Source organism: Notechis scutatus, chromosome 2 (assembly GCF_049901735.1).
Source record: "Notechis scutatus isolate UNSWTSFEM ecotype Mainland chromosome 2, rNotScu1.2, whole genome shotgun sequence".
NCBI classification, from domain to species: domain Eukaryota; kingdom Metazoa; phylum Chordata; class Lepidosauria; order Squamata; family Elapidae; genus Notechis; species Notechis scutatus.
The window spans coordinates 244743014-244887192 of NC_142010.1; the positions used below are offsets into that span (position 1 = coordinate 244743014).

Consider the following 144179-nt stretch of genomic DNA (forward strand, 5'->3'; position numbering starts at 1 on the left):
GGGCACAGGGCTGCACATGGCCCCCCCATGCCCCATTTTGGGCACCAGAGGCTGGTCCTTTACTATTTCCAAGCCAGCCCCCGGGCCAGATTTAAGCACCCTCCGGGTAACCCAGATCTGGCCCGCAAGCCTTTCGTTTGATACCCCTGACATAGAGGAACACATGATACAGCACCTCCATTTCTTGTACGGTCACATTGATCTTAAACAGTAAATTACATCCTGCATATCTCTTCTCTGTTTTGTTTCTTGATCACTGCAAAGTAAGGCAGAATATCTGAACAGGCAATCCTCAACTTATGATGACAAGTGGGATCAAAATTGTCATTGCTAAGCAAGGGAACTTGTTAAGTGAATCACATCCTATTTTACAAAAAAAATTGCCACAGTTGTTAAGTGGATCACTGGTATTGTTCAGTGAATCACCCAGTCATTAAGCAAGGGTGGCTTTCCCCATTGACTTGGCTTATTGGAAGCCAATTGGGATAGTTACAAATGGCAATCATATGACCCCAGGATCAGTGGTGGGATTCAAAAAAATTTACTACTGGTTCTTTGGGCTTGGCTTGGTGGGCATGGCTTGGTTTGGTGGGCATGGCTTAGTGGGCATGGCAGGGGAAGGTTACTGTCCAAGCCCTATTCCCTCCCCACCCTACTAACCTGCTTTCCAGCTCCATTCTCCTGTGCAGGGCAACAAAAGAAGACCCAGCCAATCAGCTGGGACTCGGGAGGCAAAGAATAGATGGGGGTGTGCCAGGTCAGAGGTGGTATTTGCCAGTTCTCTGAACTACTCCAAATTTCTGCTACCGGTTATATGCCATTGCAAAATGCCCATATGTTGATCATGTGATTACGTGGATGCTGCAACAGTTGTGAGTGTGAGGACCGGTCATAAGACACTGTTTGAGTGGTGTTATAATTTTTGAATGGTTGCTCAATGAATGTTTGCAAGTCAAGGGCTATCTGTAATTATTTCTAGGTAACCAAAATAGTGAATCTTCTTTAAAAGAAATACTGTGCCAAAATCTTTCCTACAAATACTAAAAATGTTCTTCCCTTATAAATAAAAAAGTGTCCACTTTTCTTCTTCTTTCTCATCGTACTTTTTATTTACTTTTGGATATCACTTAGTGGTGTTTTTGGCTCCCATTATCATTTTTTCTCCCATTCATGTGGCTTGCAAGTGTTCTTCCTTTTTTACTTACACTATTGCTCATTGCTCTGGAGCCTTTTTAAAAAAAAATTGTGTGGATAGAATTCATGAAATTTTCTTGAAGGATCCAGAAAGGCTGCCAGCTGCTGGAGAAATTATTGAATAAGTGACAGAAATCAGAACGGATGCCACAAAGAACATTTTCCATTTTCTACATTTTTCCTACCATTTTTCATTTAATTCAGTGAATAAAAAAAACAACAACTTGTCTTTTGAAATTTCTTTTAAAGAGAAAAAAAACAGTGAGTGTCTCACAAGTGCACTATGAAGCTCTTGTATTATGCAATGGACTTGCAAGGTGTGTAAACATCTATCTTTAATTGTACATTCCTCCTTTCAGTGGTCTGAAGCCCAGGACTGTCTTAACGCATGGGCCTGATGGGCACTTGCCCGTGGGCCCCACGAGCATAGGGGCTCCATACTAATCTGTGTATGTTAACCCTTCAATACACCTTGTATCATATAAATACAGCAACATATTTCTTACATTTTATTGCATTTTTTAAAATTAATACTAACATATGTTTAATTTTATCAACCATTTATATTTTTATTCCTGTGAGTAGTTGTTGTAGGGGCCCCAGTACCCTGCTTTGCCCGAGGCTCATAATGCTGTTAAGACAGCCCTCCTGCAGCCTTCTTATAATGTAAAAAAGAAAATTAGCTATAATGTCTATTGTCCTTTCCACTGATTAAAAAAAATCCCAAAGCATCATAAAGAAATTTGAAAGAAATTTTAAAGAATAAGTTTGGAGGAGGGGGGAGAACTCCATGATTCTGTTGGAGTCTTCCACCATGGTTAGTTCCAAATGGGTAAAGATACAGTTTACAGTTTTGTAAACAAACACTTGCAAGCTTCTTTGGGAATCAATAAAAAGGACCATCTCCTTACTCAATCATAGGAAAGCTGCCTTAAAGAAAATCAAAAAGAACCTGCCCTATCAATTGGTACAAATTGATTCTAAATGGGAAGTGGTTTAGTTATTGGAATTCCAGTAAGTCCAGCTTTATACTTCTTAATAAATCTTGCTAAAGTCAACTCCGTGAGAATCAACCTTAGAAAGTATCACTTTTGGTTTTTAGGCAGCACCCAAAGCTGCATCAGTGTGAATATTTAGGGAATTTCCTCAGCCATTTTTAAATAATTGCATGGAATTGTCTGAATTTCAAGGAAGTTTCTTGTGGGAGGGGACCACTGAGGAGGACCCGGTGGTGCAGTGGTTAGAGTGCTGTACTGCAGGCCACTTTTGCTGACTACTGGCTGTCTGTAATTTGGCAGTTCAAATCCCACCATGCTCAAGGTTGACTCAGCCTTCCATCCTTCCAAGGTGGATAAAATGAGGACCCAGATTGTTGGGGGCAATATGCTGACTCTGTAAAACCACTTAGAGAGGGCTGTAAAGCACTATAAAAGTCTAAGTGCTAATGCTAAAATATCACATGTGTCAAAATACAGTATATTGATTTCATATGACATACTACCAACATATGAATTGCACAACATACTCTTGTGCAATAAATACACATATGATATCTACAGCTCTGTAGAGATCACTCCTGAGAATCCCATACATAGTCAAGAAAACTAACTTCAGGCAAAACAATCCAGAGTTCACACTCGAGAGGCAAAAATTACCAGGCTCAAATTATTCTACTTCAAACTAACTTTATGGAAAATGCTCTGGTGCTGGGAAAGATGGAAAGAAAGAGGTGAAGACCAGCAGGATATGGAGAGACTTAATTACAGCAGTGATGGGTACACCATTGGAAGGCCAGAAGGACCAGATGAGGGACTAATTGGCAGTGGCACAGAAAATCCATTTCTGTGGTCACTAAGAATTGACAATGACCTGTTGGCACATAATTAAGCAACCAATCAAGCATGGATTACCAGAAAAATTTCCTTTGAACTTCCATGTGGAATATTCCACTTCTCTCTTCAGTTTCTTCTTCTCATCAATAACTTTTCATGGCTGAAACCAAATTTGGGTCTTCCTAGTCTTAATTTAATACCTTAATTGTGCTGACATAAAAACATTGAGTGAATGGCATCCATCCTAACAAAATAACCCTAATAGTTGCTTGGAGTAGTATAATACTGGAACATTCCAAAACTTCCAGATATTTTTCCTTTTTCTTATTTTTTCCTTTTGCAAATAAATTGTAATCATAACTCCATTTTGCCTTCCCCTGAATGAAGGTCTGGAGAAACTTTCATGATCATCTCAAAAAACAGCATTCACAGTGGCTAGTCAGAAAGTAGAAGGGATCATCCATTGTCAGATTCCCCCTCCAAGTTAGAGTTTTAAGTCTGATTTACGTGAAGAATTCACAGAATCCTGGAGGGCAAACTCAAATGCTTAATTTTATTCTTAGCACTAAATTTTATACTTAAACCATTATAACTGTGCAGACTAGGATGTATTTTTGTAATATTTTCATAACCTTCTCTCCCATATAAAGGCTTACTACTCCTTAGACATAAATATAAGTTTGACATGAATCTTAAAGTGAGTCGGTATGATTTTTAAAAATTTCTCTAACTTGGCATATTATTATGACAATATTTCATGAGTTGTTTTGAGACCCTATTGGAGTTGTAAAGCAGAATATCAATCATAAAATTAGGTACATTGCTTGGTAGTTTCATGTGATGAAATAGAAAATTGGGGAAGAGAAAAATGGATATAATTTATATTTCTTCTTTTGATGAGGTCCATTGGATCATCTTTGCTCTTGAGTAGATTGAGAAGCTGTTTCCCCCTCATTGGGGATAACACAGGGGCACAATTTTGGGGGAATAACTTTGAGCAATGTATAAAGCTCATATACATATACATGTACATACATACAGTATACATACATAGAATAGAATAAAATTCTTTATTGGCCAAGAGTTATTGGACACACAAGGAATTTGTCTTGGTTCATGTGCTCTCAGTGTACATAATAGAAAAGATACATGTCAAGAGTCAAGAATCATAAGGTACAACATTTAATAATAGTCATAGGGTACAATAAGCAATCAAATCATACTAGGGAACAGTCAATAAAAATTGTTAGGATACAAGCAACAAGGTTACAGTCATACATAAGTGGGACGAGAGGGTGAAAGGAAGGATGGGAGGATTAATAGTAATAGTAATGCAGACTTAGTAAATAATTTGACAGTGTTGAGGGAATTATTTGTTTAGCAGAGTGATGGTGTTCGGGGAAAAAACTGTCCTTGTGTCTAGTTGTTCTGGTGTGCAGTGCTCTATAGTGTTGTTTTGAGGGTAGGAATTGAAACAGTTTATGTCCAGGATGTGAAGGGTCAGTAAATATTTTCACAGCCCTCTTTTTGACTCGTGCAGTATACAGGTCCTCAGTGGAAAACAGAGATAGAGAGAAAGAAGGAGAGAGAGAGAAGACCTCAAACAATGCTACATTACAGAAGGCTAGGGATCAAATTAACACATATCAGACTTCTTCAACTCTTTAGTTGTGAACTAATGGACACTGTTCCCACCCGTATCCTAAGAGGATATTCAAAAATAAGCAATAGGTCCTTTTTGGCTTATTAGTCTTTTTTGCATGAACCAAGAGATGAATTCTGGCTTCTGGGAGACATGCACAAGGCAAATCTAGGAGCCTAGATAAATACATGATATTCCAATAACACAAGGGGGTCAAACACCTTTTATAAACCCAAAATAAAAGTGATGGCGTGCAAAAAATAAAGGGCAAAGCAGAGGAGTGTACATGTTTTAGCAATGAAAAGGAAACAGAGATGTTTCCTTTATTATTTTTTCCTGAGCCCAACCAATTTCAATGTGATATGTTTGACCCCATTTCGGGAAAAGTGATTAGAATGAGCCCACTTTCATAAGCAGTATCCTAAACATTCACTAAAGGGGAAAGGGCCTTGTCTCCTTGGCAGGGTGACTTGACTATAACAGCCTGTTGACAATTCTGTTATGTAGACCCTAAAAAACAGCCCCTTGTGGTTTTCTAATAGGTAGGATCTTATTCAAAAAGTAATTGGTTTGGTTATGAGGGAGGAGGTGCTTTGTCACTTTTTAGAATGCAAAAGACAATATAAGTATACACAATTGTGTATTTTGCAGTGAGGCAAGCTGCACATGAAACCTGATGGTCCATTCAGGAAAGATCTAGATTTCAGATCTCCCCATGAGGCCGCAGAAGTTTGGGATCTGCATAGCCAATTTATCAAAGATTTCTAAGATGGAAAGCCTAGACTTCAGAAGGTTTTGTTAAATCTTTAACATGCTGGATGAATTTGAAATAATGCTCGAAAGAAGATACCGTATTATTAAGCTTTGCTCATGCATTCTGATGTTTGCAAGAGCCTAAGCAATTTGCTAATAACTCTAAATCCTGACTCATTTCAGTATTTGGAGGTTTTGATTCAACCCGACATTTCCCACAATTTAATTAGATTATAGCCAGAGCAAACTTCTAAAATTATGGTCCATCCCAAGCCATATGGCCTACAGCAGTGGTGGATAATTAAGCTTCACATAGCTACAATGAATAAGGATATCCGTGCTGGGAGGTGAGCAGTGGCTTTTATATGTATCTCAGCATTCTCCAAATTACAGATGGTTCAGCCATCCAGAAAACAAGGACCTACCCTGATGGCCAACTGCCCACCAACAGTTTCTAAAAAATCAAGGACCTTTATTTCATCAGTCTGCTTTCAAATCAGCAACCAGATACTTCTTATCAATTTCCAGGTACTATTATTACATGAGCCCAGTCAAGGATTCAAGGTAGCATGATTATGATTTATAATAACATGGGATTTGGGAGAAGTACTACCTGATCCAGACACAGTAAAGAGAAGGAAGAACGTTGAACAAACAATTGTTATATAAGTACTTGTTGCCTCAAAGATGCTTTTTTAAGAGGCAACTAGACTTTCTGTTTTTTCTTTGAAGATGTTTTGCTTCTCATGTAAGAAGCTTCTTAAGCTCTGGCTTAAGAAGGATTTATACTCCTTGCAGACAGCTGGTCATTTGCATTCTTTTAGAGAGTCATTGAGGCCACCTGGAGGTTTATCTGTGTCATCAGGGCCACCTGAGTAGTGCAAAAGAGTGTGGAGCCTTCTTGGAACTGTTGAAAGCACTGTGTTGTAGACTAGATGATGTCATATCCCTCAATCTTGACATGGACTCTCTAAAAGATGGATGGCAAACTCGTGGCGTCATGTTGCTGTCACATGACAATTTGTGATGTTTTTCTGATTCACAGAGCTGGGATGCGGGTGGCCTACTCGTATTGCATCCAGCTGCGGGCCGCCAGTTTGACACCCCTGCTCTAAACAAATGCAAATGACTAGCTGCCTGCAAGGAATATAAATCCTTCCATTCCCCACTATCCAGCCAGAGATAAAGAAGCTTCTTGGATGAGAAGCAAAACATCTTCAAAGAAAAAACAGAAAGTCCAGTTGCCTCTTGAAAAAATATCTTTGGGACAACCATGACCTGGATGACTGAGAATCTCCATAGACTTGTCCTTTCTTTCTTTTCTATTCCCAATACAGCCTCAATGCATCCTATACCATACTGTACTGAATTGCATTGCATTGTATTGGAATATATTATACTGCCCTGGCACTGTGATATGTCTGCTTAACAACTACAATATGCTACAGTAGCACACATAAAAATGACTATTGTAAAATACACATAAATAATACAGATGCTGCCCAAACAAAGTTATTATGCACAAATGAATCCAAAGTAGTCATAAAAGTGCCAAAAGTGCCAGTTTCAAATCAGAATAAGTTACAGTGCTTTTGAGGAGGAGAGAGATAATGATTTATAGCAGCAAAGAAGAGAGGATAATCTATTTTCCAAAGCACCAGAAGGCAAGATGAGAATCAATGGATGAAACTAATCAAGGAAAGAAGCAACCTGGAATTAAGGAGAAACTTCTTAACAGCGAGGACAATTAACCAGTAGAACAGCTTGCCTTCGGAAGTTGTGGGACCTTCATCACTTGAGGTTTTTACGAAGAGACTGGACAGCCACCTGTCTGAAGTGGTAGAGGGTCTCTGTTTGAGCAAGGGGTTCGACTAGAAGACCTCCAAGGTCCCTTCCAGCTCTTACTCTGATTGATTGAAAAAGGCAGCTCAGTAATACCATACATTGTGCTTAAAAGATCAATGCTTTAACTTCTTTTATATCTAAAGAAAGATAAAACTCTTATTTAAAATTTTGGAAATGTTAGCAGTCGATAGATACAATATTGAATAAGATGGCCAATGTATTTCCAATTGCTAAAATTCTGTGAGACTGATATAAATTCACTGAACCTCAAACTTCATTGGAAGTACAAAGATGATACACTCAGTAAAATCAGTATTGTACTGAGGATTATCATGTGAACATGAACATACCTATTTCCCTCCTACACACAGAAGCACACTCTTCAGTATTTGCAAATACAGCTGTTATGATGGAATATGACTTACTAGTTAGATTCATTATGCTTTGCATTATTTGCTTGCAAATAATAGAAAAACTGATGATCTAAAATAGCCATTCCTTTCTTTTCTTTTGAGATTATATTATTAGCTCATGGCAATAAGCAGGCCTTTAAAATGTTTGCAAAATGCACGGCATGCAGATTTTCAAAGGTCTTGGACAAGGAGAAAAGGAGAGAGAAAGACACACAGTGTTGATGTATTCTTCTAGCCTAGGCCTTAGTCTGAAGATAGGTTTCTTTCAAATCTAGCAGGGGAACAATTAATAAAGGAACCCATTAAGGTCTGATTGTTGCTGCTAAAAAGGAAGGTTGAATTTCAGCCCTTTGAAGTAACTGAGAATGATTCAGGCCTCATTACAGAGATATAATCTACATTCATACATTTATGTTAGTGATTCAGATCTATTGGGACAGATTGAATTCCGTTAAATAGTGCATCTTTCCTCTGGAACTTTTCTCAGGCTTTTTCAGACTAACCAAAGAGGGAACCTAACAATACAAAATAGTACGGTACTTAGGGATTCAACTGTGCTTTAAAAGAAAAGACTATACAGAGGCCAGAAAAAAGGAATGAGATAGAATCTAAAAAGCCACGTCAGCTTTTCATTGGGCCTCTGTTTTGTAAGTGCCCATCTTGTCATCGCTCACTAGAGAGAGAAAAGAGGTCTATGAATGTTTCTTCACCTGCTCAAACTGAATTTTATATGACAGCATTTAGCTTGTTTTAAAGGAAAATGCTTTGTCTGTGGCAACAGTTCAAACGGATCGCTTGGTTCTGCTAATATTCTTTTACGCGAAGAATAACGTCAGTGGTTCCTTTTTAAAAGAAAAATATTATAACTCTCTCTCCCCATGCAAATACACATTTAAAGACAGTGTCTAAAGCAACATGTGACAGCCCTTTGCTTAGTCAGGAATGCTACAGTAGTTTGGAGAAAGAAATCAAATAAAATGTAATGCTTGCAAATTAAGTGTCATGAATACATGGACCTGTTTCTTTTATGATATTTTCTACTTACATATTCTGTCATTTAAATGAAGGCCACAAGCAGATTTACTCATTTGCAGTAAATTACATGCAACAGAATATCATTAAGCTGTTGCCTTCTCATGATTCATGAGAATCATGGATCTACCTAGGCTAATGTTATCAGGACTTGACTTAAAGCATTTTTTCAAGTTTTTAGGCAGATTTTTTTCCAGGCCAGCCCGGAGGCAATGGAAGCTTTTTGCCTGGAGCTTTTTGCACTGAAAGAATGATTGTTGCTGAAGAACTTTGGAAATACTGTATCCATAGCTCCTACATGGTCTCCCATTGCCAGATCTAAATATCTTCATGAAGTGGATGAACACTGCAATAAAGAACTTCATCTGGTTAGGTTATCTATCCCCAAGCTTCTTTGTGATGACAATTTTTCCTCTGGACTAAAATGTGGTGAAAGCATATTGTAGGACCCCAGCCAACCTAATGTCTCTCCATCAATTGCTTTGGCCATTCTGCCTGGGAATTTTGGGAATTGCAATTCCAGTATTTTGGGGAAGTACACCACACTGAGGAAATGCTATTATTGCTAGAATATTTTGTGAATACCACTGGTGTCTCCCAAATAACTGTCTAATTAATTGCCTAATTCCAAAACCATGCTAATAATGCCTTTACTAGGCAACTGAAGGTGCAGAATTATTTATTGATCCCATGGTGAGAAGAAGAAAGGAGAGGCAAAAGCTACTGATTCAAGGGAACGTTTAGAATAGAATAGAGCCTTCTAGTCCAGCCTCCTGCTCAAGCGGGAGAGCCCATACAATCTCATCCAGTAACTATCCAGTTGATGGATTTCAAAGACCAGTCATTGTGCAGGGTGCCAAGATGCCTGACTACTCATGCAGTGTTTATTCTTTTTATATGGTTTTGCACAAGCAGCATTAGGATTGGTGAACCCCCCCCCACCAATCCTTAAGAATAGTGGTGATGTTAGTAAGGTGAGATCATTGTACCAAGTCCGGGACAGGGAGTGAGATCATGCAAAGTGTGTGTATTAGGCACAGCATAATGCTGCGTGTGCCCTCTACAGGATCTCTATTGCTACTACATCCAGTCTCATCTTAAAAGCCTCCATTGATGGAGCACCCACAGCTTCTGAAGGCAAGCTGTTCCACTGGTTAATTGTCCTTTACAGTTTATTTCACTTATTTCACCTATTTCACTTACTTCTTACACTTTATACAGGCAGTCCTCAACTTTGAACCATTTATTTAGCGATCATTTGAAGTTACAAAGGCACTGAAAAAAGTGCCTTATGACTGACCCATTGACATTCAAGCCATGCCTACCAGATTACATTTCAATTAGATCACATAGCAGAGAATCTCTAGATAGGCAACTTAAATCTCATCAGTCACAGAAGTGGTCTTAAAGCTGACATAAAGATGGAGTTGTTGATAAATGAACAGAAATTGCATATATGATGAAGACCAACTATTTCAAAGGAGTGTAAACAATGTAATAAAGCCCATGGATTCCAACGCAGTCTTCTTTTTTCCCTTTCTCTTCTTCATTCTGAGGGCTGTATAAATGTTTCCTTTTGAATTGAAGTCCATAAATTTTAGAAATGAGTCTTTGGTAATCAAGTCCACATTGTAATTGGAGAAAATCATTTCTAATTTTCTACTGCATTACCAATATACTCAAAAGCCCAAGCTAATGAATCAATCCAATCTGAGAACTATTTGTTCTGTGTGTATGTTCTGCTAGTCAAGGATAGATTGATTCCAAATGCAGACAATATTATGCCCTGGCTGTTTTTCCATTGCATTCCATTGATCAGCATTTTCTTTAACTTACATTTTATTCCAAGAAGCCCTCTGTTTATATACGATAGAATCCAATTGTGCTGTGTGTTTTTTAATTTTGTTTTATTTACAAGCTATTTCTTTCCTCTGTAGCATTTCCATAGAACATGAAAAAGAAGTCCACATTTTACATTTTGCAATATTTATTTTAGGCTGATGAATGCCAACCCACATTTTTATGGCCTGCTGCTGCAACCAAAGGCCTTTTTTCCCCACCACTGATTTAGAGGGTTTGCACCCATCCTTAAACTGAAGAAAACTAGATTGTATCAAAAATGTGCTGTTCTCATTCCCATTTCCTATCCTGCTTCTTCTACCTGTTTCATGTCTCTATGGGCACCTGCTTCCTTCCAAGGTAATGGATGAAGAACTCAAGAGATTTTACACACCTTGAGGCTGGGCTTAAATGGTATCAGAATAAAGGGGAAATACTACCTTAACATGTCTACAATTGGCTTAAACTAGTTTTTCTTTTCTTTTTAAGTTTTATTGTTTTTTTAAGACAAACATAAACAAACACAACATAAAAACATCAAATATATATGCATACAGTGTGTCGGTTGGTTTACAAATTGTTTTGTGCTTCCACTTCGTAGTCTTCAATTACAATTACATTGTATATGTTCTCATATTGTCAATCAAATACTCCTAGATACATTATCATTATTAATCAATCATTTGACTATACTATTATATATTCATGTTTTACAAGATAATCCATATTTTACTTAATTTGTTTTATGGCAGTTCATATTTCCATCTCAAATCTATCCTATAACCATTTTATAGATATAATTAAAAAATACATCTTTATATATTCATTATGTTCTAAAAATCTACATATTTCATTACCATGTTTTATTGTCTAACCATTGATAGAAGCTTAAACCAGTTTGTGGAATGAAGTTGAGATGAAGGCATCATGGGGACATAACAGAAAAACACAGGCTGCTCAGAAGGGGTACAAGTGTTAAAAGGCCCTAATTACCTACTGCAAGGTAATTTAATCATCATTGGAAAAGGACAGTCTCACGGTCTGTAGTCTTTCCCCTTAACAAAGTGGTAGGTATACAAATCTGGCAGCCTCCATTCTGGAAGAGTATGAAGTGCTGGAAGCCGTTGGGGCCATCGCAGGAAAAACATAGTATATCTGTCATGAGAAACATGACAAACTTGCTAGGAAGGGTGAATAACAGCAGCACCTTTTGTGGAAAATAAATCACTACCCACCCTTCCAAAACAATAGATGTTAGATGTGCAAACCAAAAACAACAATAAGCCAAAAGCAAAAGGCAGAATGAAGGAAGAAAAAAATCAGAACACAAAAAAATGTGCCCCTTTCTGGTAAAGGAAACCGCATTAATTAAAAAGAAAAAAAAGGAAAAGGAAAAAAAAAATACATGCAGATTTTTTATGGGCCAAAACTCTGCCACGCCAATAAAGCTCCCTTCCCCTAACTCTCTACCTCCCCTCCTTCTTTTGAAGTCGCAGGCGAGATTCAGTAAGTTGAGCCATGTTAGCAATTAGAAATTTGGCCATGGCAGGGACCTTATTCTGCAGAGTTGGAAGGTGATAAATCTTGAAAACTCGAAAGAAAAAGTCTGATTTTTTCCCCTCTGCGTTTTTTGCTTTTAATTTTCAGCAACAGAAGCCAGAAATGGTGATTAATTAAAGCAAAGGGGAGAAGGAAGGCCAGGGCAGGCAAAAGAACTCCTTGGAGGCAAAGTGAGCTACCTCCCTTCTCCTTCTTTCCTTTTTTTTTTTATCTCTTCAAATTTTCTCCTATCCAGCTACCTCGATTCTTCGCGAGACGGACAACCCCCCTCCCGCGCCTCCACCCCCCCACCAGCCCTGCACTATATTGTTCTTTCTCGTTCTTAACTCCCCCCCCCCCCGCTTTCTTTCTTTAAGGGGAGAAGGCAGGAGGGGGAGTCAGCAAGCAACATGCACCAGGTGGCTCTCAACTGCTGCCTGCCAAATATATGAGAAACTAAAAATCCTTCTCTAGAAAACAAGATTTATTTTTTTTTAAAGGAGGAGGGTTCCCTAGAGGGGATTGGCTGATCCTGGAAGACAGGGAAATTAGGAAGGCATGAGTCTCCCAGCCTTGCTGGTGGCCAGAACGGTTTGGGGAGCAATTAGCAGAAGACGGCGGCTGCGGTGGCTCCTACAAAGAAGGAAAAAAGAGAGAGAGCGAGTGAGCGCAAGAGAGAGAGAGAGAAAGGGGACAGATCTTGGGGAGTCGTTTTTCCTCTCTGTGTGGGTCTCTCTCTCTCCCCGTCTCTCCTCCCCCAGCAGGCGCTTGCTCACTGCAACTTGCGAAAGGGTTTCAGATGTCCCAGCACCGCCGCTTTGACAGTCTCTCTCCCCCCGCCCCTCCCGCAAATAAAACTTGACCACCAGAGGCACGTCTCACCTCTCAGCTTTTGTAATCTTTAGCGTTTAGGATACAGCCTCCAACCTGCCGGCAAGCCAAAGCACAGAGAGAGCAAGGCGAGCAGCCTCGTCCACTAAGCCTTGGGGTCGGTCGTCCCTATTTCCTTAGAGAAATAGAGAGCGTCGTTGTAAGGTTCGCCTCTCGCCCTCGGGAGGATTCCGGAGAGGGAGAAAAACCAAAAAAAAAGTGTACGGAAGGAAAACGAACCGCCGGCAAAGGCAACTGAGTCCTAACCCGCTTACTTTTCGCTGAGGAGACCTGCGCTCGAGCGAAGATTTCTGGGGTGAGAAGGAGGTGCAGAAGCCAGCCTGGGCGGGGGGCGGGCGGGAGGGGGGATGTGGATTCGGATCTGCTTTAAGCCGTTTAATTTGGTGTTGTTTTTGTTTTGTTTTTTTAAAGGGTTCGAATTAGAGAGCCATTCTTTGCCTCTGGTTGCTGACTCGCCTGTCATCTCTCTCTCTCTCTCTTTCTCTTTTCCACAGCTTCGCCTGCCTTCCCTGGGGAAGATGGTACAGGGAGCCCCGAGGACCGAGCCCCGTTAAGCCCAGGCTTTGGCGCGTGGCTCGGCCTCCGGATCGTGGCCTCCGCCTCGCGCGCGCGCGCGTGGTTTCCTTTGGCTCCCAACCGCCGCCCCCCACCCCCCTCCCGCAACCCGCGAACTTGCTATCTACACACGGCGGGTCTTCGCTCCGCTTTTCGCCGAGAGGGAGCGTGAGGCAACCCGAGTCGCCTTCCCTGAGCGGCCATCGCCGCCCCTCCACACCCTCCACACCTCCCCGCCCCGAGGCGAAGAAGGGCCAAGGCTCCGCAGGCGCCCCCTCCCCGAGGCAAAGGGGAGGGGAAGGCCGCCGTTTTTTTTTTTTTTTTTTCCCGGAGAGCTCGCCCCCTGAGGCATGGATGTCGGCGCCCTCCCTTCAGGCCAGATCAGCGCTCCGGAGGCTCTGAGCGAAGGGGCTCCCCACCAGCTGTCCGCTCGCCTCGCCCGGGAGCTCACCCTCCCAGCATGTTTCTTTCCATGAGGCCTCTCCCTGCGCCCAGAGCTTCAGTACAATGTGCAGATGGAGACTGATACAGGGTGCCTTCGCCTCTGCCCACCTGCCTTCCTCCTCTTCCTCCGCCGGCCGCGGCGGCTGGGGCTTCTTGCTGCTGCTCTGCCTGATGTCTTCGCTGACCGCCTCCAGCTATGAGCACGGGCGCGGCGTGCTGCCTCTCAAGGCCGCCAACGCCTCGTCCACCTCTTCTTCTTCTTCTTCCTCCTCCTCCTCCTCTTCGGCCGCCAGCGCGGGGAGACACGTGCGGAGCTACGATCACCTCCGAGGAGACGTGCGCCAGAGGAAACTCTATTGCTTCAACAAGTTCTTCCTCCGGATTGAGAAGAACGGGAACGTGAGCGGCACCAAGAGGGACAACTGCCCCTACAGTAAGTGCGGCCCTTCTCTGCCTTGACCCTGAGGTCTTCTTCCCAGGCACCCCGTACTAACCCCCGCTTCTTTGTTAAACTCAGTTATTAAGTGACTCCTTCGGGTCATTCGCGGGAAGAGGGCAGTGAACTTCTGCCTGAAGTCCACTCCGAGGATCTGGGAACCTTCTCCCCGCTCAGTGGGGCAGTTCTGCTCTCCAGAGCAAGCGAGAGCCTGCTCCAGCGGGGCACCTGAAGGAGCCGCTTGGAGGAGAAGGGGGGGCAGGCCCTTTGCACATGCTCAAAAAGCTCTGCACCTTGTGCGTCTCTCTCTCTCTCGGGTAGATTCATTATTGTTTCATCTGATTGATTCTGGACAAGTTGAAGGGTGGCGCATCTATTGGTCCGAATAAAGGTAGTTGGTCCTCTTAAGGGTGCTAGGTTCCCCCCACCCACTTCTCCTCCTCCCCCCTCCTGGCTTATTCTTCCCCAGATCTAGACTTTTTCTCCTTACTTTCGGGCTGGCACCCTTGGATCTCGGATTTTCTCGAACCGTCTCGGTGGATTCACGGGCAGGAACTTCACCTTGGGAGCAGTAAATTGGGTTGTTGAACAGAAGAGAGCCGGCAGATGGTTTGACTAAACTTAGCGTTCCCTAGTTCGCATCTGGCTGTTCGGTCGCCAATCTCCGTCCACTTGGAGTTTGCCACCTCCCCGGGCAGTTTTGAGCACCTCGCTGCTGGCTGGGACGCACAACCTTCAGGGCGTCAGGTTTTAATTATTTGGAAACCGTCGTCTCCACTCTCGTCGCTCCGTTTCTCCCTGCTTAGCGGGACCGTAAGGCGAGGATGTGGGAGAGAGAGAAAGAGAGAGCTCAGAGAGAAGGGACACACAAACCCCTTTCTCGCCGCTCCGTCTGGTACCTGCCCGCCGCGTGCGCTCCTGCTTTAGTGCCTTCCCCGAGCCCGGGAACAGGCGGCAATGCCCGCTTCCAAGCTGTGGAATGCCCCGCTTCTTGGGAAAAGTTGTCCGAAAAGTTTCCTTCCACAAATCACACACACACACACACAAAGCAGAGGGAGGTAGCCTGTTGTTCAGTAGATTTTAAAGGTGCAGAAGCTGACGTTTAGGGAGCGCGGCGCTGTTCTTCGAATAAACCGAATCTTTTGGCAGACTTAATAAGGTGGCCGTTTTTCGATTGAATAAATAATCTCTTGAAGAAGAATGGGAAGGTGGTTGTTCTCCGCGTTATTTATTCATTCATTATTTATTTATTTTTAACAGCGGGTTTTAAATGGTCCTTTCTTTTGCCGTTAGTTAGCTGGACAGCACAGATCTCTTTTTCCCCCCTGGAGTGTTTCATATATATATATATTTTAAAAGGTATGCTTGGGAGCAAGGTAGCTTGGAGGCATTTGGCATCAGTTTTTTGCCTGGGCTAAACTGGACATTGTTTGTGTGGCTTGGAAGCATCTGACCTGGAGTTTTGTGCATTCGGTCAGGTTTTACATCACTGCCCCTTGTCCCTGCTTAAGGATGCTGCAGCTCTGTGAGAACCTTTTAAACCTCTGCCTTTGCAAGGGACCGCGCACAGCCGTCTTCCTCTTATTCACGTCTATTCAGATTTAAAGTCAAGTAGAACTGTCTTGGCCCTGGAGAGACTTTCTCTCCACTTGCCTGCACAATCTCAGCAGAAGCAACTGTTGTAAATCACAGCCGGTTTCGTTATACTTTTAAGTGACTCCATGCTGCTGAAATTAAATAAATAAATAGCATGTTGGGAAAGATAGCCTCTGCTAGACAAATGTTTGAATAAGCTTCTTTATTGCCTCTGGAGGTGGGGAAGGGAGGCTGGTGTTTCCCCTTCCGATGCCTTGGATTCCTGCTTATTCCTACCCACATCCTGCCTTTTCTCAAGAATTTCCCGTGGACAACCTTGAGGTTTTCCCTTTTTTGTAATCCTTCCAGTAACCCAGTGAGGTAAACTGGGGACAGCAGCACAGGGCAGGGCTGGCTTTAGTGTTGGCAGCCTCAGACAACAGTCTGAGAGAGCTGGCACCCTTGTCCTGTGACTGACATTGTTGGGACGTCTCCTTTATTAGATGTCAAAGTTGTGTGGCCTTAAAACATTTCCTGGGCCAGGCATGCTGGCTCAGAGGTCTTAGATGCCACTGTTCAGTCTCCTGGGTTAGGAATCTGGTAGCACTTTTAAATTTTATTAAAAGCATATGCAAAAAGTTGTTAACGCATCACACTTGTTAATGGGTAAGATGCTTGGAACCTCTCTCACATGTCACTTGGCATAATCGACCTAGCTTCCCCCCTCCCCACTTCTCAACCCAGTTTAAATCCTATATCAAACTAGAGTGAAATGAGCTGTAGATGATGAAAGCTTTTCAAAAAATGTGCTAGTTGGAGAAGGTGCTACGGTACTTCTCCTGATTTTTTTTGCCATTGACTAACACAGCTCTGCTCCTACTCTGTCAAAATGAGTCCGTGGCCATCCAGGAGTCTTCTATACCCAGAATGAGAAGGATAACAGATTCCTTGGGTTGGCCCTGCCATCCTATTTATTTCAAGACAGAGAATATTTCACCACTTGCCACCAACCTTGGTATTAATTTCTCCCGGGCAACATTTTCTTCTGCCATCTCCGTCTCTTCTGAAGCCTGTGAGTTCAATTTCTGTTGGTACTGTTATCAACTGTTACTATTTTAATTTTATCTGTATTAAAATTAAATTCTCCACTCTTATTATGATACTGTCAAAAGGCTGCATCCAGGAGTATATAAAATCTCATAGGCATTGTTACTTCTTACCTTGGAAGGAAATCAGAGGACTGGCAGTGATTGGCAACGGAGTAGAGGCAGGAAAGGAAGGAGTGATGGAACAGCATATTTTATGCTGCAGAAGTGGATAGAACTTCAACTCATCTGTGAGGAAGGATCCTGAGATACAAATGCTGTGTTTTCTCACATTCCGAGGCCCTGCATTAGGTAGCTTTGTTTTAAACTCCTTCCAATAGAATCACCTAAAGAAAGTACCATGGCAATTCTAGGTGGACAGAGTACATCAGTGTAACCCAAATAAGAAGTGCAGTGAAATGGAGACAGAATCATTTTGATTGATTGATGATTTGCCATCAAATTGGTGTCTTAGTGACAGACTTTCTCTGATGTGAAAGCAGAATCTTCAGAACAGAGTTTTGGAAAGGGCCATTCACGCCAGTAAACCCAACTATCGGCTCAGTTTAAGGATCCAAATTAAAACAGCCCCAACAGGTGACTGTCTGACATTTATCTGAACATATCTAGTGAAGGAGACCATAAACACTTCTCTGGGAAGCTGATTCCACTGTCAAGTTATACTTACTGTTAGGCAGTTTTCATTCAATTAAAAGTGGCTTCTGGAAATTCAGATCCATTGTTCTGGGTCCTGTATTCAAGAATGTCACGGTTGATGTTCTTCAGTGCAGCATTCTCTCTGGCATTTGAAGAATACTGTCATATCCCCACCTCAGTCTCCGTTGTGGTGTTCCAACACTGGAAGTTTTTAGAATAGACTGAATAGCCACTTGTCTGAAATGGTATAGGATCTACTGCTTGGTCAGGAGTTTGGACTAGAAGACCTCCAAGAACCCTTCCAACTCTGTTATTCCATTACTCTACTACTCTTTAAGATCTGGCAGATGGTACAGGATAATAAAAACTAGGCTGAAAAACAGCTTCTATCCCAGGGCAGTAACTCTATTGAATTCTACTGCATAGTGCAATATTAATGCAATATCAGGGGTTTTCAATTCAATGTATAGAATGTGAAGGATGTGTGTTTGTGTTTATATTCATAATGTACACTGAAGATGGTATTTAATTTTGTTGTATGAGGTGCAATGACAATAATCTAAACTAAACTTTTTATTTCAAAGCTAAACGTACCCAGCTCCTTCAATTCCATTCCATACTAACTTGAAACAGCAGGCATGATGCAAATTTGAATGACATTTATTACTGGACCTAAGTGTGGTATCCACCCCTTTATTTGTGTTGACTTGCATAAAGAATCTAATTTTTAATTTCTTTATGCCCTAAAGCTCTTTATGCTCAACTAGACACCCTGTGTCATTGGCTTTAGCCATTTACCATGGGCATGAGGGAATGATCACTCATCTGGAGAATTGGTCTGTGCCAAAAGCATTATTTCACACTTTATGAAAAGACTAGTAGGAAGCAATCATAGGCTCACTTTATTTCCAAGATAGGATTGCTTCTTAGGGCTCTGCAGTACTTTAGATTTGAAAGGGAGAAGATGCTTCAGAGCATATGGGTGTATGTATGCTCATATACCACTATTTGCAGTCCTTTAAGTTGTTGTATGCTTTACAGAAATGATTTAGCTGCAGCATGATTCCAAAAAAATGCACCTTGGGCTTAAGGAACTGGTGACAGGTGCCATGTGTCCACCCAGACATACTCCAGGACATCTTCTCCCCTTCAGATCTAAAGCACCGCAGAGCCCAATTATTGAATTTATACGGTGTCAAACTTTTTGATACACCACAAGATAATATGATGCACACGATGATCCACCCAGGGAACCAATATGCTGATAGATATTTTGCCTGCCACCTTTCCTTGCTCAACATGACCTTAATTTGGAGGTGGTTCTTTTAATTAAAGTGATTAAATAAGAAGGTGGCATACTGCATATTTGTTTCCAAGAACACAGTACATCAGACTTTGGAATAGATCTGTATGCTTTCTTAGAAAATCTGGAAAAAAATGGCATAGGCTAAGATTTTCTTGGAAATATTTTTCCTGTCCCGAATACTGAAATAAACTAATTGTTATAGAGTCCAGAGGAGATAACACAGAACAACCTTACCTGTTTGCCTTCTGGTGAAAGGATTTTTGTAAGAATGTCCACGACATGCTCTTAAGATGCCATCTCTGTCCACCTAATGAGAAAATTACCTGACCCTCAGCTTCAAGGCCATCTTGAAATTATTTTGCAAATATAAATCAGAATGCAAGATAGGAATCTTAGCATTTGTTGAGGATACTATGACCTCAGCTTGGCCTTTATCTAATAAGATGCAATGAATTAATGGTTTCCAGATCAACCTTTTGGGTAGACAGAATGAGGCTGCTGCCTTAAGCAGCAAAATCTTGGAAATGTGGGATTAACTATACACTTGTCAGTGAAATAAATTAGGGTGAGAGGTGCTCATTGATCCAACTTACTTAAAAATATCATTGGAGAACTATGCAGTTAATTTGAGCACATATACTGTGGCAAGGCACAGTGTTACTATTTATTTTAAGAACTATTATAATAATTATTATTAGCATTTATAATCCTGCCTTTCTTCCAAGAATTTAAGGAGGTTTATTTGGGATTCTGTCATCATTTTATGGGCTGTGCTGAGAGAGATGACCAAAGTCAACCTACCAAATTGTTCCCAATCCTAACTCGGCACCTTGCAAATTGGCTCTCAACACCATAACTTGTCATTTGAATCTGGATCCCAGTATGTCCCCAAGAACATTATGAAGCTTACCATTTCTTAGAGTAAAGTTTACATGGACAAGGGGTCCCCAAACTTGGCAACTTTAAGGCTAGTGGACTTCAACTCCCAGAATAGCTGGCTGGAGAATTCTGGGAGTTGAAGTCCACAAGTCTTAAAATTGCCAAGTTTGGAGCCCTCTGATATAGACAGTGAAAAAAATGATCAAAATATACCCTTGAATAAATGAAAGATACTAAGGACAAAGGAGGCACACCGTGGGTTGGTGGGGGTGCTTGATTGACTAGTGCAGTGTGAGTATCAAGGGGCTGGGAGAGACATACCATAGCAACTTGCAACCTTCCCTGCTGGCTTCTGCACTGACTTTCTAGGGAAGCCAACAGGAAAGATTGCAAATGGCAACTGGTTTCAACTGGTTGTAAATGCAAACTATATGCCAAGCATTGCAATCATGTGATCACAGGAGTGCTATTGTTGGAAGTTGTGATTCCCCTGTCTTCTAGGAAAACATTAGAAGAAAGGAAGAGGTGAAAACACAAACAGGATCAGCTCCATCAGCCCCCACCCTTTGTCAAGTAGGGCTGGAGCCAGCTTACTTTTCACAACAAAGGAAGGAGAACATTACAGGCATGAGATACAGAGGAAAAACCCTACAAACTAGCTAAGATCTTTTCCCATAGAAATCAAATAGATGGCAAGCTATAAAAACTTGTGAAAAACAAACCCAAAGGCATAACAGGAAGCTCGGGATATTGCAACCTAATGCAACAAGCAGCTACAAAGTGAACAAACAGCTACTATAAAACAATTACTTCTACCAAGATCCCAGGAAGAGATCCCAATATCAAAGGACAGGAACTCATCACACACACACACAAATCAAAGACTTCAAGGGTTCACACTTACAAAATCAAAGGATCTGAAGGGTATAAAAAAGGGTTTCTCTACTCACAAGATTAGATTAATCCTAGGAACGCTGTGAGATTTCTTACCTGCCTTCCTATTAATAAACTGATTCTGACTTTCAACGCAGCTGACCAAATTATTTTGCATTTTTCCCAGCTGGGAAATTTGAATCCACAAAAGGAAAGAACTTTGCCTATTACAAAAGGGCAAGGACTTCTTTTTCCTTTCCTCACTATGACAGCTATAACACCAAGGATCAGTCATAATCATTCATTCAGTGCCTTCGTAACTTCGGTTTCTAAACAAATATTCACAGGCCAAAAACCATCTATTGGCACATACTGAACATTATTACAGAAAAGCTCTTTTTAGTTGCTTAAGACTTTTCGAATTAAAAAGTTACTTCTATCTTCTTGTTCTAGGCAGCTAAGTATCTTGAGATAATGCTATGGATTAATGTACTTGGACATATTTACCCAGAAGCAAGTTAATTTTGATTACAAGAAACCATATTGTCTAGTAGTGTCTGTTTAAATTGTGTTTTCCTGTTGATAAATCAATCTCAAGTGCAACAAGTTGTCAGAGGTGCAGTGTGTGTGGTGATTAAGATGTACATCACTTCAAGTCCCTATTCAGCTATTGAACTCACTGGATGACTTTGTATCAATGATTATATCAGTCTGGACCACTTCATAGAGTTGTAAGCCATGTTAAGTTAAGAGATTGTTAACTTTAAAGGCAATGACTATATAAGTGCTAATAAAATTGAAGTAGGGGGGAGGGAATACTAAATGAAAGATTAGTAGACATATTTTTTCTACTTAATGTCTCAGAAAAAACTGGCCCAGTCCCATTGGGCTTCTGCCACTCAGGCTTATGATAACTGTGGTATTGGACCATAAGTCTCACTGTGGGTGCTCTCTGACCTTGGTTATTACCTTGCAGATGTTTCATTACCCAAACTAGGTAACATCATCACTGCTAGTCCTGATCATCCTGATGCTAGCACTGAATATCACTAGCATTGATGATGTTGCATAGTTTGGTAATGAAACATCTGCAGGAAAAATCTGTAGAGATTCTCAGTCATCCAGGTCATGGTTGTCCCATAGGTGGTTTTTTTCAGGAGGCAACTGGACTTTCTTGTTTTTTCTTTCTTTTAAAGACATTTCGCTTCTCATCCAAGAAGCTTCTTCACCTCTGACAGGATAGTGGGGAATGGAAGGATTTATATTCCTTGAAGACATCTGGTTATTTGCATCCTTTTAGAGGGTCGTTGAAGCACTTGGAGGTTTATCTATGTGCTCTAGGTCACCTGAGTAGTGCTCCTGGTTCCCGTAGTCTGCCATTTTTTCCTCTGGAAATCCATTCCTACTCCGGCACCATTTAAAAGGTGTTTGTCCCAAATTGTATAGCTAAAAGTCTGTAGAGATTCTCAGTCCTCCAGTTGATGGTTGACCAGTGGAACATCTTCAAAGAAGTGAAATGTCTTCAAAGAAAAAACAAGAAAGTCCAGTTGCCTCCTGAAAAAGCACCTTTGGGATGATCTGAAAGAAACAACCAAGCTCAGAGAGAGTCAATGAGAACTGTGTACTCATTTCAACCCTGAGCTACAAATATTCTTCTTTATTGGTACAGTTCTTCCATCCAGCATGATACAAGAGGGACAAATACTAGTTTAAGCCTACAGAGAAAGAGGGGAAAAGACTTAGGATCAATAGCAAATATAACCCAGACCCTGCTAATTAAAGTAGCTTCAACAAGATTCATTTTCAGAACAGGTTTAATATATACTTTACAAGCCCCGAATAAAGGTTTACTTTGGCAGATGTTTTCCAATGTGATTGCACAGAGCTATTACCTCAGCCTTTTCCCTACCTTAGGATAATGGGAAAGTGGGATGAATTATGGTGGTTCTGTCAAAAGTCTGGGATGGCTTACATAATTTAGTGTTGCTGGAGTATATCTGTCACTTGAAATGTGTAGGATGGCTTGAGTTTTGTTTTATTTTCTTTCCCGCTAAAGCTTTACCCTGAAACTTGACCACTTGGCTCTCCTTCTTACCTCAGTGGTGCAGCTGCAGAAGTCTTCCTTCACTGCTAACATATGCAAAGTAAATAGTCAAGAGTAAGCACTGCAGCTTCAACTTAGGGGACTGTTCAAGAAATGTCTAAAGATTGCCTGGAGAAGGAGCAGAGGACGAAGGATGAGGAGAAGGAGAAGGAACATAGATATCTAGATTCTGGGAAGTTTTCAGTATGCTTCTACTCATGTTTGTTCTGAAATAAACTTACTGGCTATACTTTCAAATCAATTTATAAAGAATTGCCAATTGATCTCCTTGTATGGATCTACAAAAGGAGAATGTTGAGACCTTTGGTATCTTTTGGGATTATATACTGATCTTTCAGGTGAGAGGTATTATGGCGCCTTGGTGGCGCCGTGGTTAGAATGCAGTACTGCAGGCTACTTCTGCAGACTGCAGATTGCCAGCAGTTCAAGCAGGGGTGGGCCTCAAAAATTTTAGCAAAGGGTTCTCTACCCGGTTGCTGGGTGGGCGTGGCCTAGTTGGCCTCCTGTACCATGGGCCCATGTACTATGTTTTTGCCCTTTCTGGGCTGCGGAGGTTTTCCTCAAGCCTCCAGAAGGGCAAAAACAGTCTCCCCGGGCTCCGGAGGCTCTCTGGAAGCCAGGAACAGGCCCATTTCTGGCTTTACCAAACTTTTGGGAGGCCCATTTTTTGGCCTCCTTGAGCCTCCATGCACTCCCTGCACTTATATGCATCCAAAATGGGCTGTGTGAGGACTCCTGGGATGGAATAGGTGGGGTGGGCAGGGACAGCCAGCAATAGGATTTGGGGGTTCTTGAACTGCACAGAATCTTAGCTAGGGGTTCTCCTGAACCCCTGCGAACCCCCAGCAGCCCACCCCTGAGTTCAAGTCTCACTGGCTCAAGGTTGACTCAGCCTTTCATCCTTCCGAGGTCGGTAAAATGAGGACCCTGATTGTTGGGAGCAATATGCTGATTCTGTAAACTGCTTACCGGGGGCTGTAAAGCACTGTGAAGCGGTGTATAAGTATGATTGCTACTGCAAAGGGCTCATTAGCCCTCACTGTGCCCCTGTAACCCCATCTAACTGCTGCTGTAAGTTAATTAACAACTTGGTTCCAACATAATTATTAAGGACTGCAATGTTTGGTTAACAAAAAATGCTCAAGAAAAGAGATTAATATAGAATATTTGCAAGTGAGAAGTCTTAACAGCTACCATATTGGGGGAGAATAATTTGGAACAGAGAAACATAAAGAGTGAAGTGCCTAATCTTTTTCTTTTTCTGTGGCATATACACTATCCATCTTTAAGCCAAACTTAAGGTGCTTTAGTGATTCAAATCATTCCTTCCTGGTTGTTTTTTTTTGCATCAGTAGAAGACATAAATGATAGATATCTTTAGATAGATTTAATTTAGTCATATTTAATTTGTATTTTAAATTGTTTAAATTGAGTTCAAATTTGTGAGTTTAATTTCTTTACATCTGAAAGCAACTTCTTAGCTAGAGGTATGATGGTTATAGTTCAGATCTTTCTCCATTTCCCCCCAAATACCATTGTTTCTTCTTCATCTTCTTTGTTGAAGTGCCTCTTCCTGTTTACCAGACACATTCATTTCCAGAGAATTTGGATAGTACCCACCAAGCTGAAATGTGGTTGGCTAGTTTGTAAATAGAGCAAGGGCTGAACCCAGCCAATGTGGCGATGATTCAGGGTGTTGAACACCCCTCCCCCGACAGTTTGATTAATTCAAGGAATCATAAGTTAGAATGACACTTTATAGCACGTTGTTTTATATTCTGCCTTTAGTACTGCTTCAGACAAATATTTCCCTGTTGCTGCACAATTTAATATCTTTGTTCAGTAATAAATATATTTTTCAAGGAAGTTCTTGGCCATGCTGATTTTTAACAGCTTTTTGTTGCAGTTGAGATAACTGCTATGAAAGAAATAATATTTCATAGAATCTCCAGTCTGGGTTGAAATCGATCAAATAATGATATATAGCTAAGATGTGTCTGAGGAGATGTGTCTGTTCAATGGTATCATAGGATCCGATTGTGAGACATTTTCTCTTGATTCTTTGCTTTACTTATTGTATTACCATTAAGAAACGTCTGAAGAGAGCTGTAATTAGCAAGGCTGATTTTGATCATATTAGATACTGGTTTGGGGGATTTAAAGAATTGAATTACAAATCGATCTGTAATTTGCTTGATTAAAATACTGATGTAAGAAGCCCAACTGAGTTTTCTGTATCAGAGTTGTGGTCTATTACTTGGGAACATCAATGACCCAGAAGTATATCACTTAAAGTTGACTAAGTTAATACTGTCTGATGGACAAATTTAAATGTAACCCAAGAACAATAAAAGCACTGCTTATCTCAACATCTCTTCAAAGCAGCATCTTATTATTACAGTATGCCTTCAGATTAGATTATTTATATACAGTCATGTTTAATCATATATAAAGGCAACCTGATGGTTTGGATGATGGTCAATTAAAATCAATGGAATAATGGAATAAGTAAATAAATAAAATCAATGGAATAAGTTGCTGGTGGTAAAAGAGTCACTGGTTCTATAAGTGTCTATTAAAACTAAATCTGAATACTACCCATCAACTTAGAAATATATTTTAGAATTTAGTTTTCTCAGTATAGAAGATTTTTATTATACCAAATACATTCTCATTGAAGTCTGCATTGTTCCTGGATTTATAACTGGCAATTTTTGACTATGGATATTTGGGATTTATGAACACAGAAAGGATTGCACTCTGTCGTATCTACATGACAATCTCCTGTTATTTTCTGTTACATTCCCATAGGTTAGACGCTCCACACACGTCACTAGAATTATTATAAATCTATTAAAATAGAATTGTAAGGAGCCTTTGTCTTCATAAATTTGATTTATAGCCACCTGCTAAAAATGGCTAAGAAAACATTTGGTAAAAATTACCTTGGCAACCTAAAAAGAATATGACACAACAGCCAAAGAAGCTTACAGTATTTCCTACAGTATTTCAACAGATTTAAGCTTATGGTCCCTTACATATATTATAAATTCATCTTTGATGGGAATTAGGCCCCAATAAGCAATTCCAAAATGTATGCTTGGCCTAGAGAAAAACAGCAATATTTCATACATTTTTTTGAAAGTTAGTCCCATTCAATTATGTGGAACTTTCTCCTGAGGTAAGATGCATCGATTCAAGCAACATCTTTGGGGAAGCAAAATAGACCAGCATTTACCAAATATTTCTACTGATCCCTTAAAGGAGCTGAGCAACATTTTTCATGAAGAATAAATGCAATTCTTTTAAAATAATAAATGTATTTCAAACTTCAAGAACAAATACAGTGGCGTAAAGGATGTTTCACATGAAACATCCTTTTCATTCATTTCTAAAATTGCCAGTTGCATCTGGCATATATGTGTTTTTCCAATGCTGGTTTGCTGTAATTTTGTACATTTAAAAGTAAGCAAATACTTACTTTTGTCTGAAGTAAGCTGCCTGGGATGAATAGGAAAGTTGGAGGAAACAAAAGATAGATGTTGAAATGCTATTGAAAGTTGTCCCTAAAACAAAAAAGATACCATCCGAAGAGAACCTGATACAAAAAATACTGGACTGTGTTAAGATGGATAAACTCACAGCGGAATTAAAAGGCAAGAACGAATCGGAATATTATGTGGTTTGGGATAAATGGATCAAACCGAGAAATAAAAATTAATGCATAGGAATAAATGTAAATATATGTATTACTAATGACACAATACTGTTAACAATGTAAATAGAGATAAGGAATTTTTTTAAAAAAAATTAATAATAATAATTTTAAAAAAAGAAAGTTGTCCCTTTTTTATGGTTGAATTTAAGATTGAATCCTTCAGTCTTCTTCCAATTTTGTGGCTGGTTTTGCAAAATATGGATTTGATTATGACTGCTATATTTGACTATCAAGAGGGTTGGCTATCTCAAGCATATTAATTAGTTAAATCTAATAATGATCTTCATATCTCAATAGTTCATGACCCATATCAACTATGTGGTGCAATGGTTAGAATGCAGTATTTCAGGCTAAGTCTGCCCATTGTCTTGAGTCCGTTCAGTCCTGAAGGGCTCAAGGTTGACTCATCCTACAGAGGTCAGTAAAATGACCCAGATTGTTGGGGACAATATGCTGACATTACAAAATGCCCCCAAGTACTGTAAAGCACTATGAAGCGGTATATAGGTTTAAGTGCTATTGCTATTATTAAGACATTCATGTCTTATATTGAACTTCAAATACAATATTTTCTTTCTGGCTTTGTCACCTGTTTAGGTGTAAATATCGGTGAGTGAGAAATGTGGGGTCCATATATGTATGAGCCTGCCCTGATATGTTCTTTTAGCTTACAAATAAATATTTTATATCAGTAATGTAAAACAACCTTTGGTGTTCCTCAAGTCTATTTGCTGGGGGACTATCTATAAGTAGTAATACCTTTGAAGCAATCAATTTAATGAATTGCTGTCAGCTGCTACCTAGAAATACGAGAATTAACATTGGGTTAGATTTCATGGAGTTCAAATAAATGCTTCAATCAATACTGCATTTGTTGAAGGTGTCATTTGATATAGTCTGTTGATATCCTTGTTTGTCTCCTGTCTGTTCTCTTTTGATGCATTTTTACAGCATTTGTGTCAATGTGAAAGCTGCAGGTTTTTTGTGATTAGCAGTAAACAAAAGTATTACCCCAAAATAACTAGAGTTCCTTTTATAGACGTGGTGAGAAGCATAAATGATTATAGTCAGTCTATACCTAGTATTAAGTTCCACACTTCAGCATGCCTAGATAGGGTCATGTTCTGTATTGTTTACCCAAAAATTTGATGCATCGATCTCAGTAATTTGATTCCTATTTAGTGGCAAAAATATTGTCCATCTTTCTGTTCTCTGTCCAAAGTTACAACTAACTTATATGACCCATTTTTTTAAATCTAGTAAGATCAGAATGGTTGTTACTAGAGCATGTACATATGTGGTTATTCCACAATAATTTGTTCATTTTATTTCTATTTAAATCTACCCCGAATCTTTTTTGAAGAATCCTATTCCATATATTACATGGAATTTGAAGAATAGGTGAGTGGAGAATATAAACCATTTCTCATAAATCAGCTCCTTCTCCTATGATGGAATGGCTTGGTTAATTTCATATGGTCCTGATTTTTACTGAGATGTGATTGAGAAAACATGGGAACATTTATAATGTGTCATGTGTCACTTATTTAAAGTGGCTTTATAGCCATGTTTCGCTTTTCAATTGGGTCACCAGCATTCTTCCTTTGAACATTCTGTTCTAATTGTAGTTATAAATCACTGAAGATACAGAGTGGTTTCCCTTGTAAGGTGGACAACTGGACAGTGCCTTTTGCCGCTCCAGACATGCGCTGCAAATTCTGTTATTGCCTGCTAAGAGACATGGTGTCAGAAAGACCATTGCCTTTTCTTTATTTGGTCATCATTCATAAGTCCTCTCTCTTATTCATGGTCTTATAACAAATGAATAGAGGCATAGTTGTATGTAAAGAATCTGCTGCAATAGCAACTTTATGTACCCAAGTTGATTGAATTAGACTCAGAGGGGAAATAAGATGTACATTCAGGTCACATTTAAAGAAAACCTCTCTGGAAGAAAGTAATGGTCTCCCTCATGCATTTGTAGGTCATGACCCACTCATCCAACAAACAGATTCAAAGAAGTCCCCTTATGTCATTGATTTCTGATCTTTTCCTTTCCTGCCCGGTACCCACAGATCTCTGCTTCTTATCTGGATGGGAAAGTGAAGGTCTGGAAACATTCCAAATTAGGAAAAGGGGTAGGACGAGGATTTTATTTTTGGGGAGTCCAAAGTGGAAAAGATGAAGAGGGATAGAAGGTTGTACAAAGAAAGACCTGTAAAATTAGGTTGATTCTACTTTAAGAAAAAAAATTTTTGAAGGATTGTTTATCCAGCCTATAAATTTTCTCTGGTTTTTTTCAAAACTAATGTAACAAAAATATCATTAGGGGTTTTACTTTCCTGAATTGATAATCTTTTCTATATTTATTTTTTTCTTATTCTTAAGTGCCAAGGTACTTAACATACTTAAGTATGTTATAATGCAACATCTTATTTTATTAAGAATGATATATTTTCATAGTAACACTAAAATATTACAATTTCTTCCTTATTAAATTGGATGAGCAGAGGTATTTTATGTAATGCTACAGAAGTGACCATAAAAGTTTCTATCCCTGTAGTTAAAAAAGTATAAGCTTTAGTCAGAATATCATTGAGGTTCTACAAATAATCCTCAATTTATGGCCACAGCTGAGACCAGAATTTCTGTCACTAAGTGATGTGATGTGTAGAGTTGCATCCAATTTTACAACCTTTTTTTTGCCATTGTTGTTAAGTAAAATAATGCAGTAGTTAAGAGGCGGTATTCAGCAGGTTCTGATGAGTTCTGGAGAACCAGTAGTGGAAATTTTGAGTAGTACAGAGAACCTGCAAATACCACCACTGATTGGCCCCCAGCCCCATCTATTCTCTGCCTCCTGAGTCCCAGCTGATCAGTGGGGTCTTCTCCTCCATGCTGCATTGAGAGCCCAGGATGGGTTGACTCCTTCCTATGACGTCATTTAGCTGAGTCTGTACTAAGATATAAAAGCCAGCCCCTGGGAGAGAACCCCGCTTTTGACTCAGCTCCTTTCAGTCAGTAGCTATGTCTCTGAAAGCGTTCTGTTAGATAGCACTCACCAGCGATCTTCAGTACTTTTTCCTCGCTTCAAGCAGCTCCCACGATGGCTGCGCCAACTCCTGAATAGATTGTCTGCTTCTGACCTTCGGTCTCACCAAGACCTTAATAAGATAATCGCAGAGGTGGAATTCACTGTGGATGCCACTCTCAATTCCGCCAAATTTGCATCCAAGGCCATGGCATCTTCAGTAGCAGCAAGAAGACTTTTATGGCTCCAAAATTGGTAGGCGGAGTCATGCTGAAAATGGAAGCTGGCTTCAGTTCCATTCGCAGGCGATAAGCTTTTTGGCGATGCTCTGGAACCTTATCTCATCGAAACCAGAGATAAACGTAAAATTCTCTCTTCCTCTGGGAAGAAAGCTGACTATCGCCCTGCTCGTTATCGCCCTCCTGCCTTTCGAGCGGAGACCTCATCTTGCTTCTCCCGCTCTCAGAGGCTGTACTCCCAACGCCAAGACCAACAGGCGGAAGCATCTGGCAGGCAACAACCTTCTACTGGTAAACGGCCCTTTTAAGGGGGAGGGGGTCGCTCTAAGTAAACCCTCGTTCTCACCGTCCATCAGAGGTCGCCTAGCCTTCTTTGCCTCCAAATGGGAGGAGTCAACGACGGACGCCTGGGTGCTCAGCACTATTAGGTCAAGGTTACAGTTGGACTTCCTAACGCCACCCCCAGAAAAATCTGTCCTGTCTCTCGGGACATTTCAAGGCAAGCCCTCATGAATCAGGCCATTCAGCACCTTCTTGAAATCAGGGCTATTCAACCTGTTCCCCCCTCTCAATGGGGACGTGGGCTTTACTCTCGCCTTTTCATCGTTCCCAAAGCCTCGTGGGGGTGGTGAGCCATTTTTGATCTAAAATTTCTCAACCAATTTGTAAAATACAGGCGATTTAAAATGCAGACTCTGCATTCTATTTTAGAGAGCGTTCGGGAGGGCGACCTCCTCTCTTTCTATTGAGCTCACAGAGGCTTACCTCCACATCCCAATTTGGCCTCATCATCGCCAATTTCTCCATTTCTGTTATCAGAATACCCATTACCAGTATCGAGCACTTCCCTTCGGCCTCTCATCGGCTCCAAGGGTCTTCACAAAGGTTCTGGCAGCATTGATGGCATCTCTGTGTTCCAGTGAGGATCCAATGCTACTTGGACGACATTTTGATTCTGTCCTCTTCCATCCATGTGGCCCATCGGGATCTGCAAATTACCCTGTCATATCTCCAGAGCCACGGAGTGAGGAAGTGGGGTGAGGAAGCAATGGGGATTTTGCAGTAACCTTCCCCCAAGAGTGGGGTGGGAATAGAGATTTTGCAGTGTCCTTCCCCTGCCATGCCCACCAAGCCATGCCACATCCACCAAGCCACACCCACAGAACCGGCAGTAAAATGTTTGAATCCCACCACTGAATCACATGGATGTTAAATGAATCCAGCTTCCCCTACTGGCTTTGCCAAGGAAACAAATTTGGATCATGTGGCGAAGCTGCGACAGTCATGTGAGATTCAGTCACTCTTTTCAGTGCCACTGTACCTTCAAATGGTTGTTAAACGAACTTTGAAAAACTTTGAAACATTGTAACAAAGAAAGAATTAGGAAGATTCTGCCTTTGGATTAGTTGCTGATTCTGACATGAATTTGGCACTGGATTAGCAGAGACTTAAAAACTTGAGAGGAACAAAAGTTGACTGTTGGAAATAAACTTTAAAGATACTATTTGGATTAAATTGTGAATTAGAAAGTTGTAAAATGGCGATTTCTCTTCTGGAATTAAAAATGGAACTCAGAAAAATGAAAGAAACACTACAAGAATGAGGTGAATTGCTGGGTTTTGCTTTAAAATTTGTTGAAAATGCGACAGCAGAATATGAACAACAAAGACAAAAGGCAGAAGAGGAGGTGGAGCAAATCATAGAAGAGACCATCTTTAGTGATCATTGAGAACCAAGAACTCTTGAAAGAAAGAAGAAAAGAGTTGGAAATAAATACAGGAGATTTAAGAAATTAAATAAAAAGGGAAATATCCAAAAAATTAAAAAAGGGAAAAAGAGTCAGCAGAAATTCAAAGGGCGAAAGGAAGCTATAAATAGAGAGAGGGATAAAAACTGGAGTGAAAGAACAAAGGAGAAAAGACAGGGGGAAAGAAGGGACAAGAAACAGGATTTGGAAACAAAGAAATATGGGAATTGTAAAAAAATGGGGAAATCCTTAATTGGACACAGAGATAATGGGTGATTATTATATAGAAAGGGGATTCTGCAAGGTATTGAGGGGTAATATAGATACATTTATAGTTACTAAATAGGGACATATAGATTGACAAGATGGAAAACAGAATTGTTATTTTTTGGATAATGGAATCTAATCCTCTTCCTCTTTATGTAGAGAGATAATTGTAACAAATAATGGAATACGTATATTAGATATATTGAAATATTTTTAAGATTGGAATGTTGGCTTTTTTTTGGTTTAAATATGAATGGAATAATTAATGGAATATGTGTATTAAATATATGGAAATAAATGAAATGATATAGGAGGAGAGCTGAAATGGAATTAACTTTAGGGCTTAGGATTGTTTTACTGTTTGAATGAGTAGATTAATATGTCCTTTTTTGGGGGGAATTTAATGAAATTTAAAAGGAGAAAAAGCATGCAGAATCTGATTTATATATGCTATGTAGTTTTAAAGGGGTTATTAAGTTTAATGCTTTAGGTAATAATGTTGAATGTTTTAACGAGATTTAAAAGGGGTGAAAATAAATGAATTTACAACTTAGAGGTGGTGCACTTATATTGAGATTTCAGGGGGGAAACCAATTTATAGAAGAAGTATCTTTGTTTTAATTAGAATTTAAGATGAAATATACAAATGTGACAGTTAAAAGCACTAAAGTATAATGATTATGAAGTTATCATAAGTGAATTAAATAATGAGATAAATATTTGGAATAATACAATAAAATCAAAATGTATAAAAGCACTGTTAAGATAAGGAATTGGATATAAAAATTGAATATGTAATCATGGTCATATTTGTATGTATATGTGAAACCTGTAATCATGCTGTTCACTAAAAAGAGACGTTAAAATATGGAAAACTGAATAAAACTTGTTTAAAAAAAATATTTCTCTAGCAGACTCCCTAACTTCTCACACTTCTCTTTAAATCCCAAGGAAATTCCTTCCCTGGGTTTTTTCTAGTATTGTTACCACCACCTGTTGCTTTTTAATGAAAAAAATCTTCTTTCCGTAGAGAAATTCAGTCAAATTGTCCACCCAATTTCTCTGCCCTAATCCAATGAAGACTTTTCAAATGTAGTTCATATCCAGCTCTAGTTTCTTTTTAGCAAGAACAATTTAACATTAACCAATAGCATTCTAGAGAGGTGGATCAGGTTCAAAATAGGCAAGGTGGCAACTATTTTATGATTCACGATCCTCCCCTGTTGTAAGCATTTCAAAATAAACAATACATACAAAGATCTGGCACTCTGATAACAATGCTGCAGCTACCATTTTGCTTTTTTGACTTTCCCCATCCCAGATCCAATTAGCAATGTGAGAAAGAGAGAGGAATGAGAGAAAAAACAGAGAAAAAAAAGAAGGGTTAGAGAGAGAGAGAGAGAGAGAGAGAGAGAGAGAGAGAGAGAGAGAGAAGGAGAGGGAGAAAGGGAGAGGGGGAGGGGGAGGGAGGGGAGAGAGAGAGAGAGGGAGAGGGAGAGGGAGAGAAAAAAAAAAAACAACTGAATTTTTCTATCTTTTTCACTACCAGCCAAATGCTCCCAAGGGAATGTGGCCTCCAGACATAAATAGTCTCTCCCCCCCTCCACTTGTTTTAAATGGATTAGGAACTTGGTCTTAGCTTTATAAATGAAATATAATTCAATAAGCGTGTATTTACTGCAGATAGAATGGCGATTCCCATAATGTCTGCATTTTATTCTCCAGTGGTGTCCGCAACAGAGGAAAAAGGTTCTGTTTAATTGACTCCAATACACAGCAGATTTCCAGAAATTTTACACCTCTAAGCCTAATATATACGTGTCTCAGAGCCTTGGAATTGAGCCAAGGCTGAATGCATTCAACAACTATGTTTGCTTTGCAAGCATATATTAGTGGAAAATAGCAGCCTCCTGTCTAATCAATTAGACATTTCAGATCTTTGCTCTTCTGTCATTTCTCCTTCCATTCTTCAGCATGATTGTCCATCCTATCCCATCCCATTACTCCATTTCATGAGATCATACAAATTCCCTTCGCATGACTTTGTTCCAACCATATGCCCATCAACATGGGATTAGATCCGCCTGAAATTAATCTGAGATACACCTGAGTAAATAACACATTGGGTTAAACTGTTCATTTGTCAGGGTTTATTTTGTATTTTTCAACTGCTATCTAGACTATAACTGGGAAAAGCAGCAGTTTATAAAATAATCGAATTCAAAAACTGCTTAAATACAGGCAGATTATTGCAGTTACATGCCCAAGCTGGAAACCACATAGAATTCATTACTAATGGCATACATGTAGTCCTTGATTTACAACCATTTGTTTAGGGACCTTTGAAGTTACAACAGCACTGAGAAAAAGTGGCTTATGACCAGTTCCCACACTTAAAATCAAAATTCAAAAGTTTAGCGACTGGCTCATATCTATGACGGTTGCAGTGTCTTTGGGGTCATATGATCATCTTCTGATTATCAAGTCAATTGGAAAGCCAGATTCAGTTTTCAATTGTGTTACCAGCTTATCAAGAGTGATTCGCTTAACTGTGGCAAGAAAGGTCATAAAACAGGACAAAACTCACTTACCGTATTTATCGGCGTATAACACGCACAGGCGTATAACACGCATCTTCATTTTAAGAGGGAAATTTCACTCCCACTCCCACCCCGCGTGCGCGCTTCAATCCACAGTGTCCCATTCTGCCTGCCTGCCTGCCTGCCTTAGTTTCTGGTTGTTTGGGAGCAGCTTCGGCTGAGAATAATAACTATTCGCCTCTTTTACTCAGCCGAAACTGTTCCGATTCAACCATTAACGAAGGCAGGCAGGCAGGCAGAACGGAGCACTGCGGGCGGGCGGGCGGACGGGGTGGGGAGAAACGGGCGCGGCGACAGGAAAAGCCCCCGCTTCTTTGAAGCAGTTTCTTCCTGTGCTGGTGGAGGAGCGAGAGAGCGACTGAGAGAGCTGACCCAGAGAGAAGGACAGGCTTCGGTTGCTTCCTCCCTCCCCTTCTTTCATTTGTGTCCTTGATCCCCGATCCCAGCAGCATTCACCGAAGGCTTCTTAACATTATATCGGCGTATAACACGCATACATCATTTGCCCCCTATTTTCAGGGGAAAAAGTGCGTGTTATCGCCGATCATCTGGTAACCACTGCCTTACTTAGCGACAGAAAGTTTTGGCTCAATTGTGGTTGTAAGTCAAGGACTACCTGTACTTCAGCACATCTTATATTAAAATGTTAGTGCATAGCTCTTATCAGGTTTTGGAGAACTCATTGGACATATTTAGCTGCTGCTGATTTTACAAGGCACATGTACATGTTTCTAGCACGCATGAACACATTTAAATAGATCTAATTAAGCCAATGGGAATTGAAATATGGTAAATTCACTGGTGAACAATTTTTATGCTGTACTGATGATGACTTATTTGCAAAAGTGATTTAAGTGGCAGATAGATAGGGTTTCCCCAATACTATTTTGCCATGCTTGTGTTACAATCAGTGGAGGAAACAAGCTGGGAATAAATTCATGGGACAATGATCTGGCATATGGCCAGGAAGTGACAAGCAGCCAGGAACTGTTCTGGTAGTTCCTGATAAGCCACCTTCAGTGGTGGAAATGTAAAAGGTTTTTCATATTTTCTCTCTGGCATTCTCATGATAGAGGGTAAGCCTGCTTAATGCTGAGACCGGCTTATATTTCCCAGTTGCAAACTGAACTTTGCAGGGGTCTTAGGCCTTAACTGAAAAGCTTCTCGCAATGCATAGGAGCTTCTACCAGCTGTTGGAACTGCTAGCAAGGGCCTGAGCTCAGTACAGACAACCTGGACAAGGCAAGCTGCCTCACTTTTATGGAATGAAGGCCTTCTCAGGACAAAGCATAGCTGCCTTGCACAAGCCTAGTGGATATAGTCAACATGGATACATATAGGTGTACAGCTATGTGATGCATCCATAATGCAGGATGTACATTACTACAACATCTCTAATCTATGCTGAGACATTCTAACAAAACAGACTCTTCTCTTGGTGTAAGGAATAGAATAGAGTAGGAGTAATGAGTAGAGTGAAGTAGAGTAGAGTAGAGTAGAGTACAACAGAACAGAATATAATACTTTATTTGGCCAAGTGTGGTTAGATACACAAGGAATTTTTCTCCAGTATAAAGCATTCAGTGTACTTGCAAAACAACAGAAAAAATATCTATGGAGATTCTCAGTCATCCAGATTGTCCCAAAGGTGCTTTTTCTAGAGGCAACTGGACTTTCTTTGAAGATGTTTCACTGATGAGAAGAAAAACGTCTTCAAAGAAAATTCAGAAACTCCAGTTGCCTCTTGAAAAAGCACCTTTGGGACAACAGAAAAAATAATATACTAAAAGTGTACAATCAGTAGAAGATCGAAATAAGAGATAATAAAAGGATAAATAATACTATAGCCATAGTGTATAGGGTTTTTACACTATGGATTTTATACAAGTAGATTATAGCACCACTCCAAACTGCAGTTCTAATTCTTGGGAGAAGCCACTGCATCTTAACTGTTATCAACCTATTGCACAGTGTTATAATCAAGTCAGAGCGTCATTCTTTCATTCATAGTGTATAGCACTGGATAGCACTGAAGTTCTTTTCATGTATGAAGCACTGATGAGGGGTAATTTTTGAAAAAGGAAGCTTTGTTCAATGCCCCAGTGCAGTGCAATTTCACTGGATGTTGATCTTGAGAAGGAGACATAGTTATAGGAGAAACTAGTAAATGTTTTTGGTGACATTAACACTACAATTGGTAACTCTGGTTGCTGCAGTGTTTATTTTAGTTTAAATTCTGTGATAACCATACATCAGAATGTAAGTTTATTTTGAACAGAAACCAGTAAATTAGCACATGGAAATGCAAGAATTGGGGTGTTTCTTTCTTCCCCTGTTCCATTAGTTGTATTTCCAATGGCTGTGGACTACACTTAACAATTCAGGGATGAGAATAAACTGATGAAGCTAAGTGGCAGAGTGCTTCAAATGCATGGTGGTGGGTAAAGATTTCTCACTTTTCCTACATTTTTTTGTATAGGGAATCTTTCATTTTCTACAACTGTACACTTTTTGTTCAGTAAACTACCTGGAATTCATAACAACAGATTTTGGCAATGATGGTCAGAAGCTGCAAAATTAAAAAAATACCAAAGGGGAGCAGTTACAAAAAGTTATCAGCCTCAGTTGTCCTCAAATCCTATGTGGTATTCACTACTGGTGCAAAGGAAAGAGCTGGCTGTTCAGAAACATTTTGGCCAGCATACCAAAAATATAACCAGGGCCCAATTTTTACACTAGGTATCCTTTCCTATTAGCATTTCAAATTTAGGGTTGCGTTTCAACAAGTAGGAGCATATGCTATGAAATGACAAAGAACAATGTATAAAAAACTGTGTAGATGGAATAAAAGCAAGGATGGTTTACAAAGATAGACCAATATGGGGAGATACAGGAAAGAGTGTTGATGTAAACTAGATTTAATTAAATTTGCCTTCCTTTTCTCTTATCTCCTTCCTTTGGTTTTTTCTCTTACTATTTCTCAATCTTTACAGCTTTGCATGGCACTGCTTCTCGCAAAGAGACAATAACATTCTGCGTTATCTGTACAGTTTGTGTCTAATTTCTCAATGCTGAGAGAAAACTATATTGCTTAATTTTTCCTGTTTAGATGAGTAAATCCACGAATTCTTTCTAGTAGTATTCTATAAGTACAACCCGTGCTTTGGAACAAATTGTACCTGTTGGTACATAAAAATCACGAGTATCCCGGAGAACAGTCAGTAAAAGCAATGAGGAAGAATCGGTTCTTGGGAGAAGCAGTATTTAAAAGATTGTGTGGAATGTATGTATATGTTCTGAAAATGGAGCAGTCAATACTTTCCAATGGGAAATATTGCTCAAACAGATCTGTCTGTAGAATTTATGCTTTGTCTACACATAGCACCACAGACAAGAACCCCTATTTTATTGTTCCCTAAAATGCTTTCTCTGTTTCTGGAGTTTATTATTCCACCTTTATTATTTTGTTTATAAATAACTCCAGTGGTAAACATATCTAATATTCCTTCCTCCTCCTGTTTTCCCCATTACAACCATTCTGTGTGGTGGGATAAGCTGCGACAGAGTGACTGACCCAAGTTACCCAGCTGGCTTTTTATGCTCTAACTAGCATATTCTTGGTCAAAGCTTATTCTTGTGCATAGTAATTGCTATTTTCTACTTGACAGTTCATGGAATGCTAAATAATAATATTAGTTGCTGTGCATTAGGGAAGAGTTGGTCTCTGCAAAATAGCTAGAGATAATTCTTAGACTGAAATATATATACCTTAAGACACCTTTTCAGTGCTAGTTTGACTCATTCATATGTTAAGGTGTTAGATGTATATTAATTCAAAATGTATACTAATTGACAAACATTAAAATGGAATTTCGATGAAATTTCGTTGCATACAATTATCAAAGGGTCACCATCTCCATTCTATACTACATAACCATGACAGAATAATAAATAAATACATATATACATACATACAAAATAAATTATTTATTTATTTTGTATGTTATATTTTGTATTTTATATAATATGACACAGAGAAATGCATGAAAAACTGTGTAATTATAATCATAATATATGAAAATAAGGAAAACCAGCACATGCTTTACAATGATTCTAAATGAAGAGGTAGCCATTTTACTGGACTTTAATTAAGGAAAGAAAAAAAGAAACAAAAAATAAATAAATAATTCAACAAGTAAAAAATTTGCTTGAACTTTTTGATAATTAAACTCAGATATTTGAAATACTATATCTTGTCATTAATATCAGAAGGTTACATCTAGTTCTTTGTGTGTTCTGAATTGTGTTGCATTTAAAAAGAAAGCCAAGTTGAAAGAGAAAACTAGTTTATCCTGCCAAGCACAGAAGCCTGTAAGATGCCAAAGTAACTATGTTTGACATAGTCCTATCCAGTTCTGGAACTAGGTAATGAAATTCTAGCATGGCCTGAGTGAGATTACTTGAAAATTGGGCATCCTACAGCCTCAAATGTTTTCTTAGGCTGTTTATTATGGGAAGGTACATTGCCTGAAAGTTTACTATACAGCCTCATCTTACAACAATTTAAATCCAAGTCATGGATGAAATTCAATATATTGTGAAAAAAGTTGTAACTTGTGGACTGTAGACAATACGCAAAGTTTAGGTAAGAACTAAATATTAATATATTTAGCATAGCATAATCTAGGGATCACCTAATTTTTGGGGGGGGGGGCTATCTGACTATTGAGAGTGTGCTGTGAGTCCTTGGAGAAAATGGCTGCTATGGGAAGTTTGCCTATTCACAAAATGATTGCCCCAACAGCTGTGACCAGTCCAAAAATGCTGCTTTACAAGAAGGAATCCTGCATATATTTGTTTGGAATTAGTTGGCCAGTTAAATCCAACAATGAAATAGCAATTGCATTTAGACTTATATACCGCTTCATAATGCTTTACAGCCGTCTCTAAGCTGTATATTGCCCCCAACAATCTGAGTCCTCATTTTACCGACATCAGAAGGATGGAAGTCTGAGTCAGCCTTGAGATGGTGAGAATCGAACTGCCAAACTGCAGGCAGCCAGTAGTCAGCAGAAGTAACCTGCAGTACTGCATTCTCACCACTGTGCCCCCATGGCTCATCCATGATGAATTGTACTTGTTATTGTCACAGGTTAAGGTTCGTTTGGGGAGGACAGTTACTCCCTTAAAGTTAATATTAGGATTTAAATATTTAAACAATTTGTGATACAATTGATCAAATGGATTTTTAATTGACTTAAAATTTTCTGACTATTTACAGTATGAATATGTCATTGCATATGCATGTGTGTAATTAATCTCTCACCAAAATAGGAGGAAGTACTTCATTTAAACATTTGATAATAAAGAACAGCTTTTCTTGACTGAGTGCCTACCAGCTGTGTTAGGAAACATGGCCTGCCGGGACTTTTAGTCCAACTCATCTGGAAGGAATCACATTGAAAAAAGTAACAGTGAAAATAGGTTTCTTTCTCAATAAATCTTTTACCAATACACATATTTAGTAAGTGAATCTATCGACCTATTAAATCTCAAATGGTGGCTCATTAAAATTTATTCCATTGAGTTGCAATACCAGGGTGGAGTTAATTTGTATTAATCCTAATCCTATCCAGAACCAAAAACCTCAAACAGACTTGGTAAAGTAAGAATGTACAGTATACAAACTAACTCTTTTTCTGTCCCAGTACGATTTTTGATTATAGGTTTTGCATTGTTTTTAAAAGGTTTAACCCAAAGCCACATGTTGAACCTCTCTTATCTGAGCCAAACATGTTCCTAAAGCTATGTGTTGAAATTGTGTCTGGTTTCTCACTCCTCATTACACTAAAATGTGATTATCTACTTTATGATTCAGCATGTCATACAAATCCATCCCTATTGTTAGCTTAATAGAGAGGAACACATTGTACAAATCCAGAATTTGTATTAATTGAGAAAAGTATGGTCTAATAAAATATAATACATGTGTGGTACAACAGAGCCAATCTGGAGGTGGCAGTTGTAGTGGCAGATGGTTGGGATAAAGAAGTTTAGCATAGCTTCTCCAGACATTTTCTATTCTTCATGAAATGTTTCCGCAGTGATTATGTTACCTAGTTTGGGTTAATGAAATGTCTGCAAGAAAACGACCAAGTTCAGAGAGCAGCAAAGACACCTCAATGTCTCCCAAGGTCCTCTTCCCAGAGAAAGTAGTAGATCATAGAATGGATAAAAAACCTAGGCTGGCTGGGAAATTCTGGGAGTTCATTCCCAACACGTCTAACGTATTCCAGGTTGGGTGGTGGGTGGTCTTGCAGATTCAGAAAAATACTTTTGCTTCTTCTCCCTCCCCATTGCAAATGTGTATCTCAAAATTTCATTTAGGATTATAACATTCTGATATATTTGTAAAAATTTTCTAAAGAACTGTTCTATGGACATAGCACCATATAGTAACTAATTGCCTAAATAATTTAAAATCAATGCCATTCCAATAATTCTTTTCTTTCTTCCCTTCTCTCTACTTTTAACTTCCTCCCCATGTTTCAATGCTACAATCTGTACCATGTCCAAAATACTGTAATTAAATTCCTCTCTTTAAAAACAATCTTTTTTAAATGTAAAGGTTCATATATATTATGAAATAAAAAAAATTAATAAGATTTGTCTAATTGGTTATCTTCTTTGCAATAAGAATTGGCTTCTCCTTATGCTTTGAGAAAGAATGTTGCAACTGTGTTGTCAGAAAAATGTAAATCTTCATGGTTAATTTTTGCTTGCAGTAATTCTTTGCTTAGTTATAATTTGGAACCTTCCCTTTAGGCACAAACACGTGATTTTAAGGGGATACTTAAGGAATTTCAATGGACAGTAAGAAAAGTCCCATTGACTAGAGCAGGAGTGTCAAACTCAAGGCCTGCGGGCCAGATCTGGCCCACTGGGTGCTTAAATCTGGCCTGGAAATAGCAAAGGACTGGCCTGCGGTGCCTCTGGCAGCCAAAACAGACCACGGTGGGACCACATGAGCCCGCCCCCCTCATGCCCAATTGTGGCCTGCAGGAGGCTGCAGGAGGCCGTCCAAGCAAAAAACAGGGCATGGGGGGGGGCTCACATGCCCCCTATGCCCCATTTTTTGCCAGCAGGGGGCTGCAGGAGGCATCTGTCTCATCTGCCCCACCCTCCCCAGCCTCTGAAGAACTACAATGCTGATCCAGCCCTTGAAGAAATCCAGTTTGACACCCCTGGACTAGAGAGTCAATACTAGGAATCAGTTTAGATTTGTTACGTGTTTTGATTTGAAGAGTCCTTGGTCCTCCTGGCTGGGTTTCACAATGTGCTTCCAATGCTAGTTGCAGGAAAAGTATGCAGATGAGGAGTAGACCTCTGTCTCCATGTTGCAAGCACCCTAGGAGGCCTTTGGTTGACAACTGTGAGGAAACAAAATGCTGGATTAAAATATGTCTTGATCCAGCAGTCTATTATATTCTTGCATTATATGTAGCCATTAAGTAATTGGACCTCACCCTTATCATAGAGAATTTGAGCCTGAAAAAGGAAGGGAATTGCAATATAATTTTGAAGTTATAAGCCTTTCCTTTCCTGGTTATTTTTTTCTTTTTAATTTTCTGTACTTCTGTCTATGCCAACACCATTTTGTTAGACTCTAATGTTAAACCTCAGGTTAATATTCATTTCCTGATTGGATGAAAATTCTTTTGGCATTAAATTTGCTTAGCTTTAGAGCTGATGTAACTTTAACTATAGTGAGATGGGATGGAATATATTCTCAAGGTGGTAAAAAACTGGGGAAACAATTCTTTTTATCATGTAAAGTGAGCAGAGGCCATTTTAGGAAAGTGCTGATTTATTTACATTAATTAATGTACTGTGTTTATATGAACTGGTGGCTACTGTATTTTTATGAACAACTCTCGTTCTATTACCCAAATGCTAAATCAGTTCCTTTTGAACAAAATCCCATAAAAGAGCTTTCTCCAGTTTGGTGCCCTCTATTTATACATGTCCTAACATTCTTACATCTGAAGGGCAATGGATTGGATAAAGCCGCTAAGTTATATTCTTGGGGGGAAATTCTATTCAAATCAAGCCCCATTAGTATAGCATCACACAACAATCAGATAGTTATTAAAACTCAAGATGAAAAATTAACTTGAAACAATGCTGCCTTGAAAAAAACATGCTTTTGTTGTGAACAAACTGCTTTGGTGTGTGTCTGCCTAAAGATCGCTAGCTGTAGATTAGAAGATCTGTGTGAAGATTGAACTGGATCACTAAAATTGCTGTCTGAAGATTTAAAAATAAGAGATTTAAGAATGTTGTATTCTCATAATTAAAATTAAAAAATAAATTTAAAAAACCTGCTTTGATGTGTTTTGCTAATGTTTTTCTGTGTAAGAAAACTAGTACTGCTCAGGTATTGTAAACATGATGAGTTTCATTATTAGTGTTTGATGGTAAGCTTCATAATTTTTGCTACAAATATATAGAATAATTATAGGATTATAGATTGCAATGATTTTGAAAGTCACAAAGTCCTATCTTCTACTCAATTTGGAAGGGATTGATTTATGTGCCATCTAGCTGATGTTGACTCTTAATGACCACGTTGATAGATTTTTCTCAACAAAACTCTGTTCCCAGTGTATCCTTTCAAGTCTGTCCATAGTGCACCTGTCACCAGTATAACTGAATCTATTCATCTTGTTGTTGGTTGTCCTTGTCTCTTTTCTTCCACCAACCAGTATTTCTTCAGAGAGCTAGGTTGTCATATAATATGTACAATATATGGTAATTTGGTCATTTGTGCCTCAAGTTGAGTACACTGGCTTGGATTGTTCCGTGTTCAATTTTGGTTTCTTAGCTATCCATACAGGATTCTTGGGAGTTTTCTTCAACAGTAAAGTTCAAAGGCATCAACAGTTTTTCTATTCTGCTTCTACAATGTTCGAAACGAAGAATTCAAGAACATAAATCTGGAGTGGATGACTGTAAGTTTCTGCATTCAACCTAGATAGGTGACAACCCTAAGCCAACCTTGTCAGGGCTGAGGATGCCTAATGTTTTGATGATAGATCATCAGGAAATCTTAATTCTATATATTAGATTGAGAAGTTTTAAAAAAGGTCAGAAGAAGGTAATGACAAACCACTTCTGTACTGTTCAAACTTCTATTAAATAGTTAGAAATCCAGTTTGATTTGCGGGAATTATTATCTTTAGTGAAATTTGTTCAGGGATATCAGAATATTTATAAGTATTTATAAGTAATGCACTGGTGTCCCATCATCTGAATGATCAAAGTAGTTTATATACAGTTTAAATTAATATTATTTAATTATAATATCCACCTTATTTCTTTACTGCTGATCAGTGGTGGGATTCAAAAAGTTTTACCACCGGTTCGGTGGGTGTGGCTTGGTGGGCGTGCCTTGCACATGTGCACATACTTTGTGTGCGTGCATGCCAAATGTGCACTTTGCACAGGCGCAGAGTCATTTGCGCAGGCGCAGAGGTGTTCCAACTCACCTCCTGCAAGCCTGCACTCTCCTGGTTACTTCGGCAGCTGCCGCGCGGCACTCTTCTGTGCCACACAAAGCAGCTGCACTTCAAAAACAGAGGATAAAGGTGAGTATAGGAACCCAGGTGGGCCCAACAGCAGAATGGTGGAGAGAACTGGTTCAGTCTCCGTGGCTCATCGCTGCTACCAGCGTGGCAGAACCAGCCCGAACCGGTAGAATACCACCACTGCTGCTGATACAGGAGAGAGAGAAACTGAGAGAACATTGGTTTGCTTAAAGATTAAGGAATCCTTAAATCCTTAAAGGTACAAAATCATAAACCTCTGAGTTTAGGATAGTTGTGTGAGTTGTCATTCTTGCTCCATGCCTGAAATAGTGCAGTTCAAGTCTGCCATTGTTTATTTTTTTGAAAGCATCATTTTAATGATTGTGAAATGCTGCCTCAGTTCTAAATATTTATTTACAAAAAATCTTGTTTGAGTTCCAGGGTGAAGAGTCACATCACGCAGTTATTGACCAATGAGACAATCTTAGAAGCTCTGATTATCTACATTTACGCTTCTTAGATATTTTCTGAATTAGAAGGTTCTCTTCTAGAATGGTACACTATGGCAAAATTGCAACCAGAGTTTTGGTAATAAGGTAATAGATATATGTTCCTGGCTCCCTGTTATGTTTTGAGGCAGGGCCATTTCATATTTGGTACCCTTTGCAACTATAAAAATTATTGAAATTTAGGATGGAGTGGTGCAACACAGTTGCCTATGTTCATCATAATAAATCTCCCCATGGTACCACAAGCTTTCTTGCGCCTTTTCAAAATGTTTATTTTATTTTATTTGTTTATTTTATTGCTTAAAACCTGCTTTTCTCCTTTTTCTTGGTGCCCAAATAAGTATCAGTTATTATTTGTTTGTTGGTTTGCTTGTTTATTTAGAACCCATTTTTCCTCCAGCAAGGACCATAATAATTTCCCCCTTCAGCTGAGAAAATAAATTTAATGGCAAAGTCGAGATTTGAACTTAGCCTGAATCAGATCTTGCCCAAATTCCAACTGTACCATTCAGGCAGAACAATAGTGAATTCCTAATTCATGTTATTACCATTATCCTCACAATACATTTCTAATAGCTTTTGTTTTCAATGTTTTCTTTATTTTTTTTTCTACTTCCTCCTTTCCAGCATTTTATCACTCAGCATTTCTTAATGTATAATATACAATTCTATTCCTCCTTGGAGCTACAAGGAGCTACAAGCACTAATGAAATCCATGCCAATTTTGCTGTTGCAATACTATAAACCTGTGAGTTAAATTAAACTTAAATATAGTGATTGAAGAAAGTATCTTGTCTAAGTGAACATTTGGACTACATCTCGTCAATTCCAGTCTGAAATATAAAACACTCCATCACATTGACCCACGTTATTAATGAGAGAAATAATAGATCTGGTTTTGATTTTTTTCCTTAGCCCTGCAATTTGTCTTTGCTGCAAAATATCCCAGGAACGCACTAAATATTGTTCAGCAGAGAGGAATGGAAAAACGAGAGACCTCTGAGAGCGAAGGGTGGAGGGTAATCTTGATTGGATAATTACCTTGAGGAATACAATAAAATATAGTAGGGAAATTTCACTCAGCACAGAGGCACCGTAGTAAGGTTAAATAAGGTTCATTAATAAATCTAAGTTAGAAATCAAATAAAAATGAAATCATTTGCTTGGAATAGCCTCGCAAACCAAAGAACCTCATTAGTTTAAGAACTGAACATCATAAAACTTTTTGGAAGACCAATTATGTGCCAAACAGAGATACACCAGAATTGTTCATTCTGTGACCATAGAAAGTGTTCAAAATAAAGCAAAAATAATAAAGGGAAGGCTAAATAAGCAACCAGGAATGGTACTATATTTGCTTACTAGTGACTTTTGGTTATTCCACAGACTTCTCGCTACAGTAAGAAGAGTATTCTGAAGTAAATTAATCCAATAAAACACCAAAGGAGCAAAAGACCATTTTGCATGGAACAAACAAAAAAATGCTTATTTTGCAATCATCTCCATTATATTATGGGAGATCCTGGAGGTTACTTGATGCAAGTAATGGTTTGAGCTGAATAAGTAGTCAGTCTTCTCATGGCTTTAGAGTAATGTTTTCTATTGTTAGCAATTTTAAGATGTATGGACTTCTACTCCCAGAATTCCCCAGGCAGCCTAGCCTATCTTAATGTTGCCAAGGATGAGAAACACTGCTTTAGAGCTTTAAACTCTAAAAGGAAGTATTCCTTTCTTTGAAATACTGCCATCTATTGAAATATGAAGGAATAATAACAAACTTTTACCAAACTGTTATCCATTTGTTTACCAAACTTTTATCCATTCTGAAAGGAGTTAAACAAATTTCTCAGTTTGTCTCTGACTTATTCTGTTCTTTCCAAAAAGTTCAGATTTTGATCCTGAACAACTCTTACAATACAGGCATCAATAGAGATTCCTTTCTAAAAAAAAAAAAAAAGATAGATGATATTTATGTCATTTCCAGCAGACCACAATGCACGATGATCGATTAAGCATAATTTTTGGCTCTCTTTATCTATTTTTGCTATGCATTTCATAAATCCATGTTATTTCATGGAGAAATAAAACAAACGTACATTTTGATGTATTCCCTGTTATATATTTATCAACTCAGGTTCTCTCCAATTCTCAAGATGCTGGATATTCCATGAATATCTGCATGTTGATGAAGACCTGTTGATAAAGACATTCAAAAATGGGGAAGGGATTGATGGACCCTGGTATTAAAGTTATACGGCCCGCTTCCTTCCTTTCCTATTCAGTCTCTTCTCCATGACCCTGGTTTTGGTGTGCAGATTAAATGTGAATATGTAAAATCCATTTCAACCAGAGGGGGAAAAAAACTATGGCTTTATGCCTCAGACCACACACTGAATAGTACAGAAAGCAGCATCCAGATTTTGTACAAAATTTACCATGCTGGCTTTGCTTCTGACTCCTGCCACATTCATATTTGTGGACAGAGCACACAGCCGATTCAGCTTATGGAGCAGGAAGTGTTTTGCAATGGTGAAAGGTTCATAAAGGGAACTGTAGTGAGAGAGTTTTTGCAAAAGCAGAAGTAGAAGACAACTGAAAATATCCTCTTCATTAATGCAGCACGTGCCAATTTGAATTACATAATTTTGGAGATGTCCTATCTTACAAGGAAGGTATAACATTCTACATACAGTGTAATAAAAGAAGATATATGTTTATTTGTTGTCCAGAAGGAAAGATATCAGGAGTCTGAATGTACGTTGTAACTACTTCTACCATATTTTTATTTGGAGATTTGTGATTTGTTATTCAGTTAGGTTTTGCATAAGGACTTCGTAGAATTCAGATTTTTTTTCCTCAAATGAGAAAAAAAATCACATTTAAGCATGCTTTAAGAGAAATTGCATTAACAGAGGGATACAATCGAGATCAAGGTACTAATACCACTCTATAAAGGCTTAGTAAGACCACACCTAGAGTACTGCATCCAGTAGTGAGGTACTAATACCACTCTATAAAGGCTTAGTAAGACCACACCTAGAGTACTGCATCCAGTTTTGGTCACCACATGTTGAGACTCTAGAAAAAGTACAGAGAAGAGCAACCAGGATGATTAGGGGACTGGAGACTAAAACATATGAAGAACAGTTGCAGGAAGTGGGCATGGCTAGTCTAGTGAAGAGAAGGACCAGGGGAGACATGATAGCGGTCTTCCAATATTTGAAGGGCTGCCACAGAGAGGAAGGGTCAAGCTATTTTCTCTAACACCTGTAGGCCAGACAAAGAATAATGAATGGAAACTGAACAAGGAGAGATTTAACCTAGAAATAAAGAGAAACTTTCTGATAGTGAGAACAATCAACCAATGGGACAGCTTGCCCTCGGAAGTTGTGGGAGCATCATCACTTGAGACTTTCAAGAAGAGATTGGACTGCCATTTGTCAGAAATGATGTAGGGTCTCCTGCTTGGGTGGGAGAGTTGGAAGAGACCTACAAGGTCCCTTACAACTCTGATTATCTGTTAGAAAACACAACAGACATCTAACTCTATCAGTTTTATTCTTAGTGATATGCCATACATTTGATACAAGTCATCACATTCAGCTTTCATTCTTTTCCATTCCTGCAATTTGTCATATTCAGTTGGTTAGCAGTATTCACTATCGTAAGTATTCCTCATCCTAAGTACAAGTATTTTTAGATCAATATTTTCTTTAAAAGTTACAAGAATATCTGAACAAGGCTTTGTACTACAAAATATTGTGGCGTGGCATCGGTTCTGAATAAACCCAGTTCAGGTCTTTCTGAGGGATGTCCATCATGAAGGAGTCTCTCTGAGAAGTCCAGTGCTAAATTTGAGGCATGCTGAAATTTAGTTACTGATTTAGATTTTCAAAATTATACTTTTTCATAGTAATGTAAGAAAAATATAGTGGGAAAAGAGAGAGAAGCAGGAAAGCATGGCTTTATGATTGACAACTCTTCTTTGTCATGGTGAGTAAGTTGAGCTCTCCAGTCATAGTTGGTGGATTATAATATTGTTTGATCATGCTTGATTGTTCCTGTATTCAACTGCTTTCTTCACAAGGAACAGTTTAAAAGGAGACTTTTTAAAAATAGCTTTAAAAGTTTAAAAATATTTTACAAAAATTGCATCCATGCTTGCAAAATTTCCTGTTGTATAAGCCATATTTATCACCTACCCTATCTATGACTTGGTTAAGCTCAACTCTTGTTAGATTCACATATAGATCCATCTAGTTCTTTTAAATGTTTCACATTGCTTTTTCTGATACAGTTTCCAGTCTAGCTTGCAGAAGAAAAAATATTAAAGAGCAGGTTAGCAGTTGTTTTTTTTTCCAGATATGGACATCATGATGTGCATTTCTACAGTTCGTGATAATGAGGAAGTCAAAATATTGCTATTACATTTCATCACACAACCAGACATTTGGCATTTTTAACCACATATTGAGTCCTTCGTGGGATAGGCAGATGCAATTTGATGGTATTAAAGCTACAGCTGTGGTTGTGGTATTGTGCTTGAAATTTTGGAAGAACACCAAAGCTCTTGTAATACTATCAATTTTAATTATATAGGTATATCCTTAGAAGTATTCTTAAGGAGTCTTTGGAATGAATGAATCAGAATCAGAATAGAACTTGAAGGGACCTTTGAGGTCTTGTGCTCCAATCCCCTGCTCAAGCAAGAGACCCTATACCAGGGGTGGGTTTCTACCAGTTCGCACCTATCCGGTAGAACTGGTTGTTAACATTCTAAGCAGTTCGGAGAACCGGTTGTTAGAAGAAATTACTGGCCTAATCCTGTAAGGAAGGCAGGAAGGAAACATTCTGGTGTTGCTTACAGAAACTGCCTCTCCGTTAACCCTTATTACATTCTTGGCAGGACTAAACTTCCTGTCTCTGGAACCTCTCTGGAGTTTTTTTCCCCTCCTTTGCTGGTCCTTTGCTTATGTGGAGTGGCCATTCAAAGTTACAATGGCACTAAAAAAGCGACTTATGACCATTTTTCACACTTACGACTGTTGCAACATTCCCACAGTCATGAGAGGCCAGGCGAGGAGATGCGTGCCTCAATGTGAGTGATATTGAGTTGGCCACGCCCAGCCAATAACATGACCACTAAGCCACATCCACCCAGTCACATGACCACCAAGCCACGCCCAACAACTAAGCCACGCCCACAGAACCGTTTCTTTAAAAATGTGAATCCCATCCCTGCCCTATACCCATGATTGCAAACCTATGGCATGCGTGCCGGAAGTGGCATGCAGAGCCATTTCCGCTGGCACGCAAACCGCCGCCTGGAACTGATCCATTGTGCATGCGGGCCAGCCAGCTGATTGTTGGGTATCTGCCGTGCATGCACAGGCGGGTCGCCCATGGGGGTCACACACCTATGCCCAGAGGCACACGGCATGGTGTGCATATGCACATGCACAGAGGTGTGCAGCGCGGGGGGTCATGCATGCATCCAAAGTGGCGGGGGGGGGTGTCACATGTGCATTGCATTATGGGTGCAGGCAGGCGTGCACGCACTTTCTGTAGCCAAAAAGGTTAGCTATCACTGCCCTATACCATTTCAGATAGGTGGCTGTCAATCTTTTCTTAACTGATTCTCCAGTGATGAAGCACCCAATAAACTTCATCTGAAATCCTGCAGGCAATATGGCTTTTCTTCTTCAATACTGCTGCCATTCTGGAATTTTGTGATTATTATTTTTTTTTTTGGGCCAGGCACAATTTTATGACACTTTTTATGGATTTTATTGTAATTTCTTGGTTTGAGTGTTGTGAGTTGCCTAGAGTCTATGAGGCTCAGGCTGCGTGTAGTTTTAATAAGTTGTTGTTGCTTATGTTGTAATCTGCTATTTATATACAAGTTACCAGGAAAGGAAAGGAAATGGACACAGGTTTGGGAAGGGGGAGTATATGTTAATTGCTACTATTTTGTTTTGAGATTTGCAGATTTCTTCAGTAGAGGCAGCTCCATTGCACATGCCTATTTATAAGGAATGTACAAAAAGAACAGTTGTAAAAGAATAAGCATATCCTTCTCTAGAACTCCCCAGAAGGAAACAGTGTGTTCATACACACACACAAAAAAAAAAAATTCATGATCCTATTCATAGAAATTTGGCAGGCTTGATTCCCTGACAAGGTTCAATTTTGTCTACAAATTTCATCTAATGCTGCCATGAATTCAAACATCATTTGTATTTTTTTTTTGTTCATAAAACAAGGGGGGAAATGGTGACATCCTTAATCATGAACCAAAAAGAAGAAAAATACTTTGCAACGAATTTTAGTAAAGACAATGCAGGATAGAAATTGTATAATGGAAATAATAAAACAAATACACACACACACACACACACACACACACACGTGTGTATGTATATATAGTTACCTTGATATAGGTAAGCAACAAATAGATGGTAGATATAGATAAATGACTGCTAATAGATAGATGATAGATAGATAGATAGATAGATAGATAGACAGACAGACAGACAGATAGATAGATAGATAGAGATGGACAGACAGAGCAGAGCAGAGCAGAGCAGACCAGACCAGACCAGATAGACAGACAGACAGACAGACAGACAGACAGACAGACAGTCTACTTAAAACAAAGGTACTGCTGAGGTTGTGTGATTCCAACTACCATCATGCCTTACTGTCCTGGGCTGATGTGTATTGAAGTTCAATAGCATCTGGAAAACCATAGTGTTTTTTCTGTATAACAAGCACACTCACATGATTCTGTATAGCAAGCACACTCACATGATTTGAAGTCATATGGAGGTGTCATCAAGCAGGGGTGGACTTCCCCCTCCCCGATTTTTCATGTCTGGATTGATTACTCTCCATTGTTTATTTTAACATGAAGAGTGAGTCACGGCAATGATAGCACATATATTCCACAAAGGGATGCAGTATCATTTCAGCTTTAAGGGAAGTGCTGTGCAAAATATTATTTTGTACAGCTCCAGTTGTGCAACAGAATTCATCAGATGTGCTTAAGGGTCTTGGCTGTTTACCTCACTTGCTATTAACTACAATCTGTAGACTATTAAGGGATGTGGAGGGCTGATCAGACTAATGAACTAAATGTGACTGGATGCATGAATAAACTCTTCTCTCCTTTTCTGTGGGGATTATTGGGGAGAGTTATGGAGCTTGAGAAGACGATTTGTTATATCCTGTTAAGTTACATCTAATGCTATAATTGGCCTAGTGCCTCTCTATGATGCCATTTTGTTTTACTTATGACATCCAGTTTACACAATTTAAAACAAATGGGATTTCCCCACCCCACCCCCTTCCACAGCTATTCCTTTCCCTCAAGGGCAATTTGCATGTGTATGCAAAACCCTGGGATGTGGAATTTCTGCTGATACTTCAATCTAAACAGGTAGCTCTAAAATGATAACAACAAAGCAACATTCATGCATCCAGAAGGCTTTTCTGCTGCCCCCTTTTATTGCTTATCCTTTAGCAGCCTTTGATAACCTTCCAATGCATTGGATTTCTTCACTTATTAATCTATATCCCACCTTTCAGGAAATCATTGCAGAGTATAGATTGTTCCTTCTCCTATTTTCCCCACAAAAGAACAACAACCATTTGAATAAATTAGGCTGAAAGAAAGTCGCCAGCTTAACGTCATTCAATGAACTTCCATGCCTGTCAGTGAGTGGGTCTCTCTACTCCTCATCCAACACCTTAAACAAACTGGATACCAACCCTTAGTTGTGTTGGATGACTTGTTTTGGCTGGAGTGATTAGAGCAGTTTAAAGGAGAAAAACGGGGAAACAATTTCCAGTCAGCCTGTGTAGCATGAAGCAGGTAGCTCACTCTTTCTAAGGGTAGAACTTGACTGCAATATTTCACTGGATTGCAAGATTGGCAAGGAACAGTTTCGAATCTGACAAACATTTCCCACCCTCAGAACAAAAGCTCTTTATATACTAGCCTTATAGTGAATTTAATTTCATTCTTATTATTTCCACATCACATTTGTAAATATGATCTGGTATAAAATTAAGCAAAGACCCAAGCAGAAGTAGAGGGTAACTGAACTGCAATCTCTAAAAGATACTGAATCAAATGACATGAGGAACATTCTATGACATGAGGAACATTGACAGAATCATGTCACACCAGGTTTTCCTCCAATCTGGTAAAATTACACCATGTATAATGTGAGCTGGTACTAATATTTGTGTATTATGTGAGGTGATACTAATATTTCAAAGGCCTAAAGTTTTAGGGTTCTTTTAAATATTTGAAAGAATCCTAAATTTGCCTTGGTAAGGCCCTTCTACTCCAGCAAATACTCTTTCCCTATATGAGTTTATCTTGTGGGGAAAGTAAGGAAAGGTGTGGGGTGGGGGAGAGTATTCACATTTCATATACAAATGATAATTTGTTTTCTGTGGTGTGCTAAGAAAAAAAAAAAGAGCTGTTGTTCACAAACCGTATGTCAGAAGCCACTAAAAGTGTCAGAATCCCACAGCGGGCCTTTGGTGGCTTGTTAATATCTTCTCTGTCAAGGAAGCAGCCTAATTCATTTAGCTGTAATGAAAGCCATGCCCGTTTGGGTGAAGCCTCAAAACCGTGTTAGCCCCAACAAGCCCAGCCTTCTTTCTTCACCTCCTTTTTTGGCTTCAGTCCTTAAACAAAATCTGTAATGTTTTTATGTCTGTGGTCTCTCAGATGTCACAGATATAAAAAAAAAAAGAAAAGAAAGAAAGAATGAAAGAATGTGTCATTATTGCAGCAGGGGAAAATATATACATTTACGATTTTTTTCCATTTCACTCCCTTATTGTTCTCTTTTTCCCCTCAAAATGATTGTCTGCACAGTGTAAAATGGATCAGTTGAAATGTTAAATGGAAAGACCAGATGTATTTCTAACCTTTTGCCCTCGTCATTTGATTCAGCTTCCATTAAGTCAACCCCAAAATTGTTCCAAATAACAACTTAAAATAACTAGCAGCAAGAAAAAAAAATTAAGAGTTACAAAAGTGATATAAGTAATTTGACTGACAGGTTATACAATATATAAAATAAAGGCATTGCCCATTAAGTTTATAAACAGAGTTGGCCTGATGCCATTCTCATACCTCTGTCCAAATATTTCCCAGAACATAGCAATAATTTGATTTGCTTCCGGGTGCAATTCAAGGTGCTGGTTGTCATCTTTAAAGCCATTCATGGCTTGGGTCCGGGTTATCTGAGGGAACATTTCTTGCCGGTCCCATCTATCCGACCCATTAGAGCGGGGAGGCAGGGAATGTAGCGGGTCCCATCCCTGAGGGAGATATACCTGGTGGGACCCAGAAGAAGGGCCTTCTCCGTGGTGGCTCCCTCCCTCTGGAATATCATTCCCCCAGAGATTAGAATGGCCCCCACTCTAGCACTCTTTCAAAAGGTACTGAAGCCTGGTTTTGCCAGCGGGCCTGGGGAAACCAGAGTGGAATAGAGCGCATCAAATGGCTAGTGTGATCTGATGTCGTTGGGGTGGGGGGTGGGAGTTGGGGGGTGATTTTTTTATTTTTTCCAGATTTTCTTCTATTGTACTTTATTAATTTATTTGATTCTTTTTGTTAGTTTTTATTGTTTTTTACTTTTATTTATTATTTTTTGTTTTAAATATGGTTTTACATTGTGTAAGCCACCACGAGTTGCCTTGGGCGAATAGGCGGCAATATAAAATAAATAAATAAAATAGCATCCTGAGGTGAACCATTGATATGAATAATAATCTCCCGTGGTGGTAAGAAAAACATTGTAAGCTTAGTTAATATAAACCTGCAGCACTTTAATTCTATCTATATAGACAATTCTATCTATAAGAGACCTAAAACAAGATGGATCGATGACATTAGCAAGTATTGTGGGCCCAATTGGCAAAAGAAAGCTCAGGACCGTACTTGGAAACATACAGAATGTCGGGTCCAAGTCACACACCCAATGGAATCAAAACTCCAAGGCAGGCATATTCCTCAAAGTATACATTTATTAGGCATGTCATATTGGCACATCTGGAGAAACCCGACTCTAACCCCCCCCCTCAACTTTTCCCCTAGTTAAAAACAAAATTTTCTTTCCCCTGCCCATGCAGCCCCTTGCGTGGTCCAGTCAGGTCAGAGTCCAAGGGTCACTTGGTCTCATATCCCACCTCCTCACACCTGGTGGGAAAGTCCTTGGTTCTCAGAGGAAAGAATTTTAGTTTGGCTATAATCCCCCAGCTATCTCTACCTCCCACCTCCCGATCCCATAGCTCGCTTCCTCTCTGCTGTGGCAGCCCTGAAAAGGCCATGTTGTGGCTCCAGGGATGACACAGAAGAGGCTGTTCTGACCCAAACCTTGTTCCAAGGAAACAAACACGAAACAGAGTGTCAGCTTTAAAATTCAGCTGCCACATTTTTTTTTAAGAGAGTTGGAGGAGTTGAAAAGTTCAAGGTTATTCTGTATGTCGTATTAAGAAATTCCAGTTAATTGATTCTCATGATTTATGAAGTGTAGAAGTGGGAGGAGAGAAGGGAGGAGAGAAGGTGGATTCTGTGTAACGCGCGAAAATAATTTCACTTGGGAAATTGCCTTTGACATGCCAGATCTGTTTCTAAATAAATCAATTGGAGAGGAATGTCTCAGAGTGGTTGATATCATGGATACTTTCTGGATGCCTTGCACAGAGGTAACAGCAAAACCTTTTAATGATTCTTTACGAATTCCGTTCCTTCACGGTTAAAAGGCTGTTTCAAACTAATTGTCTCTGATAAGAACGAGCCTTGCCAAAGTTGGGCAAGACTGCCAAGAATACTAGATAAAGTTACTAAGAAATATTTCAAACACCAGAGCAAACCAAAACTAACCCAGAGCTAAAGTCTCCATGTTAAAAGACTGACTCCCAACCTTCCTACATGCATTAATCAAATCTCTTGATTTTCTCTCTCCACTTGCTACCAGTGGATTTAAAATCTTTTTTGCAATCTGTGTTAGCTTGTTCTACTGCTAACTTAAAAGCAACTCTTTCTGGGTGAATTGATTATCAATTTGTCTTTCAATAGCCAATTTCAGTCTGCTAATGAAATTTTCATAGGGTTCATTGTTCCCTTGTTTGATGTTAGTAAAGGTCTTCTCACCACCTTCGCCGTCAGGGAGAGACCCTATGGCTTGAAAAATTATTTGTGGGAGAAGAATGAACCCTTCCTCAGGCATACCATCTCTCTGTTGTTCCACTGTTGTAAAATTACCAGCTCCGTAAAGCTGATCTGGGGTAACATTTGCTGTTCCCCTCTGGACTGCCAGCTGTCTCCATTTCTGATCTAACACCAAATATTGAGCTGGAGTTAAAATCATATTCAACAGAGCTTTCCAGTCAGCCGGAATCATTTTATTTCCATAACCAACTGCTTCTAACAATGCCTGAGTATATGGCGTTCTAACACCATATTCTTTTGCTGCTTGCTTAACTTCCCTCAAAATTCTGAGCTGTAAAGGCTTCCACTCCCACTGCGGATTTAATGCAGTATCCATGACAATTTCCACTGGATTAAGTTGAACTTCTACTCCAAACTCCACCAAATCATCTCCTGATAATTCCCCTCTATTCTTTGCTTTTGAATAGCTGCAGTAACTGCATCCACCTGAACCCTTAAAGGTAAACTCTTATCCTCTGACAAAGTATTTCTAGCGCCGGACAGTCCCCCAGATTTATCTGGAGGTGCCGTCGGGCGGCAACAAACGCACCGCATGGTAAAGCGGCAAACCTTCTTCGGGGGTGATAGGAGCGGTTGTTCATAAGTAGCTAATGCATCCATTATCACCCTCCAGGTTAACAAAATTGAAGAAGGGGCACGAGGTTCCTCATGCAAAAATTTCCCTATCTTTTTCCAGGACTCTACTTTAATACTACCTCCTCCGGATATGACTTAATATTTTTCCAAACATACTGTAGTAAGTCCTCAATTTCTTTCTTTCCTACAGCACAACCCCTACTGCCAATTCCAAATCCAAAACTATTCCCAATGATCCCTCTCAATTCCCTGATGTGCTCTTTCTGAGCCTTCGAGAGATCTAACCCCATACTCACGAAAGAATCTATCTTCGTCCAGCGAAGAAGATGAGGGCCCAGTCGACGTCCGCGACGATGAGTATAGGATGCGGGAAACGTATAGCCTTCCAAGCTATCACGTCGGGGTCACCATTTATGGTGGTTTGACATTGAAATGAGACACAGGAACTGTCTCTGAGAAAATGCCAACCCTGAGAGAACTCAGGTAGCAGTATTTATTGAGAAAAACACAAGCAAAATATACAGTATGCATATTCAGAAAACAATGACCTCAACAGGAGATTACTTCACCAGCATGAGAACACACAATCTTGGAAAGTCCCAGATGTTACCTTGCTAGGATGAGATCATACAGCCACAGAAAGTCTCATGGGAAAGTTTGGAAAGTCCCATGAGAAAGCACAACTATGTACCTTGAACTTTTACCCATTTTCCTATTCCTTCTAAACTGGCAGAATCAAAACAGAATGAGGCACTCTGAGCAAAGATACTCCTACCCCCACCAAGAATGCCCACATCTTCCTAGACTTACTGCTAGTTATACAAAGGCCTTACAGAAAATGATAAAATAATTAATAAAATATATTACCACAGTCTCCAAACACCAACCAAGATACTCCAAATGTCCACAGGTCTTGAGTGCGAAAACTTCTTTGCTTCCTGCAAAGAACTCTGGTTTCTCAGCTGGCTTTTATCTCTTAAAGGAGGGGCCATTACCTTGCAGCCTTACTCCCAAGTCGCCCGTGCTGCTGCAGCTGCTCTTTCCTTCGAGCAGCCCTGCGTGCACACGCACTGGGCACAGGCTCCTCGGGGACCTCTTCTCCACTGCTGCCAGCCTCCACAATCTCTGAAGGCAGCATTCCACTCCCTGATGGTCCTGGCCCCATCCCTTCATCCCTTCACACAGGCCCCTCATCTGAGTCCTCGTTCTCCAAGACCTCAGCTGTCTGCACCTGCTGCCGGTGAACCACAACATGTACCTTCATTTTGCAGTGGATGGACAATAGCTAAAATGGTGGTGGTGATGGTGGAGAATAATAATAATTCTATCTACCACCACCACACCACCTTTATATGCATTATCTGCAGCCTTCATATATTAAGTCACAAAATGGACAGTAATTGTGTGGGGTGAATGGAGAGAGAGTCTTTTAGGACCAGTCTTCAGGGGAAGAAAAAATAATAATCCTTATCATTCAAATGTTCAGAGTATTTGAGTTTGAATGAGATGCATGTTTACAAACCCATAGAAACCTGTGCTAAAGATGTGGAGATGAATGCAGATTCACAGAGCATCTTCAAATCTGGTTTTCAAGTATTGCATATACAGCCCTTTATCACCAAATAATACTTTTGAAAGACAAATAATTATCTGCTGACAGCATCAGGCAACACCTGCCCTTAAGTTGTCTGTATCTATTTGGCAGCTGGAATAAAAATCACTTCAAAACTCTTTGGAATCTATAATAGCTCCAATAAATAATTGTTCCAATAAAAAATGTATGTAGCTCAAGGTTGAACTGTGGAGTTCTTGGTACTCCCTAACTTTGATGTTTGCTTGCAGACATTTCATTACCCAAGGATGATACATCATCAGTGCTATTGAATATGTTTGCTCCCTGTTTATATACATTAGCTTTCCCTGCTAGAGTTGGTGGAAGTGTGATTTTCTCTTGGTAGATCCTTGAGTAGGCATTGTTTTCTGCTTGATTGCCTGGTATTAATCTCTGCTTATTTGAATGCTAGCTGTTGGAGAGCACTAAATGATATATAAATGTAGTTTGTCTCCATCTGTCCATTCATGGCTGATGTATCTGACTTCCAAGTTTTCAGGAATCCTAGAACCTAACACTTTTTAAAAATTGCTTGGTCTAGAATGTTCAGAATTTGAAACAATGATTGAGTCTGTCTCTGATGCCTTGAAAGTATAATTGTCTCTTGGATGTTTCTGAGATGTCTTTAACTCTTTCCATAGCTTGTATTGGTTGTGCTATAGTGGATTGAATGAACAGGCACTTTCTGATTAAGGGTATCCATTTTGTTGTGAGATGTTTAGGCAGCCAATTTCCATTTTCTGGCATTCTGGGTTGTTGCAATACATTTGTATTTCTCTAATGTATTCTAATGTATTCCTCTAAATAATGTTCTTACATAGTTCCTTTGGAAAATTGGTACTTTGTTACTTTGATAATGCAGAACTTGGTTAGTCTGGATTGTTTTTCAATTGATTTATATTCCTAATTTGCCATTGTTTCCCCTACTGATGAGGATATCCAAGATGGGTTGGGTGTTGTTTTCTTCTTACCTTCTTACTTTCTGAATTTTATTACTTTGAAGGAGTTGTTGATAGTTTGACGTATCTTGTCTAGTTCTTTTTTATTATGATGGTGTCATCTACCTATTGCATCCATACTTTTGCTTGTATATGTGGGAGTGCTATAGTTTCTAGATGCTGCATTACAGTCTTGGCTATGAGTCCTGAGGGTGGTGATTCCATGGATGATGGCAATCCTTTGACTTGTTGGTACATTTATTCATCACAATGAAAGTAGGTAGTGAGGCATGTTGGTGAGGTCCATGATTCCATGATTCTGGGTATTTCAGTCTTAGTGTATTCGGCTAGATCAAGTGTTACAGACTCAATTGCTGTCATAAGCCAAGGACTATTTATATCCTGTTTTCTATCAAGTGCAGACTCTAAAGAAGCCAAAGGAATAGCTCTGTCTATTTATAATTGGGAACAAACGTGAATACTGAATGCTGAATGTCACTTCTAGCAAATTCTATGAGTGATGGACAGAAACCATGATGAATTATGGCTAGTGTCTATCCTATTCAAAACAAAAAAAATCTTGGGGATTTGCATTTGGTTTAGTTTTCAAAATGATTAAACTCTTTTAAAAAAAAACCAGCCACATTATAAAGTGCCACCTTATTTGCTCTCACATTAAATTGAATGAATTTCTTGGATTTTTATTGTTTGAACAAAAGTTCATAATTGGCTTGATCAGAAATCCGTCTATAAAACCAACTATTAAAATGAACAGTCTGTATCAGTAATTGACTCTGAGGCTGGAAATCAGCCAGATCGATTGAGGCCAGCAAACTTTGACAAACAATTTCTTTCTAAAAGCTCTTTAAATTAGCAACCATGATATCTCAGAGCAACCGATTTCATGCGGGTGTTTCACGAGTAAGGGAGGCACATTCATTCCATACTGCACTTTTTAAGACACAATTGCTCGGGTTACTTTAAAATCAAACATTTGGAAGGAATTAATCTTTGCATGCCGAGACTCAAAAATGACTCCAAAATAAAGGGTTTGGGGGGCGGGGGGGGGGGATTTTCCATGTATACAGACATTGCATAGCTTTCTACTTATTTGGTTATGGACACTGAATTGCAGTTCCTTAGGCTATTACATTGACACTAGTATCAATGTTGTAGCAAGTGGTTTGATGATTCTTTTCGGCATTTCCTGTTTTTCTCCAGTAATGGATAAAACAGGTATAAATTGGACCCCAGGGGTAGAAAAAAAAACTGCATTGTGTGGCATACTCAGGTTAACAAATCCAAAGTAATATTCCAGCTTTGAACTGAGAGGGTGGGCTTGGCCCTTGATTTTAAACTTGCAAGCCAAATTCTCTGTCTTTTTTTAATTTTTCCTTTGTACTATAAACTTGGCAAACCATCCGAATTAAAGTGTTCATGCTGTGAGTTTTGCATCTACCCCACATACTTTCATCGGAAGGGGGAGGAAAAAAGGATACTGATAAATTTTGCCAATTTGACAGAAATTGGGAGAGCCTGGCATATTACAATAGAAGAATAAAATTGCTAGCTACAGGAGGAGAAGCTATAGACTGTAAGAGAACTTTCCTAAATCTGATTCCTTCCAGATTCCTTCCAACAGATTCCTTCCAACTTCAAATCTCAACAAATAAATGCTCTGTCTTACATATTGGCAAAAAAAATCAGAAAATAAAATACAAGCTGAATAGTCAAGATCTTGTTGATGACCCAAGCTCTGTAAAGGACCTTGGAATACTCACCTCTAATGATCTAAGTGCTAGAGCCCACTGCAACTACATAGCCAAAAAGGCATTAAGAGTTGTTAACCTAATCCTACGTAGCTTTTTCTCTGGTAATATCACACTACTAACCAGAGCATACAAAACATTTGCTAGACCAATACTCGAATACAGTTCATCAGTCTGGAACCCACATTACATATCTGATATTAGCACAATTGAGAAAGTCCAGAAATATTTCACAAGAAGAGTTCTCCACTCCTCTACTCGTTGTAGAATACCTTATGCCACCAGACTTGAAATTCTAGAACTAGAAAACCTTGAATTACGCCGCCTTCGGTCTGATTTAAGCATTGTATATAAAATCATACATTGCAATGTCCTACCTGTCAATGAATACTTCAGCTTCAACCATAACAACACAAGAGCACACAATAGATACAAACTCAAAGTTAACTGCACCAAACTTGATTGCAGGAAATACGACTTCAGCAATAGAGTGGTCAATGTCTGGAATACTCTACCCGACTCTGTAGTTTCTTCCCCAAACCCCAAAAACTTTAACCTTAGACTGTCTACTATTGACCTCACCCCTTTCCTAAGAGGTCTGTAGGGGGCGTGCATAAGCGCACCAACGTGCCTACCGTCTCTGTCCTATTGTTTCTTATTCTTCTTTTATTTTTCTTATATGTACCCATTTCATGTATTCACAACTATGTATACACTTATACTTATTATCTTGTAAACAATTGGCAAATCAAATCAAATAAATAAATAAATAAATAAACATAGCTGTTGGTCATGCATATTGATACAGATGGTAATTTGAGTCCAAAGAGCAGCAAATTGGGAAAAGCTGTTTCAGCACCACATGGAATGAAGGAAAAAAGGGAATTTGAATCTACTGCTTTGAAGTAATTATTATTCAGAATTCACTGTATATTTGCCAAAAATACATAGGAATGGTCAATACCTGGCAGTATGCATGCCAACTCCAAGCTTAAAAATATTCTGTCTTTGCTTTCTGCCCATTTCAAGGAAAAGGGGGAGGAGGAGGAGGAGGAGTGGGAGAAGGCAAAAGGGCTTATTAATTTATAAGATTCTTTTCCCCATATTTTTCTCATCTCCATTTCCATGTTTTTATGCAACTGCAAATCTAGCACTGTCAGACTTAAGTAACCTAGACAAGTTAGAGAACTTACAACTTATAGTTAGAGAACTGTAAGTAAAGTGACAAAAGATAAAAGATGAAGAGTCTGCATTTTTGTAGTTTAGGTAATATTTTTTGAAGCTAGAAAAGTATTGGTAAATGATTTTCTTAGTTCTGATGTAGAGCCTGATCATTTTTTAAATACCCACTGCCCTTTATGAATAAGGCATTACAGTTTTATAAATAAAAATAATATAGGGGAAATTAATCTCTGCATGGAAAATTTCTGGTGCTACTGACAAAAGGAATGGTCTACCTGTTCTTCTCTTAATGGATTTATACTTAAAGTCAGACCAAAATACTATTGCTGGTCCAAATATTATTGGCATGCAGGCAAATTGTTTGAGAATTCAAATCCTGATTTGAAAGTACTTCATGTGGCTTTCCAGATCATAATGATTGTCTCATAGTTATGCTACATGATGTTACAAATATTCTGGGGTACTTGAAATGCATAAATATGAGAATGCATGGATAATGCTTGGAATTATGCAAGGTATCTAGGCAGGAATAATCATTAGAAAGAAAGAATTCTTTCAACACTACTTATTTTCATGAGAATCAGCCAGGCCAGTTTGATCTATTCGGGGAAAAATTATTAGCAATGCGCTTCTTAAATGAAATGGTTGTTTTTCAATGGCTATGCCAGTGCTTTGGAATACTCTTCCAGTAGATATTTGGATGACTCCTAACTGCTTTCCAGAAGCTGGTCAAAATACTGCTCTTTCAGAGGGCATTTGGCCCTTGGCTCCATCTTGCTTTTGTTTGGTTTGGTTAATTTAACTTTATTTTGTATTTTTCATTAGTTTGTGGGCCTTTTAGCTGTATACATTTTGCTTGTATTGCTTCATATGTAATCTATCTGTGAACTGCTGATAGTCCTTACAGATCTAGCCATCTGTAAATAATAAAACAAATTATTGTAATAGGCACCCTGGGTGCAATTTCCGAACATCTCAAGCACCGCTCAAATGCGATCAACATTGACAAAATCACCATTAGTCAATTGTAAAAGCCAGCTTTACTTGGTACAGCTTACATCCTGCGACAATACCTTTAACATTATCAAACAAACCCATCTGCCTATCCCAGGTCCTTGGAATAGTTTCTAAGTTCTGCAATCTTCTTACAGTATCCAACTTCATATTATAGAATGCATGTGGTTAAGATGAGCCTATGTACTTCCACAGAAAATATGAAAAAGGTTCATTTCATTCTCAGCCAGAAACATAGCTTCACATGTCTGGGTTAATCTGAGGATTCCTATCTACAGCAGGGAATTGAACAAAGAAGACCTCAAATCAGGGGTGGGATTCTACCAGTTCGGACCAGTTCTATAGAACCGGTTGTTACAATTCTGCGCAGTTCAGAGAACTGGCAAATCGCACCACTGGCTGGCTCCTCCCCTCCCCACCCACCCTGCCCAGGAGGCTTTCCTGAGGCCCAGTCAGGGGTGGTATTCAGAGGGTTGGGGGAGGGGAAAGTGGCCTGAGAGCAGAGCTTACAATTGAAGCTTCTATTTTTCAGTGCAGACTCAGGCAGCAGATTGCAGAAAGGTAGATCTGGAAGTGAAGCTGTGATTCTGCAAGCAGCTCAATCTGCCTGCCTGTTTTGCCTGATTTTGGGTAAAAGTTGCTCTTTTTTAAAAATAAAAAATTCAATCTTTACATATATATTTACAATATTTACATACAAGCCATGCCCAGCCAGTCACATGACCACCAAGCCACACCCACAAATTAGGTCACGGCCACAGAACCGGTTTTTAAGAAATTTGAATCCCACCCCTGCCTTTCAACCCTAGGATTCTGTGATCTGGGTAAAAGACTTCCTACATCAATATCCCTAACCTACATTTCTCTAACAATACTATTAGCATTCCATATCAGTGGTGGTATTCTACCGATACTGGCGAGCCGATAGCAGCGATGAGCAGCGGAGACCAAACCGGTTCTCTCCACCGCTCTGTTGTTGGGCCCGCCCGTCTGCCCAGGCTCCCATACTCACCTTTATCTGCTGAATTTGAAGCGCAGCTGCTTTGCGCGGCACAGAATAGTGCCGTGCGCAGCAGCTGCTGAAGCGACCGGGATCGTGCAGGCTTGCAGGAGGTGAGTTAGAACGCCTCTGCGCCTGCACAAAATGCGCGTTTGGCATGCGCACACGCAAAGTGTGTGCACGCCCACAAAGCGCGCCCACCAAGCCACACCCCCTGGACTGGTGGCAAAAATATTTGAGCCCCACCACTGTTCCATATGCCTTTATCATAAACACAATAGGAATATTGTAATATGTAGATGAATTTTTAAGTTACACATGAGAAGCACAAAACAGATTAAGGTTCCTATTGAAGAATTTAGCTCTATTCCATTCCTTTAGTATCATTATTTCCATCTATTAGGGAAATTGCTTTAACAGTCAATTATATTCTATATGTGCAGGTCAGGACATCAGTAAAATGGGAAGAATAGTTTTAGCACATCTCACAGTGATGATGATGGAGGTGAGAAATGTGTGTATGAGAGACCTCTTTCCAAATGCATGAGAACCATGCAGAATCTATGGCAGGAAAAGACCAATTGAATGAAACAACAGCAAGCATTATTCATCTGCATATAATGTATAATAATTACAAAAATGATGAGTTTATAAAATCATCTCTTTTATCTCTTTTTCTTCCCAGATAGTCTGTGAAATGCTCCTAGGGAGGCTGACCCTGAGTTTAGAAATATGATTTTGTTCCAATTCTAAATTCAAGTATTGCAATCATGTTTCTTTAGCTTTGTGTCCTTCAAAAAATAGGGGGTTTTTTGGAGAGGGGATGACACATAGTAAAAAGAAATGTACATGGTATATAAGTATGTTGCATAATTTAGTTGGCTCTTCATAATGGATTTATCACCAGCTGACTAATAAAGATAGCCCTTGACTTATGACCAGTTATGATAGACCCCCCCTCAAGAGTACTTATGAACCAGTTCCGCAGTTCTGATGGCCAGATCAACCCCACAGACCTGGGCATTCAGCAATTGGGCTGCATTTACAGCCATTTGTGGCATCCATGGCCATGTGAACATGATTTATGTTTTTGCTGAAAACCAGCATTCTTGTCATCAGTAAAAATTGCCTATAGCAAGCAATGGGTTTACTTAATGATCACAGATTCACTTAGTGACCATGGTAATTTGCTTAATGACCAGCACAAAAAAGGTTGTAAAATCAGGTTAGGTTAAAATCTAGGCACATCAAACACCTGCACACACTTGTACACCTCAAATATTTACACACATCAAATGTAGCAATGTGGCATCCATTAGAGCCCTGGGAAAACTAACTGCTGAAAGCTCACAGGTTGGCAACCTATTCTGAGATCTTATATCAGAATTCCAAACTCTCCTGGGAATTCAGTCTTTTTGGATATCCAGTAGGCTTTTAAAGTTTCTAGCCATAATAAAAATTAATTAAAGGCTTCTAACAGGCAATACAGATTGTTCAAAGCAAGTTGTGCATCTCTGAGCATTTCAGCTTGATGCTGTCAGCCTTGCAAAGTAGTCTAGTCAAGAAACACACCCAGAAGTACTAGTTCTAACTTTATTGTAAAGTTACATTAATAAAATCTTGAAAGTCTGAAAGTACATTTCTGCCCCCCTCACTGTTGATGAATGACGCAGTTTTCCATGCCCCTATTCCTTCTGAGGACTCAGTTGCTGCTCTTCTAACCATTGTCTGTAGTTTGCAGCTCTTCCTCCTATCTTCCAAGGTCATTTACACATAGCATTACAATGCCCTGACAAAATGGCCACTTTAACATGCCGTGTTTAATTTGCAAATATACCACCTGAGCTATTTTACTGACAATCCAAAATGAAGATGCTTCTTTCTTCCTTGCTGTCCTCCTCTGTTTACTTAACAGCCAGAAACCTTATGGTCAAAGGCAAATAATTCAGGCTAAGAAAAGTTTTGTCTCTAGAAGAAGGAAGGTCGCTGCCAAAAGTTATTCTTTTCCAAGATCATACTCAGAGTTCTCATTAGGAAGATTTACCAGGATGAAAGAGATGGGGTTACAGGAATTCCAGCAACTGAACTCATTGTATACTTTCTGATTTTCTTTCTAACACTTGTCTGTGGCCTAGCAATTTGCTAATAATGGAGAAGATCACAGCCAGCTGTTTATTTAACAGTCTCCTGAATATTTATTAGTTTGAAAATCAATGATTACATCTAAGAAGATAATGAGGAGTGACTAAGAAACTTTCTGCCATTGTTAACCCCTATAGCTGCTGAGGCAATTACTCACTTTATCTTGTGTCTCTCCTACCATTCCTAAAAGATCATATTGTCTCTATATAAAGTGGTAAAATGTTGGAATTCAGCAATATCTGGAATGTCCTCGGTTACCAATCTCTGTTCTGCACCGCTAATTCAATCCAATTAAAATATAAATTACATATTTGTATCTTTGATATTTGTATTGAGTTACCAATGCTAGGTGAAGAATTGCACTTTTAGTCTATGGAGATTCTCTGCCATCCAGGTCATGGTTGTCCCAAAAGTGCTTTCTTTTAGGCAACTGGACTCCCATGTTCATATGTGAAAGTTCCATAATATTCCCTTGCTTAGTATCTTGTTTCCATCATAAGGTTTTTTGGATAATTTGAAATTTATGACATGTAATCTAATTTGGATTAAAGTTGAAATTATGGTAAGTAAATAAACCAATACCAAAACTACATCTTCATGTTACCATGTTGTGCAGTTCTTGCAGTCTATAAAGCAAAAGAACTCAGGCCACTCCCCAAGTGATTAAGGTGAAACTGAATCTCATATGAGCAGGCTTCTAGACATGCAAATGGACTTTTTCGTCCCATTTCCCCTCGCTTTCAAAATCTGATTCTGAAGGTCTGCCCATATCCAGAACATGTTTTGAAGGGGTAAGAATTTACAAAAGGAGGGAGAATTATCTTTCACTCAATCTGGTTCTGCTGAGGAAAATAGGTTTGTCAGCATAAAACCTGCACTGGCATTTCACCTTCTATCTATAGCCACCTAAATTTCTATTTCAGAAGTAAAGAAGAAAAAAGTTGATAGATGTGTTTTCCTATTGTGACAGATACTCCTAATATAATATTTCCTGGGGCCAGTCTGTTCAATTTTATCTGTTCATCACTTTTCCTGACAGATATATCAACAGGGAATATTCTCAGCAAACTGACTTTTAAAATATGTCATGAGTAGAGTGTTCACCATTACAAGCAATGTATACAGATAATGTACACCACATGGACATAATTCCATCTTTGTGTCTGGCTTTAATCATTGACTAATCCATGAAATGTTGCAATCTTGAATTGAAGGAGCCATTGCCCTCTTCTGTAGAATATAATGGTGGATTATAGGTGAACTGCATAAACAGGCTACAGAAGTTAATTATGCCTGAAGGTTTCCAGGGCTATCTGCTTCAGCTGACACTCTCAGAAAGCTATAGAAGCAACCTAGTGATCATTATTATACTGTAAGAAATTAGCTTTTTTCCCTCTAGTCTGCAATATGGTTGGGAAGTTGCCCGGCCATTGAATTAATAAAACCTCCCTCTCCAGGATTTTGCACTTACTCATTATAGAGACCCCTCAATGTATGCTCCCCATTTACCAGATCTTTGTCTCCTAGATCTTGCCAAAAACTAGTGTCCCCAGATGTGTTAAGATTACAGGTTCCAAAATTCTCTTCCAGCAGTCTTCAGAGGAAATAGGATGGAAAACACTTTGGTCTAATCCAGCATGAATCTAATGTTCTTCTTACGTAGGCCTGCATCCAAGTCAGCCACTGATCCAACCTAATCTCTTCACTAATGGTTCTTAAAGCATAAACTCACATAGATTCTATGGGGGGGACGAAAAACATTATTTGTGGAATGCAGTACAGAGAAGTGTCTGCTTTCCCATGAGATTTCATGGCCCTCTGTTTCTGTAAAGCCAAGTAACTCTATAGCCCGCTTTTCATAGAAGTCAAAATATCTGATGCTCTGGACTCTATACTAAACAATGTAAAGGCTATCTTGGTTCTTGAACAAAATTCTTATTCTTACTATTCCATTTTCCTGTTCAGAGGGCAGTTAAGGCAACAAAAGATTGTCCATCATTGGTTGTAAAATTGAGGGCTACCTGTAATAGTGATGAACATATTATTGCTAAGGTTTATACATAGTTATTGAATTTGAATTTGGAAAATAAATATGTAAAGCACTACATGATTCAGTGGGCAAAGAACTTTGGATATAATATAATGTTTGAACAATGGGAGAATATGTGGACAAAAGGTTTAAAATTTATACTAAATTATAATTTAAAAGAAAACTTCTATAAGATGATGTATTGTTGGTATTTAACACCAGGCAAGTTGTCAAAAATGTATAAAGGTATTTCAAATGAATGTTGGAAATGCAAAAGTAAAGAATGGACCTTTGATCACTTATGATAAATATGTGATGAAGCAAAGAAATATTGGAGGAGGATTCACATCCTAATATAGAAGCTTCTCAAATATACAAAGAACCAACAGAGCTAGATCAGATACTAACAGGGACGACGAAAAACTATTTAAAAATATATATAGTTAGCTATTGAGCATTAAAATTGAAGGAGAGCACGCAAAAGAGACAAAAATTTTGGTTATACGATACAGTTAGATAAATGGCACAAATTGTGGGACAGGAATTATAAATTAATGTCAACTGCATATAAAGAAAATCTTTATAAAATGTTTTATAGATGGCATTTTTCACCCACAAGGTTGGCAAAGATGTTTAGGACTTGTCCGCTAAATGTTGGAAATGTAATCAGACACCAGGTTCGTATTATCATATGTGGTGGACATACTAAGAGGCAAAAAAAATTGGACAAAAATACATACATGGTTGGAAAAAATGATAAAGTAACATTTAGACTTAAAGCAAGAAATATTCTTGATGGGCATCCTACCGGAAAAATATAATAAAGGGAATACATACTTGATTTTACATGTACACACAACAATGGAAAAGTGAAGAGATCCCTATAGAGAAAAACATAATAAAAACAATATTAGAATGTGCAAAAATGGATAGCTTAACCCTTAAAACCAAGGAAAGAGAAGAAACAGAATATTTTTTTAACATGGGACTCATTTTATCAGTGTCTACCCAATAAAAACAGAAGTTAGAAATATCAAAATATAAGAGGATTAATTTTATAAGGAAGGTTTATTTAAATGGATAAGCAAATACTATTATTATTTTTATTTGATTTATTTGATTTGTCAATCATTACAAGATAATAGATAAAAGTATAAACATGAGTAAGAATACAGGAAATAGGTACGAATAAATGAGGACAATAGAACAGGGACGGTAGGCACGATGGTGCACTTATGCATGCCCCTTACAGACCTCTTAGGAATGGGGTGAGGTTAATAGTGGATAGTTTGAGGTTAAAAGAGTGGGGGTTAGAGGATGTAACAAGAGAGTCAGATAGTGCATTCCAGGCATTGACCACTCTGTTGCTGAAGTTGTACTTTCTGCAATCAAGTTTGAAGCGGTTTACATTGAGTTTGTATCTGTTGTGTGCTCTTGTATTGTTGTGGTTGCAGCTGAAGTAGTCATTGACTGGTAGGACATTGTAGCAAATAATTTTGTGTGCGACGCTTAAGTCTAACCGTAGGCGGCGTAGTTCAAGGTTGTCCAAGCCCAAAATCTCAAGCCTGGTGATATAGGGTATTCTGCTGTGAGCAGAGGAGTGTAGTACTCTTCTCGTGAAATACTTCTGGACTCACTCGATTGTATTAATGTCTGATATGCAGTGCGGATTCCAGACTGATGAGCTGTATTCGAGTATTGGTCTGGCAAAAGTTCTGTATGCTCTAGTTAGCAATTCGATATTTCTGGAGGAGAAACTTCATAAGATTAGATTTACAACTCTTAATGCCTTTTTGGCAATGCTGTTACAGTGAGCTCTGGCGCTTAGGTCATTTGATATGAGAACTCCAAGGTCTTTGACAGAGTGAGGATCATCAACGGGGTCATATCCGCCTAGTTTGTATTTGGTGTACTGATTTTTTTTACCAATGTGTAGGACAGAGCATTTGTGGTCGAGATTTGGAGTTGCAAGATGTTTGACCATTCAGACACATAATCAAAGTCACTTTGAAGGATAGTAGCATTGTTATTATTATTATGAGACCAATACCAATGTGATGAATACTATTGTAAATATTATGATTATTATCTCTCAAATTATTTGTATGCAGACAATGCACTGTTTATGTAGAAATAGAATTTTTATATGTAATAAAACTTTTTAAAACTAAAAAAAAATAAGATTCTCAAATATAAAGATAAAACCAGAAACTTTTCTTTGGAGTTTAATGGGGGGGAAATTGGAACTTAGATGTTGATGACAGCAAGATTATTTTATGCAAAAAAAATGGAAATCACGTTGATTCCCACAATGGATGAACGGCTGAAAAAGTTAGCAGAGATGGTTGAACTGACTGCTTTAATTAAAGAAAAAAAAAACACAATTACTTTTGTTTTGGTGATGATGCTATGTACCCCACATTGTTCTTTCTTACAAGAAGTAGGTTGTGAGCTACTTTGTCAAGTGCCTTATGAAAGTCCTAATATATTATGTCCACAGAGTTTCCCTGGTCCATTAATTTAGTCAAAGAATGCAATGACATTTGTTTGGCTTGATATGTTTTTGACAAACCCGTTTTGGCTTCTACTGATAGTTGTGCTTGATTTTAGGTGTTTGTAGATCTGTTGCTTGGTTCTAGGATTTTCCCAGAAATGTTAAATTTTTAGACTGTAATTCTGGAATAGAATTGTACTGCCTTAATGCTTGAAAAAAGTGGCATTTTAAATAATAGGGCTAAACATGAAAGTTTTTTTTTAAACTTTCTTTAATATAAGCATATATGTATGTTAAAAACTAAAAATACAGCTAGAAGTGAATTAGAAAGTACAGCAAATTCTAGAAGTATGTTATCTAAAAGGAAGGTACAAATATTGTGACTGATTAGTGTTTGTCTTATATTTGTTTATGTATTAATTCTGCATTCAAAATCTTACATGGCTGTGCTGTGTTATGCAACGGTCCTTGTACTGAAATCTCCTACGTCAAAAATCATATACTGTAGTGTATACAACATTTTAATGTGATGTGTAAGACAAGAGTTGGGTAATTCAACTAATCAAATGATTAATCTTCAGCTTTGGCATGTAAAGTTCAATTTATGTCTTCTATTTGTAGAAATGGTCTAATGTCAAAGTAGCAAACAGTCTTGGCTATTGATGAAACTTCGAAAGTCAGTCTCAAAAGGGCGTGGCAGCTTCAGCCCATTAGGAATTGAGCTGAATGAGGGAAGTGAATCTTGTTTTATAATGTAAATTGAGATTACATTTTTGTTATGTTTGTATTTCCCTCTTTTTATTAAATGAGGAAAGTTTTGAATACTACAACTATACTATTCAAACTTAAATGCCCCACAATCCAGTTGAGTAGGGGAACTTGAGCAGCTCCACATACTATATCAGGAGAAAGAATTCCAAAACATTTTTTCTTAGTTTCCTAAGCTCAGGATGCATGTGTACATCTGTGTACAGCCCTCAAGTGGTACATTATATAATTTATTTTTTCATTTGTGGTGTGCATGTAAAGCTTTGCAATCATAAAAATTGTATCAGGACTGTTTTTGTCCTTGCATCAGCTATGCATCTCCAGCATGGACCAAAGTTCAACATATTCAAACTGAAAAATACACAACGTTTGCACAAAGAGTTTCATGTGAATTGTTACAAAATATGGAGATCCAGCCAAAGTAGTGAGTTTAGTTGGAAGAAAATTTAACTATGATATAAGTAGTATCTTCTCAACAGCAGATTAAAAAGTGAGCTAATTATTGGATTAGGCTTTTGAATAGATACTACTATAACTAAAATAACTAAGATAAAGCATTAGAATATCAATTGTTTATCTATTATGAGCTGTGGTGGCGCAATGGTTAGAGTGCAGTACTGCAGGCTCTTCTGCTGCCTGCTGGTTGCCTGCAGTTTGGCAGTTTGAATCTCACCAGGCTCAAGGTTGACTCAGCCTTCCATCCTTCCGAGATGGATAAAATGAGGACCCAGATTGTTGGAGGCACACTGCTTAGAGAAGGCCGTAAAGCACTATAAAACGGTATATAAGTCTAAGTGCTATTGCTATTATAAATTTGCAATTAAATAGAAAGAAGGCAGAGCCTCCTCATTGACGGACCATAGATCGCGACTCTCTGTGGCTATGGTCCATGCTCTTTCGTTAGAGAGCCCCGATCATTATGAAGCTGAAGCTGCCTTGGAGAGGCGGCGGAGTAAGGGGAAGCTGCAAGCCAGGTTGAGGGGAGACGCATCTCCCCTCCTGGGCTTGGTCTTTTTCCCCCCGAAGATGACTGCAGCGGTGGTTTAAAATGGCCACCCCAAAGAGGAGGACTCAGCTGGATTATGATTTGTGCAGGAGGGAAGAAAGAGGTGGATAACATCTGAACCAGGACAACTGGGCAATACAACTAAACAAAAGTACCCCGGGATTAAGGTAACATGGAATTTTTAAGAAAAGAAAAGTGAGCGGCGAAATTACAAAGGGACAGGGGGAAAAAAAGAAAATATTTTTGACAGCTAAGCGGGGCTTCGAACCGGGAAAGGAAGAAGCTGGAACTAAAGATTTAACTAAATTGGACTAAAATATTTTGGGAATAAACAGGCATAAAATAAAGCTGGACTTAAGATTGTCAAAAAATAATAATAATAATAAAGTTTACAAATTGGAGACTGGACTGTGCTGGAATATTGAGGTTCGAAAAACCCTAAATAAAAAAATAGGGGAAAAACGTGAAGACTTTGTATAATGGAGTGTGCCACCTTTTGACAAAAACTTGAGCTCAAACAAAAGGGAAAGCATCCTGTTTCTGAATGAACTTGTGTGGATATAACATTAAAGAAATATTGAAACAAAGTAAGAATCTTAGAAAGTGAAAGCAGAACCAGAATAAAGAAAAAAGCAAGGAAAGACTGGCTGTGGGATTGATTGATGGTTTTGGTATAGACCCTCGGCTGGAATAATTGAGAACTTTAGAAAATTGAAAGAAGAAAGAAGGAAAGTAAAAGTGTTTCTTTTGTGGACTTTAACGATCATAAAATACAAGAGTGTGTAATGATGATATCTCTTCAGGAATTCCCTTCAAGATGAGGGAATAAAGCTATATTTTAATCATTGAGGTTCACAGTCAAAACAGTAAAAGAGGGGAAACCTATGCTTGTTTTTTTTTTTTTTTTTAGTGATGGAAAGGGAATATGACAGACTAAAGAACCAACTAAATTAATAAATTAATATAGATTATTAAAAGCAAGGAGAGACATTGGTAATTTTATTATTATTATTATTATTATTATTATTATTATTATTATTAGGCAAACACATATTGTTTATCTTTATTTTTAAAATAAATATTAAAGGATTATATTTGAAATAATTGAAATGAAACAAAAAGATGTTTTGATTAAGATTAATGAAAGAGGCTAGAATTAATGTATTTGTTTCTCTCCTTACTGAAAATTTGGAATGGAATAATAGAATTAAGTATGCATATATGAATGTATAATTTCTGTCATATTTGTATGTAAAGGTGATGACCCGGAAATATGTTGTCCACTAAAAAGAGATTTTTGTTTTTAATGTGAAAAACTGAATAAAATTTGTTTTAAAAAAATAAATTTGGAATTAAATTTTAGTTGCTTTGCATCTTATAAAAAACTATTTGTATCAAGTCATATTCATCCTTTTATTCCATGTTTGCAAAATCATTAAAAAGTCAATTTGGTGAGTTTACCCTTTTAATGTTTTCATGTTTCTTAAATACTAAAATTACTTAAATATTACTAAATATTTAAGTATTAAATATTGCCTTTGTTGGATTTATTGAAGTTGACTGATTTATTGAAGTTATTGTCTAATGAATCAAAAAATGTCTTTTTTTTAAATTTGGGTCATCTTACCGCTGCCTGAGATATAGTTAGTGCTCTCAGAAATATTTTTATGTCATTCAAATGCCTTGAAAACTTTCAGACCATATTACTTAGGTTTGCTCTGAAGTTTCAGTTTATGCCGAACTTAGTGACTAGCTTCTCTCATTGACTTTGATTGTCGAAAGCCAGTTGGGAAAGTTTACAAGACCCTGGATATTTGCCAAGTGCCTGAATTTGGATCACATGACCATACAGATGATGCAACAGTTGTAAGTGTGAAAATGCAGTCATGGTGCACTTTTCTCAGTGACACTGTAACTTTGAATCAGTGGTGATATTCTACCTGTTCAGCCTGGTTTGGGTGAATCAGTAGCAAAAAATGTTACCGTTCAGTTGAACTGGTAGTAAAAAACACTACTGCTTCGGCCGAACCAGTATTTTTTTTTCCCTCTGATGATCAACTGTGCTGGGATCCCCTTCGCTGTCTTACTGCTTCACCTAGGAAGCTTCCCTGAGGCCCAGGAAACAAAAGGGGGCATGCGCCCCCCGCCACCACCACGCTCCATTTTTTGTCTCCTGTACCTCAGAGAAGCCTCCTGGGAGGCTGTTTTTGCTCCTAGGAGGCTTCCCTGAGGCCCAGGAGGCCAAAAAAAAAAAAAAAAAAATGGAGCACAGGAAGGTGCTGCAAAAAAGAAGCCATGCCTAGTCACATTGCCACACCCACCTAGCCATGCCCACTTACTCACACCCCCAGAACCGGTAGTAAAAATATTTGCATCCCACCTCTTCTTTGAATGGTCACTAAATGGATGGTTGTAAGTCAAGGACTACCTGTAATGCCAGGGACTGCCTTAAGAAGTAAAGGTCTTTTTGCCAGATATCCAGGGGTGGGATTCTGTCAGTTCCCACCTATTCGTTAGAACTGGTTGTTAACATTCTAAGCAGTTCGGAGAACCGGTTGTTAGAAGAAATTACTGGCCTAATCCTGTAAGGAAGGCAGGAAGGAAACATTCTAGTGTTGCTTACAGAAACTGTATCTCCATTAACCCTTATTACATTCTTGGCAGGACTAGACTTCCTGCCTCAGGAACTTCTCTGGAGTTTTTCCCCCCTCCTTTGCTGGTACTTTGCTTGTGTGGAGTGGCCATTCAAAGTTATAATGGCACTGAAAAAAGTGACTTATGACTGTTTTTCACACTTAACGACTGTTGCAGCATCCCCACAGTCATGGAGATGCATGCCTCGATGTGAGTGATATTGAGTCGGCCACGCCCAGCCAATCACATGACCACCAAGCCACAGCCACTAATAGCCACGCCCACAGAACCGGTTGTTAAAAAATTTGAATCCCACCCTTGCAGATATCCACTTCATACTAATATAACTAATGATACCCTAAGGGGTTTGGGGAACAGAGTGACCTTAAGAAGACTATAAAATGACAACATGACAATGTCCAAATAACTTTGAGAACTTGATTCTGCTATTCCTAAATGTTCTTAGCAAAGAGGATTATGGAGATGACCTTGGGCTGGAAAAAATAGACTGCAAAAACTGGGACTCACAGTCAAAACAGTCCAAACTATGGGGAAACCTATATATTTACTTGTTTTTGAAAAAATTTTTATTTTTTTTTTAGTGATGGAAAGTTGTACTGTTTGGTTCAGTTTTTCATATTATAAGAATGGATTTAGGAGGTCAAAATAGGCTGTGTGATGAAAGGAAATCATGACAGACTAAAGAACCAACTAAATTAATAAATTAATATAGATTATTAAAAGCAAGGAGAGACATTGGTAATTTTATTATTATTATTATTATTATTATTATTATTATTATTAGGCAAACACATATTGTTTATCTTTATTTTTAAAATAAATATTAAAGGATTATATTTGAAATAATTGAAATGAAACAAAAAGATGTTTTGATTAAGATTAATGAAAGAGGCTAGAATTAATGTATTTGTTTCTCTCCTTACTGAAAATTTGGAATGGAATAATAGAATTAAGTATGCATATATGAATGTATAATTTCTGTCATATTTGTATGTAAAGGTGATGACCCAGAAATATGTTGTCCACTAAAAAGAGATTTTTGTTTTTAATGTGAAAAACTGAATAAAATTTGTTTTAAAAAAATAAATTTGGAATTAAATTTTAGTTGCTTTGCATCTTATAAAAAACTATTTGTATCAAGTCATATTCATCCTTTTATTCCATGTTTGCAAAATCATTAAAAAGTCAATTTGGTGAGTTTACCCTTTTAATGTTTTCATATTACTAAATATTTAAGTATTAAATATTGCCTTTGTTGGATTTATTGAAGTTGACTAATTTATTGAAGTTATTGTCTAATGAATCAAAAAATGTCTTTGTTTAAAATTTGGGTCATCTTACCGCTGCCTGAGATATAGTTAGTGCTCTCAGAAATATTTTTATGTCATTCAAATGCCTTGAAAACTTTCAGACCATATTACTTAGGTTTGCTCTGAAGTTTCAGTTTATGCCGAACTTAGTGACTAGCTTCTCTCGTTGACTTTGATTGTCAAAAGCCAGTTGGGAAAGTTTACAAGACCCTGGATATTTGCCAAGTGCCTGAATTTGGATCACGTGACCATACAGATGATGCAACAGTTGTAAGTGTGAAAATGCAGTCATGGTGCACTTTTCTCAGTGACACTGTAACTTTGAATCAGTGGTGATATTCTACCTGTTCAGCCTGGTTTGGGTGAATCAGTAGTAAAAAATGTTACCGTTCAGTTGAACTGGTAGTAAAAAGCACTACTGCTTCAGCCGAACCAGTATTTTTTTTTTCCTCTGATGATCAACTGTGCTGGGATCCCCTTCGCTGTCTTACTGCTTCACCTAGGAAGCTTCCCTGAGGCCCAGGGAACAAAAGGGGGCATGCGCCCCCCGCCACCACCACACTCCATTTTTTGTCTCCTGTACCTCAGGGAAGCCTCCTGGGAGGCTGTTTTTGCTCCTAGGAGGCTTCCCTGAGGCCCAGGAGCCCCCCCCCCCCAAAAAAAATGGAGCACAGGAGGGTGCTGCAAAAAAAGAAGCCATGCCTAGTCACATGGCCACACCCACCTAGCCATGCCCACCTAGTCACACCCCCAGAACCGGTAGTAAAAATATTTGCATCCCACCCCTTCTTTGAATGGTCACTAAATGAATGGTTGTAAGTCAAGGACTACCTGTAATGCCAGGGACTGCCTTAAGAAGTAAAGGTCTTTTTGCCAGATATCCAGGGGTGGGATTCTGTCAGTTCGCACCTATTCGCTAGAACTGGTTGTTAACATTCTAAGCAGTTCGGAGAACCGGTTGTTAGAAGAAATTACTGGCCTAATCCTGTAAGGAAGGCAGGAAGGAAACATTCTGGTGTTGCTTACAGAAACTGTATCTCCATTAACCCTTATTACATTCTTGGCAGGACTAGACTTCCTGTCTCAGGAACTTCTCTGGAATTTTTCCCCCTCCTTTGCTGGTACTTTGCTTGTGTGGAGTGGCCATTCAAAGTTACAATGGCACTGAAAAAAGTGACTTATGACCATTTTTCACACTTAACGACTGTTGCAGCATCCCCACAGTCATGGAGATGCATGCCTCGATGTGAGTGATATTGAGTCGGCCACGCCCAGCCAATCACATGACCACCAAGCCACAGCCACTAATAGCCACGCCCACAGAACCGGTTGTTAAAAAATTTGAATCCCACCCCTGCAGATATCCACTTCATACTAATATAACTAATGATACCCTAAGGGGTTTGGGGAACAGAGTGACCTTAAGAAGACTATAAAATGACAACATGACAATGTCCAAATAACTTTGAGAACTTGATTCTGCTATTCCTAAATGTTCTTAGCAAAGAGGATTATGGAGATGACCTTGGGCTGGAAAAAAATAGACTGCAAAAAACTGGGACTAAAACCAGTCTATTAAGGATTCAAATTATTTATTTGTGGGTGTACTCCACTTAACTATGGTATCTCCCCTACTTCTTTCTTTGAATAGGTCAGTACTTTTAGCCACGATGAAGTAAATATATTTACATGAGATAATATAAAGTGTCGTTTTTGAAAAAATAATTATTATTATTTTTCTCCTTTTAAATATATGAATTAGAAATCTAAGTATGTAATAAAAATGAAAAAAACTATATTTCTTCCTTCCTACTGTTGTACTGTTTGGTTCAGTTTTTCATATTATAAGAATGGATTTAGGAGGTCAAAATAGCTGTGTGATGAAAGGAAATCTTGAACTTTCAAGATTCTGTATTAGATACTGGCCCAGTAGATTAATAAATATATTAGCAATACAAAGATTCAAAGAATCACAGCATTTGTTTGTGCAAGAAATTTTAATTATAATACAGTACTTGGTATATTTAAAGATAGCCTTACACCCTTTCTGAATGTCACATTTAAATATATTGACATTTAAGCATCATGTAACACTTATCTAATAAGCTTTTAAGAATGTATGATTTTCTGGCAAGGCATAGCCACTCATCAGGCTAATTATATCAAGCATTTACACTTTACATTTATAAAGGCTTTCAAAACATAAACTAATTAATGTTGCAGGAGCACAGGAAGCAATAAACTTTTAATAGAGGTTTAGTATGGAACGGAGCAGTGCAACTTTAATCAGTCTATTTAGCAAAGTGGAAAATTGCCTTATGATGGTATGATATTCATTGGCTTTTAAAATTGAAGCAAAAAATGCTGTGAAACCTTGTCTGAACAGTTTGCTCAGTGATACTGGCAAGTAAATGTTTAAAAGTGGGGGGAGGGGAGTCATATAAAGGCCAGAACATGAATGCACCACATGTTACTTTAAAAAAAAATAGTAATAACAATATACTGTATTTCACATCAACCTCAAAGTATAAGAGGAGAGGCACTGAAGAATGTTACTTGCACATATTCTGGTGTGCCTTGTATTCTTTAGAATCAACCGAACTAATTGATTCCCAGAGTAAAGAATTAATATGCATCTCAGGCAATAGCTTAAAAGATGCTCAGAATTATAAAATTAATTCTTTTTATTAAAGCAGAGTACATATATTCAGGAAAAGGCAAATGAATTGGGAATCTTTGTGAAAAAATGAACTGCTGGCTTAAAATAAGGGAAATACAGGTTCCTAAATTTCCCAAAAACATAATTTTGCATTTGAAAACTAGGAATGTATGAATCTGTAAAATTCAGCCCCTTTTTAAAAACTTACAGTTGGTTTCTCTCTCTCTCTCTCTCTCTCTCTCTCTCTCTCTCTCTCACACACACACACACACACACACACACACACACCCTAGGGTGATAAACATTTTGAGAAGTGAAGCAAACAAATTTTCCCCCTGTATTCCTTCTATCCATGAAAGCATCCACAGCTGTCTTTAATTGTTACAATCTGATTTTTATGTATTCACTTATTCAGGGATTCACTTAGGATGAGGCTATTTTGGCTTTTTGATCCTGCTAAGTTTGTCCAGGATGCGATCCCTTCAAGTTGAAAATAGCATGTGAGTCATGGATGACCATCCAGCCATATAGTCAAGAAAATGATTTAGTTTCTTAGTCTCTTGGGGTGGGAGGGAGGCAGGCAGATGAAACAAACTAGTGCAATGGTACTTTGCTGGTGTCATATCATAGCTGAGAAAGAACATTCAACATCTCACATTCAAATCAACTATGAAACAGGCTCACCAATACAGTCAGCAGCCCTGGCTAGATGGTAAAACTTTAATGCTTTGTGAAAAGCCAGCCAAGTTGGGAAAATTCTGACCTCGGGGGGTGGGGTGGGAGTTAGACACAAAATTAAATGACATTGGATTTTGGAGCCCACTGATTCTAGGACTGTACCATATCTGGTACTGAACTGGATTGAACTGCCCCAACAGTTCCTGTGAAAAAATTGGAGGCCATTCTGGACTCATGAATCCTGTTCAAGTAGCAGGTAGCAAGCATAGCTAGAAGATCGTTTGTCACAACTTTGTATTGTCTGTTATCTGTACTTGCTCGCGGTCATTTATGCCTTTTGTAGGCAGAAAGACCAATCTCATGGGTTTTTTTTTAGTGCAAGTGTAGGAATCCTTTTTTTGCCTTTTTTGTCATGGATATTGCTTTGTTTAAAAATATGTAGTGGGACCAGTGAGGACCTCAAGAGATGTGGAAGAATGCAGGGTTGGCAAGGTTTAAAATATTTGGCCCGGTGATTTGTTTTTGCCTTATTTGGTTTTTGTAGAACTCAAGAGTGATAGGGTGCAAAATAGCTTTTGTTTAACTTTGGGATATTATTTCACTAAAAAAAATTTGGGGAAAAAACTGTTATGCCACTGCATTGCCAAAAATAGATGTGTTGAACACGAAAATCTAGGAGAATAATCTGAGATTGCATTGAAGACTATAGAAATGGAGTTACGGACTGTACTGGGTCCAAATGTTGTGGTTTATACATCCTGATTTATTAGTTCACAAAATAATGTAGGCCCATAAAATGTGTAACTCTTAGATTCAAAACGCTGGCCATTTGTCTCATGTTTAACATGACCCTGAACTTGCCATTGACAATTCAGAAGGTTTGTTTCTTTGAGCACATCTTTATCTCAATAAAAGCCCTCTTGGATCCTGTTAGCTATTAAAGTTTTACTGATAATTTAAGGTCAGGTAAGTGAAATGACCCTTCTTTAACCCCTTCATCCAGAGTTTATAGTTCTTTCTCAATCTGTAATGAATTGTGTCTGAAGATGATAGGACAGAATAGGTTATCTGGGACTTAATTTTCCTGCAGAGTCCACTTTTTTCAGATCAACGAAGTATTGGTCCATTTGGGATTGACTGACCCAGCTTGTTGCCTGAGCCTGGCATTGTGGGCTGAGAGAGAATGAGTAGTCCAAAGTCACCCAACCAGCTTTCATGCTTAAAGTAGGGCTAGAACTCACAGCCTCCTCGTTTCTAGTCATGTTCCTTAATGATAGACCAAATGGGCTCTCTATCTGGCTCTCAATCTTTCCATTATTTAAACTAATTCCATGAAGATAAATGCTATGACGTGTGGGTCTCAATTGCAAATCTGCCAACAATAGTAGGGCTTCTTTGTTGATTCATGCTTTCAAACTCAACAGAGATCATATAGCATAACGACAATTTATGGTTTTTGGAAAAAATATCAGGGATAATTTCCATTTATGTAACTCAGCTGAAGAATGCTGACGCCTCACAAAATTGTTTACTTAAGAGCAGTCATCAATAAAACTAATCAGACAGAGCAGTAAGACAAAGTAAAACCAGAATAAAACTATTAATCACATTTAAAATATACCAAAACTTGAACGACTTTAAAAAATGTGTCCACTGGTCTTCAGAAGATAAGAAACAATGAAGATGACTTTTCTTGGTAACATGAAAACACTATATAGCATGCTTTATTTAACTCTGTGCCAACTGTTGAGGGAAACAAAAGTATTGCAACATATTACACAAACAGAGTAGTCTGAATGTTTTTTCAGAGATGCATATCAGAGGTGGTATTCAGCAGGTTCTGACCAGTTCTGGAGAACCGGTAGCGGAAATTTTGAGTAGTTTGGAGAACCAGCAGATATCACGTCTGACTGGAGATTTAACAATAAACACTGTCATGCCCACCAAGCCACGCCCACAGAACTGGTAGTAAAATAATTTGAATCCCATCACTGATGTATATGTAATATTTTCTTTCTTTTACTTTTTCATCTGTACATAATCAAAACCTTTACTGTACCAGAACTATGGTACCTATGACTATTTTATTTATTTATTCATTTTTATAATTAAAAATAAACTTTATTAAAGATTAAAAAGAAAAATATGTACAATACATAGAATACAACCTTTTGTTACAAACAAAATCAATATACAATTATATAAAAAATAAACATAAAAATAAAACATATGTTTCTAATCAACTAAGACGGTGTGATCTTTTATTCAAAACAATTTTACTAATATTCAGTTCCTGTTTTTGGTAAATGCTCTTAATCTAACCACTTCATTTTTCAAATTCTTATCTTTTAATTCCCTGTTTTTTTTATCCTTAACCCACTTGTACCATTTTTCCCAAGCTGTACTATGTCTTGAGTCTTCCTTATCCCTAAGTTTTTGTGTAAGTAGGTCCATTTCAGTGCAGTCAAGAACTTTCTGAATAATCAAATTATTTGTTGGCATTTGGTCCTATGACTATTTTAATACAGACACAAGAACTTCATTATTTTTCATGTGTAATGGGGTAGGCAACTATTGTTTGCAAATGTTCAGACATTACTTATTTACTTATTTATTCAAGTTATACACTGCTCTTCTATTCAAATTGGCAGGTGGCAAGGGATTATGGCACTTGTTACATAAAATAACACATCTGGAAAACACAGGGTTGCCTGCTCCTGTTCTTTAGGAATAGAATTAGATTTGCTTACATTAGAAATTGCACTTCCTTTGATCATTGACAACCTATCAACAATATTCAGTACCTTCCTGACAATTTAGTAACTGAAAAGTACTGAACATCTATTCTCCCAGACTTCACATATACATAAACTAATTTGGAGACAAAAGTACTGTACCATCCTTTTATGGTGATCAACTACTAATCCTTTTCACATAATATTGTACACTTTAATAATCAGGGGTGCTTTCCAATTCCTCTAACTTGTAATTATTCAGGACTGAGATTGAATCTGGCACCTGCATATAATGAGCAGTTATAGGACTAAAAGATTTGAAGTAGCATCCGAGACACTTGGCATAGCAGGCTATTTTTCTTCCACCATTTTTCATTTCAGAAGTTGATTGAGGGGTTATGAGTTCAAACAAATTCAGCCCAAAAGGGATGAGACATTTACTTTAAATTTTAGTGCGAATTTTCCTAATTTTGTCATTTCAAACCCAAGTGAAACTTGAATATCCTTTGAAATTTGCTCCAAATGTTGTGTTGCAGCTTTGTAGTCAAAACATGTGTACAAAGTATGCATTGTAAAGTACAAACATTAAGCCAAAATACTTACAAAAATGTATCTATTAGGATGAAATCATAAAGGCATACATACACATTTGGACATAGGAACACAAACACACTTTTAAAACATACTCACAAATTGTTGTGGAGATGAATAAAAGTCCATTCTTAAAATTAGAGAATTAGAAACCGAGAAAAAGCAAATGTAATAAGAGTATGTATGGATTACTTTAAAAAAAAGTCATGCATTCTTTAGCTTTCAGATTTATAATGTATACAGAACACAGACTGAGTGAGATGGAAAGGAACTTGGAAGTTTTCTAGTCCAATCTAGTTCAGTATGTGGTGAAGATGTGGCTTCTGGCTCAATTTAGATAAATGTTTAGAAATAAACTAAGCCATTAGATGTGAAGGAGACACGTCTCCTAGGAAAAAAAAACACACCCCATCTTCTAGATTCCTACTTAGTTGGGTAATACTGTAGAAGCTATTCTGTCTGGCTCTCTCTGCTAAATAAGAAATTGTCCCTCATAACCTTGTAGAGTGCATTGCGGCTGCACACACTGTGACTCATATTACCATACATTTCTTCATTTTATCTCTTGACACCAGAAGTCCATTGCATTTGAGTTACCCTTTGGAGTTGATGTAGTACCTGGCAGGCCACATTTCCTTGACAGATAAAGAAGGTGTCAAAAGCTCCAAAGCACTTGAGAGCAGAGGCACTTTAATCTGTCAGCGCATGATCATTTGGCTTATGGTGTGTGGCATACTTGTGATCACAGTTCTTGCTTTAGAGCTGACTCTTTGGCCTGGGGTAAGCTATGCATAATTTGCTTTGCAGAATTGCAAATCAAATATTGTTGAATTGAGCCAACCTAAGGCTTAGAGCTAGGTACGGGACTTGGAGCTATTTTTTTTTTAAAAAAAATATCATTTATTTATTTATATATTTTTGGTCATGGCTGCTTTGCTGAAACCTTCCCTTGGGAGTTAAAATTATTCATTGCAAGTGGGAAGATTTGTTATGACTGGAGCTGAGTTGAGCTTCTGGCTTATATTTAGTCTTTCAAGCCACTTTGCCATTGACAGGGCTTAGCATAGGAAGCAGCCGCCAAATCTCTCTCCTTTCAAGAGATTTTTCCCTTTTTTTTTGTTTTGTTTTTAAACAGGGCTTTGAGCAACCTTTCCAAATTAGAAGTATTGTATGTGCATGGATGTGGTTCCATTTGGACAATACTTCATTTTCATGACATACTTTGAGTTTTAATTTAAAAAAAAAAAACTCAGTTGGTCCTTTTCTGGATTTTACTACTGCTTTTCTCCTGTGTTTCAGTTTATAACCATATTCAATAAAAACTACCACAGGTAGTCCCTAACTTAGGATCAAAATTGAGCCCAACACTTCTTGGGTTACAGTAAGTGAAACATTGGTAAAGTGAGTTTTGCCCCATTTTACAACCTTTCTTGCCACGGTTGTTAAGTGAATCACTGCAGTTGAAAAGTTAGTAACTCGGCTGTTAAGTGAATTGGTTTCCCCATTGATTTTGCTTGTCAAAAGTTTGTAAAAGGTGAACACATGACCTTGGGACATAGCAACAGTCATAAGTATGAAGCAGTTGCCAAGCATCTAAATTCTGATCGCATGATCATGGGAATGCTCCAAAGGTTGCAACTGTGAAAAACGGTCATAAGTCACTTTTTTCAGTGCCATTGTAATTTTGAAGAGTCACTAAATGAACTGTTGTAAGTCAAGGGCAATAGCATTGCGAACAAGCCTTCTCTGTATCTGTGCCTATAGTGTGGAATTCTTTCCCCCCCGCCCCATCCTGAAAAAAATTCAGATGGCCTCAATCCTACTGGTCTTCGAAAAGATCCTGAAGACTTGACTCTATCTTTGAGTGTTGGGCCAAAATGTTGTATGAGTTCATCTCTAGAAAGCATCTTTAGTTGTCAGTTTGTTTTGGTTGACTTGATATGTATTGTTTGTTATGATTGTTTTTGTTTGTAAGCTATCTGGAGTCATCATGAGTTGGACAGCCATACAAGCTGAAGGAGGAAATAAATAAACCATTCCCTGCAATGCTTCCATTAATGACTACATTCCTTGCTTGGATTAACTTTCTGAAACATTTAGATGAAGCTTATTTGGCTCTCTAATATGAATCCCTAAAGTATCCCAAATACTTAGATTCTAGTCCTTCACCTTATCTCGTTCTTCCAGTAGTTACTTAACTAACATTATCCTTCTTCCTCCATTTTGCATGGCCCGTGTATTAGATATTCATTAAAGTTTCCTCCCAAATCCAGAGTATCCTCAACTGAACTTTATGCCTTTTAGTATTTAGTCTTCCTTTTTGGTTTCGTAGAACTTCTAAAATACTGGTTTGAATCATATCATATTGATATAACATAATGGATTTCTTCCCCTGGGGTTTGGTAGAGAAAATTATGTTATTTTCAGAAAACTTAATAGATTATTGTCTGTTCCCTTCTTGCTTGTAAAAAGTAATAAATTCTATGGGTCATACCATTTAAATCTGGTGGCTTTCTTTTTATCTTCATTGTAATTTCTTCTTGGCAGTATGAATAAAGATAGTACATTTGAAATATTTGGAACTGTGGCAAATGATTGTGTAGTATCAAATAAAACTTCCTAGATCTTTCAAGTAATAAAATTGCTCATAAATATGACATTATATCAGTAATCCTTAAATCCATCCTATAAATTAATACTGCTGCCTTGTTGTAAAAGAGACCACTCTCATTGAAACAAAGAATATTGCCTAGAGCTATTTAGAATTAATTGTAAACAGGAAAATCTGACTGTGGCTTCCTTCATAGTTTAGAGGTAGGATTCATTTTTTTTTACTACTGGTTCTGTGGGCGTGGCTTGGTGGGTGTGGCAGGGGAAGGATACTGTAAAATCTCCTGTCAGAGGTGGCATTTCCTGGTTTTCCGAACTACTCAAAATTTCCGCTACTGGTTCTCCAGAACTGGTCAGAACCTGCTGAATGCCACCTCCGGTTCACACCATTTTTTTAAAACAGTAGTTCTTCATATTAGTAACTGGATTTTATAGTTCTATCTCTGATCAATCCTGAACACTAGAGATATGCTACTGTTTTGATAATGATAGTATCTAGCCTTTTATCTCTCCCCTAATATTTAAATCTCTAGAAGCCATAGAATCTTAATTTCCTTTGTTCTTATATAGCTATAATTAAACAGTTATAGTGTTTAAAAGTTCTCTCCACATTCAAAAGTTAGGTGGAGAAGGACATGTATTATTGATTTAGACATCCTCATAGACCTGCACATTAGACTGCTATAATTATCCATCACATCCCACCCTAAGGGGTGGAAGAATGAGTCCTAGATGAAACAAAATAGACTAATCATTACCCTGCTAAAATTAATTTACTAGACTGCTTTGGCTTTGATGTGAAGGTACTTCTGACACTTTCTATTGCAACAGTTCAAAGCAATAAGGAAGTGTTGGTTACAGCTAGCCTCCTCATACTTCTTTGAACTTCTGCCTCAATGAGGGAGAAAGACAAGAGAAACTGCTTTCCTGAAATGCTAAGCACATCAAAGACTTAAGAAACTAAACACTTCATGCAGATGCGTTTGTCAACCTGAAGTATATTTCCTCTTCCTACCTTCTCATAGAAGGAGGAGGATGATTTATACAGCATGAAGATAACAGAGCATTTGGGCAAAGGCTAATCACTGGATTTGCCAGTTCAAGTCATGCCAGATATTCAGTACTCAGTGAGGCTATGTTGAAACAGCATGTCCTGGAACAACTGGAATGTCTTCTGTCTTGGCCTTCTTGCACATGTTCCAGAGCAAAACAATAAAATTGGGGAAATGGAAATAAACTTTATGCAGTGAGCTATGGGCTATATTAAGAGCTGTGGTGGCACAGTGGTTAGAATGCAGTACTGCAGGCTACTTCTGCTGACTGCCGGCTGACTGCAATTTGGCAAAATCTCACCAGGCTCAAGGTTGACTCAGCCTTCCATCCTTCTGAGGTCGGTAAAATGAGGACCCAATATGCTGATTCTGTAAACTGCTTAGAGAGGGCTGTAAAAGCACTGTGAAGCGGTATATAAGTCTATGTGCTATTGGTATTGCTATAGCTATGGCTCAAGTTTCTTTCAGAAGAAGGGGCAATAATAGAATTGTGCCTGATAGACACAGGCAATTTTCCTAGAGCACAGCAATCCTGCTACTCCTGTTTTTGATGCTGTTTTCCCTCGTTAATATGGTGACTTTTCTGAGCCATGCGTAAAATAATCCTCCCCACCACAAACAAATAACATTTCATGCTTGAGAGTTTGCAGTTAGCTTTATGGGCATGAAGGCTTCAGAGATTTAATGTAGAGAGTGAAAGTGATTATTCTAAGGTGTTTGTTCCTAGAAGCTGGGATGACTTTTATGAAGCCCTATTTGAAACTAGAATTCCTGGACCCCAAGTAACTATTTAAAAAAGTAAGCTGCGGGAAAGAGCCAGTTTGGTCTAGTGGTAAAGACCTCAAGCTAGAAACCAGGAGGCCATGAGTTCTAATCCTACCTTAGGCATGAAAGCTAACTGGGTGACTTTGGACCAGTTTCTCTCTCAGCCCAACTCACTTTCCTATTGTTGTTGGGAAAATAGTAGGAGAAATAAATATTAGATACGTTTTGTGCCTTGAGTTCTTCATAAAAAATAATGAATTGGTAGGTCAACCAATTAATTGTTTCTTTAAAGCAGGTTTTCTCAAACTTGACATGCAATTTCAATTCCCAGAATTCTCAGCCAGCCATGCTTTATGCTGGCTGGGGAATATTGGGAGTGTGTTGCCAGGGTTGAGAAACTCTGCTTTAAGTATATTTACCTCATTCTTTAATATCCAGAACACCTCACCTGGTCACAATTTTCTACAATACAATGAAACATATTTCTACTTGAATTGAAGTCTTTTTTTCTAAATTGTGTATTCTAGAGGTCAGTGTGGCATTCACATACCACTAAAATTCAGTTCTCAAACGCCTAAAATCAAATTAAGATATCTTTAAAAGTGGTTGAAATATTCCATATACTTCGTGATCTTCAGAGGCTGCAAATTAATTTTGTAAATTATATAAAAGTTATGTGAATTTGGGTCCCTTTTGTCTTTTTTTCTTCTTCTGATGTTACATGTTGTCTGTTGTGGTAAAACCAGTTGCCATTCTAATAAAAGTATTTGTCTTGAAGTTTGTTTGTGGGAGGATGAGGAGGCAGTAAAAAATTCTATTTCAGAAATGCTCATCCATTAAATATAATATTGCTGTCTTTCTTGGCCACAGTTCTACACACAGGCAGTTCATAAATAACTGCTTTTTAAATTGTAGTTTCCAAATATCTCTTGTTTTCCACAATGGGGCCTAGATTGCCCTCTTTTAATGGAGAAGAACTGAAGTTCCAAAACAATTTTTTTAATGTAGAAAATAGTCTAAAATCCATGTGTTCTTGGGGTGAAGATAGAGGTGGCAGATTCAGTTAAAAAAAAAAAAAAGAGTCTCCATTCCAAATCAATCCATTTTCAAGACCGTGATACCTAAGGCCATCCAGTCTCAAAAAATAAGTCTGTTTCATGGCCACATAGACTATAACCATGTGTCAACCATATGTGGACCTCCGATCTGAGTTAAACCTGCCCTCTGTACCATGCTCTTGGGAATGTTTGACTCTTGTTACAACTGCTGCATTGATTTCCTGTTTATGTCCAAGCCCAACACAAACTACAGCTTGATAGCTTTTAAATGGCAACGTTAGCATGTGCCATTTTGGGGCCAACAGCTAAACAATTAGCCCAGCTCACCAGGACTGTGAAACTTCTTTTTGATTCGCTGCAGCATCTCAGAAGAGCACAATGAAGCGTTGCGAGAAATGTAAATTGTACTAGAAGGCTCAGAGATTTTCCAGTAGACAAAATGCAGAGATGCCCTTTTGACTGAGTGCTCAAACACCTAAAGGACCATCTCCTCTCATAAAATCTGTTTCCTGAGGAAAAAAAGAGGACTTTTTTCCTCCTTTCTGAAGCAGAGAAATGAGAGTCCTCGATTAGGACTAATCACAATTAGGCCTGGAATTTCTGTCATGAGCTGGGGCAATCTTAAAGTGAACCATCACGTGTTGTTAAATGAATCACATGGTTGTTAAGTAAATACAGCTTCCCCAATTACAGATAGTCCTCAACTTACAACAGTTCATTTCATGACCATTCACAGTTTTGATCACAACGTGATCAAAATTCAGATGCTGGACATCTAGTTCATATTTATGACCATTGCTGTGTCCCAAAAGTCATGGGATCCCCTTTTGCAACCTTCTTACAAGCAAAGTCAATGGGGAAGATAGATTCACTTAACAACCAAGTTGCTAACTTATCAACTGCAGTGATTTACTTAACAACCATGGCAAGAAACATTGTAAAATGGGACAAATCTCACTTCACAAATGTCTCACTTCATTCAATAGAAATTTTGGACCCAATTGTAGTCATAAGTCGAAGACTACCTGTAATGTTTTTTGTTGAAAACTGACTGGGAAAGTCGCCAAATTGCAATCACATGACTGCAGTCTTATTGCAACCGCTCATAAATGCAAGCTGGTTGCCCAGTGCCCAAATTGCTATCCCCTGACTATGGGGACGGAGCAACCAATAGGACAGTTTGGAAATTACTTTTTCTGAGACTGTCATAACTTTGAATCATCTTTAAATGAATGGTCATATGTCGAGGACTATCTGATGATTAAAGATTCTGGACTGGAAATAGAAATTGTAACATGAAAGCCCTTCCTGAGGCATGAAGCCAGCAGGGTGACTGTGGGCCAGTCATTCTCTCTTAGCTCTTGAAAGAAGGCAAAGGCATACCATTCTTTTAAAAACTTGTGAACTTCCTCACTTACAAGTTGCTGATCAATAACCATCTTTCAAAAAATAAATGTCTGGCATGGCAACATGAAGCTATTTTCATGATAGAGCTGCGGCACAGTGATTAGAATGCAGTACTGCAGGCTACTTCTGCTGACTGCAATTTGGCAGTTCGAATCTCACCAGGCTGAAGGTTGACTCAGCCTTCCCTCCTTCCGAGGTGGGTAAAATGAGGACCCAGATTGTTGGGGGCAAGAGGCTGACTCTGTAAACCACTCAGAGAGGGCTAGAAAGCACTGTGAAGCGGTATATACGTCTAAGTGCTTATTGCTTTTTTGGTGATCCCGATTGCTGTTGTTTCATATATAATTAAGATGTTACGATCGAATTTACTCTTCAACTGGGCTACCTACCATCAGATCCTCAAAGAGGCATTGGTCTGTGTTCTGATATTTCCAGCCTTCGTTCTGCTTCTCTCTGTCACTTCCAATTATTTTTTCGTTAGAGGAGGTGGTATTTGACATCCAGGAAGTTCTTACAGCATCTAGAGATACTTTTCTACAGATAACTATAAGGAAGGGAGGCCATACTTGTGGAGCTGAATTCAAGGAACTAACATGGGAGTGCTGGTGTGCTGTTGCCCCATTGCCCCATTTTATGTGTTCTGCTTTGATTTGATTTTTGTGATTATTATTTTTTTGCGCTGTGAAGTGGGGATTGTGCACAGCTCAGAGTCCATTTTGTTTGTAGCAATCTGTAAAGCCCATAAAATAATTTAAAAAATGAGGAACTAGCAAAATGCTTTCCATTGCAATGTGCTCTCTTGCGTTCATTCTGGTATGTTTTCCCTGCAAACACTCGTTTCTTACATCATTTTACTTTTCTCATATTCAGGATTGCATTTTTAATGACCTTTGTTTTCCAAATTCTAGCAGTTGCTTTCTCCTGCCATTTGAAAATGTCATATTTCAGTCTCCACCCTTTTGTATGCATGCACTTTCGAATAAACCTTGCTTTAACCAGACATGAACTAAGAATGTCAACTTTGCTTTATTCTCCTATAATAAAAATCCCAGCCTTTAATGATTACCAGCAATATTAATGGCACACCAGTGTTTACATCCGGAATATGCTTCCAATTTTCACAGTCAAAGGCAAGTTGTTGGCGATATCTTAGTGTTTTGTTCTCTCTAGGCAGTTAATGCCAAACCTCAAGGTTATGATCTTGAACTGAATATTTCCCAGATGTGTGGAAAAGTGAAAGGTGGCACACCTAACAGAACCTGACTTTCTATCTACGTTGGTCTAACTTAGATAAATTTTAAGTCAGGCTTAATTAAAGAATGACCCTGACAAGCTTTCACCTTTGCATGGCTTCAGATGAAAGGTTGGAGCTTGTATGCCTGGTAACATAAGCCACATGTTGGGCAGTGAAAGGGGAAAAAAAGAAACCTAAGAATTAGTTGTTGGTCCTGCGTGGTTTATGGAGACCCTATAGTCATTTTCCTGCCAAAAGTAAATGAATTTGGAAAATCTCGTTGTACTTGTATCTTCTCCATTCCAGAACCTTTCCTTCTTTTCATAAACAAGCCTTCATAAACTTTGATGGTTTGCCATGATCTGTGGAATTCTGAATTATAGTCATTTCAGTTTCTTTCAAAAAATACCTTGATATGACCCTGGCTGCTCTCCTATACTATACTCCTATAATAGTAGTAGTAGCTGCTACTACTACCAACAATTTCAGTGATCTGATAAATCAGAGAACAAATATATGAAGGGATCCCACTGCCATTTGGCTGGTGTTAAAGACTGACTGTGTTGGCACCTACTAAGATTGGCAGCTGCCAACTTTTAAAAGAAACTATCATTCTTAAAGATCTTCATGACTACTGTGTTAAAAAATAAATCATTCCTGAAATGTGTTTTAGGGTGTGCAGAGAAAGGCAGATGTTGGCAAGTAAACTATCCCAGGAGCAGGCAAACTTTTGGAATTGGTGAATACAATTGGAATTTAGAAATCATTTTTGTGGACGCCATCATAGCATTTGCTTTCATGCGGGCTTTCTGGTGACAGTCTCCAGTAGGTCTATAATTATCTAAAGATTAACTTTGTCTCATTTTTATGGAGAAGTAGATAAAAATCAAGATTTTTTGAGGGGGGGGATCATGCTGAGCACAGAAACATTTTTGGAAATAACAGTAATGTGAGAGATTCGCACTGTGCTTCCTAGGGAAGCATGATACATCTGATTTATTTTTAATTTAAATAATGTTTAGAAACACAATAGTTATGGAGGGAGCTTGGTGGATGTCAAAGAAAGAAAGGTGACCACCATATTGTGTAGTGCTGAGATAAGTTATATTTTGAGCTAGATTATAAGAAAGAGCCATTTCGTGGGCCTTTTCTTTTTTGAAGGTCAGTTACAATGAGCAAATGTGATTTTGTGAGCTGTAAGAAATCTGAGCTGGGCTGATCTATTCATTTGCTCTTGGTTTGAAGTAGAATTTTACTTGAATAGGATCATGCAACAGTCCACATCAAGGCATACAATGCTTTAGGGTTGTCCAATGCACCACATCATATTAGAAATTGGAAAAGGAAGAAAGGAGGAGGGATACAGGGAGAAGAGCCACTACCAAGACAATGCTTAGGTAAAAGAAACCTGAATCTGAGGCAGAAACGTAACCTGAGAAAACATCTCAGACAAGACACCCCCTTGTTCTCATGAAGACAAAGCAAGGGAAAGGAGAAATGCACCCAGACTTGCAAGATTCTGCTACTATATCTTTACAATAAAAGTACTATTGGCCTACATGAAGGGCTGATTGAAATCTACCAAATGAATTTGCCATGGCCTTATCCAAAGCAATGAAAGAAAATGGCTGATTAGCTCAAACTTTATTTATCTAAATTTATACTGTATTACCAATAATAATTGTTTTCATGTTTGTTCATTATTAGAGATGCATTTTCATTTCAGCCTAGAGGTCAGAAAAGTAACAAACTTTAATAGGCGATAATTAGGCTGTGTTAAATTCTTGGGATCTATGCCAAAAATCTATGATTATATGGGGAAAGTGTACATTTAACAGAGGGAACAGAAATAACAGACTTAATCAAAACATGAGAATACCTCTTCTGTGTTGTGTCTGCCTGAACTCATTTGTCATCTTTAGAGTGCCAGTTTCAGATGTCTCCATCAAGCAAAGGGAGATAGATGGCGAAAATGGGCAGGTTCTTTGAGATCCCTGGTGGGTATCAGGGACTTGTCTTCTCCCAGGGTTTCTCTATCTTTATCCTCAATTTCATTTTAAGTTCCTGCTATTTGCAGAAATAATGAGCTTTATCTGGTGTAGTTGTTTCTATTATGCCTATGAGTTATGTCATCCACAAGAGGGCTTTGAACTATTGGCCAAATTTGAAAATACGTGCATAAATCCTTGCATCCAACTCTACAGAAAGGAATGGCAAGTCCTTACCTGACTCCAATTCAGGATCAATTTGTGTGTATTGAGAGCTGAAGAACTTTAAAACCATTGGGCTTCCCATAGTCACTTTCCAGAGTTCTCAGAAAAGCTAAGACTTTGCTTTCTGTTGTTTTTTTAAATGAAGTGTTGAAAGAATGTTTAGGGAAATGGTGCTTATTGTTATTACAATGGAGAGAATGTTAAAGTGCTTTCTCCATAGAAACAGTCTGCATAATCCAGGCAAAGAGGAAAATATTGAGTATTCAAAGATAAAAACACTGTAAAAGACATGTGCCAGATCTATGCAATACAGGCATACCTAGGAGATATTGCAGGTTTTATCTTAGGCCACAGCAATAAAGTGAATATCACAATAAAGCAAATTTTATTACACAATTATTTTTAGTTTTGCAGCTCATATAAAAGTTATATTTACGCTATACATGATCGATTAAGTGTGGGATAACATTTTGTCTAAATAAACAACATACATACCTTAATTAAAAAAATACTTCATTGCAGCAAATGCTAGTCATCATCTTAGCCTTCATTGAGTTGTAATCTTTTTGCTGGTGGAGGGTCTTGTAAAAAAGTGCATAAAATGAGGCATGCTTGAATTATGGGCAACTGTTAATGTACTGTAGATATACAGGAGAACTAGCCTTGAGTTGCTTTGAATGAGGTTAAAAAAGTACCATTCAAATTTGCCATCAGGGTACCTAGATACAGATATAACACATCAGAACTGAAAATCAAATGACATTTTTATTAAGGTGCAATTTTATAATTGTACCTTCTCTCACACTATGATGCTGTGGAGTTAGAAAAAGCTTCATATTTATTGATCTATTACATTTATGAAGGATATTCTTCATGTTTGCAGATCCCTATTTAGATTTAAACATTTCCCAGCATCGTATGCAAATATTATACAGTAAGCTAATAATGAAAGATATATTTGCATGGCTATATGGAGAATTTCACTCCAATCATTTCTTTACCTTTCATTGAATATGCCAACTGAGGTTATAGAAAATTTCAAAGTTCCCAACTGTGTCTCAAATGCTCAGTTAGACAAGCAGCATATGGTAACAGTAGCTAGAACTGATTGAAGCTTTCCAGAATCTGATATTCATATTCATTCATTGGTGACTGGTAGCAATTTTGATAATTCTTCTGGCAACAGAGTCTTTTAGGCATCAGAACTGAATTTTCAAAAAAAAAAAAAAAGGTAGCAAAAGTGTCTTTGTAAGAGGTTAAAATTGGAGAAAGAGTATACATTCTGGTCTTTTCTAGCTACAGCAATCCACAAATGACAAAGATGGTTGCATCCTGCAGAAATCTTTATTTACACTTAGAGGTGTAGAATGATATTTGCAGCATCCAACATTTTGGTGCGAAACAGTCAAAGCATTGTTAATGCAAATGTAACCAACTAAAGGGCCTCCATTCTCAATGTTTCAGAGTTCCTAAGATATTTAACTGGTAGGTGACTATCTGGAGAGATAACAGGGGTTTTGACGAAGTACTGTATGTAGTGATCTAAGAGAGCTGATAACAAGGCCTCCGTGAAGTAACTCTGCTGCAGGGAAACCTGTATCTTCTCAAATCTCTGCCTGTCTTTTGACTTAATACAACAGCTGCTTTATCAGTGGTGCTTGTCACACGGTTGCTTTGAAAGAAGGGAGGAAAAGAAAGTTTCTGGTCCGACTCTAACTGAATTTCTATTTAGCTACATTAACCACCAAATGAATGACTTATAAGGAGGTTTTCAGGAATTTATTAGCAGCATAATGACCAAAATATAAATGGTGGGTTAAGCTTGCTTATGTTTACAATTCTTTTAGGATTAAGATGAGAAGGGAGTTTCAGAGTTAGAAACGTTAGTGGTAGCCATGGATGGATATAGATGAGAGATCCCTTTACTACATATATACATCTATATCAGGACAGTTGGAAGATAATGGACACTGCAAATGGAGCTGAGCTGGGCATCCTGGAGTGAGGAGGAGTGCCGGAATAGTAATAACTCCTTAAAAAACCTTGGTCCAGCTGGCCCGGCTGGTAGCACCTTGTAAGGACCCCTTTCCAGAGTTACAGAAGAAGATGGTCAACAGTTTTGAAGGCAGAAGAGGGCTTTATGCCCCAACAACAGATAAAATGGTAGAACCATCTTTTAGGAGAAGAGAAACTCTGATTTTAAACCTCCACTGCCTTGTAGCTATATCTATTATTGGAAAAGGCTTCAGGAGCCAACCTCACTCCAGGAGTCAAAATCCAGAGCTGGAGTCCCGGAAGCAGTTTGTGACTGTGTACAATCACGTTCTGATAACTCCTGCGACGAAGCTGGAACTAATCGTATCGGCTCTGCCATTCCATTAGACTATTACAGTGACGTGGAGAGGGGGGATCTGCTGCTTGGGTAACAGTTTATTCTCCATATTAAATTACCCAGGCCTCGGTGCTCTGGAGAGGACACTCCAACTTTGCACACAGAATTGAAACAACACAGGAAGTGGCACTTATTGGTTTCATAGCACAATACCATAGTCTCTTGAGACTGAAGGATGCCAATTCAATTCAAAACCTATGTCAAATTTGCTGAATTATGTTTAGCCAAGGAACAAAGGGATAGAAGTTGCAGCTGAAACATAAGTAGCCCCAATTAGGTCATAAGTTTGTCCAACACTCTATTATTGATTCTGACTGAAAATAGCTGACTAAAATTTTAGAAGATTTTCTCTTCTGGTCTGAGTTTTACTACTATTAGCCCTTTGAGTTAGGTAATATCAAGAAATAGAATTCCAGGAATGTTCTTTATTGTTGTAGGGTAGAATAACAGAATCTTGAAAATTGTCCCAAGTTTCGATCTGCCATATTTTACACCAAGCAAAATCAAGATAGAATTATTTTGAGTTTCTTTCTCACAAGTTCTACTTTTTCAGGACTTGAATTGCTATTTCCTCTTTCCTTAATCGTTCATTGCTCTCTTCCCACTTTCCAAGGGCAGTGCTAAATTATTTTACAAATACTAAACCAAAGATAGTAGAAGTTGGACAATTTAATAGGGCACAGAAGATACATTGTTGTACATTGCTTTCTAGTACAATTGAAGTTGCCACTTGACACAGAAGCATTAAAATAAAAACACGTTAAGACATTATTGGTTTGAGTATATACAGTGTTGTACACCAGGTGGCACTTTCTCATATTCTTTACTAGACTGGTGACAAAACAAAACCAAAAGACCAAAAAGGGTGACTAAACCAGAGAAACTAGTTCTGTGTGGGAGTGAGAGGACTTTAACAAACAATTCACAGCATCATAAGCAAACTGTAATTTCCAGATATTTGAAGAGGAAACATCCATCAGTTTGAAACAGGCTTCAGAGTGATTTGTTTTTGCAGTATAGACATGTCCTAATATTCATGAGATGAATATAATTCTTCATGTGATGACACTGGCATACACTATTGTTTTTAACAAAAGCAGATTTCATTAATTATACCACAAAAATATTATCACAACTAAGGAAAGGAAAATAAAACAAGCCAAACGAACCCCCTCCGCCCCCAACAAAGGATGGAAAATGGGTTCAAAAATAAGTTCTTCTCAACCTGTCACAGTGTTCTATGGTCCAATCTTCCTGTAACTGTCATTCCAGATGGGATGAATGAATGTTACTGGTCCAAATCCCTTAGAAAATATTCACTCATGTATTCAAAGACACCCACACCCATGAGAGCAACTGTGAAGAAGTCATACAATGCTCATTTCATTTTAAGCCTTAATACATCCTCCTTGGGGTTTTTTATACTACAAAAGAGTAAATATATTCTCCAGTTAAGTTTTGTTATGTCTCCTGTTTCTCATGCCTCATTCTGAAAACTTAACAGTTTATTTTAAAAGATACAGCAAAACTATTGACAATTAAAAGGGTGACACCTAACAGATTTGAATTTCCACCCTTAGTCAATAAATGAAATAGATGAGAAATTACAATGTTTTCAGAAGGACATCGCCTGCAAGCTTCAATCTAAATCTCCAGGAGAATGAGAAGCATCCATGGAATCTCAAGTGGGCAAACAGGTGACAATGACACCTTTTCCAGGTATGTGCTTTGCACTGATCTAGAATCAGTTACAGAACTGAGAATTGCCATCCTGTCATCTGTGTTCCTGTTGATAGAAACTCTTATCTTGCCCCACTGCCTAGTGGGGCAAGGTAAGAGTTGATAGTTGAGGCCATATTCTGTTTTCTTAAAGCAGAATCAGGCCTTCATTGAGTTCCCATTTATATCAAAATTTCTCCCCTCCTCCATGCTGCTTTCACCCCTTGTTTTCCAACGGAGGGAATCCAAGTACACGTAGGGGGGATTGACTCCAATGATTGATCTCATTTGTCCCCCTCCCCAACATAGCAGCCCAGCCAAGGGAGCTCAAGTGCAACTCGTAGAAATTCTATCTCTTCTGTAGATGGAAATTTGTCTTTATTTTAATACAAGTTTTGTGCAATATTGTGAAATGTGAACTCTCTAACAAAAGTTTAAAAAGTACAGAGTTTAGCATATAACTCAGTTCAAATTAGCATATATGCACAGAAAACACTATGTGGTATTTTTGTTACAAAAATTGTCAAGGGGTTGGCCATCTCATTTATTTTCAAAGGTAAGTTTTTTTAAAAAAAAAATTCTTTGTCCCTAAACAAACCAGAAAACGTATGTCAAAACCTGGACATATTCCTTCTGAAGCAAAAAATTGTCCTTCAAGCCAAAAAGTAAAAAAGAATAAGATTTACACAGATTCACACATTCCAAGTAGGGGAAGCCAAGGAAGGAGATCAAGAGATTTCAACAAACAAAAACTACAGATACAGAGCCCATCCCCTGAGTATCAGACTGGGAGAAATCATTTGGAAATCCATACGTGTTACGGCTGGGCTCCATAAGCAAGCAGGAGTTTCAAATTTCAATGCACAAAAGCACAATCTGCTATACTGTGTAGACTTTAGACATGTTGAAAAATATACAGTATATTCCACTTCAAAGGTAGATTATTTGGTGCTTAAATATTATGCTTAAATTAATGGCCAGTTAGGAATATTATACAGATTTAGTTAGTGCATATCATGCAGAAGGCAGCCAATATTATAGGAAATTGAACATTTGTTGGGTCACAGAAGCTGAGAACATGCATACGGAGTATTCCAGTTATGGCTTTCCATGGGCAGTTTTGGAAATCTGGAGCCTACGGATAGCTCTCATGCAGAACCTCATCAGGACAACTTGTGAATATTTTCTAAGCAAACAGTTCTCCAATCAAAGCAAAGCATTCCTTCACTTTCCCCAAGTTTATTCATATTCATTTAATATGATATTTGGGCATTTGTATCTGTCAGTCAACAAGATTCCAGGCACATTTAGTGAAATGCACATAACTCAATAATCTTGTGTCCATTCCAAGTGTCTTTTTTTAAAAGATAATTTAGAATAGAATAGAATAGAATAGAATAGAACAGAACAGAACAGAACAGAACAGAACAGAATAGAATAGAATAGAATAGAATAGAATAGAATCCTTTATTGGCCAAGTGTGATTGGACACACAAGGAATTTGTCTTGGTGTAAATACTCTCAGTATACATAAAGAAAAGGTACATTCGTTAAGAATCAAGAATCATAACGTACAACACTTAATGATAGTCATAGGGTACAATCAACAATCAAATCATACTAGGAAACAGTCAAGTGGGAAGGGATGGGTGATAAGGAGTGGTGAGAAGATTAACAGTAATAATAGTGTACACTTTGTAAATAGTTGAACAGTGTTGAGGGAATTATTTGTTTAGCAGAGTGATGGCTTTTGGGGAAAAACTGTTCTTGTGTCTAGCTGTTCTGGTGTGCAGTGCTCTATAGCATTGTTCTGAGGGTAGGAGTTGAAACAGTTTGTGTCTGGGATCTGAAGGATCTCTAAATATTTTCACAGCCCTCTTTTTGACTCGTGCAGTATACAGGTCCTCAATTGAAGGCAGGTGGGTAATAATTGTTTTTTCTGCAGTCCTAATTATCCTCTGAAGTCTGTGTCTGTCCTGTTGGGTTGCAGAACCAAACCAGACAGTTATAGAGGTGCCGATGATAGACCCAATAATTCCTCTATAGAACTGTATCAGCAGCTCCTTGGGCAATTTGAGCTTTCTGAGTTGGCATTCTTTGTTGTGCTTTTTTGATGATGTATTTGATGTTAGGTGTCCATTTTAGGTCATGTGATATAGTAGAACCTAGAAACTAGAAACCTAGAGACTGGAGGATAATGAATAGTGTTACAATAAGTAGTTGAAACTAAGAACTAATATTATCTAACTAGTCATTTGTCTTAATAAAAACTAGCCAGACTTCGACCATAGCCTGTGATTTTCTATGTTTGGTTTCTCTCACCTTCCTTAATAAGAATATAAAGAAGTGTGGAAACAATGTATAAAATCACAGAGGAAATATGAGGCAATTATTCTTGTCACTGCATTAAAAAAATTTGCTTTAACTATTGGTTGTTCTGGAAAGTATGGTTCAGAGTGACATATATGTAAAAAAAAGCACTTGCAGGGTGTTAGGGCATATCTCTTATTGATATTTAAAACATTTCTAACTTACATAAGTTGGAAATGGTTCCAATACTGAGAAACCCACTTTTATAGTGGATATGGGCAAGTAGGATTAGCCATAATTGTTGCCATTTTTTGATGTTAAAAAACAGGATGGAAAAAAATAGTGTATTTGCCTTAAAACAATATGTGGACTGAAAATGTGTATTTCAAGATAGTACAAGCTTGAACTGTGCATGTACTATTACTGAGAAACGCCAATGCTGTTTTCTTGGATTTTTTAATTTGTTGTTAACAGTCTAGGAAGATTCTCAATTATAGAGGTCACGGTTGTTCCAAAAATGCTTTTTCAGAAAGAATGCTAATGAGCAAATGATTGAAAAGAATATGTATCTTTTTATCTTCCACCATTCGGTCAGAGCTGAAGAAGCTTCTTAGATGAGAAGTGAAACATCTTTAAGGGGAAAAAAAGTCCAGAGGCCTTTTGAAAAAGCACTTTTGGGTTTGCTGTTAACAGTAAAGTCATCTGGTAACACATCTTTCAGAAATGAATACTTTGAACATTAAAGGTGTTTTTTTTGTAATTAACTCAATCTTCTTATAAGTCTTGATCCATGGAAACATTCCCTCATAAAATAAAGGAAGAACATCTCAATGCAACCATGCTTGTTCATGTCAAAATATATACTAAATTTTTCCTCTTTGCTGATTTACATACTTAGTCAAACAAGAAGACACCAAACTATCAAGTACTCAAAACAGCTAATTCATGAGTAAACAGTAAAGATTAGGTTTGGTTCACATTTGCAAAATTGTAACATAATGGACTAGGGAAATATATGCTCCCATTTCCTCTTTTTAGCTGTTCATCAGAATATTTTGCTTGTTTATCACAACTATGATAAATCCTAAAAATTCGGGTCAGGGTACAAAGAGGAAACCCATATAACGCACAAAAACCTGTCAAAGTTTTAGATTAGCAGGAAGTGCTCTTTTCTGTTTCAAAACTGTGAAGAGATTTGAAACCAGGAGTAGCTAGTCTCTTAGTCTTCCCACATGTCGTTGTGGTTGAGAGCCTTCTAGAAACAGCATAAAATATTTCAGACATCTCATCATTTGAATTAAGCAAGTTCAGGATTATTTCAAATTTCTGTTTGTTCCATTGTACATCTGGAAATATTCATAAGGAAAATGACACCAAACGAGATGATAGATTATGATAGTGGAATATTAAATTATGCTATTACACTTGAAGAGAGGGAACATATTTTAAATATTCCCTGTGTTTTTCTTGGTTTTGATAAATATTTCAAGATAGGAAAAAACACACCGGATTTTCACCCATCTACCTCCTGTGCTTGTTTACAAAATAAAAACATGCCATTATATGGGCAGAGGTGGTATTCAGCAGGTTCTGACCAGTTCTGGAGAACCAGTAGCGGAAATTTTGAGTAGTTCGGAGAACCGGCAAATCCCACCTCTGACTGGAGATTTTACAGTATCCTTCCCCTGCCACGCCCACCAAGCCACGTCCACAGAACCGGTAGTAAAATAATTTGAATCCTACCACTGTATATGGGGATATATACAAATGTATATATTGTATGTAGCCGTGTGTGTGTGTGTGTGTGTGTGTTTATGCATGTTTAATGTGACAACCAACTTTGTGTGTGTTAAAAATTGTCAGCAATGGTCTCAAAAAACATGGGGCCAATAAGATTTCCTGGTTTATTCCTTTCTCACCAGTTCATCTAGAAATCAGATATAGTCTAGCAATGGAATTTTTATAATTTGCAACTCTGAACTACAACCCAACACTACTTTTTTCACTTTTTTTGCCACTTTGCTGCCCTTGCAGGATAACAGATTTACGGGATTACAAATTAACTAATGGAGACCAGATCCCAAGAATTTAAGGGGTTGAGATCACCTGAGGATATGAAAACCAGTTTCAATTCATCTTTTACATAACAAAATCTAGAATTCAGCCAAGTTCAATTAATTATTAAATCTAGCTTGATTTAGGCAAATATAAGAGAGGAAAATCCAAATTTCATTCTGTCACTCTGGGGCAAAGGGGGTCATAATATAAATTCTGATCAGAACTTCCTAAATATGAATATAATTGATTCATTTGATTAAATAGTCCAACTAAACATTATTTTATTCTGATATACTGTATTAGGGAGCTTTACCTTGATTAAATATTGGGTCAAAACAAAATAAGTTGCTGGATCCATTTGAACTGCTATACTTGCAGGCTTTATACTTGAACGTGTTATCTAGCTCAAAAGTTGAACAAATGTCTAGGGCTGCAAAATGATACTTATTATTAGTCAATAGAATTGCAGTTTATGTAAAGTGTTGCAATCCTTATAAGCAAAATAAGATTTAAAAAAATAGACCATTGGCGCATAAACTAATACAATTCCATGAAAATGTTAATGCAACAAGGAATTAATTCAGTCTGGCATTACTACAGAGGCCACAGCAAGCAAACATGTCCTTATGAAAGAATTGTCTATGTTCTCTATTGCTGTCTGACAAGCAGCAGAATATTGATCACAAAAAGGAAAATGAGCCAGTTCAAACTGCAGTAAGACATAAATACTCTTTGATGAAAAGAAAACTGTATTGCTTGGATTACAACAGAGGTTCTCAATGCAAATCATCAAATTGGCCATTTTATCCCTCTTGCTAAACAAAGATAGATTAAGGTGGACAGGACTATTTTTCCTCCTTGTTTTAAAGCTGGAATGATGACTCAGAAATCAAATGGCACCAGGTTGTCTGTATGAATTTAACATATGATGAACTCTACAATTCATGAACCTTGAAGTATCAGCATAAATGTGGCATTTCCAGGAGAAGAAAGCAGTAGCTTTACAGTTGGTTTTGCGTGAGATCCTTTCTGAAAAAAAAAATAGTTCCAGTTCATTCCAACTAGAAAACTCAGAGCAGATTCTATTTATTTCATTCTCACTTCCATATCTTGCCTGTTCTCCAAGAATTTAATGGTCAACGATTATTGACAAAATAAAACATTTCACATGATTACGTCCTGGAGTTTACTGTCACCAAATGTGGAAATGTTCATTCGACTTAAAGAAGATAAATAGACTTAAAGAAGAAAATTTCATGAACAATGCATCTTTAAGTGGATTATGGGACTTTCACATTCAGGGACAATCTGTCATTGAGTATCAGTTACTATAGAACAGCAAAAGATCACATGTGCATGAACAGCTTTCAGTTCTTTCCATCTGAAAGGCAAATATGGGAATAGAAAAAGATGGAGTCAGATACATCTGTTGCCGTTATCAAGTTGGAAGATGGCATAGCAACTGTTATAGGAGAAGCTTGTACTATATCATTAATGATTATATTGTTTAAAGGGGGGGGAAATTGTCCCAGACTCAGAGCTGGTTCCAATAGTGCAGAGAACAAGGAACACAATGTTGATTGGAAATGGCAGTGTCACATTAGATGACGAATAAAGTTTTGCAGCAAATAGATCATTATTTATGAGTGTTTTATTACTTATATTGTAGCCTATTAAATATGTTAGACTAATCAGATGCTAGGCATGGTAAAGAATTCACATATCCTGTGGCAGAAGGGAAAAGAAAATTGTTTTGCCTGGCCCAATTCATGTGGATTGCATTAATTGTTTATGTCTGACAAAAATGGATGATTTATTATTGGAGAGGAGAACTGCGTCCCACATCTGTTGTCATTATGAAAGCTACACAAAATGTTACTGAAAACAAAAATCAGTTTGATTTTTGTTTACTTCCTTTGCTTCTCATTGTATTACAATATTGGGGTAATATATTACTAAGCCCTGAATGGATGCAACTGAAGAAGTAAGTTATATTAGAATCAATTTCTATACTAATTACTATGACTGAATAGCATACAATTAATACTGTACCATAACAATAGTCCCAATACATTTACATATTTATACAACAGACAAAGCACTACTTTTGACTTGTATATTCTGAAATTAGATATAGATAATCCTGAACCTCAGGATCAATTAAAATTGTTGTATTATGACTTTACTCAAATGCTACTAAGTGAAAGGCATATATTCTCATTATATTCTGTATATTCTCTTCATCACTACATTTCCCATTATGCACACACAGTTGGAGAGAGAAGAGTGTGAGTGGCAATGGTCATTTTTGGCATTTTTTCCTCCAACAGCTTGTCTTTCTGATATCTAATATCTCTTTCTTCTCCGTTTCCTTTCTGTTCCTGCACCAGAACTAAAAATAATTAAGAAAACAAAATCCAAGGTGGAGCAATTTTAATCTGTAGCACAGCTGAAAGATTTGTGTGTGGTTTCACCTACTTTTCACTCATTTCTACAAGTAGTCCATAACTTACAATCATTTGTTTAGTGACAATTGGAAGTTACAGCGGCACAGAAAAAAGTGACTTATGGCCTTTTTTCCCATTTACAACCATTGCAGCATCCCTCTGATCATGTGATCAAAATTCAGATGCTTGGAAACTGGCAGGTATTTATGACAGTTACAGTGTTTCAGGGTCATGCCACGTGATCAGCTTTAGTGAAACACTGTTCAGAGTATTGCATCGTAAATTCAGCGCCAGAAAAGTAAACACAGATGGTTGAGGCTTCATTTAACTTCTTTATAAACATATAAAGTAAATTTTACAATACCAGTTGTAGATTGCTCCAACATGGAGCAAACTCAAACAGAAGCAAACATGTTACAGGTTCAGAACAGAACAGCAACTCAGGTGCTCAGAAACAGACATCAGTTTCACTTTAGTTCAACAGGCAAGCAAGCAAGTTAGTTTCTCTTTCACTTTAGAGCTGAGCACAAAACATAGCTAAACCACACCCAGATTCTCTCTTTAAGTTTCAGCCCTCAATTCAGCTCTCATTGGCTGACCTTGTTACTATTCCAGTTCATGAATATACTCTGATACACACAAAATCAATGGGGAGTCAGATTCACTTAAAAACTGGGTGTTACTAACTTAACACCTGCACTTAACAACTGTGTGAAGAAAGGTCATAAAATGGAGCAAAATTCACTCAACAATTACCTTGCTTAGTCATGCAAATGTTGAGCTCAGTTGTGGTTGTACGTTGTATTCATTTTTCATTCCCCTGTATGGCCAGGGAAAGGGTGAAAAACCAAAGCAACATTGCTCATCACTTCATTTCAATCTCAATAGAGTTCAATATTAGTTACCCCCAAAGGAACAGTTTTCAAGAAAGACAAAGCGAAAAATTATTTTCCCCCAACTGAAGGCTGGATCTGTTTAGAGCTAAATTTAACTGTGTCAATAAGCTTTCCAGTGATCCAGTTATGTTGTGGGGGCCAGAGCAATATTGACTTGATTGTTTGTTTGTTTAATATATTTTCCATGACCCTACTTGTGCCACTTAAACAGCTATTTGCCTCCGCTCCATTTATACAACTATACAGCAATTCATCCAGCTGTCCTCACAATGTTCTTTTTTTAAACTTTATCACCGATGTACTGTAGATTATCTCTAATGAATGCTAAAACCCTGATTTGGGATATTAAGCTATTATGCACAACAATTCAAACAGGAGATGGCCAGGCTGAGCCCCAGGGAGAGAGTCAAAAGTGTCATCAGTCATGAGTCCCTGCACGCCCACAAGAGATCTAAGTCCATCCCACTTTGAATTCCTTCTTAACCCCTGCTAATTTCCCTTGACTGTTAGTAGTTCAGATTCTTGTAAAGACCTTAAGCTTTCAATAAATCCTTATACTCATTTGAACTGCCTGAATCTCCTGATTTTCCCCACACTTGACAGATGCAGCCTTTATGAGCCAAATAAATGATGTACCTGTAAATAGGTGCTTAGATTGGACAGGTTAATCTGATGCTTCAAAGCTATATTTGGCCTCCAGAAAATTTGGGTGGGGCCTGAAGAATCTCTCCAAAAGTTGGCACTGAATTGCAGTTTTCAGTATGAATGGAGAATAATCCACTTAATTGAATATAATTAATGTGATTTACATTCAATTAAAATTACTTAAAAGTCCATTTCTTTGACTTCTCTCTACCTACTTTATCAAATATGACTGGCAGGTGCCAGCGAAATGGTGAATATAAACCTCAACCACAAATGTATTATGTACTCCTGGGACAATAATTTTCCAGGATATCTCCTTATAATGATGCATTCAGTAGATGGGGAAGCAATAACATTTATTGCAGTCAATGACTGGCTAATACAACAAAACAAAATTGTGTAAACTACACGACACATTAAATATACAGCATGCTATCATGTTAGAAGAAGTGTGGGGTATAAAAGCCACTTGAAATATATCTCCTGGCCAAGCTTTAAAGTTAAGTTGTTGTTAATATTATCATAAAATAAAAATAACATTGCTTACCTAGTTTGGCGAGACAGGGGGATAGAGAAAGAGCCAAAGACATCCATGCTCCAGAGGTAAATATATTTTACTGAAAATGAAACAGAAGGAGTTTTATGGTATTTGAGAGGACAAGATTTTGAACTATCAGATTTAGCTCAGCCATATTCTAAAATATACTTGAAAAAAACATAAAGTGCAGCCAAGATATTTAATTTTATCTAAATATCCTATAAGGAATAAAGTGCTTACCACTGTTTCTGCCTATCACAATGAATCTGCTATTCTATTGACATATGCTATAAATTTAATACAATATTGTGGTTTAGATGTCCCTTTTGATAAATTTCAATGAAAATCTGTGCTAAGAAGAGTTGAGCTGTTTCACTAGTTAAGGAGTTTGAAAGGCAGAGAGAGGAAAGGAAAGATAATAATTAAAACAATGTTCATATAAATCCATGCCATAATAGTTTCTGGGGTTCATTGCCTGGTTGTTTTGGAAGTTAAAAGGATTTGAGTAGTTCTTGATTCTATTGTACAAAAAAAGTTTATCTTGGTTTCCCTCAATCTTTTCTTTGTTAGCTCCAAATTTTTAGATCTTGATCTGTATTTGTCTGATTTTTTTATCTGCTCTTGTATTGTAGGCATATTGGAAATAACATCTGTGGAAATTGGAGTGGTGGCTGTTAAATCTATTAACAGCAATTATTATCTTGCCATGAATAAGAATGGCAAAGTCTATGGATCTGTAAGTACATTTTACTTTCTTCTATGTAGTTTCTTCTGTTTGTTTCTGTTTCTTCATACATACATACACACACACACATTATTTATATACTCTTGTGTGTGCATGCCTGTGTGTGTGTGTGTGTGTGTGTAGCAATTCTTTCCTCCATTATCCATCAATACTCTTAACCTTGGAAAGTTGCTTGAACTACAGAGAGTGAGAGTTCAAATTCACCGAGTGAGCTTCTGTACCTAAGGGGCTTGAAAGGCAAGTTATTATATATAAACAGGGAGCAAACACTTCTGAGGATGTTACTATAGTTCCACTGTCAGGCAATGCTTTTCATGCTGATTGGAAGATGCTCATGATTGAAACCTAGATCTTCCACATCCAAATAAAATGCACTTTGATTAATTATATTCCATTATTTCAAGCTGTTATTACCCCTTTCCTTCTTGGACTCTAGCTGAAAACATGGAACATTTTTATAGGTTTCTTATACCTGGAGTAGCATAAAACTAATGTCCGTAGTTCCAAAAATGTTTTCCATTTTTTCTTGGATTAAATAGTCCCCAAACAGCCATATTTAAACTTCACTCTGTCCGGAAAAATAAAATCTGCCCTGACAGCCATGTTTCAAAGTTATAAATAATGTGCACATTCAGTTATGTTATTATCTATCTTTTTATCACTACTAACCTGTAACCTTTAACTGGGCAAAGCAGGGAAGCAATTTTTGAACCAAGGTTCTTTAAGTGGATGAATTTATAGAATGTATCCAAAATCCAGCAGTCATGATTCCCATGGAATGGAATTTTAGCAAATTTTATAAAACAGTTTATGAATAAAATTATCATAAAATGGTGCATAACATAATACAAAATGTCATAAAACAATTCCTCTGCTAATATTTATGCTACGCAGTTCAACACAAGCTACTTTCAAGTAGGTACAACTCTGGGAAACGGGACAACTTGCTGTAGCCAACTTGCCACGGCCAACTCGCCACAGTCAACTTGCCATGGCCAATGTCATCACTGCCAACTCACTGTGGGACAACTTGCTATGGCCAACTCACCATGGAACAACTCACTTTGGGACAATTCAACAATTCAATTTAATTATTTAAAATAATTTAAACAATTATTTTAATTGTTGTCATTCACATTTTATTTTATCCCTCCTTTGGCATCTTTTCTTTATGATTCTATTCGACTATTTCTTCTATATTAGTGTAATTGTTGTCCTGCGGTGAGTTGTCCTGCAGTGAGTTGGCTGTTGCAAGCTGGCCATGGTGAGTCGTCATAGACCCACATCTCTGAATATATCCCAACTTTTCCAGGTAAGACACCACATTAGAAACATTGTCATCGTTGAAGACATCGAGGAATCTGATAAGGAAATATCTCTGAAAAGATGACGCAAAAGATCACAGATTGTCTAGGTTAATAATAAAAACAATGTCAAAACCCTTGAAAGAAAATTCAAGTACACATTCAGCTTTTCTCTATTTTTTAAAATTCTTTTATCAAGCTTACCCTCATGAAAAGTAGTATATCATATAATGTAAACATTGATGCAATATTTGGATTTGAAGACAATTCATACAGCTTACAAATGTCTATTATTCTGGGAAATGTTTAAAAAAATAATCAAACAAATCAGATTCACATATCTATTATTTTATTCCCTTCCGTATTGAATCAACAGAAAGCACTTGATTATTTTTTAAAAAAATTAACGTACAAAGGGGAGATTTTAATTAAGGTTACAAGGAATGGAATTTTAGTTGAAATTGACCAGATCTGCATCCTCCATATATTAATGCATAACTGTAAGATATAGTTGTGAATCAGATTATGGATTCTGGAATGTAGGAAACCAAATAATTCCTGGATTATACTCTTAAGTATAAGAGTATAAGTATAATTTAAAAACTGCTTAATGTTTCAGAGGAATTAAAGTTGTATTTGATTTGTCCTTCACTGGGTCACCTCACAAGTCAATCACTTTTATATGCTACTTCTCTTATTTTGGAGAATTGCTAGTAGAGATTATCTGTATGACTTTAGAACCCTTCTTTTTTCCTTCTCAGTTCTTCCATCTTGTAATAGAATATGTCAAAGCATTCCTTACATAATCAATAACTATTTCTACTCCTAACTTCCAGATTCCCACTTATTTGAAAAAGTATAAAGTATAATTGTAATGAATGTACTGTAGAGTCTAAAAATGGATATCAAACCCTATGATAAAAGTGAGCTTCAGATTGAGTAATGATTAGGGAAGAGCAATCACACCTGTGTTTTTTATTGTTTTTGAAGAGTTTTAACTTGTCTGCTTTTAAAGGTGGCTTAAGAATCTCCAGGGCTTAGTATGTTTATTGTGCGTGCAAAAAAGCGAGCATAAAAATGTGAAGAGAGAGAAAAAGCTTAGTGGCATGTCTTCATTACAGAAATAAAAGCATATCCTTATTTGTTATTCAAGGGGTTCACCTTGCATGTCACCTTCTCTCTTTCTCTCCCTCTCTCTCTCTCCCTCCCTCCCTCCCTCCTCCCGTCTCTTTCTCTCTCTCACCCCACCCCACCCCTCACTCTTATTCCTTCTCTGAATGCTATCCATTTTGTTTTTTCATCCACTGCAGGCCTTAGTCCACCTATCTACTGTATGTTAATTGTGATTAACAGACATCTAAGGTTGCAAAACATGCAAGCTAAATACTGAGTATGTCATTTAGAACAGCTAGATCTGTGAAATAATGCCTATACATTCCAGGCAGATGTGCCATGAGTTTGCATACATTTTACTTTGAACTTCTTCGGCACACAGCTGCTGCTGTTGCTGCTACTGCTGCTGATTCAGCAGCACAATAAGTCCGTATGCTGTACCACTAATTTTTGAAACTCAGTGGATAGGCAAATTATCTTTTTCCAACATGTGCCCTGCTTATTTGTCCTATCTGTTTATCAAGAAAGAATGATACAAACAAGTGAGAAGAGGAAATGTCCAAGAAATGTTTATTGTGAGCTTTGACAGTTGGATCTGAAGATCCCTTTTTGGAGGCAAAAGAAACTTACCATTTATGGGCAATGGCCACTCTGGAAAACAGGATATTTGACCTTTAAAATGGATCTTTTGATTGGGCTATAAAATAAATGTTTGCTTGGATACTTTGATGACCATGTCTAGCTGTCTGTGCTTTTGGCATCTACCCTGTGGTTCAAGCCTTAATGCTGCATGGAGGGACACAACCCTACAGAAAGGATAGCCACCATATATATTTAAAAAAATCAGTTCTAAGCATACCCCAAAGTTATCTATTTCTTTTTATTGTACTTACTGGTCTTCACCTCTTCACCTTCTGATATTGTCTGTGGTTTTTTTCTTTCTGTGTTTTCTTTTTCTTTTCATACAGAAAGAGTTTAACAACGATTGCAAACTAAAGGAGAGGATAGAAGAAAATGGGTACAATACGTATGCCTCATTCTCCTGGAAAAATAATGGAAAGCAAATGTTTGTGGCTTTGAATGGAAAAGGCGGGACGAGGAAAGGACAGAGAACCAGACGGAAAAACACTACTGCTCATTTTCTTCCCATGGTAGTTGACCCACAGATGAAGGACTTCTTCTACTGATAGCAGCTGAACCAAAGATTTTGTCAGGAATACCTTGTACTCCTCTCAAAAGGCAAAGGCAAAAACAGAGCATCTGCTCTATTTGACGGATAACGGGGGAAGGTTTTCTATTCTGTCGAATTATGAAGTACCTCCAATTAGTTACGTGTCATATCCTATAATCAAGACACAAGCTGGATCAAATGGGATCAGAGCTTTTTCCAGTGCAAGCAAATAATGATGGTGATGATGATTTTTTTATCTTGCCAATAGAACTGAAAGGATATGAGACAATGTATGGGGGCGATGTTGGGGAAAGTTATTTATGGAATACTAACTCAAATCAAAAGAACTTCATTCAAGCCTAATGATCCAATGAACAGTTAAGCATTTACTGTAAGCACATGGGTCATCTGCAGAAAGAAGAAAAGATTTTGGAACGGTCTCATATGAAAGAGATGAATAGGATTAAGAAATATAAGCATATTAAAGTTGTTCTAACAAAATTAATAGTATGATTCCCCATCTCTTTGTATGCTAACGCCATGCCTTTGTATTTCTCCCTAAGTTATTTATTTAATAGGATGTTAAATATCTTTCTTCTCTATTTGGGGGGGATTGTTTGAAGGATTTTCTTAGTTGCTCCTTCTATCATAATCTTTTCTTGCTGTCCATATTCTTTGCAAGATTGACAAAGTCAAGCCTTGAATCCTTGCCCAAATTTGCATAAATACAGGAAGAACAACACAAAAGAAAAAACATAGGATTGTAGATTGTGTTCACTTGTGTTTCCCCCATTTCCCCTCCCCCCTTGAAACTTGTTTTTTAAGATTTGCACTTAAAATCGATAGGATCAGAAATGAATGGAAATTGTAACAGGATCTGTGTGCATTTTGATTACTGCTTCTCTCACAGATCCAAAACTTCCTACAAAGTATCATCTACAGCAGGGGTCTCCAACCTTGGCAACTTTAAGACTTGTGGACTTTGCTTGCTGGGGAATTCTGAGAGTTGAAGACCACAAGTCTTAAATTTGCCAAGGTTGGAGACCCCTGATCTACAGAGTTTTGCTGCTGTTTTGAAATGGGCAGAATTTATTTGGATACTCAAATGTCATTTAATGCCTGACCTCAAAAATATTGAAATTGAATCATAATTATTCTCGGTTTTTTAAAGTGAGGCATAACTATATATGGCCACATGTTATACCAGTGTTTTTGGTTTTTTTTAATTTCAGCTGCTTTAAAATGTGTGGACTTTAATCCCCAGAATTTGAATCTTAATGTGGCTGAGGATGAGAAAGGCTGTTTATACTAATGCAATTTCTTTTCAGAAAGACATTGAATTAAGTATATTGAGCTGATAACATCTGAGCAGCATTTTGTTTACATCACCACACCCGACAAAGTAAATAGAAAAAGCCATTCCTTTGACTGCAGTCTGTTTCAGAAAACAGCCCTGAAATACATGGTGTTGAAAATTGCATCCTCAATCTAAATAAAGTTCAATTCAGGATAGTTTTGAATATTGCATAGGGAGCTGCAGAAGAGAAAGGAAATTGCATTTTATTTACGCTATCAAACCCAATGCAAAAGCCTATTCCATAAACCCCTGAAGAGATGTCTTTGTTTCAGAATATTTTATCACTTTGCAGGAATATGTACACTTTCCTGCAATGACTGGAACCATATGCTATCCATACTGCTCCTATGTAGCATTGAAAGCTGTCCAATGTTCTTGAACATATCAGTTAAAGATGTCTGTACTTGTTTCTACTAAAATCTTACCATTACACATGAGAATATTACTTTAATTAAAGATAAGGAATTGGTTGAACATCGGATGTGAGCATTCACCTTTACTTAGGGGTGCTGATTGTCAGCTATATTCCTGGGAACCTTGATTTAAAGAAGTAATTGAGAAGTAGTATCTCAGCTGATGGTGCTGAAAAAGTTTCCACACAAAATGTCAAAAGACTGAAAGAAGAATATTGGGATTATATTGATCAAAACAAGTAGCTGATCTCTTTTTATTTTGGTCATTACTTGCTGTTCATTTTTAATGCAGGGGTAGATAATTCATAAATCACCTATGTTCCATGCTCCTTTTATACAATTTCTGGAGCATCTTAGGGAGAAAGTACCAAACAATTGCAATTTGGTACTTTCTCTACCACCACCACCAATGTAGCAACCCTGCTACATTAACTGTCAGCCATGGGACACCAATAAAAGTGGGAGAAGAGATTTCAAAAACAAAAGAAAAGTCCAACTCTTGGTCCAATTCTTCTGTGACATCATTTCAATCTTGGTCCACCCACTACATCTCTTGGCCACTAGGAGAAAAAAAATTAGACATCGCTTCCTAAGCTGAGACATTGATCACTCCTACTTTAATGTTTAGAGGCTAGGCTTTTTTGCATTATATATTCAAATAAGTAATCCTAGTTCCAACTCTTGTGAATTGTGGGCGCACGATCTAGAATAGGCTCTGCAATGTGATCCCTTGTCAGTGTGAGTCCCAGAGGGAAGGAAATGCTTTGTCATCTTGGAGTGAATATTTAAGGCCCAGAATGGACTGTGATGATCAAACAGCCATTCCTGGCCATTTTAGCATAGCCTAACTATATTGATGAGAATGGATCTGGTATAAATTATTTGAGGATTGCAGCCACTATTTTTCTTATGTGTATATAACTCTTAAGAGCCAATTTACAAGCAACATCTTTCTTCGTCTATCAAAATATAAGCAATGGCTCTAAAGCAGGGGTGTCAAACTCAAGGCCCTGGGGTGCTTAGATCTGGCCTGTGGAGCTGCCCTGGAAACAGCGAAGGACTGGCCCGCAGTGCCTCTGCCAGTGAAAATGGAACTTGGGAGGGCTGCACGCGGCCCTCCCAAGTTCCATTTTCACTGGCAGAGGGTTGCAGGAGGCCATCACAGCTGAAAATGGAGCTCAGGAGCCCATTTTCACTGACAAAGTGCTTGGGCACTACTAGTGCCCCCGACACAAGTGGCGTTGAGCTGGCCACGCCCAATCTGCCATGCCCACACCGGGCCCCTGAGGTCAAACAACTTTGAGACAGCCCTCAATGAAATCGAGTTTGACAGCCCTGCTCTAAAGTGTAATATTGGGCATAATTTTAATGGAGGGTTCTTTTTTCATAGCTTACACTGAATAATGCAGTCTTCAGTTAAACATAATATCAACTTCTTTCAGTCTGAAAAAAATTATATGAGTTTTATTTGTTTGTTTTATTTTTTTTTCTCTTTAACATTAGAGAACTATGGATCAATATAACCATAACAAGATTCATTTTGTTAGAGCAAGTTAAGTAGAAACTGTACATCCAACCAGCATGTAACACACTCTTCACAGTGTATCCCACTAAATAAATGAAGAAATGCTTAGGTCTTCTTTGCAGTGTCTATAGTGAAGAGCAAATGTAGTTTGTTGTTTAATGAATATTAATATTCAAAATACTTTAAGGGGCTAAGTATATTGATACTGCAGGGTTATTTTACTTTAATATTTTTTCTCACAAAAAGAATGGGTTTAAAATGTTTGGAAATAGTAGTTTGGTACAGATGCTTTACAAATAGGATCCTTTTCAAAATAATGCATAATTTACACTGTCGATCATGTTAATGATATTTATTGTACTCTTTTCCATTCTCCAATTCTCTGAAAAATCAACTAAAACTGTCCAGTGGGAAAATTATTCCAGAGTGTAATATAGATTGGTGTAAAATTTGTACAGGTAGTCCTTAAGTTAGGATCATAATGGAGCCTGCCCATCATGAGCGTAACTTGTGATGGTCATAAAATGTGACCAACCTGATTTTATTCCCTTTCTTATGAATGTCATTAAGCAAATCTGCAGATGTTAAGTGAACACTGCAGTTGCTATGGTGCGGTTTTGCCAAAAACTGGAAGTAAATGCTAGTGTCTGCAAAACCATTGTAAAATGCATTAATGTGACTGGAAACAGGCATAAATGCAGCCTGGTTGGCAAATGCCCATAGTGAGGTCACATGATTTGGGGAGCAGGGTGAAAGGACAACTGTCAGATCTAATAAGAACCCCTGGTTAGATCCATCAGGACTTCAAATAGTCTACTACCTGGAGAAAAAGCAAAATTCATCAGTAATAAATGTAATATATAATGTAATAAAGATAAAACACAGTCCAGCTACACTTCCTGTGATACACATGGCAGTGCCTGTACTATATCATATTCTCATCTCAACCACGTCTTTAGCCCTCTGCCAATATAAATGAAGCCCAGTTGATGTGTGCTCTATTTTAATTGGCAGAAGGATAGCAAAACAAACTTAAAACAAATATTATTCAAAGGATTGTATTTAAATGGTTCTGTGCAGCCCATTTGCCAGCTTCCCTGATCTAAGGGCATTCTGGAAAGGTGGGTTTCAAATCCCATGAAACCCTGTTTGTGGCTGGGAAATCTCAAAATTGAAGTCAATCTACCTAGAGATCATTGTGTGGGGTGAGGGAAGGGGGAGATTGCCCTGTGCCAATCATCCTTATTTAGACCTGAGACTTACCCTAGGATGTATTTGGCCTTGCAAAATATTCAGACTGCAGTTGCTTAGCCTTAAATACAAAATGCTTTGCCTGGATGTTCCCTTATGCAAACCCCACAAGAAACATGAGACGGTGGAATAATTGTCTTGCGCAGCTCCCCACCCCCTGCTTTCACTAGACGTTGCCGACTGACTTCTGCTTCTAGTCACGTGGGCAAAACAGTATTTGGCACAAGTCACCTTTCGCTGCCTGATATAGTGAAAACCAGCTCTCAGAAAACAGAGTTGCACCAGTCTAGGAAAGGCTGGGCTAAAAAATTTTTTTTCTTGTGGTTGAACAAAAATGCTTTACTCTATATCAAACTACCAATAGTTCGATTTGAAGATCACGATGGTCATTATAGTGGCTGCATAATGAAAGCCTTGTCCTATGAGGGAAAAGGCTTTCCTTGTGTTACCTTTGTTGTTTTGTTTTGTTTTCAAAGTGATAATTGCAACTGACAAGACATGGTAGACCACCCACAAAAAATAAATGTTTGGTTGACAAAGAAAGGATTGGATGACCATTCTCCAGAAGAGTCGATGTGCTACAAACAAGGTTCTTATGTCACAGAACCATTAGCATTGGTTTGGGGTCTTGGGGAAGGGAAGATGTGTAAACATTCATAATTACAGGACTTCAGCAATTTGTAGAAAGGCTTCTTGTGGGGAAAAAAGATTGGGTATAAAAATATTTATTAATAAACATAAAAGTTAAGGTGAACAGATGTAAAGATATACAAAGTGGGAGGTTAACAATGTTGCTCTCCTTATAAAAATGTCTATTTTTCTTTCCAAATGTATTTCATGTTTATTAGAGAAGGAAAAAGAATCCATTTTTTCTGGTTTAAATTTGCTTTTACTGTGCAGAATGTAACAAAGCCCCTAATAAATTGAACTATTGATCTATTTTTATGAAAGGAAAAGAATTTTTTTCATCTCTCTCAAATCGCTTGCCTCTAAAATGAGAATTACATGTGCTGAAAATACAGTACATTAACGAAAGCAGATTTTTAGAGCTTGGGAGTTTGTATTCAGAATCATCCTTCTTTTGAACAGGTAAAATAATTGAAAAGGTTGAAAATAAGGTAATTTGGATTTAAAAAAATTGACAAGGAATGACTAAATGTATTCTTAGTCTGTCTTATATAGTTTTTGAAGTCCTCTAAGCAAAAGTTTGTAGCTATTTCACTGATGGTTGAGCTTTTTTTTAAAAAAAACTTTAATCCTGCAAAGTTAATGTGCTTTGGTGCCCACTATAGCAGTTCTTTGCTGCAGTTTTCCAGAGTAATATTGTTCCAATATTGAGCGCATGTACAGGGAACTTCTCAATGTGAAATATTGTTTGAAACAAATCGAAGCACTGATATGACTCATTTTAATGGGACTTGTGCTAGAGAGTTTATGGGTAGATGTAAAATGTCTTTCTGTATCCATCATAAACCTGAGACAATCGGATCATAATTTTAAACAAAGGATGTGCACGTTATGTGTGTTTTGTGGTTATTGTTGTTGTTTTTTAAAAAAATAGGTTGAACATGTACAGTATATTTAAATAATAAAAGTTAAAAAATAACTACACTTCTAAGAATAAAGAATGATTTCTTCTTTGTTCAATTATCCTCAGAATATGAAGTGATAAATGATTCTTTTAAAAAAATTAAACTGAAATTGTGTAGAAAAAATTGATAGCGTCCATGGAACTTTAAAAAAACCAAATCATCACAAAACCTGGCTGTATTATTTCCACCAACAAATGGTATCTGTCTATATCTACCTTCTACACTTCTCCTGGCAGATGGACTTATATAAAGCTGCCTTTTCTTCACCATACAGGTAGTCCTCGACTTACAACCACAATTGAGCCCAAAATTTATGTTGGTAAGTGAGAAATTTGTTAAGTGAGTTTTGGCCCATTTTTCTTGCCACATTTGTTAAGTGAATCACTATTGCCACATTTGTTAAGTGAATCACTATTGGCAGATAGATAGATAGATAGATAGATAGATAGATAGATAGATAGATAGATAGATAGATAGATAGATAGATAGATAGATAGATAATTCTTTATTGGCCAAGTATCATTGGACACACAAGGAATTTGTCTTGGTGCAAATGCTCTCAGTGTACATAAAAGAAAAGATACATTCATCAAGAGTCAAGAATCATAAGATGCAACACTTAATAGTCATCACATCATACTAGGAAACAGTCAATGTAAATTGTGAGGATACAAGCAATAAGGTTACAGTCTACAAGCTGAATAGTCAAGAACTTGTTGATGACCCAAGCTCTGTAAAGGACCTTGGAATGCTCACCTCTAATGATCTAAGTGCTAGAGCCCACTGCAACTACATAGCCAAAAAGGCATTAAGAGTTGTTAACCTAATCCTACGTAGCTTTTTCTCTGGTAATATCACACTACTAACCAGAGCATACAAAACATTTGCTAGACCAATACTCGAATACAGTTCATCAGTCTGGAACCCACATTAGGTATCTGATATTAGCACAATTGAGAAAGTCCAGAAATATTTCACAAGAAGAGTTCTCCACTCCTCTACTCGTTGTAGAATACCTTATGCCACCAGACTTGAAATTCTAGAACTAGAAAACCTTGAATTACGCCGTCTTCGGTCTGACTTAAGCATGGTATATAAAATCATACATTGCAATGTCCTACCTGTCAATGAATACTTCAGCTTCAACCATAACAACACAAGAGCACACAATAGATACAAACTCAAAGTAAACCGCACCAAACTTGATTGCAGGAAATACGACTTCAGCAATAGAGTGGTCAATGTCTGGAATACTCTACCCGACTCTGTAGTTTCTTCCCTAAACCCCAAAAACTTTAACCTTAGACTGTCTACTATTGACCTCACCCCTTTCCTAAGAGGTCTGTAGGGGGCGTGCATAAGCGCACCAACGTGCCTACCGTCCCTGTCCTATTGTTTCTCTTATTCTTTTATTTTTCTTATATGTACCCATTTCATGTATTCACAACTATGTATACACTTATACTTATTATCTTGTAAACAATTGGCAAATAAAATAAATAAATAAATAAATAAACAAACAGTCATAAGTGCGAGGGGATGGGTGAAAGGAAAGATGGGAGGATTAATATTAATTGTGATAACCCTGGGCATGGCACAAAGGCAACACAGTCACATAAGTAAGAAAAGTTCCTTTAATACCTCCAACTTTGCCCCCAATGTCCAGTTACCTTTGGCTGGAGAAAAAACTCCCAAGAACAGTCTTTAAATGAAGGAAATTCAGTCCGAAAACAAAGTACATATAAACTGTAAATAGAAATCCACACAAACCACTCTGCAGCAAATAACTGGACACAGCAGGATAAGGAATTGCAGACTTCAAAGGCCAACAAAACACACACAGTTGGGAAGACGGCAGGAACCCAGATAAGCCTTGACCATAAAAGATAACTCACGATTTGCTTCCCATGAGTTGCTGTATGCAAACTTCCTTTTTAAACACTGTGTTCCCAGCTGCAGCTAATGAAGGGAATCAGGGCCCTTTCCTCCCACGTAAGCCACGCAACTCATGTTGCTCCCTTCTCCATTCCTCCCTGCATGCCCTAGGATAAAGAGGGGGTGGGCCTGAATCTTCCCCTGAATTTCCTCTGCCTTGCTCTACCTCTCCCCTGCTCTGCCCAGCCAGACTTTGCCCTTCCCCCTGTTTCTTCCACAGCCACCGGAGCCACATTCCCACTCCCTGTCAGCTGCTCGGCCTCCCCCTTGGAATCAGATTCCAACAGGGGCATGACAGTAATAGTAATATTGAGTCTGCACTAGCAGACTTAGTAAATAGTTGGACAGTGTTGAGAGAATTATTTGTTTAGCAGAGTGATGGCATTCAGGAAAACACTGTCCTTGTAGAAACCTGTCTAGTTGTTCTGGTGTGCAGTGCTCTATAGCATTGTTCTGAGGGTAGGAGTTGAAACAGTTTGTTGTCTGGGATGGAGGGGTCTCTAAATATTTTCACAGCCCTCTTTTTGACTCGTGCAGTATACAGGTCCTCGGTGGAAGGCAGGTTGGTTGTAATTGTTTTTTCTGCAGTCCTAATTACTCTCTGAAGTCTGTGTCTGTCTTGTTGGGTTGCAGAACCAAACCAAACCAGTTATAGAGGTGCAGATGACAGACTCAATAATTCCTCTGTAAAACTGTATCAGCAGCAACATCATTATTAAGTGAATCTGGCTTTCCCGTTTACCTTGCTTGTCAGAAGGTCACAAAAGGTCATCACATGATCCTGTACACTGCAATCGTCACAAAGATGAACCAATTATCAAGCATCCAAATGTAAATCATGTGATACTGCAATGGTCATAGATGTGAAAAATGGTCATAAGCCAAGGTGATTTTCAACTGGTAGTGGAAATTTTGAGTAGTTCAGAGAACCCTCAAATACCACCTCTGACTGGCCCTGCCGCCATCTATTGTCTGCCTCCCGAGTCCCAGCTGATCGGCTGGGTCTTCTTTTGTTGCCCTGCACAGGAGAATGGAGCTGGAAAGCAGGTTAGTGGGGTGGGGAGGGAATGGGATTTTGTAGTAACCTTCCCTCAGGAGTGGAGAGCGAATGGAGATTTTGCAGTATCCTTCCCCTGCCATGCCCATCAAGCTACACCCACCAAGCCATGCCTACAGAACTGGGTGCAAAAATTTTTGAATACCACCACTGGTCATTAGTCACTTTCTTAAGTGCTGTTTTAACTTTGGGGACTTCCGGTTTGTCGGCTTCGCGAGCGGCAGGGATTCGTGAAGCTGCGTGATCCCTGCTGCGCTAGCCGCTTTGGGGGCTCCGATCCGGACGGGTACGGAGCTAGGCTGCCCTGCAGGGGCAGCTGAAGGTAGGGGGATCCGGAGAGGGGTTAGGGGGTGTTGCATACCCCCTCCCCGGCCGGCAGAACCCCCTTTTCCCAAGACGGTGCAGCAGCGGTCTGTAATGGCCGCCACAAAGAAGCTGGCAGCCGGGTAAGAATGCGCAGGAGGAAGTGGAGAAAGTTTTTGAAAGGAGAAAGTTTTTCTTGGTTCCTAGGACTCTAAGACATATTTAACAAAATTCCTGAAAAGTATGACTTTCTGAATGATACCTTCTAGAAGAGGAAAAAAGCGGCAGTTTGGTGGTGCTGAAAGGAAAGCTTACCCTCTTTTCCTACGGAATAAATAAGTGGATATTAAGAAACCTATTTTTTTTTAGGTGAAAATTGGCTTTAAGCGATGAGTGGAAAGAGAGAGGATTAAAAAAAAATATTTGTATGCTAAGACTTTGTTGGAGGAGATGCCTTAAGGATTTGAAGACTAAAATATATTGCAGTAAGATTTTAAGATTTTAAGAAACAGATTTGGACTTTCTTTTTCTCTGATTGATACTACCCCAGGAGGAGAAAGTGAGAACTCTGCCTTGGTTTGGACTGATTGATAACTTTGGGACTGTTTTATTTTCTCTTTGGAATATTCTGGTTGTTGTAAGAAGAAAGAAGGGGAAAAGAAAAGAAAAGATTTATAATGGCTCTCTCTATTGAGGAACTGAGAAAAGATTATGAACAAGCAAAAAAAAATGGTAAAGCTGGTTTGAAAGAAGCCTTCCTTTTTTTAGAAATGGCACTTATTAACTATCAACAAACATTACAACAGATGAAGACAGCAGAAGAAGAAGAAGGAAAGGAAGCCATTTTTAATGAATTTCAGAACTCGACCAAGAAAGAAGGAAGAGGGAAAGGAAGAGAAATAAAGGACTTAAGATTTTAAAAAACACTTAAGAAAGGGAAAAATAAGGTGCAAAATCAATATAATGATAGTAAACAAAAGGAAAAGGAACACGACAGAGAAGGGAAGCCAGTAAGGCAGAGGCTAGAAGAAGGGGGGTAGAAAGGTTTTTGGGAGAAGAAAGAAAGGGAAAAGGTGGAGAAAAGCTACAAAGTTTTGAAATTAAATGGGAAAAAAGGAATCTTTTTAGGGATAAAGGATAAAGTATAATTTCTTCAAAAAGATTTTGCAAGGTACATAAGATGATATTGTAGTATTGTATCAGAAATAGAAAACTTAAATGGTTTAAGAGTTGATAAGAGATTAAAATGTTGAAATGTTTAATAATGATTGGTTTTAAAATCTAATAATATGAGGGGAGGTTTAGAATATTGAGTTTCAATTAAAGAGTTTAATAAGATTATGGTATTGATGTTATTATAAAATTCCTATTATAGTATTTGTTTTTAATATTTAGATATATTGTTTAACTATGTATTTAATTATTCTGGATGTACTATTTAGATAGAATGTACCAAGCAAAATCGGATTGGGTATTGGGCGTTATTTTAAAGGTTAATTTGATTAATTTAGGGGGGAGATAGAAAGGCATCATACTCTGATTAGTGATTTCAGGAGAAACTTCTTTTTTTTTTTATAAGGAACGAGACAAAGAGACAATAAAGAATGGACAAAAGATACAAATATAATGACTCAAATTAAGATGATTAATTAAGATAGAATTAAGAAGAGTGAAATATGTGGAGAAGTTAATATAGAAGACTTAGAATGGTAAATAAAATAAGTAATGATATGTAAGATGAGCATGAATATAATTGAAGTCCATGAAGAGAGAGATACCTGGGTCCAAGTTACTTTCCAAAAAGATTTTTTTATGTTTTGTGTGTTGTGTGTATATGTTTTTTTTTTTTTTTTTTTTTGGGAGAATTAATAAAACCTTGCAGAAATATAGAATGAGAATAATGGTAACTAAGTCAGAAAGAAATAGATGAAATAATAATAATGAAATTGAATAAGAGTAAAGAGAAGTAAAGAGAAATTGGATAAGAGGTTTTTGTATGTTTATATGGAAATGGTTTAAAACAGAATTATAGTTTATCTGACTTGTTAAATTTATAATGGAAAAAGGTTTAAACATGTAATGGATAATGATGATTTGTGTGTTTTGAAAATTAATAAAACTTGTTTTTTTTTTTAAAAAAAAGTGCTGTTTTAACTTTGAATGGTCATTAAACAAACTGCTGTAGGTCGACGACTACCTGTAGTTTAGAACAGTGTTCTCAACTTTTAACAACTTTAAGATGTGTCAACTCTCAGAATTGCCCAGCCAGCATATTGGAAACATGTATGGAATATTTAGAATTGAAACCCACCGATCTTAATGTTGTGAAGGTTAAGAATCTCTAGAACACAGATGTCAAACTCACAGCATCACATTGATGTCACATGACGTTTTGCAACATTTAACCCATTTGCGGAGTTGTGGTGGGTGTGACTTGCACCGGAGGCGGTATTCAGCAAGTTCTGACCAGTTCTGGAGAACCGGCAAATACCTCTGATGAGATTTTACAGTATCCTTCCCCTGCTACGCCCACCAAGCCATGCCCACAGAACCAGTAGTTTAAAAAAATTTTGAATCCCACCACTGGCCTGTGAGTGATGCATCTGGCCCACGGGCCACCAGTTTGACATCCCTGCTCTAGAAGAAGTTGGGTAACACATGATATAATTCGGCTCTCACATGTGAATCAGCTAGGATTCTGGGCATGTAGACTGTCTTCTGAAGAGTTGTGTATTATGATCACAAGATAGACAACCTGTTAATTTAAAGCAGTGCTTTCAAGAGTGAGAATTTGATAGGGTTTTATGAGAAACCAAGAGGGAAAAAGTTCAAACCTATTCTATGACTAGAACTTTGCCTTTTGATCCGAAGTTGCAGATTCCTCCCCCCCCCCCCTTTTTTTTTTAACAAAATGGCCTGAAAAGGTTTGAAAACCACTGAGCTGAAATCACTCAGGCAGCCTTCCCTCCCCAAAACATTCTGTTTGGAAGGAAAACAAGAAACACTTCATTTCTTCATCAGAAGTTAGAATAATCAGCCCCTGCACGATTGAGCTCTGTGTGTCCTATACCTAGCACTGTAGAATCGGTTGTAAAGTAGTTCTTTTCATTTCAATTTTGACATGGAACATAGGATGACATGGGGAGGTAGAAAATTTATATCTGTTCTGCCTTTTTTGTCCAGTCCCTCTTATTTAAAAAGGCTGGGTAATTTTTCAGCCTTTTGGAGTAAGCTACAGTTTTCATATGCATTTACACTACTGCATAATTAAGCAACTTGATATCAAAATATTTCTATAAAGTTCTGCAGATGAAGATATATTTGCTAGTTTTAAAGGGAATTGAAATGATCAATAGCATTTTCCTTCTCAATGCAGTACTTTGGGAAAGCATTTCCATTATGAATATATACAATTAACTGTATAGACCTATTCAAATAACCATCTTTCCACAATGTAGTCGTGAAGTTACATTATGAAACGGTGAGATTCTAAACTATAGAGCCATTCAGCAACTACACATGAGAAACAAATAATGTACTTAAGTTGCAAAAGAAAGAAGTTTTTGAGTTCCTTTAGAAGCAAGATTCACTGTGAATCAGCCAAATGGCAGTTTGCATTAAGAAACATAGGAATTAAAAAAAACATATTCCCACCCTACAATGGAACTCTTCCTTCCATCTGCGAAGGTGCTACACTATAATATCCTAGAAAATCTTTGCACAGATAGAGAGAACCTTGAAAAATGTTCAATAGGACACTACTTGGACATCTGCCCTTGCTTCCTTCCTATACAGATGATATCAAATACTATATAAGCAACTCACTGATGATTACATTAGTGCTGCTTGTAAAAAAGAACAGGATAAATGTGGCTCAGTTGGGTGTGAGAAATGAAGCAGAAAGTAATTGTGTCCATGTGTGCATGTCAGTATAGCACAGGAGCTGTTCCAATGTGTACAAGCCCCACATCACTGCAATAACTTCAATAAATACAATCCAACAAAATTTTGCTAATCAAATGGCCTCATAATATCTACACCAGAGAATCCATGGCTTTCCAGATGCTGTTGAACTGCAATTAGTAGCATTTTTGAAAGAGGCTATTGAAAACTGTCATTCATAAAACTTAGAGGGCCACAGATAGATGAGCTCTAATCCACACCATATTGGGACTGAGTCAACTGGATTGAGTCAGGTGTTCCTCCATCTTCTTAACCAATTCATTCATGTAAACTATGTGACCTTTCATTAACTGATTGACCTTCCCTCAAAAGTCAACTGAGTTCATCAAGAACAGGCCTTCGGGTTGCCCTGACTGATTCGTAAATCAGCCTAATCTTGAGAGTATTATCTCATCCATTATCTATTCTTGATGAGTTAAGACGGTATTGGTTCTTGTGGATGGTATTTTTCTGTGCTTTCCTTTGGCCAAAAGTTGAGGTTTAATTATCTGGTTAAGTGCTTATCATGTTGTATTATTGAGTTCATTAATTTCAAACAAGAGGTAGATAAAAATCCTGATAATGGCTATTGGTTCTCCACCCAATGTAATGGATACCAATGATAAGATATAGCTTCATCACATGATTTTAAAGATTTAAACACAGATTGCTTACTGTACTGTCCTAATTTAGTGTTAGAAACCCTACATTCACATACAAACTGATGCTTCTCAGATGATAAAAATGTAGTTTTATTTCCCCACAAACTACTTAGTGGATTTGTCTCTTCGTTTTATTTGTCTTCTCTACAAACTTATTTCCAAGGAATTTAACTTAAGTCCTTAGTTTTACATTATAAATGGATTCTTGTTAAATCTGAATCCCACAAGTAGGAGAAGGGGCAAAATGTTACATTTTAATATGTCATGCACTGGGTTCAGAGGCTATGAAATAATAAAAGAACCAGATGTTTGTAAGAAAGAGCTCATGCAGTAGAAGGTAAGATGTTAAATCTTTCACGGTGCTTTATTTCTCCACTGAGACAAGATCTTTGGCACGCTTATTAAGTATGACTCATATCTGACAGTTATCTTGAAAAGACGCTCAAGGTGAAACACAATCACTAAGACAAAGACCACTTTATTATTTTCTAACTGTTCCAGTTAGAAAATGTGATTTTTGCCGTCTACTTATTCAGTTCTTTGTACTGATTTGATTTTGATTTGTTTGACATCTCTTGCCTTGACATTAAAATGTTTGATCCAAAATGGAAGATATGATAGTTTTGCCAATAGTTTATCAGACAGGGGAGTGGTCCTTTTGTAGTTCTCTTCATTAACTTCCATTTCAATTATGGCATTTCCTGCTTTTTGTTTTGTTTTTTTACTAGTGCTCATTTTGGTAGGAGAGTTTCCCTGTCTATATTCCTTATTTAGAGAGAGAAAAAGAAGCAAACCCTAAACAAATATTACCAAATTCAGTTGGGTCAATTTGGAGATTGCATTTACTGATCCATCTTGTCAAACTTCAATAAATTTTCTCTTTGTTTGTCAATTATCTGTCTATCTTTCCTAGTATATAGTGGCATAGAATATGAGTACTTGAGGAACTCCAAGCCAAGACTTGTTTTAAAACAAAATAATGTTAGAAAAGATGTCTCTCCTCGTTAAACATATTTTTTAAAAAAAATAAGGTCAATTCCCATTTTAAGAAAAATGAGCCATTATCTTTCCATAGATTATTCAGAAAGTATAATCTCTAGATCTGTTTCCCAAATAATTTGATAAAATTTTAATAGGATTCTGATCTTTCTTCTTGCTACTCACATATTATATTATATTCACCAAACAGGCTGCAGAATTTCTTCTGTGTTTTTTAATGAGTTAATCTGCTATATATTTGTAAAAAATCATTAAATGTTTTGTTCTTTTTGTTCTACCAATTTTTTTTCAATTATGTTAGTCAAGGTAAGATAACAAAATCTCCCATTTGGCTGCTTCAGTTGAGAAGTACAGCAACTAGGAGGTATTATCAAGATGCATATAACATACTATCTACCAAGCTCAGATACCACCAAAACAACTTCAAGAGAAACTCTTAAACAGCTAAAGTTAAAGTCTCCCCTTCAAAAAAATACGACTTTTTTCCCCACAGATTTTGGTTGATTTATTTGTTTGTTTTGTCTTTTTGCAAACCCTCTACCATAGGTAGATTTCAGCACAACAAAAGAGTTGTCATTCATATCAAAGAATGATTTTCAGTGGAGGACAGCAGCTTTTTTGTGCTTCTTGATAAATAAAGCTACTGGATGGATGACAAAGAAGAAAATGTAGATTCTATGCCTCTGTAGCCCTCAACATCTGTTGAGACTACTAGTCAATTTCAATAGTTGTGTCTATTTTATGATATGATATGAAGTGGCCTACCTGTCTATAGGGAATAAGACTGAGACCACCGAGCATGTAGTCCTGTGTAAAAACTGCTACACAGTCATTATTGATAATAGTTTTTATCATTACCAACATGGGGTCAAATAGAAGGCAGCAACTTCAGGGAGGAAGTGTGCTATATCCCATTACAAATCTCTTGAGCCTTCCAGTCTCCCAGAATTAAGTGTACAAAAGTGCTTACAGAACTGAAAGCTTGGGAAACTTAAGCAGCTTTGATTTTACCAACTTAAAAGGAATGAAAGCAACTCACAACCAGTTCAAGGAGACTTACAAGGGTGTGCGGGGATGAGGAGGTTGGGGACGCGTTGCTTCTTGAATTCAGAAAAAAATACCTCAAGAGATTGAACTCAAGATCTTCTATTGCTATTAAGCTACAGTCCCATCCTACACCCCGTCTACACTTCTGAAATAAAATACACTAGCAACATAATTATAAGAGCATTTCCTTATTATCTTTCCATCCAGTGTTCAAAAGTTCTCTCCCTGCCTCACAAAAAATTAAGATAAAATAGTTAGAATGATAGTGACTGGCCAAAGTAAGCACCATGGCCAACTGGGGATTTGAATCTAGATCTCTTTAGTCCAATCCCATACTCTGCACCAAGACAGATAAACCTTGAGAAGAGCGATCTCTATTCACTGCTCACATACCCAAAGGCCAACATTTGTTCCCTTATAGGCCAAAGCATTGAACTGTGGATTTAATTAAATGAAGATACATCTCAGTTGAACATTATGAAGAACACCCCAATGGTGGATATAAATAATGGAAACAATTGTTCTGCCTGTGCAGGTTTTCAAGGCCAATTTATTTGAAGAAGTGTACAAAGCATCTCTTTGAAACTGCTTTATGAAATAGCATGCATGCTACTAAAAGAAAAGGAAAAGTGTTCCATTGGTTGCATTACTCTCAGTCTCTCCTTTGGTGGATACAGATTTTCTACGGAAAATACAATCCACAGCTCATGAGTGGAACTGCCTCACACACTCTACCCTAATTATCAAAAGTAGTAGTTTTCCTTTACTGTTAAAGAGTCTAGACAGTTATCTGTCAAGAATGCACTCCTACAAAAGCAGGAAATTGGATTCAATTCCTATCCTTGGGATTTATTACTTTACTTCTGAGGACTCCTTAGAATCTTCAGAAGTAAAGTAAGCTGAACTTTGAAAAGCATCATAATGATAGTTTCTATTACTAATATTTTAATCAAAGATCCAAACATCAACAATTCTTGAAAGAGTGTGGCAAAGGGTACGAACTTGAAAATACAAACTGGGTCTACCTGATCTCTTTAGATTCCCCACACAGAAGTATGGTATGGATAGAGAGGTAAAGATTTATTCTGTGTCCCTTCTTTGTTTATTTCTCTTCCGACTCTGTATCTGACAAATTGCTTATCTAATATAACTTCTTGCTGACTTTCTTCCCTGGAACATATGCACAGGCCACATAATCTTGGATTCCCCTCCACCCTCCATCCCAGTAAGACAAAACTAAGAAGGATTATATGTTCATTTCTGCAAAAAATATTTTTTCTCCTGCATTTGTAAAGCATGATTCACTCATCTTTCTTCAGGTTAGATTTGCTCATGAATGCACACATACATACACAGAGTACAATACTTTAATTTCCATCACATGGTCCTTTCAGTTGGACAAAGAAGGAGCCTATACAGAATTTGTTTCACTCTTACTTCCCAGAAAGTCCCTCACATCATAGTTATCTCCTCAAGGAGCAGGTGGCAGTTGTGGCCAGGAAGGTTATTGCACAATGGTGAGTTGTGCATCAATTACACCCTTTCCTTGACCAACAATCCCTGCTCACAGTTACCCACGTCCTGGTAACCTCTCTTCTTGTCTATTGCAATATGCTCTACATAGGGCTACCTTTGAAAAATATGATTTTTTTGGTTCAGAAAGCAGCAGCCCAATTGGTTTTTTGCGAGCCAATATTTTCACGTGTCAGCTATCTTGCAAAAGCTCCATTGGCTGCCAGGTTGCTTCTGGGTACAATTTAAGGTGTTACTTGTCCAAATCCTACATGGCTTGGACCATCTTTCCCCATTCATATCTCCCCAACAACCAAAGTGGTGAGACAGGGAATACTATGAGTCCCTTTTCCTAAAGGGGTCATCTAGTGTGACCAAGAAGAAGGGCCTTCTCTGTAGTGACTCCCTTCCTGTGGAATATTATACCTCTAAGATAAGATTGGCCCCCACTATGACATTTTTTTCACAAGGCCCTGTAAATGTGGTTCTGCCAATGGGCCTGGGGACCCCAAAGTGATATAGATCCCATAAGTGGGTCATCTGATTGTTGTCTCCAGCGGCTGAGGGGTTAATGGTTTTTGTAGTGGGATTTTATTTTTGTAAAGCTGCTCAGAATCATTGAGAGTAAGTTAGCCATATACATTTTCTTAATTAATAATAATAAACAAAATGTGATTCTAGAACAGGTGTCGCCAACCTTTTGGACCTCAGGGACCACCAAACTCATAATTTTAAATCCCGCGGACCAGAGACCCTGGGAAAATCCCCAAAAAAGTCTGCAGGAAAATTCCCCACCCCATTTTCCTACCGATTGATAATTCTTTACTTGGGATCATAGGATACATCTACAGCTCCGTTCTGGGGGAGGGAGGGAGGGAGAGGTGGGGAGAGGGAGAGATTGACTGACTGATTTTTGGCTTTATGCAAGGGAAGCAGCAGAAGCCTTTCTTTCTCTCCCCCAAACTCTGCCAGAATGGAGCAGGATGCCTTGCAGGGTCCCAAAGACTCATTTCTGGCAGAGTTTGGGGGAGAGAAAGAAAGACTTTTGCTGCTTTCTTTGTGTGCAGCCAAACGCATAAAAAGAAAGAAGCAGCCTGGTGGCCAGGCGGGCATCTGGGGTGTGTGGGGCAAGTTCCCCCCTCCGTCCTTTCCCCCCTCCCCTCACTACCTCGTGTTGTTTGCAATGCAAGCGACAGAAGCCTTGTGTTCCCACGGGCCCTGTGGGCAGCGCAGCCTTGTGTTTCCATGCAGCCTGGATTAACTGTTTTGGGAGGGTGCTTTGGGGGTGACATTTCTCTGTGGACCACCAAAATTTTCTTGCGGACCCGGCCCACTGGTTGGCAATCACTGACCTAGAGAGCTGAATAGCAACCTATTCTGACCTCCTCCACAAGTCATATAGTCTCCATAAAAGCAGAAATTGTGAAGGGCTTCTTTTCATTCTCTTTTCCAATTGGCCTGAGTAAACCTACAACATGAAGGAAAGGGTTAATACAGAAATCACCAGCAGTTGTAGCTTCTAACCCTTCCAAGAAAAAAGATCAAAACACCACCAAGATAGATTTGAAGAAAAAAAAAATCTTAAACATCCCAAGACTAAGATAGAAAAATAGAAGTGTCTTTTAACAGGAAAAGAAATATTTGAGGAACTGTAAAGCAGATTTTCAGCACATCATTAATTCTGGCTTCCTCCATCAGCCAAACGAACAACAGCCACAATTTCTATTTGGGCAGAAGTGCCAAGAAGAGAATATCAGTCCAGCCTAACTGCATTTAATTGCCTGCATATTGCTCATCACTGCTTTCCAACCCTGAAAAACTATCTCCTCCTTTCTCTGAGACAAAATAAAGGTCTGAAAAGTAAGATAAAAACAAAATCAATGCATGAATTCTGAAGTTATAACTTCAAAAGTTTAAAAAAAGATAAATCTGTGGTGGTGTTTACTAGAGAGTTTGACCAGAAAACCAGTGGATCTCTAAAGTGTGTATGAAGCATAATTGGAACACAGTTTTCTCACCTCTTGGCTAAAACTCAGAATTGTGAGACAAGAAGGGAGTTAAGGGTTAACATTCCCAATATTTCCATATACCCTGTTATTCTTGTTAAAGTTCACAAAATTTTAGAATGGGTCAAAATTCTGTGATATCTACACTGCTTCTCCTCTCTACTACATGCATCAAACTATTTGGTTTTAATTATTGATGTCTTTGTTTGTTTGAGGCCTTCCCAGTTTCTCTATGTTGTTAACATTTCTTCAGCAACATTGCTCTGCTTTGTGTAAATACAAAGAATTTTTTAAGCTGAGCCAGATCACATTTAATACTCCATCATATAACTAGTGCAGCCCTAATTAAATAGAGGACAGATGGCAGTCCTTGTGTAATAAATAGAAATCTTGTGAGGTTTGCTTTTTTTTATTGAGCATAAAATATATAACAGATTTCTTGCCACCTAGGTAGAATTGAATGAGATACAACTTTCCTCCACCCTCCATCAAGTCTTCATAACAGCAGAAAGCAGCTTTGCAGAACTCGACACAGACCAGAAATGGCAGACTACATTTCACATAATCCCCAGCCAACATAGTTGGGGTTATAAATTATATTCCAACATCTGGAATGCACCCATACTGAGTCCTTTGGAAACCTATCAGACAAGGCAACTTCACATTAATTTAAAAGGAAGATTAGGAGATATTAATTTTTCAAGAGCTGTTGATTAAAGGAAAAGAAAGAAAACAAAACATTTTTTGTGGGAGGGATCAGAATGAGAGTTAAGATATCACTTTGGAGAACACATCAGCTGGGGCCATTTAGAAGGAAGATAGATATAACATTAGATAGATAGATGATAGATAGATCGATAAGATAGATAGATGGATGGATGGATGGATGGATGGATGGATGGATGGATGGATGGATGGATGATAGGTAAGTAGGTAGGTAGAGATAGATAGATATAGATGATAGATAGATAGATAGATAGATAGATAGATAGATAGATAGATAGATAGATAGATAGATAGATACACAGGATAGAAATAGTCAGGTAGACAGAGACAGATAGGAGAGAGAGACAGATAGGAGAGAGACAGAGAGCACAACTGTTAACAAAAACCAAAAGTATGGATTCTCTTTATCCAAACATACACATCCAGGAAAGAAATTTTATGTGTCTCACGTGCAAAGTATTGAGTTCATGGAATGTATGTAAAGATTACACTACAACTTTCATGCTACCAAAGGGCATAATTCACCTGACATGAGGCCCCACTGAGGTCTAACAGTGACAGAAAATTTCCTTCTCCAAAACATAATTACAGAAAGTGAACAGAACCCAGCTGTCTTTGACCTGTATGCCTTCCAGATATGTGGGCAACATCCCAACTTCCACCATCTGCATGGCCCTTGCTGGAATTTTGGGGAATGAAAGTCCATACTTTAAAGGGATAGATTGGGAAGGATGGAAATGGTTGTAACAGAAAATAAGTACTCCAGAGGTAACATGTCCTTTGCGACCTCGGGCCATAAAGAAAGCTCAAAACATCATCAGAAAAAATTAGAAAGACATTCTCAGTGATCTTGAGAAGTAGATATAAAAACAGAAATCTCATTGCCAGGAAAAGAAAATATTTGAGAAATTGCAAAACAGACTTCAGCATAGAATTTCCTCCAGGACCAGAGGCTATTGAATCCAACTGCTGGGTCAAATGAGGAATCCAAATTAAAATATCTTCAATAAATTGAACCTCTACTTGAACAGATTCAAGTTTCCACCTCTCCAGGTAATTAGTTTTAATATTGTTGTTATTGTTAGGAAGTTTTTCTTGGGGAAAGTGATTCTCCTGTAATTTAGATCCCATTTTTTGTTAGACATTCATTTCTCCCATAAATAGGGTTGGGGCATAATTGGGCCACAATTCTCAACATTGATATCCTCAAAATATCTAACTCCATTGCTGAGCATTTAATGAGTTGAAATCCACATGTTTGTAGGATGCCTGAAAGTGACTTCCTGAAAGTAAGAGAAAAAATGTTTATTTCACTTATTTTGGGATTTGTCCCCTCCCTCACTTCTTTCATTCTACTTTAATTTTGGTCTCACCATCACAAACATCTCTTAAGTACAGGGAGGAATTAAATACTATGTTGTTACCATTCACCTAATTTGGAAAAAATAAATCTTTTGAAGGTCTTCACACTCCATTCAGTTTTCTTCATCCTGAATTATTTCATTGAAGAGGTCTATGGGACTCTCAATAAACTGCCACCCCAAACTGCCACTGCAATTAATATGCTGCTTAAGCTTCTAACAACAACACATTCTCAACCATGGTATCCATAGGTTGAAGTAAATAGGCCAAATGTCAACATGGTAACCTTGAGCACATGATCAAAGCTCTGTTCTTTGTGACATTTGTGGCATGTGACATTATATAATCACAGTTGCCTTTTGGGCTTTTTGAACTCCCCTCCCCCTCTGGCAGATGTCTGAGTGTAGTGATTAAGAAAAAACATCTGTATCCCTACAGCAGGATATGGAATTGACTTTATATATGATAACATCTGTGAAGATACTTTATGTATCCTATTAGAAATCATATATCATTCCTTCTCTAGAAAATGGCAGACCAAACTGATAGTACACATCAATGACAAAAATAACTTCATATTTGAAAAATAAGTCTTAATTGAATTTAATGCAGAGATCATTTATAGATTATAATCTGTACAGAGGTTTGTCATGTCTAAAGTTGGGGTTCTTTTATAATAAGGATTTTAAATACTAAATTTTGCTTGCCCTTTTAAATTAGATAGAAACTCTTGTTAATTGTGCATTCTGTTCATTCTGATTAGTTATTCTATTGCCTGTATTGCCTGTACTAATCTGATTTTAATAATGGGTTTGCAATGTCAAATTGATCAGTGGTGAGGTTCAAAAAAATTTACTGCTGGTTCTGTGGACGTGGCTTGGTGGGCATGGCAGGGGAATGATATTGTAAAATCTCCAGTCAGAGAGATTTCTCCGAATTACTCAAAATTTCCGTTACCAGTTCTCCAGAACTAGCCAGAACCTGCTGAATACCACCTCTGAAATTGATATATGATAATTTTATATGTAGTATTAATTTAATGTTACTCCAAAGATCCTTATTCAATTGGATATAGCTTATAAATCTCTATTTTCTACTGTTATTTTTTAAGTTTCTTTTTCTGATCTTTTCTTTGGTTGTGTTTTCAAATATCTCTTTCATCTATTGTCTATCTTTATCTATCATCTATTTATCTATCTATCATATATCTATCTATATCATATATCTCTATAACTCTCTAAATTGAAGAAGCTTCTTAGATAAGAAGAATGTGTTTAAGGAAAAACAAAGAAAGTTCAGTTGCCACTTTGAAAAGGGTACCTTTGGGACAACTATGAGTTGGATGACTGAGAATCTCCATTGGCAAGTAGCTAGTTGTACCTACTATTTGGGGAAAAAAATGTGGCCTTTCTTTTTCTTAAGGAAGGAATTGGGATTCCCTGTATTTTTCCAATCATCCTCTAAGGGAAGGAGCAGATATGGAGAAGAGCTTGAATTTTGGCCTACTTCTAAATCCAACAGCCCTAGGACTGAGACAAAAACTCCATCCTTAATGGCACCATTGCTTGCCTGTGCTGGGATATTAGCATGTCTAAGTCACAAACTTTAAACAGCCATCAAGGAGTGTTATTCTAGAAAGCCATAGATCTGTCTTCATCCTGTTTTTTGCATGAGAAATACATATTCAAGCTTTCCTTCCCTGCCTTCAGGAACGAAGGATCAAGTTCCCTTAGAGCTTCTGTTTAGTTCCCAGTGTCTTTCTGCACCTGGGCTGTTCAGGATAGATCACATCTGCACTTTGAGCAAAAGCCTTTGTGGTTACACATATTGGTATATCTTTTATGAAAAGTGATCATTCAAAAACAACAACAACCAAGAAATTGTGTATTTGCAATGGTCTCTTCTTCTGCTTTTGTTCCGTTTCCATCATTTTCCAATGCTTAAGGTTTTTTTAATTAAAGCAAGCAAAATCAAAATGAACCCCCTGTCCCTGCTTATCAGAATTAAAGCAGCATGGGAAACTTTAGGACAGCTGTGCATTTGAAACATGATCCAAACTTGGTTTGCTCAGGCAGAGGCCACAGCAGATTCAATGCGACCTGCTCCTTCGTAATTGCACTACAAACTACTGGCTTAATTCTAACTGGCACAACAATAGGAACGGGGGTCCCTCACTTTATGTACTGATGCATGTGGCACGTATTGACCTTTTTAAAATATATTATGACTGCTGAAAGATCAATGACATCATTTCTTGGATGCTCTTTTATACCATTGTTTCCCTAGAGTCGGAACCAGTGCACACACACATTCAGGATTCTTGGAAAATTGGAATTCTTGGAAAAAATCTCTTTCAGCTTTTTTCAAGCATAGTTTGCCCTCACTGAAGCGAAGAAGAGTTAACTTGATTTAAATCAGTGCCCATACAGTCCAGCTCATAAGAATAATATTTTAATTATGAATTTAAATGAGGAAAAACAACTACTGGGACCATCAAACTGAAAACCGCACCAAACTTGATTGCAGGAAATACGACTTCAGCAATAGAGTGGTCAATGTCTGGAATACTCTACCCGACTATGTAGTCTCTTCCCCAAACCCCAAAAACTTTAACCTTAGACTGTCTACTATTGACCTCACCCCTTTCCTAAGAGGTCTGTAGGGGGCGTGCATAAGCGCACCAACGTGCCTACCGTCCCTGTCCTATTGTTTCTCTTATTCTTTTATTTTTCTTATATGTACCCATTTCATATATTCACAACTATGTATACACTTGTACTTATTATCTTGTAAACAATTGACAAATCAAATAAATAAATAAATAAATAAATAAATAAATAAAAGGTTTTTGAAAATGAGCAGGTTAAGATCTTGTGGGATCTTAAGATCCAAACAGAAGGTATCAATGTTCATAACATGACCCGGACAAAAGTTATTGAAGAGAAGAAAGTCTGCTTCGTTGATGTTGCTGTATCAGCTGATGCTAGGACTGAGGAAAAACAATTGGAAAAATTATGAAATATCTGGACTTGCAGATCAAAACTGAAAATTTATGGGGAAAATCCATTGTTATACAAATTGGAGGCTTTGGGGTGATACCTAAAGGACTTCCTTGATATTTGGGAATAATGAGTTTATGAGATTGAACACCTTCATTTTACAAACACCAGCACCCCCATCCTGCTTATAATAGTGCAGCCCTATCCAGAACCAAAGATAACAAACAACTGGACACAGAAGGTCCACCCACAGCCACTCTGTCTTACTAGGATTCAGTTGAAATTTGTTCCCCATCCAGAGCCCTTCAGCCTCCAGGCACCACAAAAAAGTGTCCACTTCACCCAGGATGGAGACATATAACTGGGTATTATCAGCATTTTAGTGATACCTCATCCCATGGTTATGGTTCAGAGCAAGAAATTAAAAATTTCCTTAAGTATTCTAATACATCAGGGAGTTCCTATTAAATCGACTGTGTCTTTGCAGGCTAAATATTGTAACAAGATTTTTTTTTTTAAAGTTCCCTATATTTTATACAGGCAACTCTCAACTTATGAAAATTTTGACCCTGGAATTCAGGTTGTAAATTGTTGTGATTGTAAGTTGAGTCATCATGTGATTGGATTCAAATTGATTATCATTTGTTTTAAATACAGCAGTCATTAAGTGAACATGGCAATGATTCCATTTTCCCCAATGGAAATAGAACTAAATTCTGGAAACTGGCAAAAAAAAAAAAATGCAAATTATGGTGGCGTGACCACTGGATGCTGCAAATGGTTGTAAAGATGAGTCAGTTGCCGAGCTTCTAAAATATGACCACATGACTATGGGAAGGTATGTTTTCAGGGGTCATAAGAATGTGTCTGGGGATATTCATCGTAACTGTTTGGTTAAGTGACTGGTTGTGCATTGAGGTCTACCTATACGAAATTCAAAGATCATTCAAAGTACTTGATATACAGACTTATGTTTAAAAGACCACATGTTGTTGTGGCCTGTTGGCTGCCAGCCCCTCCAGCAGCTGAATCAGAGAAGGAGGAGGAGCCATGGGAGTCAGGATCAGCATCAAGGCAACCTGGCAGCTCCGGGGTGGGGGGGAGGGAATGGAGCTGGCAGAGAGAGAGAGAGAGAGAGACAGGGAGACAGAGAGACAGAGAGAGGTGGAGCCTGAGCCATCCACCAGCCATCAGATGGAGAGTCAACAGCCCCCAGGTCTGGAGATGGCTGATGAAGAAGAGGAGGAACAGCTGGGTCCAGTGCCTGACATGTGGATGTGCAGAAGGCAGAGGAGAGGAGAGCAGTGGAAATCCATGGACTGATCCTTGGAACGGAAGCCAGCAAAGCCCCACTTTAGCTCTGGGGATAAAAGGCAGGGGGTGGAGATGAATAAGTCTGGCAGACAACTATTCATCTTCTGGCCGGACAGAATTGTTAGCCTGTGAGATAATTTTTTTGCTGGGGCTGCCGGCATTCCTAATAAAGGAATCTTTTGAGTTCACGTCAGAGGGTTTGTCGTGTTTGGGGAGCTGAGTCAGAACACATATGGTCTTAAAGAACACACATATATGGCGTTATTTACTGGTATCTCATTTATTATTTCATGTGATACTTTTGTAATATTAGCACACAGTACCAGACTAAAGTAGTTTTATATTCTCATAATTTCCAGTCCTGCCTTACTGTGAGAGAGTTATGGAAGGTATGGCCTAACATATTTGAAGGCATAAAGCCTACAAGTCATTGGGGGAAACCACAAAGAATGGTAGACATTGTAATTAGAGACAGTAACTAATGACAGTAATTCAGCTGCATCTTTAACAACATTGTCCCCAATTTGTGCTACATTTTATAGTGGTTCTTTTATGAATTTTCCTGTAAAATTAGCTTCTTGCAAAAAACCAACTGCCACAAATATATTAATTTTAACTGGAAAGGATAGCTTCCGAACAGTTCGCTTGCTTAATTCCCAAACAGAATTATGATTAACTCAATTATGTTTCCAATAATTGATATATTTTGCATAATCTGTCATAATATTTGTACTGCCAAGCTTCTACTGCTGTGAACTCAGCTCTGTTTCTTGAGGGTGGGGGTCCAGAATGGCATTTGAGAGTTTTCAACTTAGGTGAACCCTAAAGGGGATGTGTCAAAACAAACTTAGAGAAGCAGTTCCAAAATGGAGTGATAATATACATGCAAAATGTGGCTAGTCCAAATACATCAGAAGATGGATGACATATTTTGTGTTCAAAATGAATGTGAAAATGAATTGGGCAATCATATGTGAGACCCACCTTCTGAATTCAGCTCCAAGCCAACAGAATGTCCAAACCAAATACAATACATGACTAATGATAAAACTTTGATTAAAGGCCCTTTCATTAAAGCATGTGGTGAGTTTAATTACTGTCTTAATGAAACTTGACTCCCAAGAATCTTTGCAGAATAAATTCAAATGACAGCTCTTACTATTTTGCTTTTATATTGAGAAACTTGAGAAAACAGAAAAGATTAAACAAAACTTGAATTAAGGGAATATGCTTGAATTATGGAGGAAAGGTACAAAGAAGCTTTTAATGTTACTTCGTTTTATGGGCAATAAATGGCTGTTGGCGGGTTTTTTGGCCATGGCCATGATTTAAAAATAATGATGGTCTCTGAAGATCTAAAGGAGCATTGAAAACATTCAGTGATGGTCCTGCAGGGAGGTGAACTATTCTGCTCAGAAGAGAAATCCTCCCCATATTAGGATAAGGGCAACAGATGCTCAAAGCTTATGGCAGCTTAATGTTCAAATTTTCTCTAAGTTTTGATTAAGGGAAAATTTTAAAAATGTGCTGTCTAAATTTGCCACTTCAGTAGCAAAATTCACATGTGAGTCACATGGAATTATTAGCAATGCAAGATATCCTTTCTTGAAAGTCAGAATGACTGCACACATTATTCTCCCCTACTAAGTCCAAAAATCTACAGATCAAACTGAGCAATAGAATCTCAAAAGCAGCAGGCTTGGTTTACTGCTTTATAAAATTAATATAAATTACCTTGTATATTATTAACCTCAAATTATCAAATCCATTGTATAAAATTACCTGATACCATTAGGTTACTCAGAAAAACATACTGAGTTATTAAGGAGAGTTTTGGCCAGTGCATATGAAAAACTGACTTGTTCTATAGAAGAGTCCCTTGCTCTAGGCACGGATCTTTGGCAGAAAAATTGTTTTGTCCAGTATTGATATTTCTTCCAAGAAGTTATCTTTTTGAGAGTCACAGATTAATACAATCAACATTATCTATTGTAATTTTCAGTGATTGTGCTATCAAGTCATTTTCATCTCTTATAGACCACATACATAGATTTTCTCCATAATGAGGAGCATGCATAAGTGCACAATCATGCCCACCGTCCCTGTCCTATTGTCCCCAATTATTCACACCTATTTCCTTTATTCATATTCATGTTTATTCTTATATTTATTATCTTGTAAGCGATTGACAAATCAAATAAATAAAATGATCTATCTTTCAGCTCTCCCAACAGTGTACTTTATCTATCTATCTATCTATCTATCTATCTATCTATCTATCTATCTATCTATCTATCTATCATCTATCTATCTATCATCTATCTATCTATCTATTTATTTAGTCAAGCAATTATTAGATAACAGGTATAAGTATAAACATGGTTATAAATACATAAATGGATATGAATAAGAAAAAAAGAAACAATAGGACAGGGACGGTAGGCACGTTGGTGCGCTTATGCACACCCCTACAGACCTCTTAGGAAAGGGGTAAGGTCAATAGTAGACAATCTAAGGTTAAAGTTTTTGGAGTTTGGGGAAGAAACCACAGAGTCAAGTAGAATATTCCAGACATTGACCACTCCGTTGCTGAAGTCGTATTTCCTGCAATCAAGTTTGGTGCGGTTTACCTTGAGTTTGTATCTATTGTGTGCTCTTGTATTGTTGTGATTGAAGCTGAAATATTCATTGACAGGTAGGACATTTCAATAGATAATTTTATGTACTATACTTAGATCGGACCAAAGGTGGCATAGTTCTACTTGTTGCCATTGTAACTGAGGCCTTCTTGCTATTGGTCATTTTCAAGTATTTGACCTTTTTCCAAAGATTTAAATAATAATAATTTTTAAAATGGTGTTCATTCCAGTTTTTAAATGATTAGGATTTTATGTATGAAAGTCAGGTGTTCCATCACTGAGCTATCCTTCATCAGAGTGATAGGCCAGCTTAAGTAAGAATTCCAGTCAAGCTATGTCTTTATTACTGAGTTTTATCGATATTCCCAAGGTATGAGATTATGTATGACTTTTTCAGAACCTGGTCATAAATAGATAACACTAAACAAAATAGAAGCTCTGAGAGCTTCTCTTGGCCTTATTATTGGAACAGAAACACAAATCAAATCTTTTACTAACAGTTTAAAATAGAATAGAGAATAAAGTAAAGAATCAGTTGGCATTGAGTTTTCAAAAAAGGGGGGAAATCTAATAATTTTTTTTAAAAAGACAACAATATAGGTGGAAGAGGGAATCAAATTCCATCTTCTTTTCAAACTGTGGATGTAAATGATTGTAAACTACTGTAGCAAAATGTTTTCTTTTTCTGATTGAGAATTAAGCCTGCTGAGATGAAAATTAATGGTTAAATCAAATTGTCTACAGTTGTTTGTGTGTGTGTGGCAACAATAAATGCCTATTTTGCTTTTTAGAATTTGTCTTTATCAAGAAGTTATTACAATGACTACTTGTAAGAGATACATACCACTCTCTCTGTGTGTCTCTTTCTCCCTCACACACACACAGAGAGACAAAGAGAGAGGAGGAGGGAGGGAGGGAGGGAGGGAGAAAGAGAGAGAGAGAAAAAAGAAGAAGAAGGAAAAGAAGAAGAAAAAGAAGAAGGAGAAGGAGAAGAGAGAGAAAGAGAGAGACTCACACAAAATAAAATTTTCCCTCTCATTCCCCCATCTATCTTTTCATCTTCATGCTTCGTTCCAATTATTTCAGGACCTTCTTGTGGTTTCCTGAACAAAATTATATCCTGAGGTCTAGTATTTACCATAGACAAGGGATAATTTTAAAAAGCCAACAACAAAGAATAATAAGGTTTATATGTGCATTAAACTGCACACAAATTAGGAAGATATTAGTAAGTGGCAATTAATTAGGGTATCTTTAATTTCTAACCATATTTTCAAGACTAAAAGGTCTTTCTTTGAAATTTTCAGAACTGAATGCACAGGTTGCAAGATTAAAACAACTCTTGTATAGAGTCAACCTGTCGTCTTGATCTAAAATCAAACTAGCCTACAGTTTAGTTATATATTTCAACAGAACATTGGCAGAAAAGTTTTGTAATAAGAGCAATATGAAATAAAATCTAAGAGAAGTGATGGTCTTACCTTACCAAAAGGCTTCAGAAAAAAAATGGACAATAAACCTATGGTTCATAGTTTAATTCTGGATTTCCTGTACTAAACAAATATTTGGACCTTCCACCACTTCAATTTTCTAGAAAGATACAAGCATAATGCCAATTGAGGCAGTCAAGAAGCAACTTCCCAACATCACGTTCTGCTTCTTTCAAAAACCATCTATCCAAAGAGTTCTAAACTTGAGTTTATAAGGAGTACGTGCAAGACCTGAGAAGTGTTATTGAAAAGACATGGATAAATGCCTCTGCAGAACTCTTTATTGCAAATGGTCATAATGCATGGTCCTATGATAAGTTCATCATGCTGAATATTTATACTTTATAGATAAATATACACAGATATTCTAGATAAAGTGAAGGTCACAATGTGGCAATGAGATGCCAAACTCTCTGAACGTATAAATCAGAAAACAGTAGCTGGAGTATTCTCTCATTAGAAGAGCTGTTGTTTCTCCAAGCAACTAACAAAAAGCCTGATGTTTCCATAGCACCATTTCTGTTGAGTGCTGAATGTACCGTATTTGCCGGCGTATAAGACGACTTTTTTGCCCTGAAAAAGATGCCTCCAATTGGGGGGGTCGTCTTATATGCCGGGTCGTCTTATACGCCGGCAAATAGTAATTGGGAAGCACTGCGGCTGCCCGCGGCTGAGGCACTTTGCGCACCGTGGAAGCGAATCCCGTGAAGCCGAAAGGAGCAGCCAGCCTTCTCCCAGCTCCCAAGGAAGCGAGGCTCGCACCGCCCGAGCTCCGCTGAGGTATCCGGCTGGGGCTGTCAGGAGTTGTTACCGCTGGCGCGGCTCCGCGGCTCCAGTCCGCGTTGCCTCGGGAAGGGAAAGGCAAAAGCCGCGACTCTTCCTTTTTGCCTTTCCCTTCCCGAGGCAACGCGGGACTGGAGCCGCGCGGAGCCGTGCCAGCGGTAACAACTCCTGACAGCCCCAGCCGGATACCTCAGCGGAGCCCGGGCGGTGCGAGCCTCGTTTCCTTGGGAGCTGGGAGAAGGCTGGCTGCTCCTTTCGGCTTCACAGGATTCGTTCCACGGTAGACAAAAGTGCCTCAAAAAAAAAAAAAGTGCAAAAGTGGAAGGCGTGCGGAAGAGGGGCAGTATATAACAAACTATATTTTGAGTGGAAATGTTGGGGGTCGTCTTATACGCCGGTCGTCTTATACGCCAGCATATACGGTATTTCTTAAAAGACCATGGCATTATTCCCATACTCTACTGAAGTGAGAAAGTTGTAGAAAGATATGTTAAAGGTTTGACCTATATGAACAAACATGAAGACTTGACCTGTTTCTTGTTAGATCCTGAGCCACTCCTGGTGTGATATGAAACTCAACCCAAGACACAGGACAACACTTCCAGATACATCTCTCAGATATGACCAATTTTTGGCTCAATGAAACTGCAAAACAGATTTATCCTTATGTAACATACTTATTCATGTCATGCTTAACATACTTATTCTTCAGCATTATCTGGCAGAAAAATGTGTTCTTCTTGGGAGTAGCCTCCAAAAAACATCTTCCAGATGATGGGCGAAAAAGCATCCACTGTTTCTTGGCAAGCAGTCAAGTTCAAAGAAGGTTACTGCTCAACTGTTCTACAAGCATATTCTCAGTTATTGTGTATTTTTATCTCCCAAAATACCGGGTCCACAAGTTCCATGTTATAGTAAAGAGTGTCTGCAAAATTTCACTGTGAACAAACAAAGCAATGTTTGAGTTATGGAAGTGTGGAGGAACATCTGAAAGTAGTAACTTCCTCCTTCCACACAAACACACACACTTTTTGTTTGCTTTCTTGTATTCCTATAATTTAAAAATAGACCCACACACATTCAACTAAATGGGTTCCTCTTCTCAAAACATTTTGAAAATAAATATATAGTCAGGATAAATGCTTCTGTTCAAAGCATCAACCACAGAACACATTTGTACAAAAGTGCCACAATTCATTCCTCCAGATAGACAGTTGTAGAAAAAGCTCAAAATAAGGAACACATTTTATCATGATGCATAGCATTTCTGAGGTCTCTTCTGCATACTCTGTTTGGACTGGTCTGGGACTGAAGCCATGACCCAGAATTCTTATGACATTGGACCTCGTTAGCTGCTCTTGTGCAACTGAGCCAATAAATGTCTGGCTCAGTTTTAGGGCAGGATCAAACCCTCTAAAGAAAAGTTTTCAGAATTAATGCAGAAATTGTGAGGTATGTGTTTTCCTTGGTTTGGGTTACCACTTGGTTGTTTAGTGCCCCATTTCCTGCTAACGTTAACTCATCAGATGCCTTCTCTTAAATTTTGCCATCTTCCAGGAATTGGGAAACATTCTTTTTCTTTGGTACTCCCAATTCTATGGAACATCATTCCCCGCAGAGTTCTGACTGAGCTCCACATTTTTAACCTTCAGAAAAGCTATGAAGAGCTAGTTTTTTACCCAAGTGTTGGAATATGGGGAAGATAGCATGGGAGAATAATAAGTTGCATGAAAGGTATTTGAGTTGGTTGTCAGGTTTTATTTTATTGTTTATATTTTTTCTAAGAGAGTTCCTTTTTGTAATGAGATTGTGAGTGACCTAGTGTTCTAGCTTTGAGATGGGTGGCCATACTAGTATTGCAAATAAATAAATACATAAAGCAAGATATCTTACCACTACTTCATTGGAGTTTTAGAAGTTATTAGAGGAAGAACTTTGCATTCCCTAGCATTTCCCCCTCTCCCCTGGTTCTAGATGAAATGTGACCTTCTCTTACCATCTACAATTTTTCCATCAATCCTGTGGGCAAAATTAGATATAAAGTTTGAATCTTTTTCAGATTGGTTTCCCATTTTTAGTGGCTGTTTGTTTTCTAGAAGATGGAAAGCACAATAATAAAAGAAAATACTTAATCGGATATTAGAATTAATTTTTGGTGTGCTCATCACAGCAGAATAAAGTCAAATTAGCATTCTTGAAATGTGTTTCAGTCTTCACATTTAAGCAATAATTTCTCACTGAATCAAGTTTGTAAGTACCAGTTATTTGCTTCACAGAAACTTAAAAATATTTTCTAGCTTTAATGTTAGATTTTTTCCCCCCAGGCAAACTGTAAATCCAGAAGAGCCATTTTTTTAATTTAGTTAAATTAAAGTTTTTAATTTAGTTCAATCTGTATCATTAAATGATTGAATATGATTTAAACCCAGAATCAACCTGCAATTTGGCTGTGACCACAACCAACCACTCAGATGTTTAAACAGACAAGAATACTATTAACCCTATGAGTACTTGGACACTGAGCAACAGTCCAACTTCAGGAGGACATTTTGAAACCCTCATAACACAAAGCCCTATATTT

At 38.0% G+C, this 144179-nt stretch overlaps 1 protein-coding gene across 1 annotated transcript; it reads left to right on the forward strand.

The window, feature by feature from the left end:
* The first annotated feature begins 13474 nt into the window (after nt 1-13474).
* Nucleotides 13475-111178, forward strand: FGF10 (fibroblast growth factor 10). The gene is made up of 3 exons (XM_026666477.2): nt 13475-14412; nt 106984-107087; nt 110482-111178. Exons 1-3 carry the CDS (start codon nt 14043-14045, stop codon nt 110698-110700), a joined length of 693 nt encoding a protein of 230 aa, XP_026522262.1. The 5' UTR covers nt 13475-14042; the 3' UTR covers nt 110701-111178.
* The last annotated feature ends 33001 nt before the right edge of the window (nt 111179-144179 follow it).

What these genes read in the sequence shown, in the direction of transcription:
- FGF10 (XM_026666477.2), top strand. Translation starts at nt 14,043, where the DNA reads ATGTGCAGATGGAGACTGATACAGGGTGCCTTCGCCTCTGCCCACCTG. An exon ending in GAGGGACAACTGCCCCTACA is followed by an intron (nt 14,413 to 106,983) that starts GTAAGTGCGGCC and finishes CTTGTATTGTAG; the next exon opens with GCATATTGGAAATAACATCT. An exon ending in ATGGCAAAGTCTATGGATCT is followed by an intron (nt 107,088 to 110,481) that starts GTAAGTACATTT and finishes CTTTTCATACAG; the next exon opens with AAAGAGTTTAACAACGATTG.